Genomic DNA, 137,202 nt, shown 5'->3' with positions numbered 1-137,202 from the left:
CCCCCACCCCGCCCAGGTTCTCCATCTCTGAGGGGTCCTGTTGTTTCTCCAGGCACCAGAACAGGCCCTCAGGTGCCCCACAGCCCGTCAGCCCCCAGCACCATCCCACTTGCCCCTGGATCTCTCTCCAACCCTGAGGCTCTGGTTCAGGATACATTCTCCCCCCAGACCTTAATCCCAGCCTCCTGTCTGGCCTCCTGGGGGTGTGTCTTCCCCCCATTTGTCCCTCCGGTCAAGTTCCCACTCCCCTAGCCCGTTCCCCTACATGCCCCCTCAGGGTCTTTCCATGCCCAGAGTTGACCCTGTCCGACTCCTGCCTATGGCCCTCATAGATCCCCAGCACCCTCAGGATAAAGTCCTCGCTCCCCAGCCTCACTTTTGAGGATATGGGGGTTTCTCCCTTTCCAGCCCCTCTGATCAGGTGTCTCATGACCTTGCCTTTCTAGGCATAGCTCATTCTCCCATTTTCCTTTCTGCGATTTCATGCCTCCCTGCCTTTGCTCAGGCTGTTCCTCCTGGCAGGTATGCCATTCCCTTCAAGGTCCACTTCCTCCTTGAGGCCTTTTCTGACCTTCTCTGGTCCATGGTGTCTACCTTACCCACCAGACTGGGAACTTACTGAGGGCAGGCCTGGCCTGACTGGACTCTGGATCACCAGCACTGCCCAGTGAAGGGTCTAGTCCATGGGAGGCCCCAGCAAGCTTAGGGAGTGGAGGAAAGCCTTCCTCTCATCTTCTAAATTCATATTCCGCCCCCAAAGCTCAGCCCCCACCTCTTCTGGGAGGCCCTGGGACCTAACAGGTATCCTTTCTGGGCCGCTCAGCCCTGGTTCTGCCTCCATCACATCACAGATCCCCAGACATGCTCAGGCAAGGTCTTCTCTGTGTCCCCAGCACTGCCCAGCCTGGAGCCTGTCACACGGGACACCTTGGGGAGGTTGAGCTGAGTTGACCTGAACCCCTGATGACTCCTGACTTTGTTCTTGGCTCTGATACAAGTGTTTTTGGGGACGTCCTCCTGATTCACTCCACTCCCCCCTTCCCTGTCCCCCCCCCCCGGCAGCTCCTTCTTTCATCTCCGGGACATTTTCTTGGTTCAGGTTCAACTTGGAGCCTCAGTAAAGGACACATGAAATTACACAGGTGCCCTTGAAACTCAGCTCCCTCAGGGCAGTCCATGTCTGTTCCCGGGGATAGGGCACCCAGTGTCTCTTCTAGATCAGGGCAGACCTGTGTCTCCTCTAGTGTCTCTCACCTCCCCCCAACCTTGACTTTTGTCTCAAAAGATCTCACCCCCTCCAGATCCCCCAGCTTCATCTGGGGCAGCTTGGATGCCAGAAGAAGGGGAGCAGGTATCTGAATACTTGAATTTATAAGTTCCCAGCCCCACCCGGGTCTAGGGGGTAGGGTGGGGTGGGAGGTGGTTGAGATTCAGGTTTACCGGCGGGGATGCCTAGGTGGCTAGTGGGGTGGGGGACAAGGCCTAATGAGCATTTATTAGGTTGAAGTTTTTGTCTGAGTCTGTAAGGAAGAATTCCCTGCCAGGGACAGTTCCTCAAGGGAGAGGAAGTAGGAGGGCAAGAACCCCAAATCAGAGATCAACACATAGGACCAGGAGTCTGGAACCTGGAATTTGGGGTCTAGAGTGTGGAAACTGGATTCTAGAGTCATGCTTCTTGTGCCTGGAGTAGGGTTCTGGACCTTGGATTCTGGATGTTGATCTGGATCCCTGGTTTTGGATTCTGAACCTTGGATCTCTGATTCTGGACAGTGGATTCTGGATCTGGATCCCCACTTCCTGATCTTGATTTCTGGATTCAGATCTCTGATTCTGGATCTTGGTGCCTGGGCCTCCTAACTCTGGATTCTGGATATTAGATTCTGGATCTTGGGTTTTGCAGTTTTTGCTGTGGCTCTCCAACTCTCTGGACTGTGAGTTTGGAGGTCTAGAGTCAGGCATTTATGACTTGAAGTATAGAGTGTGGATTTTAGAGTCTGAATTCTGGAGTTTGGGTCTGGAATCTGGATCCTAGAGTCTGGTCTTTGAGTGACAGTTCTTAGTCTTGGATCCTAGAAGCCTTTGAATCTGGAGTCCAGACTAGGAATCTGGAATTTAGTGTTTGGAATCTAAGACTTGAGGTCTTGAGCCACCTTCCTTTGTGGGACCTGAGTGGGTGGTGGCGAGGGGAAGGAGGTGAACCCCTGGGTATTTAATCATCATGAGAACTTCCTGGTGCCAGGCTAAGCGCTTTCCATCGTGATCGCATGTGTTCCTCCCACTAAGTCACGCAGGCATGTGACACAGATGGGGACCCCGAGGGAACTGACACCTAGCTCAGCCCAAGCTCGCGGGCTCACTGGGAGGGCGCCTGGCTCCGCCTCCGACGCGGTGACGTCTGCGCCCCTCCTCCCGCCCACTCTGACCGCGGCAGACCTGGGCTATCGATCCTAGTCCTCCTGGGCATCTTTCCAGTTGTCCTTCACCTCCAAAGGCAGGCCGAGTCCCGCCCTCTGCCTTGCTCGTCCTCCTCCTCCTCCTCCCGCGAACACTCCCCGGAGCCTTTCTTTCCTCGACTCCTGTGGATCAACCGCCAACCACCCAGGTCTCTTTCATCTGACCCTGAACTCCAGCCTCTGGAGGCACTCGCTCTTTGACATCCTCCCGCCCCCCGTGTCCCCAGGCCCTTCTCACTCGCGTCCTAACTCCTTTGTCTCTCCCCAAACTCCTCCTCCCTTGTTTCTCATCTCAGGGACAGCTCCACCCACCACCCAGTTCCCCCAGGCACCGTCCCAGCCCCTCCCTTTCCCTTAGGCCCTGCAGCTCCGCGGTCCCCAGCCCCACCCCTTCTCTCTATTCCCTTGCCCTGGGTGCAGCTTCTAGATCCTTGCCTCCAGCCTCCCTCCCATCCATCACCAGGTGGCCTCAGAAGGTCTCACTACACTGAAGGTCTCTTTAACACTCAGAGTTGACCCCTTTCTCCTCCTGCTCACAAGCCCTTCTGTGGTGACTCCGCATCCCACTGGACAAGGTTCCTGCCCTCAGTGGGAGGTTCGAGGCTGGGACCCCCTTGTCTGAACAAGACTCACCTTGAATCCCTCCCCTAGGGAGACAGTCACTGTATGCTGACCACCCTGGAATAACCCTGGATTCCTGGTGCTGGAAGCTCCCCCTTCCCCTTCATTATGGGACCACTCGAAGGTGGTGTTTCAGGGTGCTGGCCCTAAAGTCAGACAGCCTGGGCTCAGGCCCCCGTTCCCCCATTTGCTAATTTGGGAGATCCTGTTATGTATTTTCGCTTCTTTGTGCTTCTGAGTCTCTTCCTTAAAATCAGGTCATCAGAGGACCCCATCATAGAGTTTTCCAAGGAGTATCTAAGAGCTAGTGCATGTCAGGAGCTGAGAGCCCATAGCAAACCATGCCTGTTAATTTCGCCCCATTTCACACAGGAACAGATAGGGGGAAGGGGAGGGCCCCACTGGTTCAAGATCACCCAGGCTGTAGAAGTTGGGAGGAGAGCAAGAGAATGGTCCAAGGGATCCTGTTACCTCTTGGGTGCAAAGCGTCACTTCTCTGGTTATCAGGGTCTTAGTGTGGGGTAGGAGTAGAAAAGGGATGGGGATGGTCCGTGGGTTGGATGAAGTAATACGCATGGAGCAGGTGTGTAAATCACAAAATTAGGTTGGCGTTTGAAAGACTGGTTAACACAGGGTGTGATTCAGATGTGGACTCCAGAACCAGGGGGCCTGGGTTGGAATCTTGCCTCGAACACATAACACAGCCTTGGGAAAGTCCTTGGCTTCTCTGTGCCTCCGTTTCCTAATCTGTAAGACGAGAATAATTGCTTCTGCCTCACAGGAGTGTTTTGAGGCATGAATGCCTGAAGCCCGTGCCTGGCGACTTTTGAAAACGTTGCCTCTTTTCTTCTTGTCCTGGGAGGCTCCCGCCGCTAGGTGGCGCCAATGTGCACTTGTCCACCGGAGGGTTTGCTCCTGGGTCTGAGGGAGGAGGGTTTGGGTGAAGGACCCAGAATCTTGGAACTCTGACTGAAGAACGAGGTGAATCTTGGCGGCTGCAGGGGCAGGTATGGAGGTGGGTGGGGGGTGGAGATCTGTCCCGGGATTTGTCCCTAATTGGTCTACAGGAGTTTTGGGATCCAATCAGTGATGGGACGGGTTTGTGTAGGCGTTTGGTTTCCCACAGGGGTGGACTGCCGTGGACGGTGGACGCAAGGCCGTGTCCCTCCACCCAGACCAGAGAGCTCCCACCGTCCTTCATGGACAGAGGGGGAGGGACCAACATCCAGTCCAGCCCTTCTGGGTGTCCCCCAGCCTGCCTCTCTCTCCATCTATCTCTCTTCCCCTCTAGTTCCCTCTATTTCTTTGCTTTCTTTACTCTTTTTCTTGCCTTTCTGAGTGCTTCCCTTCCTCCCCCGTCTTCATCTCAATTTGGGCATCTCCTTCTTCCTTTTCTGTAACCTTCCCTCCTCTCTGCATGGCCCGCTCTCTCCCATCTTGTTCTCTTTGCGCCTCGGGGCCCCACTGGAACAGAATGTGCGTGCGGGGAGGGTACTGCAACCAGCAGATGGCTTTGCTGACCTCAGTCACCTCCTGCACATTGCCACGCCACAGCACTGGAGGACTGGCTTGGGACACACGACGAGAGCAGAGACAGTCAAGGATGGAGACACAGTGACACTTAAAGATAGGGCTCATTTTCCCTCCTCCAGACCCAGCTGGAGATGAGGCAGGGTTACCTGGGCTGGCACACTTGGGGCGCTGCCGGTGGAGCTGGTGGCGTCGGAGTTGGTGGTTGGTGCTTTCAGCTTGAGTAGCGTGAGGCTGTCACTGCTGGAACGGCTTTCTCTGGTGTGGCACAAAGAAGGACCAGGGGGCAGGTCAGCTTCTGGGCAACTGCTTCATCACGTCCGTCCCCATTGCTAATCTGGCTCCGCCCTCAATCCCAGACTCATCTTCAATTGCCTCTCCATCCTGGACCCCCAGGATGAGGACCCGGGCTCAAAGACAACCTTCCTGATCTCACGCACTGCCTTGAGAGGCTGATTTGGGATTCGGATCCAGGGCTGAAGGAATCTCCCATCACAACAGACTCCACTCTCTGCCGTACCCTTTAGGTCCTCTTGTCCAGCTTTTAATCATCCTTCCATGCTAAGTCTCCATAGCCGGGCGACCAGCCCTCTCCCGAATAGAGATTTTAACTTAATTCCACGGCTCTCTCCTAGACCTGCCCAGATAACATCCGGCCTAGGCCCCGCCCCGCCCCCGGGAGGTAAGGCCACGCCCCCATCCAGTTCCCCCCCACCCCCCCCAAGCAGCAGAGAGACCACGCCCCAAATCCTGGCCGTGTCCAACTCTTGGAAGGCAGCTCCTAGAGTGAACTCAAGTTCCTTGAGCAAGGGGCTCACTGCTTGCAGCACTGCCCTGAAGTGAGTACGCAAGGGCAAGGTCAGTTCTGAGTTTAGATTGACCTACTGGGGCAGGACGGGGATGGGATAGAGGGGGAGAATGAGGGACAGAGGCGAGTGAAGAAGGCTGGAGGTGCTAACAGGCCTGATCTGGGCTGGGGCATAGGAACAGAGAAGGGGACAGTCAGTGAGAGCCGGGAGGCAGGAGGGGCCAGGCTTGGGGAGGGATGGGTTGGGGGAGGGGAAGTTAGGGGTGTGCCCCAGAGACTGGGGGACTCACAGACCCAGGGGGTGGAAGAGGAAGAGCAGGGCTCTTGGTGGAAAATGCTGGGCTCAAGTGGGGCTTGAGGAGGTGAGAGGCTGGGCTCCCACCTGCGTGTTGTGAGGGGGGGGGATGTCGTGAGTGTAGATGTCTCCTTGGATCTGCTCAGCTGAGAGACTGGGGCCAGAGCTCAGATCATCCTGAGTCCCGTCTGCCCCTCTCCTCACTCGCAATCGCTCAGCAAACCCTGAGGGCTCCCTTTAGAGGTATCAGGAGTGGACCCCTTCTCCCTCCCTGCCTGCACCCGGGCTAGCCCAGTCCTCACTCCGCCTCTCCTCAGCCCTGTGGTCTGACCCCCGCACAGATGCCTGAGGGACCCGTGAGGTGAGGCCCTGTCCTGCTTCTGCTCAACATCGCCCACGGCCCCTGGGTCCCTCAGAGGAACGGCCGCGTCCTCCCCGTGGTGCCAGGTGAGGCCCCTTTCTTCCCTCTGGCGTCACCTTCCCCCCTCCCCTTGCTCCCTGGGCTCCATCCACACTGGCCCCGCTGACACCCTCACACACACCAGGCCCGCCTCCCCGGCCTCCTCTTCCCCCACGTTCCGCACGGCTCACCCTCACCTGCTGCAGGTGTTTCCTCCCTGTCTCCCCTTCTGCACGCCTTCTCCTCCCCCGTCACACCTGCTGTCTCCCCCAGCTCCACTGGGTCGCCTCCTGACATGCACTATCCCTTCTGGGTCAGGTTCACTGTTTCTGCCTGTGCCCCCTGCCACAGTGGGGCTCCAGGAGGGGCGCTGTTCTCTGTCTGGTCACTGCGGGCTTCTCAGGGGCTAGGTTGGTGTTGGGCACGTGATGGATGCTGAGCTGATACGTGCTGCACGGAGAAGGGGGTGGACTGTGGTGGGGACGGAGGTGCGGGTAGTGCCGGATGGGGTATGGGATAGGGTAGGGCAGGCGCGGAGGCCTTGGGGGGCGGGACTACAGCTGGGCCTGGTGAACCCTCCACCCCAGCTCTGAATCTGGTCCCCTCCCCCAGCCCAGGTGGCCAGCAGGCAGGTGTCTTTGCAGTGTTGTGTGCTCTCTGTTGTTGTGTCTCTGGTTGCTTTATGTCACTACTCAGAGTGGTGGTTTGGACCTTCCACTAGGTGTGCTTTGATTTGTTCATTGAAGAAATCCTCTGTCCCGCCAAGCTGTCTCCGTGGACCCCTGGAGACGTTTCTGTCACTCTGTAGCCCGGATTCCTGGAATTCCAAGTGCTCTGACCTCAATACTGCCGAGTTTGAGGGAGGAGGGAAATTCGCGCCCCCCTACTTCTCCGCCATCTTGACTCCTTTTATTTTAACCATTTTTCCAGGCAGGTGTCCTTACTATCCTCTTACTCCCCGCCACACAGCATGAAGTCTGTCACCCTCTGGGCGAGGTATCTGGCACACAAGTCGTTAGACAGGTTTGAGGTCCACACAGTGGAGATCATTTGGCTTTCTGGCTACGGGCAATGGAGGGACAGGGGTGCGGGCGACATCATCTGGCTCCTCAGCCCCTCCTCCCGAGGACCCAGAGGTGTCAGTTTCCAGCCTCCTCCTCCTTCAGACCCAGGTGTCCTGGGTGCAGTCGGCGAGGTCGCCCTGGCATGTATTATTTGGGTCGATGATGCCCAGCCCGTGATACGGGTTGGCACAATGCACCATGGAGGAGAGTCGCTGGGGAGGCCGGTGGACTTGCAGTGGACCCATTAAGTTCGGGTCCCTCCGCCCAGAAGCCGAGGAGTCTAGGCTTCATAAACTGTGGGCATCTGGCTCTTCTCAACGTCTTCCAACTCAGGGTTCCCTGTGGCCCCGGGCTCTTCGTCAGACACCGGGGCTCAGCCAGCTGCCACGCGGAGGGCGTCCACAAGGGGGCAGGCGTGAGCAGCACGCCGGGAGGCACCGAAGAAGGAGCAGCGCGTTCAGGCTAGTGGCTGCGAGGGACGTCGTGCGCGCACCTCAGCGCGGTTGTGGCCGACGCCTGGAGCCCCCCACTGGTGCTTTCAGTCATTGCCTTTGCGCTGATGATGCTTGTCCAGGGGCACCGGCATGGAGGCGTGCGCCCGCGTGGTTACCCGCACACCGAGTGAGGAGAGGACAGAACGATCAACCAGTGGGCGACCTGGAGCCCTCTGACCCTTCGGGAATCTGGAGATCCCATTACCTCTCCCCAGACCCCGGGGCACCATCCCTGACTCTGCCTCTCAACTACCTAAAAGTCCCAAACCGCTCACGATGGCTCGAGCGGCAGTCAGACCCGCCGTTTTCTTCCCCTCTCCGACCAGGAATCCAGAACCCCGTCCGTCACGTCCCACGAGATCCAAGAGTGCAAACCCTCCAGCCCCCCATTCCCTCAGGTCCCCACTCCGAGCGTTTTGGCGTCCTAGCCCTACCGCCTTGGGACGCGGGAGCCTTTTATACCGTGACGGCAGTGGGCCGCAGGCAGCGCCCCTGTGGGGAAATGAGGGAAGCGCACAGTTAGTGCCTGGGTTCATAATACCTTCCTGATACACTATTTTCTTTTACTAGGAATAGTTTAAAATTTTTTAAATGATTTTTTAAAATTTATTATTTTATATTTTTTTAAATTTTTTTTAACGTTTTATTTATTATTTTTGGGACAAAGAGAGACAGAGCATGAACGGGGGAGGGGCAGAGAGAGAGGGAGACACAGAATCAGAAGCAGGCTCCAGGCTCTGAGCCATCAGCCCAGAGCCCGACGCGGGGCTCAAACTCACGGACCGCAAGATCGTGACCTGAGCTGAAGTCGGACGCTCAACCGACTGAGCCACCCAGGCGCCCCTATTATTTTGTATTTAAAAATTTTAACGTTTATTTATTTTTGAGAGCACGAGTGGGGGAGGGGCAGAGAGAGAGAGGGAGACACAGAATCCAGCTCTGAGCTGTCAGCACACATCCCGATGCGGGGCTCGAACCCATGAACCTTCAGATCATGACCTGAGCCGAAGTCGGACGTCTAACCGGCTGAGCCACTCAGGTGCCTCGAGATGATTTGAAACATGTCATTTGCTGTTACTCTTCTTATCCTGTAGATTTGCTATTTATATTTTTTATTTCTTTTCTCATTAGAATAATCAGGTTCATATATAAGTTTACACCGGTAATCTTGTATTTTTTATTAGTATTCTTTAGAAGCTGAAGACCTACAAAATCTTGTCCACCTGTCCCGCAGGGAGTCGGAGGGGGTGCTCTCTGGCCATTTCAGACTTTGTCCCTCCCTCCCTCCTCTCTGCCTCCATCCCTTCCTCCCCTCCCTCCTCCTCCCTCCTCCTTTCTCTGGGTTCCTCTCTGTCTCTTTTTTTTTCTTTTAATAACTTTATTTTATTTGTTTTTTGAGAGAGAGCACAAGTGAGCGAGGGGCAGAGAGAGAGAGAGAGAGAGAGAGAGAGAGAGAATCCCATGAGGTGCAGAGAGAGAGAGAGGGAGAAAGAGAGTTCGGAGCCTGGAGTGGGGCTTGAGCTCACCCAAAGCGGGGCTTGAACTCATGAGCAGTGAGATCATGCCCTTGGCCAAAGTCAGATGCTTAACTGGCTGAGCCACCCAGATGCCCCTCTGCCTTTCTATGTCTGTTCCTTTCTTTCCTCAGTCTTCCTCCCTCTGCCCAGCTCTGTTTCAGTTAGATCTCTCTCTCTGTCTTTCTGGTTCTGCCTCCTTTCTGACTCTTCCTTTGTCCATCTCTCTCTTTGATTTTCCACCCATGTCTCCACCCCTTTGCATATTAACAGACCTGCCTTACCCACCCCCTCCCTCGTGCCCTGGCACCAACAGGAGAGGCTGACAAAGAGCCCAAGGACTTGGTGGTGATGAGGAGCCAGGCCCCGAGATCCTGGAAGTCAAAAGGCAGTACTGAGAGAGGCAGAGTTCCGAAGGAAGAAGTTGGGAACCACGGTGGATGGGTCAGAGTGACCAACATCCAGAAATAGCAGCTGGGCGCTTGCCACTGAAGTCTGGAGCCAGAAACTTGGGACCAACAATCTCGGGTTTCTAACCTGGATTCTGGAGTTTGTAACATCAAGTCTGGAGTCCAGGGTCTGGGCCTGGGGTCTGAGTGTGGGAAGTGAATTCTGGAATTTGCTATTGGAATCTGAACTCAGAAAATAGGACAAAGGGGGAGCCTGGCTCTGGCTGGCTCGGTCAGAAGAGCATGCGACTCTTGATCTCGGGGTCCTGAGTTCGAGCCTCACAGTAGGCGTAGAGATTACTTAAATAGGTAAAAGTTTAAAAAAGAAAAGAAAATAGGGCTGTGGAAGTGGACTGTGTTCTCCAGAGGCTAAGGTCTGAGTCTTGGGTCTGAAATCTGTATTCCAGAGTAGTGGTTCTCAAAGTGTAGTTAGTGGAACCTTGAAGGGGTTCCTGAGACTGTTATAGGGGGTCTTGTGAGGTCAAAAACTAGTTTCCTGTTAATCCTAACGCACTATTTACCTTTCTCGCTCTGACTTTCATGAGTGCATAGTGAAATTTTCTGGAGCCTACATGACAAGTGATAGCACAGCAAATTAAATGCAGAAGCAGATAGGAGAATCAACCCAGCTGTCTTCTGTTGCCACATTTTAAAGAAACTTGCAAAAATGTAAAAACATTGTTATCTTCTCAATAGCTTTTTTGTCTCAGAAAATAGAGTTATTTTTCATTAAGATACATTATTTATATTCACATATATTTGTTATTGTTTTATTTTTTAATTTTTGTTAAAAAAATTTTTAATGTTTATTTATTTTTGAGACAGAGAGACAGAGCATGAATGCGGGGAGGGGCAGAGAGAGAGGGAGACACAGAATCCGAAGCAGGCTCCAGGCTCTGAGCTGTCAGCACAGAGCCCGATGCGGGGCTCGAACTCACAGACAGTGAGATCATGACCTGAGCGGAAGTCAGACGCTTAACCGACTGAGCCACCCAGGCGCCCCTGTAATTGTTTTAAAATGAATCAATGAAGGCCATTTGGGTGGCTCAGTCGGTTAAGCGTCTGACCTGGTTCGGCTCAGGTCATGATCTCACGGTCCGTGAGTTCAAGCCCCGCGTCGGGCTCTGTGCTGACAGCTCAGAGCCTGGAGCCCGCTTCGGATTCTGTGCCTCCCTCTCTCTCTGCCCCTCCCCCACTCATGCTCTGTCTCTCAAAAATAAATAAACATTGAAAAAATTTTCTATTAGTATTAGTATTAGAATATTAGTATTCTTTAGAAGCTGAAGACCTACAAAATCTTGTCCACCTGTCCCGCAGGGAGTCGGAGGGGGTGCTCTCTAAATATTCTAAATGAATAAATATTTTAAAGATGTCTCCATTTTAATTCCTAATATGATAAATATTGGTACATACAATCCACATAAACAAAAATTTCAAGTGTGTTAAGGTGTTCTAAGATGAACATGTTTGCAAACCTCACCTGAAGCCTAGAGTGTGAGAATTCTAGACCCAAAGCTTGGATTCCGGAGTCCGGAATCTGGGATTTGGAGTTAAGCTGTGAGGCTTGGCTTCAGTGCTGTGGGGCTGGATTCTGGAACACAGATCTGACATGCTGGGTCTGTGCTTTGAGGCTTGCTGTCTGCCTGGAGTTCTGGAATCTGGCCTCAAAGGGTCTGGAATCTGGAGTCTGTGGCCTGGTCTGAATTCTATTATCTCTAGCTGAGTGTATCTATTCTGGGTTCTGCTTTCTAGAGCCTGTGATCAGAAGCCTGGTGTCTGCAGTCCCAAGGCAGAATTGTGAGGCCTGGAGTCACAGATCTGAGTCTGTAATCATGGGGTCTGGAATCTAAAGTCTGGAATTCTGAGCTTGGGACGCGGAAGACTAAAAAGTCATGCTTGGATTCTTCTCTCTCTCTCCCTCTGCCCTTCCTTCTCATGTGCACATGCTCCCTCTCTCAAAATAAACATTAAAATAAAATTAAAAAAAAATACAGAAATAAAAGAGCAAACAACTATCATAGAATTCTTTTTAATAATAAAAATAGTAAAACAAATGTATCCGATAAATGGGAAAACATACATAAGGTCGCTACATGAAACACAAAATTTGAATGGATTACAATCATTAAAGACATTTAAATAACAGTCTGAAAAATGTTGTGACCAAACTCTCAAGCAACAGATAATTCTTGCTTATACAAGTTCTTCTAGAAAGAAGGAGAAAGGCAGGAAGCTGCAATTTATTTTTGAAGTTCGATTTATTTTTTGAAGTCTGGATAATGATAGAATATGACAACTATAGGCTGGTTTCAATTTGCATATAGATGAGAAAAAAAATTAAATATAAGCTAACCAAATCCAACTGTGTGTCTTAAAATGATACATCCTAGGGCGCGTGGGTGGCTCAGTTGGTTAAGTGCCCAACTTCTGCTCAGGTCATGATCTCGAGGTTTGTGGGTTCGAGCCCCACATTGAGCTCTCTGCTCCCAGCACAGAGCCTGCTTAGGATCTTCTGACCCCCTTCTCGCTGTCCCTCCCCTGCTAGTTCTGTCTCTCTCTCTCTCTCTCTCTCTCTCTCTCTCAAAATGAATGAATAAGCTTAAAAAAATAAATAAAAAACAAAATGATACATTCTGATCAAGTAGAGCTTGAACTTGCGAACCGTGAGATCATGACCTGAGCTGAAATCATGAGCTGAAATCAAGAGTCTGATGCTTAACCGACTAGCCACCCAGGCACCCTGTTTCTGCCTTTTAAAATTAATGTTCTTGTGTCTTTGTCTTTATTATTTGCCTCTCATTAATCTTTTTAAGAGAGCTAATATTTGGTTGAGAGAATTATCTCAACATTTTTGCTGTTGTTCTCCGTATCCTCCTTGATTTCCACCCCTCTTTCGATTATTTGCTAACCTATTGGTTCTTTGGGTTTTTTCTATTCTGTCTTATGAACACTCAGCTCATTTCTTTTAAGACTTCCTTCTAATTGTTACTTCCACTGTTTTCCACAAATTTTTACATATTTTATTGTCATTCGTTTCTAGGAATTTCAAAATTCCTTTTCTGATTTATGTTTAATTGAATAGTTAATAAATAATATGCTTACCCATTTCCAGAATGTGAGCTTTTTTTTTTTTTTTTCTAACATAATATATGGGATTGCTAGCAAACCTGCCTGACCTTTGCCCTGGAGAGAGATATTCTCTTTATCATCCTGGACCACAAACAGACTTGCTCTGGAGGGACATATTTGCTATTCTGACAGCAGACAAATCTGTTGTAAGGGAGACCTTATCTTCATTATCTAGGACAATAAGACAACCTGCTCTCAAGGAGATACTATCTCACAAGCCTGTCTCTATCCAAACATCCTTGAAAAGACAGTCCAGAAAAAAAAAAAGCGTGAATACCTTTGCCAAGAAGACGTGCAAACACCTGAAAGGCCCTGAAAGGCCCACGGAGAATTGTCTGTCAACACTGGTCAGCCTCAGGACAACCACATCATTCCATTGTTAAACACTATCTACCACTCGCTGGTTCCCCCTGCCTAACCTGGTTCTCCCACCTCCCATCTAGTTCCTGAACATGTCAGAAATTGGTCTGGCCATATGCAAACACAGACACTTGAACTGAGATGCTTTCCCCAACACTGTGCTTTTTGCAGCACACTGTCAAATTGGGGATGAGGGCAAGGCTCAGGATCCTGAGGTGGTGTGGTTGGAGATCAAAAATCTTGGGTTTGAGTGGGGAAGGAACCCAGACTCCTGGGTTCTTTTTTGTTTTGTTTTGTTTTAATGTGTGTGTGTGTGTTTTTTTGAGACAGAGAGAGACAGAGCATGAGCAGGGGAGGGGCAGAGAGAGAGGGAGACATAGAATCCGAAGCATCCAAGCTCCGAGCTGTCAGCACAGAGCCAGACGCGGGGCTCGAACTCACAGACTGAGATCATGACCTGAGCCAAAGTCGCACGCTCAACCGACTGAGCCACCCAGGCACCCCTCTTTTTTTTTATTTTTATATTTATTTATTTTTGAGAGAGCGATAGAGTGTGAGTGGGAAGAGCAGAGAGAGAGGGAGACACAGAATCGGAAGCAGGCTCCAGCCTCTGAGCTGTCAGCCCGACGCAGGGCTCAAACCCATGAACTGTGAGATCATTACCGCAGCCAAAGTCGGATGCTCAACCAACTGAGCTACCCAGGCACCCCCAGATTCCTGGGTTCTGATGGAGGATGAGGCTGGAGGTCAAGGTCCTGGGTGAAGAGGAGTGTGGGTTCCCTAATCTTAGGTCCCCGAGGGATGAGTGAGGAGACTGGGAAGGGCCCATCCCCTGAGGTTCTCATGTGGGAATGGCCTAGGGGGTCTAAGAATCCTGTATCCTGAGGAAGGAAAGGCTGGAACTTGGCAGTTGAGCTCCAGGTGTGTGTGGCTTAAGACTCGTTGGTCCCAGGAGGCTGGAACCATTGGCTCCAGGGTCAGGAGGAAAGGTAATGGGATATCCAGATTCCCAAAGGGTCAAGGGAATAAGAGTTGCCCATTCTTTGATCTTCCCATCTACTCCTCATTCCACTTGCAAACACTCACCCCCCTGCATGAGCAGACCCATGAGGGTCCACTTGGGTGAGTACAATCTGTGTGTGTGAGGTGTCCCAGCACAACTGTGGTCGGTATCCCACATCCTCCAGGAAATCCATTACAAGGGAGGGCGTAGCCACCGCCAAAATGTCATGCTGCTACCACCAGCCTGTGCACTTCTCCAGTCATGTGCCCACCACTGTGCACTACTCACATCTATCCCTTTGTGTGCACGGGACCTTAGGGGGCTGAGGGTGCTTTAGATTTGGGCCTTTCAGGGGACGCCTGGGTGGCGCAGTCGGTTGAGTGTCCGACTTCAGCTCAGGTCACGATCTCGCGGTCCGTGAGTTTGAGCCCCGCGTCAGGCTCTGGGCTGATGGCTCGGAGCCTGGAGCCTGTTTCCGATTCTGTGTCTCCCTCTCTCTCTGCCCCTCCCCCATTCATGCTCTGTCTCTCTCTGTCCCAAAAATAAAGACGTTGAAAAAAAAATTCTACTTTAGATTTGGGCCTTTCAGGATGTCTCAAGGACTTCTGGACAGAGTGAGCAAGGGCCTGATCTTATGAGTTTGCTCCAAGTCTATGTCCTCCCCGGTGAGTCTCCCAAATATGCTACATTGTGCCAACATCAGCATTATCTCAGCCACATCTTGTGCCTATCCAGGGCACCTGATGGACACCAGAGTGTGTGCATGTGTGGAAGGTGGAGGCACGGATTCTTGTGACGTCAGAGCAGAGTGGATCATGGTGGGGAGGGGAAGAGGAATATGGGAGGTTTTAAGAGTTGGAATGCAATTGGGTTTGCCTGCATTGGGCAGAGAAAATGCTAGGTGTAGATTTGGAGATAGAATATGACAATCACTTAGAACAGAGGGTGGGGCTGGAATTGAGTTAAACATGGGGATAAGATTGTGCTTGGGTTGGGTTTGGGATTGACGGAGTCGGGGTAGTTTAGGAATAGCATGAGTTGGACTGCGATCGGAAGTGGGTTTGGTTTGCGGATAGATGGAAAATACGTGCACACTGAATTGGGAATGTAGATCGGTTTGGTTTGGGATATGAAAAGCATGGAGCTAGGTATGGGGTTGTGTTGACTGTGACAATGGATAAGGGTTGGGCTTGGTTTTAAATGAGTGCAGATGTGGGGGTTGGCTTGGGTTAGGTTTAGTTGGGTTGGAGATGTCAGGTGCAGTTGGATTGGGTAGTGTTAGGTTTGGGTTGGGGTTGGGTAGGCTGTGACTGGATCAGATTGTGTTAAATTGGATTGGGCTGAGTTGGGTTAGCTTAAGTTCGGTTGAGTTGAGTTGAGTTGAGTTAGGCTGAGGGTTGTGTTGAGTTAGGTTGAACTGGGTTAGGCTAAGTTTGTTTGGGTTTTGGTTAGGTCAGGTTTTGATTGGGGTTGTGAACAGGGATTAGGATGGTTTGGAGGTCTTTGGACCCAGTGGGTTCTCATGCAAGCTGAGGCAAACTTCCCTTCACAGGAGAGTCTCAGGGAATCCTTGATCTCTGTGTGTGAGAGGTCAGTCCACTGGCTTAGTATATATCTTAACTTAGACCTCATGGTCTTAAATTGTGTTTGAGTTCAGTTATTTGAGCTCATTATACTGGAGTTTCTCTAGTTTCTCACCTGGGAAAGGGGGAAGATTTCATAAAATTCTATTTATTTATTTATTTATTTTTATTTAAAAATTTTTTAAATGTTTATTTATTTTTTTGAGAGAGAGATTGACAGAGTGTGAGCAGGGGAGGGGCAGAGAGAGAAAGGAAGACACAGAATCTGAAGCAGGCTCCAGGCTCCGAACTGTTAGCACAGAGCCTGATGCGGGGCTCGAACCCATGAACCGTGAGATCATGACCTGAGCTGAAGTTGGGTGCTCAACCAACTGAGCCACCCAGGCGCCCCATAAAATTCTTTTTTTTATGCTTATTTATTTGAGAGAGAGAGAGAGAGAGAGAGAGAGAGAGAGAGAGAGAGATTGAAAATCCCAAGCAGGCTTCATCTTATCAGAGGAGAGCCCAAAGGGGGCTTGATCTCATGAATCATGTGATCATGACCTGAGCTTAAATTAAGAGTCTGACACTTAACCAGCTGAGCCACCCAGGTGGCTCATTTTTATCAAATTCTTGAGACACAGTTAGAGGTGGACTTATGTTAACTGCTGTGGCTACTGAATATTTGAAATAACCTACTTCTTGGAAATAAATGGAATCTTATAGGGTTAATAGTGGATGCTGCAAGGGTCTCATTCCTGATTCATTTCTGAAACTCAAAAGATAATTTCCAATGCCACTTAATCTTGAATTGTCTGAGTCTGGTTCGTGAGATCTAAATAGCTTCATTAGGGAGGAGGAATTGGATTTTGTGTGAGGATGTTCTTGATTTGGAAAGGGCACATCAACAGGAATCATTCCTGGAGCGTTGAGTGCATACATCTGGAGAATGAGGACTGGGGGGTTACTGTAATCTCACATTATTTGAAGGACATTGGATTTTGAAATGCTAAAGAACTAAATGAAATAGTTTTGGGGGACTCCTGGACTGTCATGGGTTAGGAGGTGCTAGGCATGTGGATCTCTGGGACTACAACAGGATTTTATTATGGGAGGAACAAGAGATTTGGGGAACTAGATTCTGGGTGTAAGAGTTCTGAATGCCAGAGCTTTGGTATCAGGAACTTGAGAAGTTCCTTGTTTCCACTCATAGGGGGAAAGCATCTAGTCTCTCACTATTAACCAGTGTGATCCGTGAGATTTTTGTTCTTTATCGAGTTGAGGGAGTCAACTATCTCTAGGTTTATGCTGCAGACATAGTATTTTGTACCATAACTGAGGAAACTGAGCTTAGAAATCCACAATCTTACCAGCGGGCTGGAAGGAAATCTTCTCAATCTTTGATCAGGAGAGAGATATTATCTTTATTAATCTGGGCTATAAACAGATATGCCCTGGAGACATATTTATTGTTTGGACAGCAAATAAATCTTTGTGAGGGTGGGGCATTATATGTATTAGCTAGGACAATAAACAGATTTTTCTGGAGAGAAGTTTTTATTGTCCTGGACAGTAAACAAACTGCTCTGAGGGAAATAACCATTTAAGACTGCTTGCTAGACCCACATCCTATCCAAGCAAAATATGTTAATTCCATTGCTCACAAGACATGCAGAAGCATGAGGGTCCATGGAGAATTCTACCCCAGCACTGTTCACAGCACACCCTGCATCATTACTTCAGGACCACCTCGTCCATTCTTCCATATGTCTTACTTACCACATCCATGTTTCCCCAAGCTGCCCAGACAGAATGTGGTCATTTGACCTGTGTGTGCAAATCCTGCCTAATGTATATGTCTGTGTGTATGGCTGTGATCTTAGGAATATATCTGTGGACACTGAAGCCATGACACATATACATACACACACACACACACACACACACGCATGCACACACAAGTCTATAGCAAATGAGGTCAGAGGAGGTGGGGGTAAATTCTGGAAAAATAAGCAGCAGTTGTAAAACCTAAAGAAAGAATATTGCTTAAAAAAACCCAGGGGCTTCTGGAGAAGTTGCAGGAAAAGCATACGTGAATAATATGTAGGTAGAGCGGGGCACAGGGAAGTGGTAACAGTAGAGGGGAAGGTTCCTGTCCTCAGGGATTTTCCACTTACTTGCCCAGAAACCCAGTAAGGTGACAAGTTCCTGGAAGGTGAGGAGGGTGAGCTCCACTCCCAGCCCTGGCAAGTGACCCTCAGTGTGTGGACATTTAACTGGGTTGCTTCCCTCCTCTCCCCACACAATAGGCTACATGGGTCCCACTGACAAAGGCTGTGACAATGCAGGGCTTGTGGTTCTGATGAGGCATGACTGAATAACTCAGAACAACAAGATTCTGGGTCCGGGGATGGAGAGGTCTGGGGGTTGGCTCCTGGATGTTGTGGGAAGTAGTCTAGAGACCTGGACTCCAGGGTTGGGGAAAAGGATACAGGACATTTCCCAACTCCCATACTATGTGGAAGGATGTACTGGAGTTAGGAGGCTGGACCCCAGTGTGTGTGTGTGCCTTGGGACTCCAAGGAACCTGAGACACAGGGCTTGGACCCTGGCTCTAGGATGTTACCAGTGGATAACTGGAACTCTAGCACCCCACAGTGTTGAGAGAGCCCAGCTTGCTAGCACTCCAGTCTTTTTGTGTACCCTGCACTCTACTTGTGCATAGCCCCTGCCTACACAGCCCCACATGGGTGCTTGTGGTGAGCACAGTCTGTGTAAACACAATACCCAAGAGATACTGTGGGCTGTTTCATGCATCATCCAGCAAGAGTTGTGAGACACAAGGTTGCCGCCATGACACCATGTTGCTGCAACTGGCCCCACATGTGCCACCTCACCCACCACTTGCACTGCCCATGGTGCTGCCCATGGTTTCCCCCTTGTGGGTAGGGCCCACATGGCATCTGGCTGAATCCTGGTGTCTGACAAGGAGCCCAGGATCACAGGGAGCCATGGTGGAAAGGTGTATGAGAGAGGCTGGATGTCAGCTGTCCAAGAATCTTAGACTTCAAGGCTTCACTGTGGAAGAGCCATTGGCCAGAACTTGGATTGGGTTGAAATGAATTGAGTTGGAGTTGTATGGGGTTGGGCTGGATTGAGTTGCATTGGGTCAGGTGAGATTTTGGTTGGGGTTGTGGATGAGGGTTAGGATGGGGATGGGCTGCTGGATCCAGAAGGTCCTCTCTCCACAGGGTGACTTGGGAGAACCTCTGATCTACACGTGAGGGATCAGGCCTTTGGCTGGCTATCTTCGTCTTCTGTAGTCTTGATGGTCTTAAAATGGGTTTATCTCTGCCCACTTTTTTTGTTGCTGTTGATTCCAGTATTTTTTTTTATTTTTTTTTAACGTTTATTCATTTTTGAGACAGAGAGAGACAGAGCATGAATGGGGGAAGGTCAGAGAGAGAGGGAGGCACAGAATCTGAAACAGGCTCCAGGCTCTGAGCTGTCAGCACAGAGCTTGACACGGGGCTTGAACTCACAGACTGTGAGATCATGACCTGAGCCGAAGTCGGACGCCCAACTGCCTGAGCCACCCAGGCGCCCCTGATTCCAGTATATTTAACATACAGTGTTGTATTAGTTTCAGATGTTCAACGCACACTTTAAAAAAAAAAAGATTTTTAAAGTTCATTTATTTTGAGAGAGAGAGAGAGAAAGAGCACACAGGGGAGGGGCAGAGAGAGAGGGAGAGAGAGAATCCCTCTGTGCTTTCAGTGTGAAGCCAGATGTGGGGCTCGAACTTGTGAATCGTGAGATCATGACCTGAGCCAAAACCAAGAGTTCGACACTTAACTGACTGAGCCACCCACGTGCCCCTAATGTATTTTTTTAAGGAAGAGATTTTATTATATTTTTTAAAAAGTAACACTGCCCCAATGTGGCCTCAAAACTCACCTGCACCACTACTCTGAGATCAAGAATCTCATGCTCTACTGACTGATCCAGGAGGGCACCCCTCAGCGTCCACTTATTTTTTATTCATTATCTTGACAGTTTCTCTGGTTGCTTAACTAAGAAAGGAGGAAGATTTTCTATCAAGTTTTTAACACGTATCTTAGGTTGGACGTCATGAGTTGGTTTGGTTTTCCTGAACAGCCTTGGTCATCAAAATTTTGGACACCTAGAGAACCTTCCTATTTTACCTCTGAGACGCTCCAAAGACTAACCTTGAGGTGCATAAATCTAGCTCCTGAGACCTACATAGTTTGTTGCAGGGGGTGCTGGATTTTGCATGAGAATACTCTTGATTTGGGTAGCCAAGTGAACCAGGATCCCTAGGCCTTTAAGTGCTTTGCCGCCTTTTCCATACTTGCCCTGAGACCACCCTTAAGAGAATCCCAAGTGCCTCCATTACCTCAGTCCATGACTTCCATTGTCTTCAGAAACAAAAGGCCATCCTCACTCCATCCCAAGATGACTGTCGCTCACCTCTCTCCTCCTGAGTGCAGTCCACCTTGACCCCAGCCCTGTTCTTGGGACTCCAACTCCCTCTTAGAATACCAGCAGCTCATAGGAGACACTCCCAGCCTTGACCCTCACTCTCTCTATCATGCCATGATCTGGGAATACCCAATCCTCTCAGCCCTCAGCCAAGCTGACTGTTTCCAACCTCAGTCCTGGAACCCTGCTCCCAAACACCCTAAGCCCATCCAAGATGCTCTTCTCAGCCCACCAGAACTATCACCTAAGTCAGTGATCTTCTACAACCTCCAAAGCTCACTCCAGGCCTTATAAGTTTCTCCAGCATGGGACTCACTAAAACTTTCCTCTCTCAGCCTCTCACACTCTGGGCCCCTTATCCTGGGTTTCTGGAAACTCTTAATACTCCAGACCCCACAGCCTCCTATCCCCTAGTGTGAGACCTCAAATCACCCAACCCTTAGACCACTTGCTGTTCCAGATGCTGCCTTCTTGTCTACTGCCTGATCCTTGTGGTTGGCTCTGCTCTCAACATAGTCTTCCCACCCAGGACATGCCACTAACCCACAATACCAGGGATAGTTCTAGAATTCCAGACGCTTCCCAACAACCCTCACACATTTCCCCAGAACCCCCTCTGCTCCTCTGCCCCTATGACCTGAGCCAAAATCGAGTGAGATGCTCAACCAACTGAGCCACCCAGGGGCCCAAGAGATTCTTGATCAGAAGCAATGTTGTGTGGGATACCATGGCAGTAGGTAAGGCTTTCTGTAAGTTCATAGATGGCTCTTTTGGCAGAGTCATTGTATGTAGTGATGGGAACTCCATAAACAGAGTAAATGACTCTTCAAGTAAGAAGAAAACACTTGCCCTTTTATGATGAGAGTGGTCTAATGTCATCAACCTGCCAACAGGAAGCTGGGTAGTCACCCCTAAAATGGTGCCTTATGTGTTGGTTTTCGTTGCTGGCAGATTTAACCCTCAACAGTGACTGAGTGATGAAACCTTTGGATCTCTTGGTTCACACAGACTGAATGACAGTGCAGCTTGTATGGCTGACTGGACCTGTTGCTGAGCCTTCATTTGTTCTGAGGTCCACGGCCAGCTAATGGCTTTTCTGTTCACCCGTTAAATGGACCAGAGTAGCAATCCTAGATAAAGAATATGTTACCACGTGGGGGCACCTGGATGGCTTTGTCAGTTAAGCATCCAACTCTTGATTTTGGCTCAGGTCATGATCTCACGGTTCGTGGGTTGGAGCCCCTCATCAGGCTCTGCGGTGACAGTGTGGAACCTGCTTGAGATTCTCTCTCCCTCTCTCTCTGCCCATCCCCCCCTGAGCGGCCAAATTACAATGCCAAATGAAATCAGCCATCTCGGTGATTGTTGCTAAAAGGAAGGCATGATTGGGAAGGAAGAACATCCTGAAGTCAGAAAGGCTGCATATGGGGAAACCCTGACTAAAGGGAGGATAATGTGGAGAGGGTCCAAATAGAGATGTGGTCTGAGTTACAGCCTTGGGCATGGAGAAGATCCAGGGAGCAAGTGTGATATGGCCTGTGTTTTCAAGGCTGTGAAGCACCTGGGGTCTGTCCTCATGCCTCAGGGAACAGTGTACTCGCCCCAGATAGAGAACCTGGAAGGAAGAGCTCTTTGCAGGATGGGGAGGGACAGGAGATGTGAAAGGAATTTTCTCAAGCAGCAGGTGGAATGAATTTGTGTCTGGAGGGATCCATCTGGGAGAAGGGTCCAGCTTCTCCACCAGCTTACAACTCTCCCCCAGAATTCAGCTCAGTCCTGGTCTGTCCTCCACCATGTTGCTTCATGCAGCAGGTTCCCTATCCACCCCAGCTCCATCCGACCAGGTGGTGCCTCAGTGCCTAGCTGTTTGTCAAGAACTCTGAAGAGTGTACGATTTTATTGACTTGCAAACAAACATTAGCTGGCCAGTTTCATGAGTACTGGCAGAACACGCCAGATCCTGGGTCAGAGGCAGGATTTTACTCTTCATGGCGCAGCAGGTAGCATGAGTTTTACATTCGCTTCAGTTTGCCTTGCCCCCCAAGTCCCATGGGGGTGATCAGAGGAGCATAGGTGGATTCTGTGCACACAGTGGTTTGTGCCACAGCCAAGGAAGGACTGGAGCTTAGAAACTTTTTTTTTTAATTTTGAGATAGACCAGAGACAGCGGTAGTGGGAGAGGGGCAGAGAGAGAGGGAGACAGAGAATCCCAAGCAGGTTCTGCACTGTTAGTGCGGCCCGACGCAGGGCTCAAACTCATGAAACCATGAGATCATGATCTGAGCTGAAACCAAGAGTTGGAAGCTTAACTGACTGAGCCACCCAGATGCCTTTGGAGCTTAGGAATCCTTAATCTTAAGGATAAGGGGTCTGCAGGCAAACCTGCCCAAAATTTGTCCCTGATGGAGATATTATCTTTATAATTCTGGGCCATATGCAAACATGCTTGGACGGACATATTTTGTTTAATGTCCTTGGCCGTAAACAGATATTATCTTGGTTATCATGGACAGTAAACAAACCTTCTCTGAGGGAGATACTATCTTGAAAGGCTGCATGATGGACAAACAAACTTGATAGACAGTCTAGAGTATAAAATGTATTTATTCCTTTGCTCTGAAGACATGTGACATACCACTGGAGAATTTCTCCCAACATGAGCCAATTCTCACCCTGTACCTTTCCCTGTAAGACAACATCACTCTGTTTTCCTCAAGCACTTCATCCACTACATCTGCTGCCCTGTGGTCACCAGAGTTCCAGATCCAGATCCCAACAACAGGGGGATTAGCGTGGTCATTGGATCTGTAGGATCTATATCAAATCCTGCCCCAGTGTTGGCACCTGTGTGTGTGTGTGTGTGTGTGTGTGTATCTATATGTGGCAAGAGTGCAAGGCCCTACCTGTCTCCTACTTGCCTGCAATTGTGAACCTTGTCATCATATGTGAAACCCAATGAGAGACCTTGAATATCAAGCATCTGGCTTGGAGGCTGATGTAGATATGGGTAAATATGTCCAGTCCTGGCTGCCTGTATCTCCACCTATGTCTCTTACATCTTCAATGCCCAGCCCTGTGTCCAGGTGATGCCCTGGGGTCTGATTCACTAAGGCCACATCTGAATGCTTGGCCTCTGTGTTTGTGCCTGCAACTTTGAATCACCACTAAGTGGTTTGCAGATTCATCAAGTATTTGACCTTGGCTATCTTTTTGGGGTCTGCACATATGTTTGACTTTGACCATATTTGTGTCCACAATTTGAATATCTAAATATATGCCCCATATATATCATGTATCCTTGATTAAAGGAACTAATATTTATTAAGCAGTCGCTATGTTCTAAGCATTGTGAAACACACACACACACACACACACACACACACACACACACACACCTATTTAACCTTACAACAACCCTCATTTAACAGATGAGGAAATGGAAACACACCTAGGTAAAATTCTGGATATAATACCATTTTACAGATGCATGTTTGTAAACATGTCTTTAGGGGTCTGAGTGCATATGGATGCCTCTGCCCTGTGTATCCTTATCAGGACCCCAGCTTGTATGTCTAGACCCTGTGTACAAGTGTGTGCATGTCTGACACTGGATGTCCAGACCTCCATTGGAGACTGTGAAATTAGGTGTGATTTTGTACATCCAAAGCTTTGCGTGTGTGTGCATATGCACTTATGTCTTAACTACCTACATCCATATGCACATATGAACACCTGCTGTGATTCTGGCATCACATGTATATGTCATGTGAATTTCAGCTTCAAGTGCTGTCCATATCAGTACTTAAGTTTAAACGTCTGATTCTCATGTGTGCACATTCCTGAAATAGTATGACCACGTTCATAACCTTGTATGACATAGAGTTTGGCCAAGTCATGTGGCCCCATTAGTCACATGTACTGCATGGCACTGCCCATGACTGCCCCCTTGTAGATATGGCCTGCTTGGGTCTGACTTAGGCCTTTGTGGGATAAGGAGCTCAGAAACCCTGGAAGGCAGGGGGTAGCAAGGTGCTTGAGAAGGGTCACAAGGCTGCTATCCAAAAGCCAGGATTCGGGTTTGTTGGCAGAGGGATCAGAGGCCTGATCTTATGGGTCCACTCTAAACTCACTTACCTCCCCAGTGAGTCTCCCTGACACATTGCATTGTGCAAGGACAGTGCTATCTTGGCCACATCTTGTAACAAGGACTCCCCAGGCCCCCTGCTGGACACCATGTTGTGTGCAGGCAGGGAGAGTGGGACACAGACTCCTGTGAGGTCATAGCCTAGAAGGGATCATGGGTGGCGGAGGGATGTGGGCAGGCTTAGGAGTGGGATGGGGTTAGGTAGGGTTTCCCTTGCCCCAGAGAAAATGCTTTGGATAGGGTTGGGGATGGAGTAGGAAAAATTAGAATGGAGGTGCAGTTGTGGTTATGGTTTGTACTGGGAACAGGGTTGGATTGGGTTGGATAAGCTTTGGGCTGGATATTGTGAGGGTTGGTTTTATTTTTATTATTATTATTTTTTAATTTTTTTTAACATTTATTTATTTTTGAGACAGAGAGAGACAGAGCATGAATGGGGGAGGGGCAGAGAGAGAGGGAGACACAGAATCAGAAGCAGGCTCCAGGCTCTGAGCCATCAGCCCAGAGCCCGACGCGGGGCTCGAACTCACGGACCGCGAGATCGTGACCTGAGCTGAAGTTGGACACTCAACCAACCAAGCCACCCAAGCACCCCCCCCCCCAAATGTGATTTTCAGTGCCACTTAATCCTGAGGTTCACTAGCTTGGTGTCCCCCAAGATCTAAAAATTTACTGGAACGGGGCCCCTGGATTTCCTAGAGGATACTCTTGACCTGGAAGTTCAGGTAATCTGGGTGTCCTGGGTCATCAGATGCCCAGGGAGAGGTTTGGGGAGTTGAGACAGGTTGTGATGTTGGGACCCCAGCATTTGCAGAACGTTGGATTTTGAGATGCTAGGAAACTTGCCCCAGGAGACCTTTGGGATTTCATATCTCAGTCTGGTAAGCCCTGGGATTGTGGAGCTCTGAGATCCCAAGAATTGATTTTTAGGGGAACAATGTAATAGGGGAACTAGTTCCTGCATCTGGAAGTATAGGAATCAGGGAGTTCTGAAAGCCAAAGCTCATAGTTCAGGGATGTGGGAAGTTGGGGGAACAGGCATCTTGGCTCAGGGAGGTGCAGAGATCAGAGAGCTCCAGAGACATAGTGCAAGTATTTCAAGGTACAATGGGCTTTGGTGTGCAAAATCTCACTTGGGGTTTAGGCATCTGAGGCTTTGTAATGGGCATCAAGATTCTCCAAAGCTGTGGATTCTGTCTTTCTGGGCCTCCCCCTCACTGCGAGCAAGGCGACAGAGCCATAAGCCCTGGCCCCTTTGGTCTCAGACCCCGGAATACATCCAGCATGGTTAAGGATAAGCATGGTTAACCATAACCATGGATAACCATAAGCATGGTTGAGGACCTAAGAACAACAGGTGCTTACTGTCATCCCTTCCATAGGGCTGGGGGTGGGGGGCTGGGGCTGTCCACACCCAGAAGGAAGGGCATACCTTGGCCAGCTTCTGGGTGGCGGCAGAGTAGGGGCCTCCCTGAGGTTGCTCCCCAGCTACTAGCTCACTGTCTGCCACCTCTTGGACACCCCTGCCACCATGTGGTTCTTGGTCCTGTGCCTGACAGTGTCCCTGGGGCTGACCGGTGAGTATAGTGGATCTGGGAGAGGGAAAGGGGCCCTGACTCTCATGAAACCCTCACCCACCCCCTGCCCGCATAAGGCCTTCCCCTCTCACCAGGCAGTGCGGCCCATTTTTCCAGCCCTCAGTCCAGCCCTGACAGGGTACCAGGTGCCTCCTACCTCTCCCTTTCTCACCCCAAAACCCGCCTTAGCTCTCCACACTGCTCATTCCTCACAATCCTTACTGCCACACTGGCCTCCTGCTTCCTCAGACAGTTACCAGACAGGCACCGCCTGGGGCCATCTCTGTCTCTGTCTTTGGGGTTCCCCAATTCTTCCAAGGAGTGCCCCCTCCTCACCGGACCCTGGGATCCTAATCATCCCCTCCCCCCTCCTAGTTCTCTAGGGTTCAGTGCTGTGGCTCCTGACCCCCTGGGTGACCTTTGCCATCCAGCTGTTGGCTCTCTGCCCCATCCCTTAAATACTGAAACCTCAGAACCTGAAAGTCCCATCCTAGGCATAGAAGTATCTAAGCCTGAGGCACCTTAAGACCCCCCCAAATTCTTCCCTTCTAATCAGCGACCCTCTCTTTTGGGGTCCTTAACACTGGTTCCTAGAACCCTTTCCTCCTCTCTGAGCCAACACCTCCACCAAGGCCACCTGTCCCCCAGGCCAAGACCTCCAAATCATGCCCAAACACCTGGCCTCCACATCACAAGTTGCTCTAGATGCTGCCTTGTCTCCTACCTGATCCATGGGATGGGTCTATCTCAGAAGAAAGTCTCCCTACCTGGGACCGGCCACCAACACAATTAAGGGACTGATGGAGAATTCCAGACCCTTCCCACACCCCTTGCCATGTCCCCAGCCCCCCCAGTCTGCTCCTTTACGACCAAGGTCCCTTTGACCTCAGAGCACTGCTCTGTCTTTTAGTCCAGGACCTCCCAGCCCCCGTGTCCCCTCCCACCTGCCCTGACCTAGCACCCCTTCCACAGGTACTGTGCCCCAGATTCATCCCCAGGCCATGGGATACTGGGGCTGTGAGAAGAATTTCCAACCCTGGCAGACACTTGTGTACAATTTCACTGATAACAGGTGTGGGGGCGTCCTAGTGCACCCCCAGTGGGTGCTCACAGCTGCCCACTGCATAAATGAGTAAGTGGGGCAGAGGGTCTGGGGAGGGGGCAGGAATGAAAACCAAGCACTGTCCCAGGTTAACCTCAGGGGAGGCTGGGGGGCTCAGGGAAAGAAAGACATTAATGGTCTATGTCATGGAGAGTGGCAGGGACAACCGCAGGAAAGCCCTCCATTGGTACCTGTGTCTCTCTGTCTGTCCTTGTCACAGTGCTCCTATGTCTCCCCCTCCAGTCTCTCTGTGTCTCTCCGTAACTGGCTTTGTTGTGTATCTGTGTGACTAAGATTCTTCTCTGTCTCCCTGTCTTTGGTCTCTGGGCCACTGTGTCTCTCCCTGTCTCTGTCCATCTCTGGGTCCCTCTACTGCATCCCTGTCACTGTATGTCTCACCCTCCATCTCTGTGTCTCCTGGTCTCTGCCTCACTCCCTCTCCCCCTTCACTGCTGAGCACCCACCCAGGATGGGACTGAGGGGGACACCAGAGGAAAGGAAGGGATTGTCCTACCATGTCTCTGTGTGAGGGGGGGTCTTCTCACGTGCCCAGCCCCTCCTTCCAGGATAGTGATCCACTCCAGGGGGATACAGGGAAAGGCTGGTTTCAGCTGGAGCCTAATGGGAACCCTAGAGGAAGGATGGGGGGGGGGGGCGGAGAGGAAGGAAGCAGAGGAGGAAAACAAAGAGGAAAAGGAGGGGGAGATGTAGGAGGAGGGGGGAGGAGAAAGAGGAAGAAGAGGAAGGAGTGGGAGGAGGGGAGAGGGAGGGAGGGGAACTCCGCCGTCCTTGGGCTTGGGACCAGGTCACCCTCTGCTGGGGACCCCACCCCACAGCCCCAGCTACACCTGAGCAGGTCCCAGGCCCCTCCCCCGTCCCTCCCGTCCTCCCTCCCTGTTCTCTCTCTTGCTGCCTCTCCTCCCCAACCCCCCCCCCCCCACCTTTTCTCTTCCTCTCCTGTCTCCTTTGTGCTCCTTCTGGCTCACTGTTCTCCCCTCTGCCTCATTCCTGCTTCTGTTTCAAGCTCTCTCTTTTTCACTGCTTCTCTTTGTCTCTGGATCTGCCCTTCATGCTGTTACAATCGTCTGTTTTCTCAAGGTCTCTGTTTCTCCATGACTCTAAATCCTTCCTGCACGGCCTCTCTCCGTGTTTACTCCTCGCTTCTCTCTCTCCGGGACCCTCCCCCATGCTCCCTGGCCCCATCTCCTCCCCCTCCTCTCTCCTCATTCCCTGGGACCCTCTCTCTCTCCCCCAGCTATTACCAGCTCTGGGTGGGTCGCCGCAACCTGTTTGAGAAGGAAGGCACAGCCCAATTATTGGACGGAGTTACAAGCTTCCCCCACCTTGGATTCAACCTGAGTCTCCTGGAGAACCACACCCGCCTTCCGGGAGAGCACTACAGCCGTGACCTCATGCTGCTCCGCCTGGCAGAGCCCGTCCAGAAAAGAGAAACTGTGAGGATCCTGAACCTGCCCGTCCAGGAACCCAAACTGCAGAACATCTGCTATAGTTTTGGCTGGGGTGGCATCCAACCTGGTAAGCATACTCCAGGGCCAGACTGTGCAGCCTGGAGCCCAGACACTTGGGTGTAAGGAAGAGAGGGCTGGGGACCCGGACTCCACGGTCTGAGGTAGGAGGGGCTGAGGAGCCACCAGGAGTCTGGCCACAGCCCTTTTTCCCCTGGGTCCTGGTCACATACATAGGTGATGTCCAGTGTGTGGACCTCAGACTCCTGCCCAGTGATGAATGTGCCAAGGCCCACTCCCAGAAGGTGACAGATCACATGTTATGCACCAGACCCTGGGAGGGCAACAGCGACAATTGTCTGGTGAGCCAGCCTATACCCTTGGGGCCATGCATAGCTTGGCGGGGAGGTACCAGATTCAGAACTGGGGTGGGAGGGTTCACCTGGCATCTGTCCCACCGCGCGGTCCAGCTGTAGCCCCGCCCCCCAGGGCCTCTGCGCCTGCCCTACCCTATCCCACACCCCATCCGGCACTACCCGCACCTCCGTCCACACCACAGTCCACCCCCTTCTCCGTGCAGCACGTATCAGCTCAGCATCCATCACGTGCCCAACACCAACCTAGCCCCTGAGAAGCCCGCAGTGACCAGACAGAGAACAGCGCCCCTCCTGGAGCCCCACTGTGGCAGGGGGCACAGGCAGAAACAGTGAACCTGACCCAGAAGGGATAGTGCATGTCAGGAGGCGACCCAGTGGAGCTGGGGGAGACAGCAGGTGTGACGGGGGAGGAGAAGGCGTGCAGAAGGGGAGACAGGGAGGAAACACCTGCAGCAGGTGAGGGTGAGCCGTGCGGAACGTGGGGGAAGAGGAGGCCGGGGAGGCGGGCCTGGTGTGTGTGAGGGTGTCAGCGGGGCCAGTGTGGATGGAGCCCAGGGAGCAAGGGGAGGGGGGAAGGTGACGCCAGAGGGAAGAAAGGGGCCTCACCTGGCACCACGGGGAGGACGCGGCCGTTCCTCTGAGGGACCCAGGGGCCGTGGGCGATGTTGAGCAGAAGCAGGACAGGGCCTCACCTCACGGGTCCCTCAGGCATCTGTGCGGGGGTCAGACCACAGGGCTGAGGAGAGGCGGAGTGAGGACTGGGCTAGCCCGGGTGCAGGCAGGGAGGGAGAAGGGGTCCACTCCTGATACCTCTAAAGGGAGCCCTCAGGGTTTGCTGAGCGATTGCGAGTGAGGAGAGGGGCAGACGGGACTCAGGATGATCTGAGCTCTGGCCCCAGTCTCTCAGCTGAGCAGATCCAAGGAGACATCTACACTCACGACATCCCCCCCCTCACAACACGCAGGTGGGAGCCCAGCCTCCCACCTCCTCAAGCCCCACTTGAGCCCAGCATTTTCCACCAAGAGCCCTGCTCTTCCTCTTCCACCCCCTGGGTCTGTGAGTCCCCCAGTCTCTGGGGCACACCCCTAACTTCCCCTCCCCCAACCCATCCCTCCCCAAGCCTGGCCGCTTCTGCTACCTGTCTCACCCAGTGTCCCTCTGTGTCCATTACCGAGTTCAACCTATGTTTGCCCTTGTTCTGACTGGACCCTCACCCCAGCCTTCTTCACCCACCTCTGTCCCTCATTCTCCCCCTCTATTCCATCCCTGTACTGCCCCAGTGGGTCATTCTCATCTCAGAACTGACCATGCTCCTCCCATGGCTCCCCAGTGCCCTGTGGAGGGGTATCGTGTCAAAAAAAGCTGTTTCGGAGAAGTGACATCAGAGATGAGTCCTGAATGTAGAAGGTCCTATAGATGGATTCCGCTCCTCTTCCCCACTGACCTGTCAGCTGGGACTATTCTCCTGGACCCTGCCCCTTGCACAGAAATTGGACCCTGAAGTCCCATCCCCATTGACCAGGACTTGAGCCACTGTCACCTTTGTTGGAATCCCGCTGGCCCTCTGGCAATGGACTCTGGAGAGAACTGTGTCCTCTCCTGGGGCTGGGGAGTCGCTGTCTCGAGCTCTGTGAGCCCAAGTGTTAGAGCTGGGGCTCCACAGGCAGAACCCCGCCACCACCGCTGACCTTTGTCATTCTCTCCCCCTTGTGCTGCAGGGGACTCAGGGACCCCACTGATCTGTGACGGTATGCTTCAAGGAATCACGTCCTGGGACCACATCCCATGTCGCTGCCCCACTATGCCTGCTGTCTACACCAAAGTGATGCCCTACGTGCAGTGGATAAAGAGACCATATTGGCCAACAGTTGAATGCTCCTGCCCTCCCCCTCCCCTTACTCAAATCAAATACACATGAAATTCTGGCATCCTCTGGCTTTTCCAGATGTGGAGGACCCACCCAGCCTGTGTCCCGAAGTGGAAGGGTGTGGGAAACAGAACACCACAATGACCAGAGGCACATATTCATTCAGGCTCCAAGATCTGAGAAAACTCAAGATCGAGATTGTAAGGTTAAAAACGACCTGAGAGGACCTGAGTGAATTGCCCTTGGGAAATGTGGTCTGTTCTTTAGTACGCACATAAGGATGTTTTGCTCAAAGGAAGCCAGCTGTATATAGCACAGTGCGTTCACTCCCTTCTTTGTCTTTGCTTCTGTCGTAAAGATTCTTATCAGAACATATGTATCTGCTAGACTGCTCTCCTACGCAAGATATGTACGATAGCTGAATCAGATGTACATTGTGGACATGCTTTGCTAAGTTTCTGTTAATCACTGCTGATCTGTTTTTCCTGAAAATGTATATAAGAAGATGTACAATAAACCTTGGTGCCTCGGGCTGTTGGCTCGGGTCCCCTGTGCCTCGCTACACCGTCATCTCTTTTTCTCAGTTCCTTCGCCACCCCAGGTCCACGGCCCTTTGAGGTCGACAGAAGGGGAAGACCAGTGGTTTTCCAATGGGGGCAATTCCCACCCACTACCACCTCCAGGGGACATTAGGCAATGTCTGGAGACATCAGGTTCGGCAGAGACACCCTTAAGGCAGGGGTGGCCGTGTTCTTTGTGGGACATGTGCTAGACCATCCCCATGAGGCCCCGAGCAGAGTAGGAAGTACAAAGCAGACGCATGGACACCAAGGATGGAGTTTAAAAACACAGCCATGAGTGAAAATGCGTGAACACACCATGAGTTATGGAGCATAATAGCTTTACATGAATTACAACGTGTGCTCACAAATACTCATTCTGCAGAGCACAGTCAAGTCACGATGTCCAGTAAAAACACTAGCGGGGGTGCCTCTCAGGAGTGGGGAGTGGGAATGGATTATGGGGACAAGAGGGAATGGTCAGTGGAGGGTGTGAGTCGGTGAAACGAATATAAACACAGTGGAGGGGCCGGTCATGGATGCTGAGTCAAAGGTCCATGAACCAAGGAATACAGTTTCCTCAGCCCCCCTGCCCATGAGGCCCCAAAGAGAGGGGATCAAGAGGGAACTGAGGTAGAAGGAGTGCCAGTGCACAGCACTCGAGGCAGACCCCCTCAGACACCACTGGGGAGTTCACGTGCTGCAAGACGCTTGGGCTGTCACCTAGGGACAGGACCCAGGCTCAGAGACACGGACTGGGGACAGAGCTGTTAGGGAGAGACCCTCCCCCCCCCCCCCCCCACGGGCACATGGGCGGCCACAGTGACTGAAAAGCTCACTCTGGGACGTAAGTGCCAGCCAGACATCAGGTGGCTGGTGCTGACCGAATCCTGCTCTGTGGTTGCTGAGTTCCATCTGTGGTTGGTGAGCATGAGGTCTGGCTGGCGGGCTCTTGGTGCGCACCAAGGCCGTGAGGACCCAGCCTGATGCTGTAGGCTGCTGTGGATGGGCACACCCCTCCCCCACACCCCCACCCAGCTCGTCAGGGCCCTGGCAGCCTCCCCCTCATCTGCGCTCCCACCCGAGATGGCCCATCTCAATTCCATCCACAAGCAATTCCGCAGCAACCCATCCCCAGTCTCAACCCCTCTCCCCCTCTGACATCTCTCCCCAGCTGAGGAAAAGTGTTCCCTCTTCTTCTCAGGGCCCACCCCAGAGATGAAGCCCCGCCCCCAGCCCGACGCGCACAGCCAAGAGGACCCAACCCACTGCGGGATGCAGTGGAGTCCTTCTCCCTGCAAGATGGCTCCCTTCCAGGGTGGTCTGCATTGTGTGCCATTAGAGATGGGGCTTTGGCCACCGTTGGTCTGGACTCCTGGAGGTGGGGTCAGAGCACAGAGGAGAGGAGTCAGGGCTCAGGGTGGGGCCAGAGCTCAGGGGGCGGGGTCAAGACCAAGGAAGGTTCTGGAGGGTGAAGCCTGGACAAGGTCTCCCGTGAAGAACATTAGAGGTTGGCCTGAAATCATTATTACACTGTATGTTAACTAACCTGGATTTAAATAAATAAAAAAAAAAAAGCTAGAGATTGGAACCCCTCTTCTGGACCCTTCTGACTCCACACTTCACCTCTCCCTAAGATACAACAGGTGCAAACCTACCTGGGTGCACACATCATCTCACATTTGCAGTTTCCCCCTGGCCAAGACGGGTCCTCTCCTGCCCATGCAAGAGTTGTGGGAAGTCTCCGGGTCCGTCGAGTCCTCGGGTGGGTCTGAAGCCATTAGCTCGGGTCTGTCCACCCTCCCTCTCACTCCGTTCTTCCACTGTCTCCTAGGAGATGTCTGGGCAGGGAAGGGCGGCAGAAAGGGCATTTCCTCCTGACCCTCAGACTTCAGCCCTGAGACGCAGAGCCTAGAGACATTGAGACAGGAGTGGGAGACAGCAGGGAGACAGAAAGAAAGTGTCAGCGACAGTTCTGAACAGTGGCAGCAGAGGGAAGATGGCATGACAGTGACAAAAAAAATCAGAGAAAGAGAAACACAGCGTGAGATTCAGAAACATGGAGATGCGGGGGTGGGGGGCATAGAGAGAGAGAGAGAGAGAGAGAGAGAGAGAAGGCAAGAGTGTTAGAGCTGGACCGAATCAGGTGATGGAGATACAGAGCTGGACAGGAGAGCTGATGAATGCTGTATCTGGAGGATACAGAGATAGAGGGACAGAGGAAGAAAGAGGTTACTGAGCCAGAAATACAGACTCAGAGACTCACAGATGGAGAGACAGAGACATCAGAGACCCAAAAGTTGACATGGGGCCAGAGAGGCAGGATGCGGAAACCACCCATCACTCACTCACCTGGCTAATCTGGGCTGGACTGGCCGGCCTCGAGTCTGCCACTGCTTCCAGAAGCTACACTGAGGCTTACAAGCTCCCCTTTGCAGGGCTCTCCTACCCTTATGGCTGGGGGACACGTGCCTTGGGGTCAGATACTGCCATCTTACAGTCCACACCCTCCCAGCCCACCCACTTCCCAGACCCCAATCAGGGTGTTTGGAGCATGATCCAGGGATGATCACTTTGAGAGTGACTTCTGATCCAGAGCCCCAAGCTGCTTTCACCTCCAGCTAGCACCCCCTTCTTCATTTCTGCAGGTTTCCCTACCTCAGTTTCCTTCGAGTTAGGGTTATTCACTATTCTTTGTCAACACCTTGGGTCCTTTATATTCACCCATTCCTCTTTTTCTTTCCTTTTCCTTTCCCTTTTTCTTTTTCCTTTCCTTTCCTTTCCTTTCCTTTCCTTTCCTTTCCTTTCCTTTCCCTTCCCTTCCCTTCCCTTCCCTTCCCTTCCCTTCCCTTCCCTTCCCTTCCTTTCCTTTCCTTTCCTTTCCTTTCCTTTCCTTTCTGTTCCTTTCCTTTCCCTCTCTTCCTTCCTTTCTTTTTTCTTTATTTCTTATATTTTATTTTTAATTAAAAAATTTTATTTTAGAGATAGAGTTCAAATGGGAGAAAGGGCAGGAGAAGAGAGAGAGAGAGAAAGAGAGAGAGAGAATCTTAAGCAAGCTCCATACTCTGCACGGAGCTCTGAGGGCTCAGTCTCACCACCGGGAGCTCATGACCTGAGCCAAAATCAAGAATTGGAGGCTCAATTGACTGAGCCACCCAGGCACTTAAAAGATTTTATTTTTAAATAATCTACACACCCAACATGGGGCTCAAACTCACAACTCCAAGATCAAGACACATGCTCTACTGACTGAGCCAGCCAGGTGCCCTTAATCTAATTATTTAAAGCTATAAATCTTCTGCTCCGCACAAGTTTTCAGGTCATATTTTTTATTGTTTAAAGTTTGTTTATTTTGAGAGAGAGAGAGTGTGTGTATGTTTGCATGAGAGAGAGCTGGAGAGGGGCAGAGAGAGAGGGAACGAGAGAATCCCAAGCAGGTTCCTTGCTGTCAGTGCAGAGCCTGATGTGGGACTTGATCTCATGGAGAGATTATGACTTCCTGAGCTGAGATCAAGAGTTGGACTGAGACATCCAGATGCCCCTCATATGTCATATTTTATTTATCATCCAGTTTTAAGGTGTAAAAATTTTCCACTATGACTTTTTCATCCATTTTTGTCCACTATGATTTCATTTTTATCATGAATTACTCAGATGAGTGGTTGAGTTTTAACTTCTGTGTGTATTGGTATTATGTTGATGTGTATATTGAATTGAAATTCTCTTTCATCATGGTTGGAGAATGTGATCTGTGTGATACCAAATCCTTTGCATGATAGTGACGTTGAAATCTCACACATCCATTTCTCCCTAATTTCATCCATTTCTACTAATTTTTATAGTAAGTGTTATGAAGCTATTTTATTAGAAATATTCAAATTTTGAATTGTTGCATTTGTTATACAAATTTTTATGAAGAATTATTACTCTGTAGTGACCTGCTCTGTTTAGTGATGGTTTTAGTATTCATGCCTAATATGACTGATATCAGTAAAGCTATACTATCATTCTTAGGGGTAATATTTCTTGGAAAATCTTTCCTGATCTTTTGCTTTCAATTTTTCTATGAGCTTTTGGTGCGTCTCTAATAAACAGCACAGAAAAGCTTTTAAAATTTGTTTTTTTTTAAATTTTTATTTATTTTTGAGAGAGAGAGAGGGAGAGTGCAAGCAGGGGAGGAACAGAGAGAAAGGGAGACACAGAATCTGAAGCAGGCTCCAGGCTCCCAGCCATTGGCACGGAGCCTGATGCAGGGCTCAAGTCCACAGACCACGAGACCATGACCTGAGCTGAAGTCGGACACTCAACCGACTGGGCCCCCCAGGTGCCCCAAGCTGTGGGTTATTTAGAAGCGTATTTCGAGGATTTTCTGCATAATTATTTTGTCCCGATTTCTGCTGTAATTACCTTGCGGGGTCAGACAACATACTCTGTATATTATAACTTTGAAACTTGAGAGTTGAGACTTGCTTCATAGCTCAGTATCTGGTCACTTTTTGTAAATGCTGTGTCAAGTTTTTTATGAAGGTATAATTTTTTTATTGACGTATATAGAGTGTAATATCCAGGTTTCAAGTGTATACAGTTCAATGAGTTTTGACAAATGCATGAACCCTGTAGCCCTCACTCCTGTCAAGTTCTAGAAAATTTCCATCACCTCAGAAAGTTCTCTCACATCATTTCCCACTGTTTCCACATCTACCTCTCCTTCTCATACCATGGTTAGTTTCATCTGTGCGAGAATTTCATGTATAAAAGGAATCATACGTGTGTGGTATTTTGTATCTGGCTTCTTTCACTCAGCATAACGATTGTGACAGGCACCTACGTTGTTGGGTATATCAATGGTTAATTTCTCTTTTATTAGTGAGTAGCATTCTATTGAATGAAGATGTCATAGCTTGTCTATTCACTATTTCATGGACATTTGGGCTGTTTCCACTTTGGCTATTATGAGGAAAGCTTCTATGAGCATTCTTGGCAAGTCTTTTTTTTTTTTTTTTTTTTTTTTTTCATTGCTCTTACATAAATACCTAGGGGTGGACCTGCTGGTCATGAGGTGGACATAAGCTCATCTTTCTCAGAAATTGTCAAACTGTTTTCCAAAGCAGTTTACCATTTACACCCTGTCATCAACGTGTGAGAGTTACAGCCACTCTACACGTTAACCAACACTCGGTACTGCGATTCTTTTTAATTTTAGCCATTCTGGTAGATATGTGTGTTTTGGACGGATTGTGTATTCTTCACATACTGGGTGCAATGTTCTATATGTAACAATTAAATAAAGTTTTTTAAAAATGTTTATTTTTGAGAGGGGGGAGAGGGGCAGAGAGAAAGGGAGACACAGGATCCGAAGCAGGCTCCAGGCTCTGAGCTGTCAGCACAGAGCCCTAGTCAGGGCTTGAACTCACGAACCATGAGATCATGACTTGAGCCGAAGTCTGATGCTTAACTAACTGAGCCACTCAGGTGCCCCTAAATAAAGTTTGTTAATCCTATTGTTCAGATCACCTGTGTCCTTATTCATTTTTATCTTGTTTGTTGTATTTCCTTCCTTCCTTCCTTCCTTCCTTCCTTCCTTCCTTCCTTCCTTCCTTCTTCCCTCCCTCCCCCCCCTCTCTCTTTCTTTCTTTCCTTCTTTCTTTCTAAGGCTCCATGTCCAATGTAGGGCTTGAACTCACAACCCCGAGATCAAGAGTCACATCCTCTACCAACTGAGCCAGCCAGCCCCCATTCTATTATTTTCTAAGAGCCATCTTTATTTTTTTATTTTTACTTTTTTTAGAGAGAGAGCAAGAGAGAGAGCGAGCATATGAGCAGGGGAGAGGGGCAGAGGGGGAGGGAGGGAGGGAGAGAGAGAGAGAGAGAGAGAGAGAGAGAGAGAGAATCTTAAGCAGGCTTCACACTTAGTGTGGACCCCAGCATGGGGCTTGATGCAAGCCTTGGGATCCTGACCCAAGCTGCAACCAAGAGTCGGATGCTCAACTGATTGAGCCACTCAGGCACCCCTGAGAAACATCTTTAAGTCCTTTTTGATGAGTGGGGATGGTTTTTTTTTTTCACTTTTAGTTATTTTACTCCTTACTCTGTATATTTTGAGGAATATCTCCAGATGAATAGATTCCCAAATAATATGCTTATGAATATATTCTTGAATAGAAATTCTTGGTAGTATGTTCTTATTAATATAATTTATCAGGAAAGAGTATGATAACAATTCCTTGGGCCCTCAGTCTCCCCCCTCCCATCTCTGCCCTCAGTCTCCATATCTCTCCATGATTCTTCTCACCATCCCCTAGTTACAGCAGCAGGGTTCTGAGGCAGATACAAATGAAAACTTCTTAAAATGCACTTAGGAAGATAAAACCAAAATAAGTCAACCATAGGTAAATAAACCAAGCAAGGAAAAAACCTCATTAATTTGCCATTTGCTGACTTGACTTTTTTGAAATTGGGTAACATCCACAGAATCAGATTCTCTTAACCTCTCAAACATTATCTCCTTCTTTGGGAATCCAATGGCCCTCCTGGGGGAAACTGAGGCCCAAGGAGGAAAAGCTATTTGCTAGAATCCTTTGAATTGGAATGGAAGTGAGGAGGACAGTCCAAACAGAGCCTGTGTTTCTCTTAGACTTTATTTTTGGGCTTAAGAGAAGGGACAAAAGTGAAACAACAACTTTCTCTGCCGCTGGTAAGGCTGGGTCAACATTGTGCCACTAGGGGGCACTGAGTACAGGAAAAGATTCTTGGTGGGATTGGATTCCTGGGGCTAAGGGAGAAGGGGGTTGGGAACCTAGACTCCTGGGCCTGAGGCAGGAAGGTACTGGGAATCCAAATTCCTGAATCCCTTCTGCAGCCTATATTTAGGGGTTGAGTTTCTTGGGTCCAAGTTCTAGAAGTTAATTGTCCTGAATGGTTTTCTGTATCCAGTCAGTGAACTTGCAGAGGTTGGTGTAGACGCTTGGCACATAGGGTTGGCCACACTGGACTTGTCCAAAAGACACGAGGCCCTGAAGGGACCCGTTGCAGACCAGGGGGCCCCCAGAGTCACCCTGTTGTTGGAGAGAGAGGGAGAATCCAAAACACGGAGAGGTGGAGACAGATTGAAGTCAGAAGGGAACCAGTGACACCAAGAGACTAAGATAGGGAAATAAAAGATAACCGCACACACCTCAGAGGTCCCTTCCAGAGCCCTGACCGTAGGGAATTCTGCTCCCCTAGGTCCCAACAGCCGCTGGATTCTCCTGGGTTTGTTGTTATTCTGTGTTTTTTTTTTTTTTTTTTTTTTTTTTTTAAATCTTCCCCTATGGCTTGTTTTCCTGTCCCTGACTCCCAGAGTCTCTATGCCTCTCTGCATCTCTTTGCATATTCTGTTTTTTTTTTTTTAATCCCCTATTTCTCTTTGCATTTCATCTCTATGAGTCTATCTCTCTGTTTCTCTCTGAGGTACTTCTGTGTGTGTGTGTGTGTGTGTGTGTGTGTGTGTGTGTGTTTGCCTCCACTATCTCTGTCTCTATTTCTCATTCTCTCTTTGCTTCTCTTTACTCTCATGTTTATTTCTGTCTCTCCATTCATCTCCCCGTGTCTGTTTCTCCCCTGTACCCCTGTGTGTCTCTGCCTCCCTCCCTGCTCCATCCCCCCCACCTGTCCCCTCCCCTCCTTCCCCTGTCCCCCATCTCTCACCCTGCAGGAGTCCTTCCGGTCCTGTCCTCCCCCGGCACAGAACATGCTGGGGTGAAACACGGAGGCATAGAACGCGCTGCAGATCTCCTCGGGCACCACCGAGATGTTCACGCACTGGAGCACTTGGGGCTGCCTGCCTGCGACGAAGAGCCTGGGGTCAGCCCCTCTGGCCGGGAGGAGAACCCCTCAGAGAGGGCGGACACACGCACACTCGTGAGCTCACCATTCATCAGCTGACCCCAGCCAGAAACGAGGCAAGAATCCCCAGCGGTCGGGCACTGGGAGGCGATGCTGATGTTCTGGATGGCATCCGACCCGGGCACCGACTCTTTCAACTTGATGAGCATGAGGTCGTTGGCGATAAAAGGTTTGTTGTATTCTGGGTGCTGTATGGAGAAGGTGGCCTCCATCATCACGCTGCCTGGCTCTTGGCTGGCCTCAAGACTGTGCAGTCCCAGACCGATGGTGTAGGACCTGAGGGCCATGGCGGACGGATTAGTTTTGTGGCAACACCGTTATCTCCACAACCCCATCTCCCCGCCCCCCCCCCCCCATTATCCCAACCCCATCCTCCTCGCTAAGCGCGGCGCCTGGAGCTACCCATCTGTGATCTCAAATCCTCGCCCACACACCCAATTTATCCAGCGACGAGAATTTGTCTTAACTCACTAGTGACTCAGCATCTGAGCTGGGATTTCGCTCTTGGGCTGCCTGAGTCTTTCCAAAGCCAACAGCCCCCACTTCCCTTGCAGAGTCTTGCTTTACAGAGATTTCCGCTGTCGGCACCGAGGCTGAGCTAAAGTTACTTCCAAGGCACCCCTCCTCCCCACCCCCGCCACTCCATCCACCCTGCTCCGGGCCCTTGCCTCCGCCCCCACCCAGGCTGGCACTCACTTCTGGAAACAGTGTGCGGCTGACAGCACCCATTGCGGATGCACCAGGACGCCCCCGCAGAAAAATTCGTCTTCCGTGAACAGCGCCGCCTGCCAGGGCTGCGAGTGCGGGATGCAGTCCTCGCCGTTAATGATGTGGTTGCCGCCACCCGAGGCCTGGGATCCTGAGGGCGGATCAGGGATGGGGGCGGGCTCCGGGTGGAAACCGGGCTCCTGGGCACGTGGCCACGGGCTAGGGGCGTGGTCATGGCTTCAAGGGTCTCGTCAGGACCGGGGATGGTCTCAGGGTGGAAACAGGGCTCCTAAGCGCAGGGATCGATGCGGGGGCGTGGGCCCGGCTGGCGGGCAGGCTCAAAAGGCAGGACTAGAGCTCTTGGGGGCGGGGAATCACAGTGCAGGGGGCGGGGCCAGTGCCGCGGGGCGGGGATGAGGGGCGGGGCCAGGACTTCATGGGTGGAGTCAGGGATCCCAGGGGCGGTGTGAGGAGTGCGGAGGCCGGCTCAGGAGGTGGGACTAGACCTCCCGGGGGCGGGGTCCTGGTGCAGGGATTTTCTGGGCCAGATCAGGCTTCTTGGGGTCGGATACGACTCCGGAAGCGGAGATCAGAGTAAAGGAGAAGGGTCTGTCTTCCAGGGGAGTTTCAGCTTTGAGCCAGTCACACCCATCTCCAAGACCCACCTGCCATCCCCTCTGTCTCTCCCTCCCCCCGCCCCCGCTCCCCCACAAGTGCCACACCAGTCTCGTGCAGTACCCGGGGCCACAGTCCCCTAGCGTAAGCAGAACCCCTCATATAGGGTGCAGAGACGAGGATGACACAGTCAGACGCTCAAGGAAGCAGTGTCGCTCTTGGTGGCCCTCAGAGTCACTCCCTCCCCGGCTCAGCCTCCTCCACAGTCGCACCAGCGACAAGCCGGCTCACACAGAAACCCCGGGGCGACGTGGGCCCCTGGGAGTCCGTGGATCAGAGACCCGGGAAGTAGGCACAGGTTTCCGGCAATGGGCGACTCCCCCAGAAGCACGACCTCCCTGTCAGCGGCACCCTGGGCTTCCCGTGTCCTCACAGCGTCATCCACCGTTGTCACTCCGCAGCATATTCAGAGGCCCAGGCCGTCTGACCTTCACCCAGTAACACAGTGACTCTCACGGGTTTGACCACACAGCCCATCACACCGTGTCACACACAGAGGCGTGCAAACCACACACACACACACACACACACACACACACACAGTACACCAATGGCACACACAGAAACTCCCTATGATACAAGGAATCCCATGTGTGTAACCAGAGAGCAACGGTCCCGGTTCTGTCACACAGGCAGCTTTAGTCATACCCAGGAGGACACTGAGTCATGCCTGCACGGTGACAAACACTGTGCCCTCAGGCACAGACAGCCACACCCACAACACACACTCAGATACCTGTGACACCAAGGATGAGGTACCCCAGGAACCAGCCCCAGGGGTTTCCTGCTGTGGTCATCACGTCAGCACCTGGGCACGAGGGTCAGTCTCTGGTGAGTCTGGGGGACTCACAGCCCAAACCTCTCCATCTTTCTCTGTCTCCCTCTCTTACTGTCCCCTTAAGGATATTATTGGTCAGACAAGGACCTATGTATGCCACCCCTGCCCTCCAACACCCGCATCGTGGTTTGGAGATCCTAGCCTGGAGCCCCAGAACCTAGAGAGATTTACAGAGGGAGAGAGAAAGAGGGAAAGAAAGGTGGAAAGAGAGAGAATTAGGTGGAGAGGAAGCGACGGAGGAAGTGTCCCTTTGTCTCTAAACTGGAAGAGTAGGAGCATGGAGACGTGGCCCGCGGGTCGGACTTGGGACAGAGGCAGAGCACTTGGAGAGATAATCACAGACAGACTGAGAGCCAGAGTCACGGACAGAGATATTCAGAGAAACAGAGCAGAGCCAGAGAGAGTGATGAAGAGACATTCCTAACTAGAGAGAGCGAGAGACCTTTTTGGAGAGACCTAGAGACCCAGGGTCTGGGGGCTGAGGTTCACAGTGATGCCGAGCTGTAGGGAGCCTGCGCCCTTAGGGGCGGTGGGCGGGACGGGCAGCGCGGGGACGCTCACCTCGCTGCCTCTGGGCTCCGGGATCGTGCGCTGGGCTGTGCTCCCGCCTGCTGCCTCCTGAAGGGGCCCCCATGGTACTTATAAGCATCCCCGGCTGGGCTGGCCTGCCCCCTGGGGACACATTCCTGGGGTCAGGTGCTGCAAGTTTCCATCTCAGGGCTCTCGGGGCTGCCCTGGTGTCAGGCTAAGGTCAGGGGGCTCCAGGGGCTGGGAGCAGCGACCCAGAGGGGACTCAGAGCCTCACTTCTTTCTTGGTTCTGTGTCTCATTCCTTCGTATTCGTATTCTCTCCTGTTCTCTTTCATTTTCTCTGTCTCATGGTCTCTTATTTTCCTTCTTACTAAATCTCTCTCTCTCTCTCTCTCTCTCTCTCTCTCCCTGTCCCCTGCTGTGCTTCCCAGCAAACCTTTCTGGGTTCAAATCCAGACTGCATCATGGTTTACCTTTGAAACCCTGGGGTGACTGAATCCCTCTAAGCCTCCATTTTCCCATCTGTAAAACAGGGGCACTGTTATTCCTCGCTCCCCAGATACCTCCAAAGACATAGCGCAGGGAGAGTGCCTTGGCATCGTGTCAGGCATATCGTAGGTGCCCAGTAAGTGGGAGTAAGACGAAGCCCTCGCTCGGTAAAGAGCAATTGCACACCTGCCATGCTCTGAGCTCCTGCTGTCCCAACTTGAGACACAGGACGGAGCAAGCAAATTCTGGTGCTCACGGGGCTCACATCCTAGTGGGGGAGACAGACAAGCAGAAAAAGTACAAGGCAATATCTGGCAGTCGTGTGTGTGCAGAGAACACAGGTGACCGTAGAGTGACGGGGGCGGGGGAGGGGGACCTTCTGCGGACAAGATGATGGTTGGGGAGACAGAAGAAGGGACATTTAGGTGGACAGCCGCCATGCCGTGTGAGCCTTGCAGGAAAAAGAGAGAACTCGGGGTATGCGAGTCAGAGCAAGGAGAAGGAACGGGGCAGATGATGCAGGGGTGTAAATGCTGGGGAAGAAATTTGGGTTTATTTTCAGGGCAATGGGTTTTAAGCACAGGGGTAGAAGGGAGTGACACGATCTTATTTACTTTTAAGACACATCCTGCGTGGAGAAGAATGACCGTAGGGTGAGAAGGGAGCAGACACCGACACGAAGGCGGAAGGTGACAGCAGCCCAGGTGGGCGATGCTGTGGTCCAGGGAGAAGAAGAATGAATGGGCGCAGGGCTCATCGCGGGGAGGTAGAGTCAACATGCTCACCGACAGGTGGGAAATGGGGAGGGAGGGGAAAGGAGGCGCCAAGGGTGTCTCCGAGGCTTGGTCTGCCCACTTGTGGTGCCATTTGTGGAAGCGGGCAAAGAGGTGTGGGGGCAAGGGCTGAGCCGGGGGTGCCTGTCGGGAGCCAAGCGGTTGGATGCATGGGCAGGCAGAGGTCAGCGCTGGAGAGAAGCAGTGGGGAGTCATAGCGGAGAAGTGGTGTTTAGAGCCATGGGGTTGTGTGAGATCACCTAAGGAGCAGGTGTGGACAGCGCTGATGAGGGGTTGGGCGACAGATGACGGTGGTGATGAAGCATGAATGTCTGCGCTTCTCTGTCTCTCTGACCCTGTCTCTCTCTGTCGCTCGCTTTTTCTTGGTGCCTGTCTGGTTCTCTAGCTCTGTCTCCAGTTATCTGCTTGTGTTCAGTCTCCTGGTGGCACAGAGTCTTACTGGGCACAGAGAGAATTGTAGCCTGCTCCACCCCGGAGAGCCACAGGAAACGTATCCTGACCACATGCACAATGGCAGGATGGCTGTGGGTTGTAGGGACCACCACGGGGGGCATGTCCCAGCCCCTCTGCAGCAACAGGGTTTGAGAGGGACCTCAGCAAATACCAAAGGAGCAGAAGTTAAGATGGAACCCCACGTACCAAAGGCCTGGACACTCCCCCCCCCCCCATTTTTCTAGCACCAACCAAGTTGAGTTTTCTGTCGCTACCTTGCAGAGGAGGACAGGAGACCCCAGAAGTGACTGAGACATTTCCTGCCAGGTGGATTTAGATCTGCCTGGGTTTTAGATCGGCTTCACTCAACACAGCAGCCACCAGCCACAGGTGGCTACTGAGCACTTGAAACGTAGCAAGTGTGGTAGAACAACGAGCTTTGAACTTTTATTCAATTGTAACTAGTGTATTTATTTTTGTTAATGTTTATCTCTTTTTGAGAGAGAGACAGAGACGGAGTGTGAGTGGGGGAGGGGCAGAGTGAGAGGGAGACACAGAATCCGAAGCAGGCTCCAGGCTCTGAGCTGTCAGCACAGAGCCCGACGCGGGGCTCAGACCCACAAACGGTGAGATCGTGACCTGAGCCAAAGGCAGATGCTTAACCAACCGAGCCACCCAGACGCCCCCAAATTTTAACTAATTTAAGTGTAAGCATTGAATCCTGATTCAGTTTTTGAAAAGGTCTTAAGCACATCTGGAACCATCTGGCTACAAGAATCTACTGTTTCAAATCTAAGTTTTATAGGCTCTGCGTAGACATCAATTATTTCTAATTTTTTAAAAAATTTTTTTTAACGTTTATGTATTTTTGAGACAGCGAGAGACAAAGCATGAACGGGGGAGGGTCAGAGAGAGAGGGAGACACAGAATCTGAAACAGGTTCCAGGCTCTGAGCCATCAGCACAGAGCCCGATGCAGGGCTCGAACTCACGGACCGTGAGATCGTGACCTGAGCCGAAGTCGGCCGCTTAACCGACTGAGCCACCCAGGCGCCCCTCGAAATTTTTTTAAATTTATTTTTGAGACAGAGAGAGACAGAGCATGAGCGGGGAGGGGCAGAGAGAGAAGGAGACACAGAATCCGAAACAGGCTCCAGGCTCTGAGCTGTCAGCACAGAGCCCGACGCAGGGCTTGAACTTATAAACTGTGAGACCATGACCTGAGCTGAAGTCGGACGCTTAACCGACTGAGCCACCCAGGCGCCCCGACATCAATTATTTCTGATGAAAACTTAGTATTTGGATGGGGATGCTGTTGCAGGTGTAAAGTATTCAGTGGATTTTGAAGACTTGGTATAAAAGATTGTAAACTATTTTATTAATTTTGTATTGATTACATGTTGGAATGATCATAATTTGGATACATTGGGTTAAGATAAAAATATTACTGGGGCGCCTGAGTGGCTCATTCAGTTGAGCATCTGACTCTTGATTTCTGCTCAGGTCATGATCCCAGGGTCATGCAATCAAGCCTCGCATCAGGCTTTGCACTGAGCATAGAGTCTGCTTAAGATTCTCTCCGTTCCCCCCTCCACCCCCGCTCGCACTCTCTCTCTCTCTCTCTAAATTAAAAAAATATATATTACTAAAATTATACTTTTGCTTTCTTTTCCCCCCTTTTAGAATGTGACTACTAGAAAATTTTAAATTACATATTTGGTTCATGTTCTATTTTGATTGGACAGGGCTGATTTGGAGAACATAGGAACCAAATCGAATAGATCAAAGCTTAAGTGGTGGTAAGTGATCTTTTTTTATTTTTTATTATTTTTTAATGTTTTTTATATTTGAAAGAGAGAAAGGGAGAGAGGCAGAGAAAGGTGGAGACAGAATCCAAAGCAGGCTCCAGGCTCTGAGCTGTCAGTACAGAGCCCAATGTGGGGCTCGAACTCGTGAGTTGTGAGATCAGATCATGACCAGAGCTGAAATTGGATGCTCCACGGACTCAACCACCCAGGCACCCTGGTATTAAATGATCTTAAGTGGAAACTGCCAGAAGCACTTTTTAAACTGTTTGTGGAGGTAGGGGAGGGGACGCAGTGACATTCCCCCCCCCCCCTGTTTTTCTTGGTCCCCAGAAGAGTCACTGATCTCTAATAAAAAGTTCTAGAAACAGCAGATCCTTGGCTGGGCTGATCTACAATGGCCCTCGGCTGTAAAAGAAAACTAACGTGCAAACTTGGTCTAAAAGACTTGTGATCACACTCAGACTGGAAGCTAGACTTTTCACCATGACGCAAAGGCCCACACATGCTCTGTCCCCCTTTGTTGTTGCTTTGACTTCATCTTCCTCCCTCTCCCCCTTGGCCACTCCAGCCACACCTGCCTCCTTACTGCTTCTTAGATATGTAAGTCATGTCCCCACCTCAGGACCTTTGCACTCGCTGCTGGCTGCTGCTTCTACCCAGAATGCTCTTTGTCCACATATCTACCTGTCTCTGCCCTTATTCAAGTTTCTTCTTAAATATCCCCTCCCCAGAGGATCCTTCCCTGATGGCCCCGTGTCTAGAGTGGCTCCATTTCTTTTTCCTTATTAACAGTATATATGCCCTGATTATCAGTATAAAACTTATTATCTATATATAAATCTATATCAATTTCTTATTGCTGCTGTAAAAAAACATCCCAAATTTACTGGCTTAAAACAACACCGATTTATTCTCTTACAGTTCAGAAGGCCAGAAGTCCAAAAGCAGTCTCACTGGACTGGTTCCTTCTGGAGGCTCTAAGGGTGACTCCATTTCCTTGTCTTTTCAGCTTCTGGAAGCACCTGCATTCCTTAGCCCGTCTTGCCTCTTGCCCCTCTCTTGTAAGAACCTTTGTGGTTTCATTGTGCCCAGCAGCATAACCCGGGGTAACTGCCCCATCTCAAGATCTTTATTCAGACCTGCAAAGTCCCCAAGTAAGATCGCATATTCACAGGACACCCTTGTGATGGAGATTGTTTTATCTGCCACAAAATCACATGACGCGTTAATGTTTCACCTGTTCATGGTGTCTGTCTCCTCCACTGGAACACAAGCTCCTCCATGAGGATAAAACATCCCTGCCAAGGTCACCATTGTATCCTCAGGGCCAAGAACAATGCCTGGCACGTGGTAGGTTGTTAGTAAAGATTCGCTGAGTGAACAAATGCCCTCGAGGAGGGAAGAATTAATGCCCTTAGCAACAAATTGATTTACAGTCACAGAAACAATTTCCCAGCTGATTGCACACTGATGAAGAGACAGCCTCTCAAGGTTCAAATCTCAGGTCTGCCATTCACTAGGTCAGTGACCGTGGGCAAGTTACCAAGCCTCTCTGTGCCTCTGTTTCTCATCCGTGAAATGGGAATAAATATATTACCTGTCTCATGGAATATTGAGAATATTCACTTAGTTAATACCTGTAAAGCAGTTGGTGAGGAGTCTGGTGCACGTGGGAAATACTTCGTAAGAATTCACTTTTGTTATTAATATTAATATTACTTTGCAAACACCTGAAACAGTGTTTCACGAGATGTGACGCTAACCTAATGTGAGACTCAGATTTCAATTCTTTTGAATCAATAGCCAGAAGTGGGATTCCTGATCATAGAGTAATTCTACTTTTAATTTTTTGAGAAACCCCCACACTGTTTTCCACAGTGGTAGCACCATTTTGTATACCCGCCAACAGTGAACAAGGATTCCAATATCTCCATAGTCTCACCAATGCTCCTTACTTACCTTTGTTGTCGTTGTTGGGTTTTTTGCTGTTGTGGGTTTTAAATTTTTTTTTTAATTTTTATTAATTTTTTTTAACATTTATTTATTTTTTGAGAGACAGAGAGAGACAGAGCATGAACAGGGGAGGGGCAGAGAGAGAAGGAGACACAGAATCCAAAACAGGCTCCAGGCTCTGAGCTGTTGGCACAGAGCCCGACACGGGGCTCGAACTCACAAATCGGGAGATCGTGACCTGAGCCAAACTTGGACGCTTAACTGACTGAGCCATCCAGGCGCCCCTTGGATTTTTTTTTTTTTAATTGCCATCCTAACAGGTGCAAGGTGATACTTCCTTGTGGTTTCGATCTCCGTTTCCCTGGTGATGAGTGGCATCATTGTTTCATATGCCTGGTGGTCATTTCTGTGTCGTCTTTGGAGAAATGTCTGTTCGAGTCCTTCACTCATTTTTAAATCCAGTTATCTGGTTTTATAGGTTTTTTTGTTTGTTTTGCTATTGAATTGAAGGAGTTCCTTATATAGTTTGGATATTAACCCCTTCTTGGTTATATGGTCTGCAAGTATTTTCTCAAACTCCATAGGCCACCTGTCACTGATGATGGTTCCCTTTGCTGAACAGACACTTTTTAGTTGATGTGATTCCATTTGTCTATTTTTGGCTTGTGCTGCCTGTGATTTTGGTGTCGTATTCAAGAAATCATTGCCAAGACAACCCCCCTATTTTCTTCCAGGAGTTGGACAGTGTTGGGTCTTCTGTTTGTATCTCTAATCCATTTTCAAAAAATTAAAAAAAATGTTTATTTACTTTTGGGAGGTGGGGGAGAAGGACAGAGAGAGAGAGGGAGACACAGAAACCAAAGCAGGCTCCAGGCTCCGAGCACTAAGCACAGAGCCCAACGTGGGGCTCGAACTCACAAGCAGTGAGATCATGACCTGAGCCGAAGTTGGACACTTAAGTGACTGAGCCTCCCAGGCTCCCTCTTTTTTTTTTTTTTTAATTTTTTTTTTAACATTTATTTACTTTTGAGACAGAGACAGAGCTTGTAAAAGAGACACTGCTTGTAAAAAAAAATTTTTTTAACGTTTATTTATTTTTCAGACAGAGAGAGACAGAGCATGAACGGGGGAGGGTCAGAGAAAGAGGGAGACACAGAATCCGAAACAGGCTCCAGGCTCTGAGCTGTCAGCACAGAGCCCGACGCGGGGCCCGAACCCACGGACCGTGAGAACATGACCTGAGCCGAAGTCGGATGCTTAACCGACTGAGCCACCCAGGCGCCGCCCAGGCTCCCTCTTTAATCCATTTTGAGTTGATTTTTGTGTAGGGTGTAAGACAGGGATCCAGTTTCATTTTTTTGCATGTGGATATCCAGTTTTCCCCATGCCATTTGTTGGAGAGGCTGTCCTTTTCCCATTCTGTATTCTTGGCACCCTTGTCTAAGATCAGTTGACCACATATGTGTGGGTTTATTCCGGGCTCTCTATTCTGGGCATTTTTTTTTTTTTCAATTGGCCACCAACATTGACAGATCAGGAAATTTCAAGCTTCTCTTGAAAAGTCAAGATCGTGTCTGCATTCCCATGGTCATGATCCACCAGCAGCAGGTTCTGAGTGGCCACTGTCCTGGGAACAGCTTGCCCGTTTTCTGGCCCACACCCAGCGGTTTCCTTCATTTTCATTACCTGCCTGGCCCCAGGAAGCAGCAGAGTTTGTGACCCCAGTGGAGGAAGAAAGTGGACACAAATACAGAAAGACTCAGGCACAAAGAGACAAGAGATAAAGTAAACCAGAAAAAAAACAACAATAATCGTCATACACTGTCATAGAGCATCTACATATAAACTTATAGGCTATACAAACAGTACTTATTTTGTTCCAGGCACTGCTCCAGGTTCTTCATAAATGTTAACTGGCTCAGTCTCCTCAATATCCTATGAAATAGGATCTATTATCGCCCCCCCCCCCCACTGTACAGATGAAAAATGAGGCACGGAGAAGCTAATAGCTGTTCACCTGTCGACCAAGTTGATTAAGTGGTAGAACTGAGATCTGAACCCTCATCCCCACATCACCCGCCCCCTGTGTGAGCCTAACCACTAGGCAACACTGCCCCCTTGTGGATTTGGAGGCACACAGGGAAAGAATAAGAGGTTGAAGGGGTGAGGCACAAAGGAAGGATTCCCAAGTTCTCCTGGGTGGGTGACTGTGGGTCTCAGCACCCAGTTCTGGTGCTAGATGGGGACAGAGGTGCAAGCAAACTCCTTGCAGACAGGGGGAGGGAGCCACCTGAACCTTGCCCTTGGCGAGCTCAAGTCCTGATCTTGATCTTGGGTCTCTCAGGTTCCACAGGGAAAGGCAGGGAGTGTGGCCTGTGGGGTCAGACCCGCTCCGGTGAGACCCTGGGCAAGAGACTAAGTATTTCTACCTCAGAGCTCAGCCACTGCTATTTCCAAGCATTGCTACCAATGTAATGATTTAATAAGTTGGACAAATTACCATCATGTCTGTTTATTCGTGAGTCGTGGTGACCCTGGTTGTCTTCCAGAACTATCTCCTCTGTGCACCCAGATACCCACCTAAGATCATGATAATAATAACAATAATAATAATATAATAAATAACTCACATGCCTCGAGCAATTATAATCACTGTTTCACTTGTGTCGTTGTAATTAATCTAGTGGGATAAAATCACGAACCTGTCTTTTTAACAAAACTACAGGGACACCTGGGTGGCTCAGTCAGTTAAGTGTTCAACTCTTGATCTCGGTTTAGGTCATGATCTCATGGTTTCGTGGGTTCGATCCCCATGTCGGGCTGTGCCCTGACAGCACAGAGCCTGCTTGGGATTCTCTCTCCCCGTCTCTCTCTGCCCCTCCCACACTCTCACTATCTCTCTCTCTCTCTCTCTCTCTCTCTCAAAATAAGAAGTAAAACTTAAAAATTAAAAAAAGAAAACAACAAAGAAGTATGACTTTCCCATTACAAGAAGAAATAATTTTTTTTTCAGTAAAATCCTCTCTGACTAGGTTTGTTAGGATTGCAGCAGAGGTGAAAAGAAAGTAGCTTTTTGTTTTCACTTACTCAAAGGGGCAATGTTAAGATTATTGGCCAATGCATGCTAAATGCATCCTCTGTAGAACTGCTTAAAGGGCTCTACGTGGATTAACTTGTTTATCTTCCTGTAAACCTTGCTGCTGTTGCTGTCTTCACGATAAACAGGGGAAACTGAGGCCAGAGGACATTAAAATCATTTCCCAAGTCCACACAGTAAGAAATAGCTAGGTTTGAACTCAGAGAGACTTGCGTGAGAATGTGTGTGTGTGTGTGTGTGTGTGTGTGTGTGTGTGTTTGTGTGTAATATCATTTCTACCCAAGTATTTGAATAGTATTTGTACTATTCCACGTGGTAATTGTACTATTTCCACATGGTACAAAAATAAAGTATGTTTATAAAAAAAGGTACACAGTGACAAATCATGACCATATCCGCCTTCTATCCTGTCCTCACCTCTTATTCAAAACATAACAAGTAGAATATGTTACTTGGGTCATCTTCAAAGGTTTCGTTGCACATAAACAGGCAAATGCAAAGATGTGTTTTTATTTTTCTCTTGCCTTTCGCCACCGGGCTGGGCTCTTAACAAAGTAAGGCGTCTCCTGGTGTTCAGAACACTTGGTTAATTATTTTTTCCTGTTATAAGCATGGAAACTTTGCAATGCCTGGTGAGTTTCAAGGTTTGTGAAACACTGTTTAGATAATTACCTAAGTTGTAAAACAATGGCTGGTGTGAAAATTACAGATGAATCATAATTATATCTATGCTTATAAAGCCTTCTGCTGGGAAGACTTTCAGTCTGGGGGAATTTAGTGGGAGGCATTTTTTTTCCCTCCTGAAGGGATCTTGTTATTAATTTTGTGGGGCTTAGAGCTGGCCAGGAAAAAAAAAATTGAAAAGAAAACAAGACCAGATGAAAGATGCACATAGGGAGATCTATGGCCGCGATGATTAATGTTCGTTGAGCGCTTTCAATGTGCCAGAAACATTTTTTTGTTCTAATGTTTTATTTTGAAATAGTTCAAGACTCACAAAGAGTTGCCAAGTGGTACAGAGAATTCTCACCCAGTTTCCCTCAGTCACATCTTTCATAACCACAAAACTTTGCCAAAACCAGAAAACTGGGTTTGCTACAATAGTAGCCTGCTACAGATCTTAGTTGAATTTCATCATTTTTATATCTCTTTCTCTGTCTTTCCCATCACCACCATCAGGATTCACAACTGTTGCGTCATCAGGAAGAAAGTGTCTCGTGTTATCCCTTAAGAACCACACCCTCCCCTCACCCTCAAGCCCTGACAAACACTGGTCTGTTCTCTGTCACTCTAATTCTGTGACTTTGAGAATGTGATATAAATGGGATCATACAGTATGAAATGCTGTGAAGTTGGGTTTTCCCCACTCATCATAATGTCCTTGAGGATGTAGTCACTTACATGCACAAAAGCCTGAAGTTTGTAGGTTCTGTTAGTATTCCTATTTGCAGATGGGAAAACTGAGAGCAGAGAAGTGAAGTGAGCTGTCCCAGGACACACAGTAGGTAAGTGTTAAAGCTGAGATTTGAACCCAGGCAGCCTGACTCCAGGGACATTCATAGAAACAAAACAAAACAACTCACCCAACTTAATATTAATGAAGTTGATACCTTCTTTTCCTTTTTATATAATCAAAGACCCCCCCCATCCCACTTATAGATATGTAATCAAAATAATTGATGGCAGGGTCTAGAAGAGATATTTGCACACTCATGTTCATAGCAGCATTTATGGATAACAGACAGAATATGAAAATAACCCAGTGTCCACTGACAAATGAATTGGATAAACAAAATGTGATGTCTCCATAAAATGGATTATTATTCAGCCTTAAAAAGGAAGAATCTGCAGTCACATGCTACAACAGGGATGAATCTTGAGAACATTATGTGAAGGGAGAGAAGCCAGTCACGAAAATACAAGTACTTGTATGATACTTCTTATAGGAAGTATCTAAAATAGTCAAATTCAAACAGACAAAATAGAACGGTGGTTTCCTGGGGAAGGCGCCCGGGGAGGGGGAATGGGGAGTTAAATGTGTAATGGGTTACAGAGTTTCAGTTTTGCAAGATGAAAAGTTCTGGGGACCTGTTGTACAACAAGGTGAATATACTCAATACTACTGAGCTGTACATTTAAAAATGGATACAATGGTAAATTTCATGTTTTTTTTTTTTTTTTTTTTTACAATTAAAAGTAAAATGTTGAAAAAGACTCCCTTAGGGGTGCCTGGGTGGCTCAGCCAGTTGAGTATCTGACTTCGGCTCAGGTCATGATCTCCTGGTTCATGAGTTCGAGTCCCACGTCAGGCTCTGTGCTGACAGCTCAGAGCCTGGAACCTGCTTCAGATTCTGTGTATGTGTGTCTCTCTCTCTGAGCCTCCCCCGCTCATTCTGTCTCTCTGTTTCTCTCTCCAAAATAAATAAATGTTGAAAAAACTTAAAAGAAAAGACTCCCTTAATGCTGAGTTGCTTACAAAGTTATTGACAAACCATTCAGTCAGTTGCATAAGTTACAAAACAATGACTAAGTGTGAACATTACTAATGACTCTCTTAATTGTTATCACTGGAGGTAAATGATACAGTCCTGAAGCTCCGCTGGCTTATTTCTTAAGGTACATTGTTTTAAAAAGCTGTTAAAGCTCGCCACAGACTCCTAATTGTGGAGACGAACAGTTTCACTCATCTGTCTGCTGCGTCAGAGAAGTGTTTTGCCAGAGTGATTGCTCGACCATTTTTCTGGAAACCCAGGTCCAAACACAAAGCTTTGTTGGGTATTATGTTCCAATATCCTTGAAACAACCCCATGGGGTTGAAAAATGCACCATTTTTTCTTGCCATTTCACACACATCCAGTACATAGCAAGGCTAGGGTTAGGACTGGGCACTTTGGTTTTTGCAGGCTGTGTGTTTACTGTAGAGCTATCCTGTGTCCCTACAGCACATGCACAAAGATGGCAACATTGTTTGGTTTTCTCTGGCTGGTGAGATCACTGGGCGGTTTTATTTCCCTCCTTCATACACCCTAGTGTTCCTCAGAGCCACTGGTCAGTCTCTTGCACTCACATAACCCACGCACATGACGACACACAGCTTTCAGGACCAAGGTCAGCATGAACCCACCTCTTCCTTCTGTACCATTTCCAGAGGTCTCTGGGTTGACATCTGCACCACGTATTGTTTCCTTTTGCTCCCAAAGAAACAGAGCACCATAAGCTCCAAGCCTAAGCAACAAGGAAAGTAAAACCTAAATCCACATGCCTATGTGCATGGTAGCACATAATGAGAACACGTAGGAGGAAAAAAGGCGCAAAAGTGCTTTTGAGCACACAGACCACTAGTATGGGCTTCCTCGTTTGTCCCTCCTTTGTGGAAAAGATAAAGTAGACAGTTAAAAAATATATTCCAGGGGCGCCTGGGTGGCTCAGTCGGTTGGGCGTCCGACTTCGGCTCAGGTCACGATCTTGTGGTCCGTGAGTTCAAGCCCCACGTCGGGCTCTGGGCTGATGGCTCAGAGCCTGGAGCCTGCTTCCGATTCTGTGTCTCCCTCTCTCTCTGCCCCTCCCCTGTTCATGCTCTGTCTCTCTCTGTCTCAAAAATAAATAAAACGTTAAAAAAAATTAAAAAAAAATAATATATTCCAGGATGCCTGGCTAGCTCAGTCAGTGGAGCGTGAGACTCTTGATCTTGGGTTGTGAGTTCGAGTCCCGTGTTGGGGGCAAAGTTCACTTAATTAAAACATTTAAAATGTATATGTGTATTCCAATCAACTGTGAAGGTTTAGAGAAACAGCCTCAGTAACACAGCAACCCCAATTTTGCCAGGTGGGACACGTTCCTGGTTGAGCTGGATACATATACAATGTCCTCACAGAATTAACTCCTGGATGGCTCATTTGCCTGAACCTCCCTGGTGACCAGAGGTTTATTAAGATCATCTGTGAAATGTGAGCCATTAATATAGATGATGTGATGCAAACTTTGTTGACAGGCTTGTTCTAGACAAGCTACAGCTGTTAGAGTGACCGTTTTAGAATATTTCATGTTTTCTGAAAGTTAAGAGCTACGTTTTTAACTAGCAAGCAGGTGAAGAGAGGCTCAAAACCATCAACAATTTAAGAAATGCGAGTTTAATGTGGCAGGCTATCGTTTTATACCGATTAAATTGCGGTAGAAAGCTGAGTCATGTCAAGCAGCAGCAGGAACCTGAACTTTAGGGATCCTCAAATTGTGCCTTTGGAGTGTGGAGGACAAAGCCATGCACGAGAGTGACCTGGCTCTACTTGGTCAAATTAACCATATGCCCACACTATCACCCAGTGTGTGATAATTCTGTGTTAATTCTGTGAGGACATTGCATATGTATTCAGTTCAACCAGGAACTTGTCCCACTCCTAGGTTTAGATGCCATATTAGTTGCCTACTGCTAGGTGGCTATTCACCCCTAATTCATCATCTTAACACAACAAACTTGAAAAAAAAAACCTCACACAGTTTCTGAGGATCAGGAATCTAGGAGTGGCTACCTGGGTGGTTCTAGCTCAGGGTCTGTCACTAGATGATAGGCAAGATGTTAATCAGGGCTGCAGTCACCTGAAGGTTCCACTTATGCTGGACTATTTCCGGGCTGGGTGACTTCAGTGGCTGTTGACCGGAGACCTCAGTTCTTTACCATGTGAACTTCACCATGTGGGCTGTTGAGTGTCCTCACAACACAGCAGTGAGCTTCCCCCAGAGCCAGTGATCTGAGAGGGAGGGATAGAGGGAGGAAAGAGAGAGGGAGGCGATACTTTTTACAACCTAGTAACATACACTGTCACTTCTGCCACATTCTGTTCATGAGAAGTGAGTCAGTAAGTTCAACCCACGCTCAGAGAGAAGGAAATTCAACTCCAACTGTTGGAGAGAAGAGTGCAGAAAATTTGTGGCTGTAATTTGAACCTCCACGGGTTCCAAATAAATTGGATTCTGGATTCTAAGGAGACACATACAAAGCACTGTTGGTGGAAATGAGGAGCTGGAGGCAAGCTCTGTGTCCACCTCTGGGGTAGTGGATAGTAGGGTGTGGTGAGTGCCCAGTGGCACGGAGTTGTGTGTTGTTAAAAACAACAGATTAGGTGTATATATATCCACATGGATGGATCTTAGGATCATAGTTCTGAGTGACAAAAAAAAAAAATAAGGTAAAATTTGGGGCATATAACCAATATTATTTACATGCATTAAAAATATATGCACAGAACCAAAAATCCCTGCATATTTTATAAATATGTAATCAACAGAATTTGGCTGGTCTCTGTCCCCTGTTCTTGGGAAGTAAGCCCTAAACCTCTGGAGTGATAGAAATACCCTTGTTATATATGGTAGGCCCCTAGGGCCACACTCAAAATACTTGAAACACAAACCATGTGATTCAGAAGGTTGGAGCTTTGGGCCACTTGATATCAGCCTATGGAGGAAAGAAGGCTGGACTGAGTTCAATCATATGGCCAGTGATTTGATCAACCATGTGTCTATAATGGAACCCCAATAAAAAGTCTGGACTCTGGAGCTCTGATGAGCTTCCTGTTTGGCAACATACAGGGTGTGACAGCTCCTGAGGACAGAATGCACAGAATATGTTTGGGACCTTCCTGGACCTCGTTCTATTCATTTTTTCATCTGGCCTGATTTATACTCTTTATAATAAAACTGTAATCATAAGTATAGCATGTTCCTGAGTTCTGAGAGTTGGTCTAACAAAATATTGAATCTTAAGGGGTAGTGAGAACCCCCAAATCCGTAGCCAGCTGACCCATCAATCACACCTACGTAATGTAGCCCATTACTATGACACACAGCCCTCTGTGTGTCATAGTTTGAGTGAGCATCCCTGGTTGGCAATACTCTTTGGGAATTGTCACACTTTGATGTGTGACAAATAACACATCCCTGAGGATGATGAAAGCTTCACGTTTGGAACCACCTCCCACTTCACTCTATGCATATCTTTCAGTTTCTTTTTTCTTTTTTAATGTTTATGTATTTTTGAGGGAGAGAGAGACACAGTGTGAGTGGGGGAGAAGCAGAGAGAGAAGGAGACACAGAATCTGAAGCAGGCTGCAGGCTGAGCTGTCAGCACAGAGCCCAATGCAGAGCTTAGACCCACCAACCGTGAGATCATGACCTGAGCCGAAGTCGGATGCTTAACCAGCTGAGCCACCCAGGCGCCCCTATGCTTGTCTTCTAATTTCTGTCCTTTTGTTATAATAAAACTGCAGTTGTAAGTTTGGCATTTTCCTGAATCCCATGGTTGTGATTTATTAGGCCTGAGGGAGTCTATGGGGACTCCAGATTTGTAGCTAGCTGGTCTCAAGCGGGGGAGGCGACCCCGCGGATCCCCAAAATTGCAGCAGGTGTCTGAAACAAGGGCAATCTTGTGAAGAACCGTGTCCTCAGATTTTGTAGTTTGGCACACTTATGGCAATAAAAACACGCAAAAACACAAAGATGTGAATGAGACATGATAGGATGGTTACCTGAGGGCAAAGCTCAGAAGACCAGGAGGAGGGGGAAGAGGGTCTTGGGCACAAGCATAAGCATGACCAAAAACCTCAGTAATCAAGAATAAACACTTTAATGCGATGTTTTAAAAACTCCAAATTAATGCAACAATCTAGGATGAACAAGATACCAAGATTTAAAATAAAGACAGTATGCAGCAGGACTGGGATTAGGTTGAGGCATATGAATCATGCTGTGCAGAGTCAGATCCCTGTGTGGACTTGTCTGCATTCATTTTGACTTTTTAAAATATTGTTTGTCTTGATTTCTGAGGTTTTGCACTACTCCTTAAATTTTGTTCCTGAGGCAAAATACCTCATTTGTCTCTAGTTTTGGCCCAGAGGAGGAAGGGAATAGGAACAGACAATGGGGGAAAAATTGGTTGAATACAATTATATAAAAAAACAAGACAGAAGCCTTGATAATAATGTGCCAGCAAATATGCCATATGATGAACACAGCCTTTTCCACCCTTGGTCTAAATTAAAAGCAAAAAATAAATCATGCTTGATAGAGAATACTGAGTTTGCTCAACAGTCTAAGACAATTTGACCCACAGATTTGTGGACCCACTTGATTTACTCACCAATGTGTGTGGCTAGGAAACGTTATTAGGGTTTTTCATCTTGAGTCCCCTTGAGCATTTTGTTCCTTGTAATTGCTGAGGCATAGCCCATTGTTTGAATACGCCACAGTTCATTTATCCCTTCTTCTGTTGATGGACATCTGGGTTGCTTCCAGTTTGGGGCTATTACAAAGAAAGCTGCTGTGAACATTTGTGTAAAAGTCTTTGTGTGGATGTGTGTTTTCACTTCTCATGGAGAAATACCTACCAGTGGGACTGCTAGGCATAGAGTAGATCATGTTCAGTATTGCAAGAAACTGCCCAACCTTTCTCCAAAGTGGTTATGCCATTGTACATCCCCAGCAACAATGTGTGGGAGTTCTGGTCACTGTACATCTCTGCTACATTTATGAGTTTGGGGGATTTAAAAAATTGTTTTAGCCAACCTGATGGGCATGTAGTAGTGATTGATTGCAGTTTTGTATTTCTCTTGTGACTAAAGATGTTGAGCATCTTCTCATGTGCTTGTTGGCCATTCATACATCTTCTGTTGTAAAGTAGACCTGTGTTTGATTTCTTCCTCTCAAGGGAAGGATTCTGGAGATATTCTAATATCTCTATCTGACCTACAGAGACGATCAACCTTCCTATGTGTAGTGGTTCCCTAGGGTTGCTATAACAGTGTCCATAGCAGGAGGCCAGAACTCCTGGAGGCCAGAAGTTCAAGATCAAGCTATTGACAAGGCTGTGCTCTCTCTGGGACTCTGGGTAGAATCTTTCCTTGCCTCTTCTAGCTTCTGACAATGGCTGTCAATCCTTGGAGTTCCTTGGCTTATAGCTGCATCACCCCAATCCTGCCTCTGTCTTCACATGACCTTCTCCCCTGTGTGTATGTTTTCACGTTGTCTTCCCTCTTTATATAAAAGCACCAGTCATATGGGATTAAAGGTCCACCCTACTCCAGTATGACCTCATTTTAACTAACCTGCAATGACCCAATATCCAAATAAGATTGCACTCTGAGGTCTCCGGGATTAGGACCTTAAAACATATATTTTTGGAGGACACGGTGTAACACATAATACAGTGGATTGAGTAGTCTGCCCTCTAAGTTATATCCAGTCTCCATCTTCGAAATAGTGGCACATTCTGAAAACGGGATAACATTTTTTCAGCACCAACTCTGCAGCAGACATTGTGCATGAGATGCAGTTGTGAGCTTGGTGTTACAGGTAAGAAGTGTGACCTATCCATGGCTCAGAGAGATCAATTAACTTGCCCAAAATTCCAAAGTTAAGAACCCAGGGGAGCTGGGAAACCAGGACCCAGGGTTGTGGGACTTCACACCCATGGCTTTCCAGGGTCAGGTCTTCCACAGACCTCAAGGTGGCGCCCGGGAGCAAGTTGTGGCTTCTCATACCTCGCGTTTAAAATTCCTTCTTCCTGGGTGCTTAGGGGCGCATCTCAAACCCCAAAGTGCACACAAAGCACCAGCGGATCTCGTTAAGATGCAACTCCTGATTCAGTTGGTCTGAGGAAAGGCCAAGATTTTACACTTTCTAACAAGCTCCCTGGAGATGTTGATACAGCACAATGACTCTCTTGGCACCTGTGCTGGCTGGCCAAGGAACTCCAGGACAAGAGTAATAATGGTCATAATAATGGTCATAATAATCACAGAAGCAACTAGTTTCACATGCCTATTCTGCACCAAGCTCTGTACCCTTGCCTTGACGTGCATTCTCTCCCTTAATGCTCAGAATAGGAAATAGACACAGGTTTGAATCCAGCCTGTCCTTTATTTTTTTAAAAATTATTTTCATGTTTATTTACTTATTTTGAGAGAGACAGAGCACGAGTAAAGGAGAGGCAGAGAGAGGAGGAGAGAGAATCCCAAGCAGGTTCCACACTGTTAGCGCAGAGTCCGATGCAGGGCTGGATCCTATGAACCACGATGTCAGAACCTGAACCAAAATCAAGAGCCAGATGCTTACCGGACTGAGGCACCCAGGCATCCCCAGCCTGCCTGCTCTTTAGCGTAGAAGGGATATTTTCCATGGGCGACCCAGGCCAGGATCTGAGAGAACGGAGCCCTGGGTGCTAGGGGTCTAGCTGCAAAGCCAAGGGGTGGGGCGGGGCACTTAGGCATCTGGAAATTGAAGGAGAGTGAGGTTAAGGGTCAGCAAAGGGAATCTGGGATATCCGACTGCCTCTGTAAAACTCTCAAGGCAGGTATCCTTCCTTCCTTTCTCTCTGTCTGTCCCTATCTTCCTAACTATCTTACTGAGTCCCTCTCTCTATCTCCCTAGGTCCTTCTTCAGAACCTTTTTCTATGGTTCTATTTCACTTTCCCTCTTTCTAAATCTCCCCAAAACTCCCTCTCTTTTTGAATCTCTTTACATCTGAATTTGTCTTTAAATCTTCTTTGCTCTGTTTCTGTAAAGCTCAGTGTCTCCGCTTCCTCGCCCCCCTCACCCTTTTTCTTCCTTCTCTCACCCCCTCCCTCTCTCCCTACTGCCTTAGTCGAGACTCCCCAGCTTCGGCTTTGGCAGGGTGCCCCTGCATTTGCTTCTGTTGGCCGGAGCACGGTGTGGTTTTGGGCAAAGGCTCAGGCCTCCCACTCCCTTGATTCATATCCCGGCTCTGCCACGTACCAGCTGCAGAAATGGAGCCAAATTCTCCCAACCTGACTGCCCCTCACTGACTTTTTGAGGGCCTCCGTCCTGAGGCTGCTGTCATAACTGGGAGAGACGAGGCATGCAATGAATGCAGCGAGGTGTCAGGCACTCGATACATGGTTGCTGTTGTCATCATCATCATTATGATTTACTAATAAAAGGTAACCCACAGCCAGCCTCTCTGTAGCTAACAATTAGATGCTTATCTGGTGTGTGGAATGCATGGGGAAGATCCTCCCACCAACAAAATTGGGGCCACTCCCTGACCTCGGTTTTTAGCCAGGGTCAACCATCCCAAGAGCGAGGGCACCGGGTGGAGGACGCACCAACTTTCCAAGCCACACCCGATGACAGTTTGGGGCCTCAGTCACAGCCTCTCCGAGGAGGTCCTGAGCCAAGTCTGTGCATTTCGGGGGAGTGCAGAATCAAGCAAGAATCAGCCACAGTTGGGTTAGCGTCTGATTTAACAATTCAAGGATACCGAATACTATCAAAAGATGGCCACAGTGAATGGGGACACACAAAATGCACACAACTTTCCCAGCCCCACAGAGGGGCTCAGCCTCAGGACACTATCTATGCAAGATGTGGCTTGACAATTTAACAAGCTAATTTTTTACTCCCTTTAGACCTTAGGGGCAGAGGTTCAATGTCAAATGCATCATTATCATCACTGGTTTGTACAGAATCCTTCTCTTGCCCCCCCCCACCTCCCTCCCTCTCTCCTTCCATCCCTCCCTTCTCTTCTCTCTTCCCACCCTCCCTCGGTCTTACAAAATGTGTAGTGTGGTTCTTATGGGCCTGTAATTTTAACTTATGTTATTGGCATTAGATTATATATCTCATTCTATTCTAATTCACTTTTCAAATAGCATTTTTAAAAAATTTTTTAATGTTTATTTATTTTTGAGACAGAGAGAGACAGAGCATGAACAGGGGAGGGGCAGAGAGAGAGGGAGATACAGAATCTGAAGCAGGCTCCAGGCTCTGAGCTGTCAGCACAGAGCCCAACGCCGGGCTCGAATTCATGGACCATGAGATCATGACCTGAGCTGAAGTTGGACGCTTAACCAACTGAACCACCCAGATGCCCCTCAAACAGCATTTTGTTTTAAAGACCCAACCATGTTGCCGTGTTCACACATCTGCCCCATTGCATCGAACTCCATGATGGGCATCCACACATTTACTCAACAATCCCCCTAGGGATGGACACGCAGTGGCTGCCAACTCCCAGCCACCACAAAGAACACTGCAAGGCACATCCTTGTACGTGACCCCTTGTGGGTGTGGAAGAATTTCTTTGGGATGTATAGCCAGGAGAGAAATTGCTGAGTCATGGGGTATGTATATACTTAATTAAATGAAATAGTGTCGGATCCTTCCTCAGAGCTGAAGGCCCCACACTTACCCTGGTAGCACTTGAACATCCCAGGATGCCTGTACATCCCTGACAACACTGAACACTGCCCATCCTTCTAATTTTCTCTAGCCTAATTGGTGTAAAATTGTAGCTCACTGCTGTTGAAATTTACATTTCTCTGATAATAAATGAGTTTGAACATCTCTTATGCATGTCAGCTTTTAGATTCTGCTTCTGCAAATTGCCTGTTCATAAGTTTTACCCATTTTCCTGTAAGGGTGCCCATCTCTTTTCTTAATTCACAGGTGCTTCTTGCATATTATAGGTGTTAGTCCCTTGTACATTATGAATATTGCAAATGACCTCTCCCATTCTTTTATTTTTTAATTTTTAATTTTTTTAATATTTATTCATTTTTGAGAGACAGAGAAAGACAGAGTGTGAACAGGGGAGGGGCAGAGAGAGAGGGAGACACAGAATCTGAAGCAGGCTCCAGGCTCTGAGCCATCAGCACAGAGCCTGACATGGGGCTCGAACTCACGAACCACAAGATCATGATCTGAGCCGAAGTTGGATGCTTAACCGACTGAGCCACCCAGGCACCCCAACCTCTCCCATTCTGATAAATGTTTTAATGGCCCATTTTAGTCTACTTTTAATTTTGACATAATGAGACTAATCGATGTTCTGTTCTATGATCTGTACTTTCCAAGTCTTAAGAAGTTGTTCTTTGTCACAAAGATTTGAAGATAATCTCCTTAGTTTTCTTCTGTTTACTTTGTAAGTGTATCTTTCACATATTGGCCTTTAATACATCTTGAGTCTACCTTTGTGTGTGGTGTTAGATAGATATCTAAGTATATTTTTCTCCACACATTGAGCCAGTTTTCCTGACACTATTTACTATGCTTACCATCTTCCTCCCATTAATTTGGATTGCTATTTTACCATATTTTATAACTTCCCATATAGTATATAATATATTGAGTTCTGAACTCTCTCTTCTGTCTTACTGAGCCATTTGTCTACTCCTGCACTCACTAACACTACACTTTTTTTAATTTATTATTTTAAACACTACACTTGAAAAACTACATTATTTTATTTTTGCAGCCTGTCTTAATATCTGGTAAGGCAAGAAGCTTATTTCTTGCACCACCACAGCCCTATTCTCCTTACCACTTACATCACCATGCAGGAAATACACTGGTCCTCTCCACCCTTGACAGGAGCCACTTGCAGACATCTGTTCCCTCCTGATTCTGGAGCCAGGCTTCACACTGAAAAAGGCACATCCTCATTCAGGAAGAGAGAGTTGATCCTGCCCAGGAAAATCTGCACAATGTCTTAAGCTCAGGTTTTGTTCCTAGAAACTTCATTTCTCCCATCAACTCCTCTGTATCAGCATACCTAACACCAACTAGAGTAGCACAGCTGCTGGAGGTTCTGTCCTCTCTTGTTTCAAGTTCGGATGTTGGGAGTGTGTGCCTGGAGCAGGGGCTTACGCAAGTCACCAAGAGTGCAGGCTTCTTTTTGCTTCTTGCAGTCGTCTTTATCCCGTGGCTTTTATCCTTGTGGTGCCAAGTGGCTGATCCATCTCTGGGCATCCCCATTCTTGGTGGGAAGGGGATAGGTTCCAAACATAACACCCACCCTTTTATCAGCAAAACAAAAACTTCCCAGGGAAATCCACCCACTGGGTTTCAGCTTACATCTTGTGCTTAAAACTGGATCACCTGGCCACCCACATGCAGGGAGAACATCTTTATCCGGATTACGTGCCACCCTGAGTAATAGTTGGGTTTGTGTGGTAATCCAACAACTACATCTCAATTTTGCCCAGGCTGCCCTGTGCTGAGTCAGACAAGATCACAACACATCAGTCTCTGCCTCCGGGCCCACACACCTCCCTTCTGATCTCCTGCTCAACCTTGAGTCTAAACCTGACCCAGAATGATTCCAGGCTGTGCCATCAGGAGAAAGAAGCATGGGGACAGGGTAGGGGGCGGGGGAGTCAAGCACAGTGCTTCTCCTAAACTTTTCACCATAGCTTTGGCAGGTGTTAGATCAGCGTATTGCCTTTAAAACTGTTGAAGAGAGGTGCCTGGGTGGCTCAGTCGGTTGAGTGTGCGACTTTGGATCAGGTCATGATTTCACCGTTCATGAGTTCAAGCCCCGCATGGGGCTCTATGCTGACAGCTCGGAGCCTGGAGCCTGAAGCCTGCTTCAGATTCTGTGTCTCCCTCTCTCTCTCTGTCCCTCCCCCACTCACACCCTGTCTCTCTTTCTCTTAAAAAAATAAACATTAAAAATTCTGTTAAACCGTTGAAAAAACTAGAAACTACCCGATGTCCATTTATAGTAAAAAGGGGAAATAAATTGGAGTACATTTACACAAAAGTAAACAGTGCCATAATGAAGAGACATCCACAACTATAGACAAAAATCTGGGTGAACCACACACAAATATAAGACTGAGCAAAACAAGCCAAACACAAGATAATGCACTGTGTGATTTTATTTATATGCATTTATTATATTTCCATAAATCTATAAAAATACATTTATATTTATTCATACAAAGTTTATAAGTGGGCAAAACCAATGGATGGTGATAAAAGTCAGGAGGTCACTGCACTTGGCAAAGGGTAGTGACTGCAAGGGGGCCCCTAGATCTTCTGGGGGAGCTTGTCATATCCTGCTTCTCCATCTTGGTGCTGGTTACAAGGATGTCTTCTGTTTTGTGAAAATTCATCGAGTTTATAATACTCATGAAAAGGGCACATTTCTGTTTGTACATTATCCTTCAATGAAAAGTTAATTTTAAAATATTGCTAAAAGGACGCCTATAAGAGACACGCTTGGCTGTTTACCTACCATCCATGTTTCTCTTCTTCTTTGATAGGAGAATCTTCATTTTATTCAGGGAGCAGCTCCTTTCCTCAAGCCTCCACTACTCAGGGGACATTCTGGGCTCAGTCTCGGAAAATGAATCCTGATTGGTGCAAATCAACCATGTTAATCCATTTCCTCTAGCCTGCGATTGGTTTAGGAGAGGGCATGTGACCCAATTTTGACCAATAAGAATGAAGGGAATTCTGCTGGGGCAGTTTCTGGAGAAGTGTTACCCTTCTCTGAAAGATACTCTCTGGGGGCCCGTGGTGGCTCATTTGGTTAAGTGCTTGACTTCAGCTCAGGTCATGATCTCACACTCCGTGAGTTCAAGTCCCGTGTCGGGCTCTGTGTTGACAGCTCAGAGCCTGGAGCTTGCTTCAGATTCTGTGTCTCCCTTTCTCTCTCTGCCCCTCCCCTGCTCATGCTCTGTCTCTCTCTCAAAAATAATCATTAGAAATAAAAGACACTCGCTGCTGTCATTGATCTTGAGGAACCACACACCAAGGAGAACCAAGAGAAGCAGAGAGAAGTGGAACTGGAGCCCTCACAGCCCTTACTTGGATTTCTTGGTACGCAAGGTTAAAACCTAACTATTCAAGGCACTATGAATTTTTTCCTGTTGCCAAGAGCAGATCGACCAACAACATCATTTTGGAAAATATACTCAAGATTGCCCCTCAGCTAGCATTCTGCTCTGTTCTACGTTTTGCCCCCTAACATCCCAACTTTGAGTTATCTCTGTCATCTGCAATTATGTCAGTATTATTTGTCCGTATTTTGCACCATGGCACCCGTCTTGTGCTTGCTTACAGAGAGCGGTTGGACTGCCACCTACATTCTTAGGCTCCTCTCCCTTTCCCTCATCTTCAGAACCATCTTGTAGCATCTTCTAATCTCTCACTCTGACTGCCCCCCCCCCCCCGACAACTCCTTCTTATAAGGACCCTCCTAACACTCCTCTTTCCCTGTACTCTGTGCTCATTCTATTCATATCACTTACATGCTTATTATAGTACACAATTTATTTGTCTATCTCTTTACTGTCTGTCTTCCCCTGTGAAAATGGGAGCTCCGTGAGGCAGGAAGTTGCTCTCTGTTTTGCCTGTTATGGAATCTCAGCATCTGGAAGCTTCCTGGCACAAAATACCCACTCAAACAGCATTTGTGAAGAAAACGCAGAGCGGCTTGAGCAGATCTCTGCTTCTTGCAACTGAAATAACCCAATAGAGCAAACACAGCGGTGTGGACAGAAGTGACTTGTTTCTGGCTGCCCGGTCATTCAGTGAGTGCGGGACACCACACAAGAGTCCACTTCTCCTCAGATGCTTTATTTCTGGGACCAGATTTGGGTCACAGCTGCAGAGCAGGGACGGCCTCTGGGTCTGAGGAAGGAAGCACCGGGGAGACTGAGGTGCAGCCCTCACATTGGTCATTCTGGGAACTGTCTCTAGGACCTGAATGGAGAGACAGCATCAGCCCACTGTTGGGGAAGGGGGACCCTGATTCCAGGAGACTTGGAGGGGCTGGAGAGATTGAGATTGCTAATCCCTGTTAGGGAACAGGGGTCTGGAGGGAGTGTCATGGTCCCTGCAAGAGTGAGGACCGCAGAGGATGGGGCACACCAGAATGCCCAGTCCTGGGATGCCTCATGAGTTGGACTGGATGGTGTCCTGGATCCACTTGGTGAATTGGCAGAGGTTGGTGTAGACGCCGGGTCTGTTGGGCTGGGCACAGGGAAAGTCTCCCCAGGACACGAGGCCCTGTAGGGAGCCATTGCAAACCACAGGCCCCCCAGAATCACCCTGTGGAGGAGAAAGGTGCTCACAGAGAGGCAGAGATGTGGACAGGTGGAGACAGGGAGACACACAGGTGAAGAAAGGCCAGGGTGGCAAGAGATAGAGACACAGAGGCGGAAAAAGTAGAGAGGTGACGGAGACGTAGGTGAGAGAGAGGGAAGGAGAGAGGGGGAGAGAATGTTAACATATCACTGTAAATCCAAACCTTAGAAGTTCTGTTTGCCCCTCTCTACCCAACCCCCACCTGTGTCGCCCTCACTGGGTCTCCCTGTCCCTATTTCTGTTTCTCTTTTCCAGCTTTCGATCATTGTATTTCTCCTACTGGACATGCCTTCCTTTCCCTTCCTCACTCTTCGCCTGCCCTTGCAGCAATCCACCTTGTTCTTACACACCTCACCTTTGCAGAGAGGCAGTTCTCAGCCCTCGGATGAAGCTTTCTCATCCTGGGCACCACTGACGTCGGGGCCAGATTATTCTTTGCTGTGGTGACCGTCCTGGGCATTGTAAGGTGTTCAGCAGCATCCCTGACCTCTATGCACTAGATGCCAGTAACCCCCTTCCTCCCCAGGGGACAGCTGTGACAACCAAAAATATGAACAAGCTCTGCCATGTGTCCCCTGGGGTGGGTCTGGGGGTAGGTTGAGAACCACTTCCGTGGGTTGCCTGTGTTTAACTCCCCACAGCTCCAGCAATTCCTCTCCTATAATAATACCACTCTCTACTGCCATTTCTTATGAGTGCTTATGCAAGATACTGGTATCCAGTATAAAGAAATCCAGAGCCTGGCTTCTTTCTTTGTTAGCAGACACTGTTTCAAGGCAAAAGAGCCTGGCTGCCTGTGAACCTCTAACTTTCAACTTTCTTGCAGATTAATTGTTTTCATTATATGTTGCTTAACATCCCTGCAGAGTTTCCTTTGAGAGGCAGTTAGTTCACTGCTCTGAGCTTGCTTCCTCCTCTGTAAAACAGAGCTATCAATAATGGCTAAGTGAGTTAATGAGCTCATCGATGTACATAAACGACATAAAGCGGGGTCTGAGATTAGCTGCTATTATTATGATAGTATTAGTGTTGTTACTTTTTGCTCCCAGGGGCCACACCCTGACCACACGCTGGTATGAAAAGCTACTTGAGGTCTGCAGAATGAAAAACAAAGTGCTAAACGGGGCTCCAGAAAAGCTACAGTGATTTTAAATGCTGACCTGTGGATTAGATGTGTTTTCTTCTGATAAAAATCCCTCTCTCTCTCCAGATACGTGTTTCCATGTTATGTGGGGACAGAGATGATATTGGGAAGTTGCTGCAATTGTCAGGTTTGTAAAATTCTTTTTGTGAGGGGGGGGTGGGGGGCGGGGAGGGGGTTGCCCAGCCATCAGAATAGGACGATGTGCTTACTAATTGCCAGTGTTACTGAAGTGTACATCCTGCTGGCAGGGAACACCTGAATTTATATCCCTCTAGAACCGTTGAGGGCCTGAATACAGGGAAGGCTCCTGATCCCTGCAACAGTATAATTTTAATTTCTGTCATCCTCAAAGGATAGAGCTTCCATGAGGACATAAAGAAGTTCTGTATTGGAGATCAAGGAGTATTTGTTGAATATTTGCCCCCACCCATCTCTCCAGGCTCAACTCCTACTGCACCCTCCCTCAGTGTCCCAAACGTTCTGGCTTTTTCTGTCCTTTGAATCAGCCAGACTCTTCCCTGCTGCAGGACCTTTGCACATGCTTTTCTTACTCTTAGCCTTTGCAAGACTGAGTCCTTCGTGTCATTCAGCCTCTACCCAACTCTTCGAGGAGGCCCTCCTAACCATTCTTTTATAAGTAAATAAATATATATGTATATTGGGGCACCTGGGTGGCTCAGCCGGCTAAGTGTCCGACTCTTGATTTCTGTTCAGGTCATCATCTCACAGTGGTTTGTGAGATCGAGCCCCCGCACTGGGCTCGGTGCTGACAGTGCAGAGCCTGTTTGGATTCTCTCTCTGCCTCTCTCTCTCTCTCTCCCTCAAAATAAATAAATAATAAATAAACATTAAAAAATTTTTAAAGTATATTTATTTAAGTAATCTCTACACCCAGTGTGGGGCTTGAACTCACAACCCCCAGATCAAGAGTCGCTCTTCTGACTGAGACAGCCAGATGCTCCCCAAACACCCTTTTGAATATTGTCCCTCATCACTTGCTATCATAAAACTATGTTTTATTTCCTACCCAGTTCTTATAATTCTCTGAAATTACCCTAGTTATGCAGTTTCTTGACCGCTGGGGCTTAAAGATAATTTTATTTTTTTATTTTATTTTAAGCAATTTCTATGCCCAATGTGGGGCTTGAACTCACGACCCTGAGATCAAGAGTCATATGCTGTACCAGCTGAGCCAGCCAGGTGCCCAACCATTGGAGGTTTTTTTTTTTTTCCTTTTAACCTTTTCTGCCCTCCAACAAACTTCCAACAAGTTTGCAATCAAGCCTCTGTATTAAATATTCTCTTTTTTCAAATACCTAGCGAAAGTTTTTGTTTTCCTTCCTCAAGGCAGTTTACTAGCAATTGTCAGGAAACTTTCATACTACAGATTTTGTGGAGACAAGATATGTAACTGCCATCTGCCTGAAATTTGCCAAAACAAATAGACAAAACTGGTATCTATTACGTGAAGGGTGCCCCCTTAGATGTGATATCTGCAGTGCACAACCTGCCTAACCATACAAAGCAGACTTGATCTCTCCCTCTAGGCCAGTGAGTGCTGTCTAATACGGTAGCTCTTTCTGTCCCTCCCATGTGCTCTTTTTCTCTCTCTCTCAAAATAAAAATAAACTTTTTAAAAAAGAATGTAAAAAATCTCATTTATAAATGTTTTATATTTTCTACATTTTTAAATCATGGTGCTTGGGATACATGGGGTTAAACAGAATTTATTATTAAAATAGCTAAGTTTACCTGTTTCTTTTTAAAATGTAGCTACTATAGGGGCACCTGGGTGGCTCAGTGGGTTAAGCATCCGACTTCAGCTCAGGTCATGATCTCACGGTTCGTGGGTTCGAGCCCTGTGTCAGCCTCTGACAGCTCAGAGCCTGGAGCCTGCTCTGGATTCTGTGTCTCCCTTTCTCTCTCTCTGTCTCTCTGCCCCCTCCCCTGCTCATTCTCTGTCTCTGCCTCTCAAAAATAAATGTGAAAAAATAATAAATAAAATGCAGCTACTAGAAAATTTAAAGTTACATGTGTGACTCACATATTTCTACTGGACAGGGCTGGGTTCCCAGCACTTAGCAAGGTTTCAGGTTACAGAGTTGGCACTTGCTGTGTATTTGCTGAGCAAATGCAGAAATCTCAAGCCTTACCTGGCAGGAGTCTCTGCCAGCCTTGTCACCAGCACAGAACATTGTGGAATCTATCTGTCTTGGATAGGCCTCCTTGCACCTGTCGATACTTAGCACGGTGATGTTCAAGCACTGGAGAACCTTGGGGAATTTAACTGTCAGAGACACACAGAGTAGGGCCACAGTGAGCAGTGAGAAAGACGGGGAGGGGCAGTGCTCAGAGACAGAGAGGGGGAGAAGGCAGGCAGGGGTGGGGTCGAGAGGGGCCTGGACACTCACTGCTGGGGCTGCTGGTTGTTCCCCAGCCAGATACCAAGCATCTGGTTCCAGCAGACGGACACCGGGAGGAGATGTTGATGGGCTTAACATACTGAGTTTCACGGATTCTTCTGTTCAGTTTGATGAGCATGAGGTCATTGGAGTGGCTGGGATGGGAGTAGCCAGGATGGGGGATGGATTTGATCCCCTGGAACATCTGCTGCCCAGATTCATAAACGGGTGACAGGGAATGGTGGCCGAGACGGATTCTGAAAAATCTAAGGAAGACGGTGCAGATTACCAACAACCCCGAACCCTATGCTTTCATCCAGTTTCAAGCACATCCCAAATCTAGTCCCATCCCCGACTCCACCCATCCCATCCCCAACCGGAATCCTTCCTGTACACAGAAACCACCACATGTGCATCCCCAACACGATCTAACCACCCCAACCTCAAACCCAACCGCCTCCAAAACTCCCCATAACTCTAATCCCAACCCTACACTCAGCCCCATCCTAACCCCATGTATCTGCGCCCCACCTCCTCCCAAACTCTAAAGCCACTCTGAATCACATCTCCATTCCAAACCACTCAGCATATGCACCCACCCCAAACCCAACGGCGCGCCCAACTCCCACCCCCGCCACGATCCTTTCTCCAGCCTCAGCCCTCTGCCCCCCATCTCCATCCTTAGTCCCATCTCAACTGTACCCCTTCGTCATCCCCGCCGGACCCTCATCTCCATGCCCCCACCCCTGCCCCCTGCCCGGTCCAGTCCTGCTCTTAGAGCCCCACTCACTGCTTCCGGCAGTGGGCGGCTGTGAGCAGCCACTGCGGATGCACCAGCACGGCCCCACAGTACAGCTGGTTGGGATGCATCAACAGTGCACCCTGCCAAGGCTGGCCGAGCTTCTCGCAGTCGGTCCCGTTCACGATGCGGCTGCTGCTGCCTTCGTCTGCCCTGGTGTCCTCCTGGGCCCCAGCTCCAAGGTCCCGCGTGCTCCCAGAGGGCCGCGTGCCGGCGTCAGAGGGGTTGTCGCAAGAGGTAACATCGTTTGCAAGAACAGGCTCTAGGGGCAGAAAATGGGCGGGGTTTGGGGACGGGGCGGGGCTTGGGCGCAGAGGGTGGGCCTTTGAGCCAAGAGGCGGGGCCAGCCAGAGGTCGTCTGACTTCCGAAGGGCCCTTACACTGAGGGGCGGGCCCGGGGCTTTAGGGGCGAAGGCTGGAGTCTAAGGGTGAAATCTCTGATGAGGGGCAAGGTTTAGAACTCAAGGACGGAGTCCAGGATCAGGTGGTTTACTGGACTCTGACTGCACCTCAAGATTCCTGGGAGTGGCTAGAGCTTTGTGGGCGGGGCCAGGGAGGGTCAAGATGGACGATCCCAGAGGCCGAGCCAAGGCTCAGCGGGTGGAGCCTGGGGAATGGACCGGTGACCAGGGCTTTAAGGGTAAGACCTGGGCTCAGGAAGTGGGGTCAGGCTTGGAGGGGGCAGCTGGAGAGGCCAGGGTCTCTTAAAGAGCCCTGACCAGGGGCGCCTGGGTGGCGCAGTCGGTTAAGCGTCCGACTTCAGCCAGGTCACGATCTCGAGGTCCGTGAGTTCGAGCCCCGCGTCAGGCTCTGGGCTGATGGCTCGGAGCCTGGAGCCTGTTTCCGATTCTGTGTCTCCCTCTCTCTCTGCCCCTCCCCCGTTCATGCTCTGTCTCTCTCTGTCCCAAAAATAAATAAAAAACGTTGGGAAAAAAATTAAAAAAAAAAAAAAAAAAAAAAAAAAAAAGAGCCCTGACTTGGGCGAGGAGGTAGGGGCTGGGCTCTAAGGGCTGCAGACAGGACCGGAAGTGGAACCTGGCCAAAAGGAGGGAGAGCCATCCAGGTGGGGCCTGGCTTGCGCCGCCCAAGGGGACCCTGACTATGGATAAAGCCTGGACTAGCAGCGCGGTTGAGGAAAGGGGGCAGAGTCAGAGCCCCTGGGCGGAGCGAGAGTTGGGGGAGCAGAACCAGGAAAGTGCTCAGCTAGAGGCGCCGGGTGGTGGCAGAGAGTAGGCCAGATTTTTTGCCTTCTCAAACACGAACGTACCTCCTGAATCCTCCTGCCAATACCGTCCCCCCCCCCCCCCCCCCCACAGACAGACACGGATACCTCATTCCATCGCCAGTCCCCCATAGTCTGTTTAGTTGTTCACATTCTTGCCAATGACCCAGAGATGCCAGGCACTGGTGCCGCCTTCATTTATGCACACACTCCAAGAAACATGCGCACAACAGCTGTCACCAATAGGCGCGCGCACACACACACACACACACGCGCACGCGTGGTCTCCCCCGGGATGGCTACAGGCACAGCTCCGTCTCATGGTACACACACTTCCCAGGTACGCGCACTCGGTGAACGCCTCACGAGACCTCATGCACCCACCCAGTGTCTCAGTGATACGAATGCACGTATACATCTATGTAGAGACCACCACATGCACTTCTGCCCACAGGCACGTTGGCCTGGTGACAATATCACACTCAGTAAACCCAGCATGGGACAGTGCAAGTGACCTGGCATCAGCCACCCGCACACAGCCACTGCCTCCTAGTGACAGCCACTTCTATTAAGGCAGGAATGGAAACTCCACCCACACAGCTGTGCCGTCACACAGCCCCCTATAAACACACAGTCACAGACACGCACCCATAGAACCCCAGGCGGTCACACAACCCAAATATAGCCACCCGTATTCTTGCACTCAGCCACAATCACACGATCACAAACGGCTATCTGCAAGGACCTGGCCACACATTTCATGGTAACAAGCACGTTTGTTACCTGCAATCTGGTGACACAGGGACAAGAGCCCCAGATCCCTGCAGTCATACACAGTCACACACATAACGTGCATACAAGCACCCGCACAGACACTGAGCCACACGTGATCCTATATGCACACACACCCAGTCACACAGTCACACACACACACACACACACAGCCTCCAGGGTAATGCACCTGTCACAGGCAGTCACTTGATATGGGAAAAGGTCCCCTCCTCACCCCCCCACCCACCCATACACACGGTGACAGGCACACAGCCACACACAATCACTTGATCACAAATACGGACACCGACTCCTAGTCACCCAGTCCTGGAGCCATACCCACAGAGTCTCCCTGGGACAAACACTCCAATGTCACTCAGAGAGTCACCCACAGCCCCACCCACAGTTTGCCAACAGGCACACACAGGGTTCTGGTTACCTCTCACCCCCAGAATCAGAGCCGTGATCAGGGCACCGACCATCCACGTCCTACGGGGTCCTGCTGTAGCCATGGCCACTTGGACCTGGTGGGAAGGACAGAGGGCAGGGTGGCCCAGGTGATTCTGGGAGCCCTTACCTCACGTCCCTTTCTTCCCAGTCCCATTTCCCAGGGCAGAGAGGAACCACAAGGACATTGCCTTCCAATCCCCCAAGAGCTACAGACTTCAGAGGAGCAGACATCCAGCCCTCTCCAGTTGGGCAAGGAGGGAGGACAGAGAGAGTGGGGGTGCAGCCAAGCCCAGAGCCAGAGGCAGACACCTCTCCCTCCCAGTGGTCTTCCCCAGGCCTCACCTGCCAAGCGAGCGTCCCCCCTGGTAGGGGGTGGGGAACCGGCTCCCAGCTCAGCCACAGACTTCTCAGGCCTGCGCCGTCCTTCCGCGCCTCCTCTTGGGCTCCGGGCACCCGGCCTGGGTTATAACCACCCACTGATCCCCGGGGCGCATTCCCAGGTAGTGAGGCGCCCCGTCAGGCCTCAGCAATCACTCCTCCTGCCTGCCCCCCACCTCCACCTCCAGAGCACCCCCCCCCACCCAGTCCCAAAGGCCACTCCCTAATTCCCTGGCCCGGGGAATGGGGAGGGGTCTCCGCGGGGCTGGGCCACCTCGACCTGCAGCCCCTGCCCCCCAGCCTTGCATTCGTGCTTCTGACCTACTCTGGGCGCTCTTCTTGGCGCCAGGATTTTTCTTTATTTTCCATGCCTTATACTCCTTCCGCTTCTCTCTGTCCCCGCCTTATAGCTTTCCCACCCGTGTCTCTGTTTTTTTGTTTTTGTTTTTTTTCCAAACTCTTACAGCCTTCTTTCTCTGTTTTTGCGTCCCTCTAAATCTTTCTGAGAAATCTCTCAATATAAAGCGTCCACCAAGTATCTGTTTTTGGGTGTCTCCCCCCATCACACATCCCGCCCCCCGCGGCCACCTCACATCCTCCCCCACCTTAAGATTCCCGTCTCTCTGTGTGCCTCCGCGTCTGTCTCTCAGTACCCCCCGCCCCCCCGCCTTTTTCTGTGTCTCTAACCCTTGCACTTTATCTGCCTCTGAGGTTCTCTCTCTTTTTAATGCTTCTGATATTTATTTATTTTGAGGGGGGGGGGGCGGAGAGAGAGAGAGCAAGAGGGGGAGGGACAGAGAGAGAGAAAATCCCAAACAGGCTCCACACTCAGCTTGGAGCCAGACTCAGGGCTCAGTCTCAGGACTGTGAGATGGTGACCTGAGCCGAAATCAAGAGTCAGATGCTTCACGGACTGAGCCGTCTGGGCGCCCCTAGACTTCTCATCTTATTTTCCTTTACTTCTCTTTTTCTTTTTTCTTTTTCTTTTTTTACAGCTTTGAGGTATAATCGGAGTACAATAAACTGCGTATGTTTAATGTGTATGATTAGATGAGTTTTGACATACATAACACCCAACCATCACCCCAGACAGTGAGCAAATCCATCACCCCCCTAAGTTTCCTCCTATCCCTTTACATGCCTGTGATTCTCAGTCTCTGTCTCTCTATACCTCAGGGTCTCTCTTTGCATCCTTCCTTCTCTAATACCTCTCTTTCCTCTGTGATTCTATCCTTCTTGATCTCCCTGTTTCTGTCTCTGCGTCTACATCATTCTGTCCCTCTGTCTCTGTCTGTTTCTCACTGGCTCTGAGTATCTGTATCTCTGTGTCTTTCTGTCCCTCAGCCTCCCTCGCCTTGTATTTTGGAAGCCGCTTTGCTAAGGGATCCCTCACCCCTCCTCCTGTCCCTCACCCTGAGGCGGGAGCCACAGGGCAGAAAGGGGCAGAGATCCAGTCCGGTAGGGGGGGAGGGCGCCCCCCCCACCCCCAGCCCCTCACCCCCCGCCCCCCCGCAGAGGCTTTGACTGGGCTGGCACAGCCAGGCGTGGGTGAGAGGGTTGGGCAGGGCCACCTGTTGATGGGGAAAGAGGCCAGAATAAGGGGTGGGTGGCTCCTGGCCCTGTAGGAAATGGGGCACTGGGTGGGGAGCCCAAAAAGTGGCTTCTCTATCACCAGTCCTGGGTCATCTGGGCTTGCCTTTCCTGATCTTTTCTCCATTTGGTCTCTTCTTTCTGTCTGGCCCCAGCTCTCTGCATCTGTCTCTAACAGTGTCTCCAAGTCTGACGCACTGGGATGTAAGAGCCCCTTACTCACTCAACAGCTCCTTACGGGGTACCAGACTGAGGTGAAAAAAACCAGACAAGGACCCCTGGAGATGATCCCTTTGGAACTCAGATTCCTTGAGGGTAAAACTGAACTGCACTGCTCACGTCTGTAAGCCTGCACCTGTTGAACCAGAGGTTTTAGAGACCTTGAGGTTGCTTTCCGTGTGTAGGGGGAAAAGAAACTATTCTGAGGTTTATCTTGATTATAATTTATATTGCATATATTAAAGTGACAATTCCAGCGACCCAGTCACTTCTTTTCTTAATCTTTCAATGCTGGCTTACAGCCCTTTCAATTCTAGATCTGTCTTTTTTTTATTCTAGGTGGTTCTTTACAATAATGTTTGGTCTCATTTACAAACTAAGCCAATCAAGTCTCTTCAAACATTTTAAACCACATTTCTAAAACCAACACATTCAATCTCTTCCGGAAGCCCTTTAAATTTTAGACATGCATTTAAGTAAATTTACACACCTGTGTACATCACACTTGTGCATAGGATCAACGTTATAGTCTTTCCAGTCTCCCAACACTGGACGTAAATTTGGTATGACTCCAACTTAGCACACAGGCTTGCTGTGGAGATTAAGTGAGTTAATATATAAAGTCCATAGACCAGTGCCTGGCATGTGCTAAGTGTTTATTATTAGTCGTATCCATTAAAGAAGATAATTCTTGGGATGCCTGGGTGGCCAGTCAGTTAAGTGTCCAGCTCTTGATTTCAGCGGATTTCTCACGGTTTGCGAGATCGACCCCGCGTCAGGCTTTGCACTGAGTGTGGAGCCTGCTTGACATTGTCTTCCTCCCTCTCTGCCCCTCCCCTGCTTGCGCTCTCTGTCTCAAAATAAATAAATATCTTTGAAAAAGGAAGACAATTCTCTCTCAATTAACTGAAGTTGATTTGGTTCTTCTGGACATCCACTGACTGGCTCCTCCTGGTGACTCTGGCACATTTCATGGCCCTATTTGTCATTCATAACCTTCAGAAGGGATTGGTCAAGGCGGGCCCAGGCCATTCACATGACAATATTTCCGTGTACACATAAAAATCAGCCACTCCCTGCCATCATGTGGCTTGATCAACTTTCACCTTGCTTAGATTTTTAAGACATGCATGTATGCTTTTTCTCTAAATCTGAAGACCGTTGCAACTGAGGGTCTCTGTTCTTTTAAGACTTCCTCTGTCTTTGGACCACATAACTCTCCCATTGTAGAATAACACACGACTGACTTTGAACATTTCCTATGATGCGATTGCTCTGTTTAACAACTTCCAATTTTGTTCTATGCTGTGCTGGGTAAAAATAAAGTTGCAGTAAATATTGAAACAGATGAATTGCTGTCTCTGATTCTCCCTCTGTTCCTAAATATTTCTCTTCTCTTAAATCCAACCCCATGTAGAGCCCTCTTTTCCCTCTCTCTCTGGGAGCCCCTACCCATCCCACTCACCTCCCTGGAAGGACAACTGGCTTAAAGGCTGTTTTGCCTTCTTCAGAGATGATGCATAGGGGTTGTAAGAAAAGAAGGCTTCTCTGAGGACAGGGACAGGCCTGGGACTTGGGGGTAGAAGTGTTTACATTGGTTAGGGATCACGTATGGTGCATGTTGGTGGGAGAAGCCCAGAAAGCATGAAGAAGCCTGGTGTCTGCTCCCTTCATTTCTTAGGGGGACCTACAGTCTCTCCTCCCCTCTGCCCATTGCTGTCCCTTCAAATGGACCACAGCAAGATCTTTCTGGTGCACAGATCTGACCCTGTCCTTTTCTCAAGGCCCTCGGGATCAAGGCCAAGTGCTTCTTCCTGGCATTCAAGGCCAACACTGCCTTCTACTGACCCACACTTTCAGCCACACCACCCACTCCTCCTTCCTCAAACCCTGGCTCCCTCATCCTGAGTGATTTGCCATCACCTGAGTGTTGTGCCATCTGGGGCACACCTGATGTTCTCACACCCTCAGGACTTTCTACAGGTTCTCTCCTCTATGAGAATGTCATCCACCCAACCCTTTCCATACAGTGACCCCATATTCAGCCTCCTTCCCCAGACCACCCAGGCGCCACTCAGCCCTCCTCTCTCTCTGCACTGTCATTTCAATCTCCTCCCTGGCCTCCAGTCTCCCCTCTCTGGTCCATCCTGTACAAAGCCACAGTGCTGCTCCTGCTCACAAGCCTCCCATGGCTGCCCACTGCCCTCAGGAGAAAGTCCTATCCTCTCAACCTAGAGTCCGCGGTCTTTTGGGATCTGGCTCCTGCTCTGCTCTCCCATCTACACACAGTGACCTCCCAGCCTTCTCTCCTCCCTGCTTTCACTGCTACAAAAGAAGTGGAGGGGAGAGAGCCACCATGAAGGCTAGAACCAGGTGGAGTACTCACAGATGTCTTCTTAGAGGGGAGGAAAAACCAGACTGGGCTGTAAAAGGTAACTAAGAATATCCGGGTTTCAGAGAGGCAGACATGGAATAAAAGCAAAAAAAAAATCACAATAATAATAAAATCCACTCTTTATTGTTCAAGCAGGTGTGTTAGGGTGTCAGGCCCTCTTGTCTGTGTTCCACACGTTTGGAATCTTGAATCTTCCCAATGACAGCTGCCACCTAATAAGGAATGTCCTGTCATTATCTTTACGTTACAGATGAGAAAATCTACACAGTGAAGGAAGTCACTTCCTAAGGGCAGACGACTAGCAAGGAGCAGAAATTTGCCAGACTTGTGACCACCCTTCTGCAGGAAGGAGTAGAGCCCATGAGACAACCAGGAAAGAAGAGATGCTTGGAAGGAGTTTTCCTGTATTCTCTTAGTGGTGGGGGTAAGACCTTAGCTCATATCCCCACTTGCCCCCAGTGATGCGAGGATGGGGCTGGGGTAAAATCAGGGTGAATTTGTGCTGTCACGTCGCTGCTTTTATTAAGCATTAAGGGTTGGATCTAGGCAGGTGGGGGGAAGGTAAAGTCTTGGTCAGAGATATTCTGGAGCCAGCAGGTGGGGGTCACAGGTCAAGAGTTGGATGTCACATGTCAGGGTTAGTTGGCCTGAATGGTTTTTCGGATCCAGTGGCCATATCTGCAGACATCAGTGTAGACTCCTGGCTTCTCCTTGGATCCACAGGGGACATTTCCCCATGACACAAGACCTCGGAGACGGTCTCCACACACCAGCGGGCCCCCGGAATCGCCCTGTGGAAAAGAGGGAGAGAGTCAGATACAGAAACACACACAGAGAAAAGAAAAAGAGACACTGACTCATGGCTGGTTCAGTCAGGGGAGAATGCAACTCCTGATCTCGGGGTTGTGAGTTTGAGCCTCATGTTGGGTGTAGAGATTACTTAAAAATAAAATCTCTTGGTGGGGGGGTGGGGACGCCTAGGTGGCTCAGTTGGATAAGAGTCCGACTTTGGCTCAAGTCATTATCCCATAGTTTGTGAGTTTGAACCCCGTGTCAGGCTCTGTGGTGATGGCTCAGAGCCTGGAGCCCGCTTCAGATTCTGTGTCTCCTTCTCTCTCTGCTCCTCCCCACTCGTGCTCTGTCTCACTGTCTCTCTGTCTCAAAAATAAACAAAACATTAAAAAAAAGAGAAACTATTAGTTGTAATCAGAACCCTCTTTACAAAAGCCAGATCTGAACAAATTCACACTATTTCTAATCTGGGGAGTGGGGATTGGGTTCCCATCTTTTTTGCTTCTCTTTTTATTGAATCCACAGGGGATAATGGGTACTAAGTTAACTGACTGCAACAATCATTCCACAATATATGGAAGCCAAACACTATGCTATACACCTGAAACTTCTACCATGATGTATGCATGCATGTCAGCAAAACTGGAGCGAGAAAAGACAGTTTTGGAAATGAGGTCTGTCTGATTGCCCTTTCTTTGCGTCCAACTTGCTGTGTATCACTTTCTCTGTCTCTGTCTCTTTCTCCCTCTTGACTGGTCTCTTCACGTCCCTCAATGCACTGGGGTAAATTTTGCCATAAATAGGAGAGATCTGATGGATGATGGGGAAAACAAAACCCCCAAGTTAAAGGAGGTATTTGGGAGTGGGGATGAGCTCTGTCTCTCTGCAGCTGTGGTCTGCCCACCTCCAGAGCTCGGCCATGTCCAAACAGGACTTTCAGGGGTTCTGTCTGAGGAAGGATGGTCCCCTCACACCATCTGCCTCCTTATTGTGTCTCTCTGGTTCTTGACCTCTCCATCTCCATCCTTGTCTCTACTGGCTGTCTTTATATCTCTGCCTGTTCCTGGCTGTGTCTCTGAGTATCAAATTAAGACTCTCTCCCTGGGATTGTCCCCCAGCATGGAAAGCTCTATTTGGGTCTGTGTATCTCTCTCTTCCTGTCTCTGCTCTTGGCTATGTCACTGGCAGGTCCTGGTGGCCTCACCTGGCAGGAATCCTTCCCGTACTTTTCATCCCCAGCACACACCATGTTCCGGGTGATCTGGCTGGGGTAGGCACGCTCACACTCCTCATGGGACACCAGATGGATGTATGCACACTGGATGGTGTTAGGAAATCCACCTGCAGAGAAAGATGGGCCAGGCTCATCTCACAACCTGTCCTTCTCACGTCCTCACCAGCGATCTTCCAACCCCTACGAGTCACCTCTCCCCTATTGGTCCTTACTTCCCACTGGTTTCCTTCTTCCTATTTGTCTTTCTTTCATAAAAACCCATTGGCTCTGACTCTTGATTGGTCCCTCTTTACATCATTCTTTCCTCTCATTGGCCCTTCTTCCTTATTAATCACCTTTTCTCCGGGAATCCTCATTTCTTATTGGTTTTCCCTTTCTCTAAGGTTCTGCCTCTACTCTTCTCTTTCATTGATCCCACCTTCTTCAGTTGTTCCAGGGGACCTCTAGACTCTATTCTGTTAGTCCCTCCTCTACCCTTTCATCATTCACTGGACCCTTCTTTCCATTGGTTCATCTTGACTGGCCAACACTTGACCATTGGTGCTTTCCTAACTGGTTTCATTCCCTGCCCCTGCTCCCATTGGCTCTCCCTTCCTATTGGCCCTTCATCCAGTGGTCCACCTCCCTCATTGGCTCTTTCTAAATGAACCCACCTCCTTCATTGGCTCTCCCTTCCTATTGGTCCTTCACCCAATGGTCCACCTTCCCTTTTTGGCCCTTCACTTAACGGCCCACCCACCTTCAGTGGTTCCTGCTGACCCATTAGACTTGTTCCTCCCCCAGTCCTCCGTCTAGTGATTCCTCTTGACCATTGACTCTTCCTCATTGGTTCCTCTCTATTATCACTCTCTACCCCATTTGCACTCTCAATTAACATCTTTCAGCTGGCTGCCATGCTTTATTGATACCTCTTCTTCCATTAGTCCATCCTCCATTTATCTCTTCTTGATCATCTGTGCGTCCTGATTGGTTTCTTTTGATCATTGGCCTCCTTCTTGATTAGAATCTTCCCACTGACCCTCCTTTTTCATTGATCCTTCATCTTATGGCCCATCTCTCCATACCATTCACTCATGGGTCTACTTTCTCCACTGACTGTTCACTCATTCGCCCTACGCCCATATTTGCCTCCCCTCCACACTGACCTTTCACACATTGACACACTGCCCCATTGGTCTTCACTATGAGCCCACCTCCTCCATAGCTTGTCACCCATTGGCGCTTCCCCATCACCCTCCTCCTACTGACCATCGGCTGTCTTGCCCCAGCCTAGGATGTGGCAGCTGGTGTGGTTGGCCGAGCAGTCTTGCTCCAGGGGGAGTGGTTGAATGCGTTCAGAGAATTTGGCTGGGTGAGACAGGCGTAACAGCATGATGTCCTGGTCATGAGTGGCAGCATTATAGCCAGGGTGGGCCACAGCCCGGACAACAGAGCTCTGCTCCTGGAAACTCTCCCTTTGCTGAAGGTTGTGTTTCCCCAAGTAGACCTGAAGATTCCTGGGAAAGAGGAGGGCTGGGTCTTACCTGGAGCCCTTGGACTGCAGCTGAGACTTCAGAGAGGGCTGTGATGGCAAGAAAGGGTGGCCTGGTGCACCATGAACCATCTGCCCTGTTCTCCTCCCAGCTCAGAAAATGACAACTTCATCCTTCCAGAATAACCTTGGAGACTATTCTTGACTCTCTATTTCATGCCTCACATAAAAGCTGTTCAGAAATCCTTTTGGCTCTCCAAAGTATATCCAGGACGTGACCACATCTCGCCCCCACTGCTGCCATCTTGGTCTGGAGCCATCACCTCTTACTAGAATGTTGGCAGAAGCCACCTCACTGGACTCCTCGTTTCTGCCTTTGCCCTTCCACAGTCTATCTTCCACAAAACAACCGGAGAAATTTTAATGACATAAAATATCCTGCCTACTCCTGTCCCTCCTCTGCTCAGGCCCCTCCCGTGACTCCCATCTCACTCAGAGTAAAGGCTAAAGTTTTCACCCTAACCCACAAGGTTCTGCACATCCTATCTTCATCACCTCTCAGATATCACCTCAACCCACTCTCTCCCTCTCTCCTTCTGCTCTAGCCACACTTGCTTCCCTGACTTTCCTTGAACACAGCAGTCATCCTATCACCCCAGGGTCTTTGCACAGGCTGCTCCTTCTGCCAGCAACTCTTTTCCCCTCATAGCTGCATGGCTCCCTCCCACACTTCCTTCAAATGCCACCTTCTCAGTGAGGCTTTCCCTGATGACCCAATTTAAGTGCAAATATCCATCCTAGTATGCAAGTCCTATTTCCCCTTCCTGCTTTCTTTGTCACCAGAGAACCTACCATTACCATCTGATATACTATATCTTTATTGTTAAATGTTTACTTGTTTTATTTTCTTTCTTCCTACCATAGCAGCACTGTTCAATAGAACTTTCTCAGGCATGCAGCTGTTTGATATGGTGGCCACTAGACACAAGCGGCTACTGAGCACTTGACATGTGGCCCCTGGATTTGTCATCCCATTGCATTTTTCTTAATGTAAATTTAATTGGCCATTTGTGGCTACCACATTAGGTGGCACAGCTCTAGAATATCAAATGGGATTTTTGTTTTGTTCAGATATAGTGTCCTCAGTGCCTAGACCTGTGTCTGTCATATTTATGATAGATAACCAATGAACATTTGTGAAATGGATCAAAGAGTCACTCCTTTGCTCAAAGTTTTCTCATGGCTCCCATTGCCCTTGGAATAAAATTCCTTCCACCATCCTCTACCCTGCTGTGAACCAGTAAATTTCTTAGTGCACTCCAGACTGTTTCCACCTCAGGGCCTTTGTCTTTGCACTTCTGCTGCTCTAAATGCTCTTCCTCCCTCTTCATTTGTCTACCCTTGTTCATTTTCCATGCCTCAGCTTGAACTTCATCTCATTAGAAGGTCCTTCCTGACACCCTCCTCTATCTAAAGTGGGTACCTCTGTTTTTTTTTTTTTCTCTTAGGGAACATCCCTGTTCTTTTCCTCCACTAGACTTAGGGTAATTTGTAATTCTATGATTTTCCATGGGCTTGTTCGTTAAAAAACATTCTGTGCCTTTCTGCTCCTGTGTTCCCAAGAATAGAGGCTCTGTATTTCTCTCATCCACTGCTAAGTCCCCACTGCTCAGCTCAAATCTGGCTCTTAGCAGATGCTTTGATCAATGTGTACCAAATGGATGAACGAGAATGGTGAGCGCAACGCCTGAGCATGGGGGGGAGACCGTGCAGGGGACCCTTAAGTCCATAACCTTGCATGATTAAACCCCTCCCCCCACAGTGGGGAGTGGCACCTATAGGTTTACAAACACTTGAATTGCCACTTACTACATCTCTGAGTCTCAGTGCCCTCATCTGCAAAATGGGGCCAAGAGTCCCTTACTGTGGAGATTCCAGGAAATATATATATAAACCGCTTAACTCAGCACCCGGTCTGTAGTTAGCGTTGAACAAAATGGCAACTGTTAACCTAACTAGTGGTCATTAGTGCCCTGAGGATTAGTCCTGGGCCTTCTTTGCTTTTCTACCTATGTCCACTTTTTGGATGATCTCATCCCACCCTGTGTTTAAATACTACTTATCTGTGGTGACACCTTCATGTTTACTTCCAGCTCTGACCTCTCACCGGAGCACCAGTGGCTTACCTTCATGCTTCTTGGACATCTCCCTGGTATCCCAGAATCACCATGGCTAAAGCAAAATGTCTGACATTCCTCTGCCCATATCCAACCTGGCTCTCTTTCCCTCTCCCCTGACTCAGAGAGACACCACAAAACACCCACTTGTTTGAGTCAAATACCTGGAGGTCAGCCCTGCTTCTTCCATTCTACATCACCAAGTCCTGCTGGCTGAGTCTCAAAATACCTCCCAAACTTTCCACCTATCCTCCGTCCCCACTGCCACCACGCTGGTCCAAGCCATCATCCTTAGGTTAATCTACATGCATCCCTTCATTTCTCCTTGCCCAGCCCACTTTCAATATGGTAGCCAGGGTGCTCTAAAGAAATGTGAATCAGGGGCACCTGGATGGGTCAGTCGGTTGAACATCCGACTTCAGCTCAGGTCATGATCTCATGGCTCATGAGTTTGAGCCCCACATCGAGCTCACTGTGGTCAGCCTGTCAGCAGGGAGCCTGCTTTGGATCCTCTGCCCCCCTCTCTGCGCCTCCCTTGCTTGCACTCTCCCAAAAATAAATACATTTTTTTAAAAATGTGAATCAGATCGTGCTGCTTCCCTGAATGAAACTCTCCAGTGGCTTCTCACTGCACTAAGAATGAAATCCAATGAGCCATTGCTGCCTACAGGACCCCGCACGATCTGATTCCCCAATTAGAAAGTCTGTTGTTCATAAAGGCAGCAATTTTGCTTGTCTTTTTCACTGCTGTATCCCCAGGGCCCCAGACAGTGCCTGACAGATAGTTATTGCTCAGTTAAATACTGGCCAGATGAACCTGGTTACCTGGTGGTCTTGTGCTGGGACAGGGGGATGTGTGTGTTACTTTGTGCCTGAAATCTGCAAGACCCCTTCCCCCACACACACACCCATCCAGGCCTCACTGCAACTACTCCTCACTCCCAGTGGGGAGACTCACGGCTTTTTGCAGTGGGCAGCGGTGAGGACCCACAGCGGGTGAATGAGAACCCCTCCGCAGAGCAAGTGGTCTGATGTGTAGAGGGCAGCTTGGTAGGGGTGAGACGTCTGCTCACACGGTCCGCCATGCAGCACCTTATTCTGCTCCTCTGCCCAGGCTGAGAGAGGAAGGGTCTGAGTCAGGGAGGAGGCCTGGAGACACCGGGTGAATCCCCCAGGGTGAACCCCAGGTCATCTCCTTCCCACCCCCACCCTCAAACTCTTCCCCATCTTTCAGACCACCTCCCACTCCCCTTCCTGTCTGTGCCCCCCCAACCTTAACCTAGCTCCCGACTTCCTCCTCACTCCAAGCCCACCCCACCTCCATATCTGTGCGAAGCCCATCCCCATCCTCAAACTCCTTCCCATCAGCAGCCCCCACTGCTCCCCAAACTGCCCCATCCTGTCCCCTTTCTTCCCACCTGCGACCATCAGGATCAATACCACCAGCGTCTTCGTGCCCATTCCTGAGAAAGGAAGCCAAATGCTCCTCAGTCTCTGCCTCAGACCAACCCCCGCCCCAGGCCCTTCCTCCCATCCTCTGCCAGCCCCCCTCCACTCCAGCCTGCATGTTCTGACCCTTGACATCTGTCCTTCACCTAGCCTCCTGATTTCTTGTCACTCTAACCATGACTTCCATCCTGGGGTCCCACGAGGGCGGGCTGAGCGAGAAGCCGGAACCGCTGGGGTGGTCAGCGGCTCACAGTGTGATTCTCGTTTAGTCTCTTACTCCTCTGGGCTCCAGTGTGGCTGCCTGCCCACAGAAGGGCATGGCCCAGGAGGGGCTCTGAACTTCTTCCCTCCCCATGGGGTTTTTCTTCTGCACCTTGGCTCTGTGCTTACCCTGTCACTCACCCCACACCTGGAGGTTCTGGGGTGCAGTGTGATCTTACCTGCTGGGGGCCGGCTACCTGGGGGTCCAGAGGACTCCTGGCCGAGGGGTTCTTGGGTTGGGGCAAGGACAGCACGTGCGCAGGCAGATAGACAAAGAGGCAGAGAGAGTCAGAAATGCAGGGTGTTATGGGGAGAGATGGGACACTGAAAGCAGAGAGGGTGCCTAGGAGCCAGAGCCAGTGAGACAGACAGCAGAGGATGCATGGGCTGTGGGGCCCAGGCCAGACAGACACCCGGGCTTCCTGGCCTCCCTGGAAGAGGCTGTTCCTGTCCCCAGACACTCCTGGTGCTTCCTTTTAACCCCTGTCTCCCCAGGTCCCTGAGGCAGGAGGCCGCCCCACCCTTTCCTCCTCACCCAGACCTCCCACACACATTCCTTCCATCCCCACAGCCCCATGGCTCTGCTCCTGATGACCCCTGACTGGGCTTCCATGGAAGGGAACACCAGCCCCTGAGTGCACTGGTGGCCTGGACTTCTGGGTCTGAGGGAGGAGGGGCTGGGGGTCTGGACTCCTGGGTCTGAAGGAGGAGAGGCTGGGGGTCAGACTCTAGGTTCTGAGGGAGGAGGGGAGGGGGCCCTAGAATTCTAGACCTTCAGGAGAAGGGCCTAGGCATGCACACTCTTGAGCCTAAAGGAGAAAAGATGGAAACTTGTCCTCCTCAGTCCCTAGACTTCTAGGTCCTTAAGCAAGAAGATGTCTGAGGACCCAAATACCAATGCCCAGGGGAGCAAACAGTGCCCCCCAGCCTGCAGGGATCCCACCACCTCTGGGCCTGCTGCCCTCAGGTGCTGAAAACCAGGCCGTGTGGGTCAGTGGGGTTGGGGTGATTCACGCACCTGCCCGTAAGTCCCTCTGTGGGTGCTGACGACCTCCGTGTCCCCACCGTAATCAGCAAGCCAGTGAGAAAGCATGTGTCACCAAGCTGGCATCCGCCTCTGCCCTGGGCTGGGGCGCAGGCCCTGGCGCTGTGGGGAAAGGGGCCTCGAACAATCGGGCTTTGTCCGCCCCCAACACCCAGTGCCATGCTCCCAGAAGCTCCGTTTCTCAACCTCTCTTCCGGGCAGGCGGGCGGCTGTGTCAATAGCTTCCCTTTGTCCCTGTCTGACAGTCCTGTTGCTGTCCTTTGATTGTCCACCCACCTCTGCCTGGATATGAGGACCTCTGACCCTCCTGGTCCCCCTGCTTTAAGTCTGCCCACCTCTGAGGTCTCACTGTCCACCTCTGTCCCCTCTGGCCACGGTGAGGGTGTCTCCACATCCGTCTCTCTCTTTCTCTTTCTGTTTCTCTCTTTCTGTTTTCCTGTGTTTCTTCCGCCTCTTTCCCCATCTTTTTCTCTGGATCTCTGTCTGTCTCTCTCCCTGTTCTCTGAGTCTCTGTTGACACTCTCCACATCTCTGTCTGCTTATCCTCCCCTGGCTTCCCCTGCATTTCCATGAGAAGCCTGTGCCCTTGCCCAGATGTGGGTTAGTTTAGGGAGACGGGAGGGTTTATGATGAGATTCAACATGTAGGGAGAGGCTGGGAAATAAGCAGGGATGCAAGAAAATGCGAGAGGGATGTGGGAGTGCAAAATGGGGGCTTTGGGTGTTATGGAGGGATCCAGGGGGATTTGAGGAGGTGCCTTTGAAGCTGGACCTTGAAAGTCGGGCCTGGGGTCAGGAGAAGCAGGGCATAGAGGCCTGGCTTGTGGAGGATGTGGGCTGACGAGCAGGAGTGTGGCTTCGGGGAGGGAAATAAAAATGGATGTGATGAGCACAGAGCATGAGAAGGAAAATAGGGACTTGTGGGCCGATCACTGGACATGAGGACAACTGGTATCAGTAATGTCCACCTCGGCACCAGCTTGGGCCTGGCACTGGGGGATGAAAGTCAACATTTGGCATTCAAAGTGCTCTCAGACTGCTCCCATGCTCCCAACCTCCTCCAGGCCCCTCACACCCACGTTCCCACTGAACTCAGCATCTTCTCAGAACCCACCATCCTCCCTGACAACCGGCTGGATCTCTCACAGCCCGACCCAGCACCTTCTCTCTCTGTTGGCCCCCTCCTCTCTATCCCCATGTCCCTGATCCCAGCTCAGACCTGCTTCTCGCCCACCTTGAGCACCACCCTGGGCTCTTCCCCCTTCTCTGTATCCTTCCCTTGACCCCAGAGGGGTCTTCCTGCGCCCAGAGCTGACCCTGCCCCTCTCCTGCTCATAGCCCTACTCTGGCTACCCCATCATCCCTGGGACAAAGTCCCAGCCCCTCAGCCAGGTGTTGGGAGACCCTTCAGCATCCAGGGCAGCACTGGTCAATAGAAATATAATGCCAAGTATACGTGCACTTTTAAATTTTCTAATAACACACTTCTTTTTTTTTAAATAGTAAAAAGAGGGACATCTAGGTGTGGCTCAGCCGGTTGAGCATCCAACTCTTGATTTTGGCTCAGGTCATGATCCCAGAGTCGTGGGATCGAGCCCTGCATGGGGTTCCGTGATGAACATAGAGTCTGCCTAAGGTTCTCTCTCTCTCTCTTTCCCTCTCCTTCTGTCCCTCTCTCCTGCTTGCTTTCTCTCTCTAAAATAAAAAAAAATTAATTACGGGCACCTGGGTGGCTCAATGAAGCGTCCGGCTTCGGCTCAGGTCATGATCATGTGGTTCGTAATTTCAAGCCCCACGTCAAGCTCTGTGCTGACAGCTTGGAGCCTGGAGCCTGCTTCAGATTCTGTGTCTCCTTTCACTCCGCTCCTCTCCTGTTTGGGCTCTGTCTCTCTCTCTCTCTCTCTCAAAAATAAATAAATATTTAAAATTTTTAGAAAATTAAAAATTAAAAAAATTTTAAAATAAATAGTAAAAAGAAACAAGTTCATTTTAATATTTCATTTAACCCAATACATCCAATATTGCCATGTGAAATCAAAATAAGAACATGTTTAAAGATAGTTTGCCTTCTTATTTTTTGCGCGGTGTTTGGAATCTGATGTGTTTTTGCACGGTGTTTGGAATCTGATGTGTCTTTCCCTTACAGCACATCTCATTTAGAACTTGCCACATTTCACAAGTCAGGAGCCACCGTGGTGAGAAACCACCACATTACACAGCCCAGCTCTGCCCATGGGTCTCGTGCTCCAGCCATGAAGATTGCTCTCTCACCTCTGGGCCCTCACCCATGCTATTCTCCCTCTCCAAATGCTCTTCTCACCTTCCCCTGGCCACAACTTGTCTTTCAAGTCTTTGCTTAGATATCACCTCCTTCAGGAAGCCTTCCCTGAACACCTTCCAACTTCCACTCCCTGCACTTGGGTTAGTCACTCTCTCACCTAGGTTCCCACAGCAGGTGCCTCCCCCAGGTCACCTTGGACCGTAAGCATCTGGATCCACATCACCCCCCTCCCCCACTGGATCATGAGCTCCTTGAGGGCAGGCACTGAGGCTAAGTCACCCCTGTGACTTCAAGTCAACAAGTGCCCTCACAGGACCTGGCCCAGAGGAAGCCTTAGAAAATGTTGATCAAATGATTAAATAACTTCATTACACCCACTCCCATTTTACAAAGAAGAAACTGAGGCTCAGAGAAGGAAGTTAATTACTCAACATCCAACACCCAGGAAATGGTGGGGCCTTTTGGATTGGAACTCAATTTCCAACATGGCGGTAGACATGATCCACCTTTTGGCGCTCCCACTGGGTGTACCTTACCGGAATAAGGGATGGGAAGGCTAGGGGGAGTTGTTGAGAGAGCCTCGTGGGAAAGGAGGGAGGTGATAGGCGGTGTGGAGCTCCACCTCTAAGAGCCTCTAGAAGAGAGATAATGAAGTCCCCAACTGCAGGCATCTGCCAGTGACCTTTAGGATTCTGCCCTCTCTGTGTGCCACGCATGCTTATGTACAGGATGTTTTTCTCCAAATTGACGTGCTCTGCAAAAGTCTTCAATAAAGAAAACGTGTTACAAGAAAACTTTGAGAATGTAAGCAAGGAAAAAAGTGCCAGAAATTACAGACAATAAGACCCAATGAGGCTTCAACTGATGGCTTATTCCGTGTTAGACACTGTTCTAGCACTTTCTGAATATTAAGTTTATTTAATCTTCACAACAGACCTGGGAAATAGGTGTTATTTCTCTCACTTCAAGGATGAAGGAAGAGGAATGGGGAAGTCATGTGCAAATAGCTTGTAGGGGCTGGAATCCAAGAAGCCTGGTTCTGGAGTCAGTGCCTTTGTCTACTATGCTGAGCTGTCTGTCCAAAAAGAAAGGAAGTAATTTTTTAAACAATCCAACAAGAGCACTATCTCAAGTCATTGCAAACGAACCCACCCCCACACTTGTATATGGGAGCTGCCAAAAGGGAGGGCCAGGTGTCTCCAGGCTGATTTAGTGCAACTTCGAGGTTTCATTACTTTTTAAACTTTAGATCGAATATTGATTTGGGGCAACTTGCCTGGGAGAGGAGAAGTTGATGGATCTTCATGGAGGATGGTGGCTGGAAACCCTTGACATTCCTTACTTAAACTTGACACTGATACAGAGGCAGGAGGGGCCAGGGGACACCTGGGTCTGAGGGGAGAGGTGCTGGAGGCAGGGATGCTTAGGTCTGAGGAGGGGTCTGGACTCCTGTGATTTCTGCAATATGGGGAGGAGTAGAGGAGTTGGAGGCTAGGAGAGACTTGCCAAGGAGATGAGATGGGGAGAGGAAGGATCTGGAGGACAGTGGCTCAGAATTCTGGGGGAGAAACTGGCAAGGAGGCAGGAGGGTGAGCCTTGGGCTGGAGAGGATCCCTCTGTCAGCAGCGTCTGAGGTGTGATTGCCCAGAGAGCCTTGGATGGCATGAAGCCAGGGGCATGGCCAGTCTCTGAGTCACAGGGGACTCCTCCCTCCTCTATTCCAGAGGTCCCTCCCCTGCCTTCTTTGAGAATAGGACCTTACCAACCCAAATTCCCTCCCCCATCTTCCTCTGGCACCTGGGATGCTGGCTGCTCACTTTGGGTGGGCTCTTGGGGGACTCAGGTGTCCCATCCCCCCGCCAGCCCTATCCTTCCCGAAAACTTCCTTCTTTCCTGGTTTGCCACCTGTGACATACTCAGGAACACTTTCACGTCCTTTCCACCCCAATGAGGTAGGCTTATTCTCTTTTTCCTCTGTCCTTCCTTCTTCCCTCTTGACCTTTTCTTGCTCTCTATCTCTCTGTCTCCCCCATTTTACAGATGAGGAAAACTAAAATCTGGGAAATGGACAGAAACAGGTCACTAGGCAGGGAGCAGGGCGAAGGCTCAAAATCAGATGTGTCTCCCTCTCTTAAGGGTCCCTCTTCCCCAGCCTTAGATCTTCAGAGCTTTTCCACCTTTGTTTGCATGTTGCAAAAGTGCACACCCACAGAAAATAAATGGAAGGAAGGAGGCACCCTGTAACTACCACTGAATGCAGGTTAGTACATGTCTTTTCAGATCTTATTCTGTGACTATTTCATTTCACATGGCTAGAGTCACATACACATATTTGTATCTCTTTTTTCATGTTCCATCATACAACACAAACATTCTTGAATAACACTAGCAATGCTGCAAAGTTATTATCCTTAACAGCTTCCTAACATCCTTGTCCCAAACGGGCCTATTATTGATCTAAACAATCCACTGATTTGGGACATGTTCAGTGTTTCCACTGTTTTGCCAGGATACTGTTGTGATGAATTCAAACCTTGCTCCGCAGTTGGATTTTTCGTTTATTTTTTCAGTAATATCTTTCTAAACCAGAATCACAGGGTCAACGGTGGTAACTAAGGGTCTCAATTCACCTTGCCAAACTGCCTTCCATAAAAATTGCATGATTTACAGTTCCGCTGGTTAAGAGTGCTGGTCTTTACCAATACTGAGGTTTTTGTGTGTTAGGCCTTTGTTAATTTGATTGGTTTACAGACATGGCATATTGTTGAGGTTGTAATATGTCTTTGAGGAAAGGTAAGGTCAAATAATGACCACAGTTCATCACGTCCTTATTTCTGTAAATTTCTTGTTCCAGGAGTATAGATGAAGAGATGGGAGGTATGCAGAGATTAGCCATGCCTTCTCATGGTCTCATTTATCCACTTGAAGTACTTGCAGACTTGGGTATAGACACCTGGGTCATTGGGTTGGCCACAAGGGAAAGTTCCCCAGGACACCAGGCCTTGCAGGGTACCTTTGCACATCAGTGGTCCCCCTGAGTCACCCTGGAGAAGAAAGAGCAGATTAGCTTTGGTTTCAGAGCAACCACCACAGACATGTCCACAGTGTGTAGTTATCACGTCTCTGTCCTGCCAGACCATGAACTTCCACTCTGGCCAATGGGAAAAGACTCATGGTCTCCGGGGACCAGTGGGAGAGCACAAATTAGTGCTGTCCTGGAGAGAACCAAACGGCTATCTGAAGACATCGACTTGTGCCCCAGCCAAAGGGACCAACCCCTGGGAGGTGAGGGAGCTTCCAGAGGTTAGAGTCCCACTTACTTTCCCCTCGTTAAGGACTCTTCGCCAAGCCAGAGGGAGAAGGAGCATCGTCTCCAGAGAATGGATACATGCCCCTTGAGCATGAAAGGGGAACAGGGGCAGGGCCAATGACATAATTCACAGACCGCAGTGCAATATGAATATGCAGCCCCCTTGTTCAAAAATTATTAAGAGATTCAAGACAACAACAGAAGTGCGTTAAACCATGTGCGGGACTCTCCCGAGTGTGGAGTGAAGCCCTGTGCCACTGCACAACTTGCATATTCATGAAGCCGGCCCTCACTAGGGAAAAAGCCCCACCCCCTGCCACTCTCTAGGACATACATCCTTTTCTCATCACCGCCCCATCTCTAACACTCACCACCCCACTTCCCCTGAAAACTGACTGTACCGACGTGGGCAAAGAGAGTGGGGGTACAGAAAGAAGGGTGGAAAGAAGGCAGAAGGAAGAGGGGGACAGAGAGGAAGAAACATAGGGGGTGGAGCAGAGATGAACACAGGTAAAGACAGGTAAATAAAAAGAGTGACAGCGGCAGACAAAAGAGAGAGAGAGAGAGAGAGAGAAGCAGAGAGAGAGAGAGAGGAAGATGGAAGGCGATGACATTTAGAGACAGAGAGGAGGTTATAAAGATGATGAACAGGGTTCCTGGGTGGCTCAGTCAGTTAAGCATCCAACTCTTGATTTCGACGCAGGTTATGATCTCATGGTTCCTGAGATCAGGCCCCATGTCCTGTGCCTGTCGGCACAGGCTCAAAGCCTGCTTGGGATTCTCTCCCTCTCTCTCTCCCCCTTCCCTGCTTTCTCTCTCTCTCTCCCTCAAAATAAATAAAATAAATATTAAAAATAAAAAGATGAAGAAGGGGGAACAAAGAGGAAGGGGAGATAGTTCCTTTCCTAAAAAGTAGGACCGGGATAAGGTGGACAAGACATTAGCACTGGGCACAAAATCTCAATAATTGCACTAAATAGTATTGTAATGCAATACTTAAAAAAAAATCAAATTTGGTATGAAAAAGTCCATGCTGAGCACAGTATCCCAACTTTAGATAAAGACAAGGTCAGTACAGTGCTATGCTGCATCATTACTGGAGACCGAGGCAAATGAATGATTCAGTAAGACTGATTGCTCTTTACTGAAAATTCTGATATTTTGCTCATCATGGACTTTTTGTATGGATTTAATTTATTTTTTAATTTTTTTAATGTTTATTTATTTTTGAGACAGAGAGAGAGAGAGAGAGAGAGAGAGAGCATGAGTGGAGGAGGGGCAGAGAGAGGGAGACACAGAATCCGAAGCAGACTCCAGGCTCTGAGCTGTCAGCACAGAGCCTGACGTGGGGCTCGAACTCACGAACTGCAAGATCATGACTTGAGCCGAAGTTGGACGCTCAATCGACTGAGCCACCCAGGTGCCCCTGCATGGATTCTCATTTTGTAGAATATTGCATTAGTAGAATATGATTTCTTTTGGCATCCACTTGAAGTTTGGGCTTGAAGCCAGTGCCTCACTTGCCTGTCTCAACATCATCTTTCCCACTGCCATTCTGCCCCATCCCCAGGGTCATGCCAGCCTCCTGGGCTCCCACTACTGCCCCAGCAGAGAACAGGATAGAGAGAGCTAGGAAAACTGGCCCTCAGGTGGGATGGGGTACAAGGGAAGGTTCGGCACTAGGGTCAGGTGCACAGATTCTGTATTGTGGGGACGACAGGGGAGTCTCACATTGCAGGCATTGGTCTTGGAGTTGGGGATGCCAGCACACAGCATGGACTTTCCCAGCAGGTCCTTGTAAACCTTCTTGCAGTCCTGGGAGGAGATGAGTCTGACATCTGTGCACATTAGCGTCGATGGAAAGGTCACTGTTGGAGAGAGGGGGTGGTCAGTCAGAGGCCTGGACCTGGGGCCCCCAGAGTGCTTGGACCCTGAAGGAAGATGGGGCTAGAGGCTCAACCCTCAAGTCATGAAATGGGCCTGACTCCTTGTCTCTGGGGTCCGAGTGAGGAGGAGTCAGGAGCCAGGGCTCTTGGGTCCCTGAGACAGCCTTACCATCCGGGCTGGTGGTGGTGCCCCAGCCAGAAACGGTGCATGTGGTCCCAGGGGGTTCACAGTGGGAGGACAGCTTGACTTTCCTCACACTCGACGACAGCCTGGCTTGGTGATCCAGCTTCACAAGCATGAGGTCATTAACATGGGTCTGAGTGGAGTAGCCAGGGTGGCGGAATGACTGTGTGGCCCGGATCTTCTGGGCTCTCTTATCACCCAGCTGATCACTGCCCATGTGCACCTGGTACTCACTGGGACGAGACAGTGGCATTCAGAGAGAAACTCTGTCATTGGGAGAAGGGACAGGGACCTTAAGGGAAGCAGACAGAGACCCCAAGAGAGGAGGAGAGAGACCCAGAAGGAGGGGGACCGAGACCCTGAGAAAGGGGGACCGAGACCCAGAGAGTGGGTTCCACAGTCCTTGCCACATACCTCATCTTGCAGTGGGCAGCGGTGAGCACCCACTGCTCATTGAGCAACACACCTCCACAGTGAAGCTGATTGCCCCGGAGCAGGGCCACCTGCCAGGGTTGGGAGCCTCTTGTACATGGGACTCCATCAATAATCTTCTCCCCACTCTTGTCACCCTGGGCTGGATAGAGACATGGAGGGAAATGTGGGTAGCGAGCATCAAGGGGGCTGAAGAGGCAGCTGATGGTTTTGGAGAGAAAGATGGAAAGAGACAGAGAGACAGGAGAATGCAGAGGTGGAAATGGAGAACAGTGCAGAGAACACAGGACATGGCAGTGGAGAGAGACAGAGGGAGTCTGCTCAGAAACCCAGGAGAAGCATCTTGTCTGGAGGCAACCACTGAAGCTTATGGGAGCAACACTGAGTGCAGGAGATGGCCTGGAGGGCACAGAGACCCCAGGAGTCAGAAGGAAGCAGGAAAAAAGAGGGCAGGAGGCAGAAGAGTCTTGTTTTCCTTGGGCAGAAGCCGCTGCAGGGAGAGGGTCCTGACTCAAGGAGTCCTTGGAGAGAGAGGGCCCTGGGAAGGGTCAGTGGGCATGGAGGGAGACTCCAGGGGTGAAGCCAGGCCTCCCAGTTCAGCACTCACCTTCTTGTGCAGCAGATCTCAGGGCTAGAGACCACAGTAGGATCTGCAGGGGCAAGAGAAGGGATCCTGCCATGGTGGCCTCTCTGAGCCTCACCAGGGGCTGCCAGGCAGAGGAAGGGCCTCTTCTGCTGGGACTGGGGAGGACAAAGAGTTCAAGAAGCAGTAGTCCAAGCCCCCAACTCTCCCCCAGCAGACCCAGGGGTCTCGGCCCCAGCCCTTCCTCCCTCAGACCCAGGAGGCCAGGCCTCCAGACCTCCCTTCTCCTTGGGACCCAGGAATCTGGGTTCCCATCCCTCCCCATCTACAAGTCTAGGTCCTCAGTTCCTTTTTCCCTGACAGACGCCAAATGGCAGACTTCCAGCCCGTCATCCCTCAGAACCGGGACTCCAGGCTCCTCCTCCCCTTAGGAGCAGGAGCCAGCTGTCCAGCCAGCCTCATCCCGCACCCCAAACGAGGCCCCTTCTCACCTCTGGAGGGTCTGATGTGATCTCGGCTCCAGACTCAGTCGGGAGCCAAGCGTGTCCAGCCCTGTGCAGGGCGGCCCTCTTATACCACCTCCACCCCCACGCCCGCCCCCAGCGCCCTGGGGTGCAGGTGGAGCCGGCTCTGAGACACCCCCCTTCCTGTGTTCGCAGTTATCTCGAAGCCCTGAGGCGGCTAAAGCAATTGGCCGCACTCAATTCTTTCTCCACCCTCCCTCTGGAGGCCTGGGTCGGGCGGTACCCAGCCAGTTCGCCCCCGCCCCTTCTGGTCCGACGTCTCTCGTGGCCTGGCCTGCCGCTGGAGAGACCAGGTGCTAGCTCTGAGGGGGGCCACGGGAGCTGGAGTCAAAGGAGGGCTGAGCTCTGGGATTGGCCTCCTCTGGGGCCATTTTCTTGTCCTTGTTCCCCCTCAGGGGCGACCTACCCCCAGTGCCCTAATTCTGACCAGCTTGTGGGAACCTGTCCAGTCTGGATCCTAGTGGTGCCTTTGAGCCTGAACCCACTCCCAGCCCTGATATAGGGATATGAATTAAAAAGAGAGTGTTTTCCCTAATCCCACCCTACTAAATGCTCACTGTTATCATCGTATACATAGATTTCTATCATACTATGTATTTATAACAAAAAAAAAACAACAACCCTGTACTAGGCATTCCATAATATAACTTTTTTTTCCTCTGTAAAATGCCTTGAACAATTTTTCCTGGTAGTTTATTTAGATAATTTCCTCTTCCTTCCTTCCACAGATAGTATTCCATTCTATGATTGTACCATGATTTATGTAATGTGTTTCAAACTGGAGTATATTTGGATAGTTTTAGTTATAATAATGCTGGGATGAACTAACTTCTTTGTACATTCATCTTTGTTCCTTGTGTTTATTCAAGTATCCTTTGGACATCTACTCTGCCAGACACTGTTTTGCTCCTGGGGACACAGCAGTCAACAACGCAGACAAAAATTCCTTCACAGAGGCTCTCCTAGCAGGTGGAGACCATGAATACAAAAATAAGTAAATAAAATATATTGTTTGTTAGGTGGTGGTAAGTGCTACGGAGAAAAATAAAAACAGGAAGAGGGATAGGGAGTTCTTGGTTCTCTCCACTCTCGAAATCCCTAAGGTTATATAGTTGGGAACAATGATTAGAAAGACTCCCATGTGAAGGTGACATCTTAGCAAAATCCTGAAGGAGATGGTGAATGGATCCACGTAGCGACTTCTGGGTAGTGAGTTCCAGGCAGAGCAAACATGCAGGTGTGAGACTAGAATATTCTAACGGGGAAGACATTTTGACTGGAGCTGAATGACCAAGGGAGACAAGGTCAGACCATGAGATCAGAGACATAACAGGACTCAAAGGACATAGAGTCTTGAAGACCAGTGTAGAACTTAGGCTTTTACTTTAAATGAAATGGAAACCATTATTTGATTATTACTTGAAGGCAAATTCCTAAAAGTGGAATTGCCCCAACTTCCAAAGCAGACCTCCAAAATGTAACTGGTTCCTCAGCTATCAGCCCAAATCTTATCTGAATGCCAACCCCAACTCTATTCTACCTTTGTCCCATAATAGGCATTATTGTTGCCTACTCAACATTCACTCCTTCTGCCTTTCTTTTTTTTTTTTTTTTAATTTTTTTTTCAACGTTTTTAATTTATTTTTGGGACAGAGAGAGACAGAGCATGAACGGGGGAGGGGCAGAGAGAGAGGGAGACACAGAATCGGAAACAGGCTCCAGGCTCCGAGCCATCAGCCCAGAGCCCGACGCGGGGCTCGAACTCACGGACCGCGAGATCGTGACCTGGCTGAAGTCGGACGCTTAACCGACTGCGCCACCCAGGCGCCCCTCCTTCTGCCTTTCTATGAGCACCCCAATTTTGATTGGATAATCTTTCATCCTTACACTTTAGTGCAGTAAAGCACCAAACATGAAACCCATACTCTGCTTGCCAGTGACTGATTTAGACACGAACATGAAAGGCCGTCCTGGCCAATAATGAGAGGAAGATCATTGGGGCACTTCTAGGAAAGACTGTCTTATTTTCAAAAGTGACACCTGAAGAGTTCTCTTTTCTTCTGTCAGATGATGTCCCTTTTGGATGTAAGTTATGGAACTGTGGCAGTTCTGCTGGAACCACGGAGAGAAACATCTGGCAGACCAAGCCAAAACAGTGAAGATGGCCAAAGAGAGAGATGGGGATAAATGGGGTCTTTAATGAGGTCTCTAAGCTAGTGAATTAACCAACTATGGTGCTTCTTCATCTTGTGACTTCTTCAGGTTTCCTATCTGATTTGGAGTTTTTGGTTCCTACAGCCAAAATCTTCCTTAATAAAACCTCAATGTTAAATTCAAATCTGATCCCAAACCATGAATCCAAACCCAATTGTAACTTGAATCTGTATCTTGAAGCCACAGTAATCAACAAACCCAGTCCTGCCTCCAATCCTAGTTCTCTTTCCAGCCCTCCTCCCACATTGCCTTTCAGATCCAATCCTTCATACGTATTGAGCACCATCTATATACACAGGCTGGGCTAGATGCTGAGGATACTATGGTGCACAAACCTGGACAGAGTTCCTTCTCTCAAGGAGCTAGAAGTCTAGTGTAAAATAAAGATGCATAATTCATAAACAAATGTAAAATTACAAGTCCAATGTGTGCTCTGAAGGAAAAGCACTTCCTGGAGACCTTGACCCAGGAAGTGGCAATGAGCTAAGAGTTGAAAGAATAGTAAATTTTAACTAGAATAAAATGGGAAGGGATTGGAGAGTATATCATTTAGATGAAACTGTATGTGCAAAGGCTCTGAGATGGAAAGGAGTCATGGATGGAACTCAGAGACAGGGAGTTGGCTGGAACCAGATGGTAAAGAACATTTTATGTCATGGCGAGTTTGACTTTATTCTGTAGACAATGGTGAACCACTTGGACTTCAGTCACAGAGTGACATAACAAGATTTGTGTTTGCAAAATGTCACTCTACCTGCTATATGGAGGATGGATTTTAAGGGGATGTAGACACATAAGGAGACTATTGCTATAATCCAGATGAGAGATGATGGTGACTTGGATAAGGCCATTTAGGAGGTGAAGACGGAAATAAGAGAATAGATTCAATATGTGCTCAGAGAAGAAAATCAATAGGCGTTAGGCATGGATTAAATGGATGTTGTGGTGTGAGAGACAGTTGTTAAGACTTCAAGTCTCCTGCTCGATGGATGATGGTGCCATTGAGAAGGCCTGATCAGATATGATCAAGTGCTCATGAGAAGGTGAGAAAGACCTCAGTCACTGGCTTCAAGCACAATTCTTACTGACACAGTTCACAACACCAATTTTTTTTAATGTTTATTTATTTTTGAGAGAGACAGAGACAGAATGTGAGTGGGTTAGGGGCAGAGAGAGAAGGAGACACAGAATTCAAAGCAGGCTCCAGGCTCTGAGCTGCCAGCACAGGCCTGATGCGGGGCTTGAACCCACGAACCGAGATCATGACCTGAGCCGAAGTCAGACACTCAACCGACTGAGCCACCCAGGCACCCCTTGCAACACCAATCTTGACACAAACCCGAGTCTTAACCTGAAACCTCAGTTCACACCCAAACCTAACCCTCAATTCTGCTTTATCCTTGTCCAATTCTAACTTACTTGACCAAGTCCCTGACTCCAAATGTTAGCTTGAGCTATGGCTTACACCTCAATCAACCATAAACCTTGACCCAAACCCTGAATCCCTAACCATAAACCAAACTCAACCTTGACCAAAACTGAATGTCACCATAGCCTCAGTCCCAAGCCTGACCCTCACACTAATCTTAACACTCTGGCTCCACTTCCAGCCCTATTCTCCTCTTCAACCCAATTTCTATCTGAAATTCCATATTAATTTCCATGCCCAACTCCTTTCCCCACCCCCGCCTTCATTTTCCCAATCCCACACACCACCTTGACTCTTTGTTTCATACAAGTTCTAAAATAAGGTCTACCAACTAACACCATACTAATATTGATCCTATACTGACTAAATTCAAGCTAAGTCCCCAAACTTTCTACGACACTTACTCTCATCAAATCCAAAATGAGACCCCAGAACCCAGACTCCTGATGTCACCAATTCCACAGGAGGACCCTGGCCTTGAGGGATGTCAGCCTTCCTGACTTGGGCTCCCAAATCAAGAAGGAGTAGACCCCAGGCCACTTAACCTCATAGCCCTGTGAGTCAGTAATCTATCTTTCTCTCTGGCTTCTTAAGAAGGGAAATTTTAGTAAGACTTCCAATTTGTCATCTAGTGCCTAAATATTTATCCCTGGATTCTCTCTTCGGCTCCCTGCCTCATCAGCATTCTGTCAGAAAGAAGAAAGCAGCCCCATTCCTCTGGAGCCCTGTTATTCATTCATACATCCCCTGAACTTCTCCTCTGTTGTGCTCTGAATGTCTGTCTTTCTGTGTTTATTTAATCTGATGTTGTTGCTAAACACCTAAACATGAGCAGAAGGAACAAACCTGATGTTCATACCCAGCCCACACCAGGGAACATAGGAGGTACTTAAATAAATACTAGTATACTAGTTTGCAAACCACTGTCATCCACAGATTTGCCAACTGTAGACTGTCTTTCCTTAACCCCTGAGCCATTCAGCCATGTGGTGTGAGAGAAAGAACTTGGCCTCACAAGTCAGACCAACCCAGGTGTGAATCCTAATTGCCAGTCCTGTGATTTCAGGTAAGTGACTTCATTTTTTCTGAGCCTCACTTTGCCTTTCTTTAAAGCGGGGAAGAGGGCGCCTGGGTGGCTCAGTCGGTTAAGCGTCCGACTTCGGCTCAGGTCATGATCTCGAGCCCCGCGTTGGGCTCTGTGCTGACAGCTCAGAGCCTGGAGCCTGCTTCGGATTCTGTGTCTTCCTCTCTCTCTGACCCTCCCCCGTTCATGCTCTATCTCTCTCTGTCTCAAAAATAAATAAACGTTTAAAAAAATAAAATAAATAAAGTGGGGGAGAGAAAAATTTACTTCTCAAGGCAAACGGGAGGATTAAGTGAAATTATTAAAAGAAAATGGACATACACACAGCATATGCTGAGTTAATATTAGCTTCCTTACCCCATCAATCCAGAATGAAGCAGCTTTCATTTCTTGTGTACCTGCAGTGTGACGTGCCTGGCACTTCTCAGAACTCATTTTTATTTCTCACATGGGTCCAAGTTAGGACTGTCTTCCCCATATTATAGATGATAAAATGGAGGTTTAAAAGAGGTTCGACCACTTGAGCAAAGTCATATAGCTAAGGAGTCAGAAGAAGCAGAATTCAAATGCTGAGGATTGCCCATAGCATTATGATTGTACAAACCCACACTCTGAGAAGAAAATTTTCCTGGGATACTGTCACACACCCTGGAAGTTTTATTTGGCTCCAAATGGACTCAGGACCCGATGAGCCTATTAAGGATGCATAACCCCACGCTGGTGAGACCTCCAAGTCCCAGCCCTCCTGTGCCCTGTGGGTTTAGCACCAACACCTGCTCTCAAGTCCCACAAAGATACCCAGCCTCATATCTCCCTTGCCCTCAAACCTGTGTCCTGAACCTTTGCCTGATGACTCATCCTCCAGCTCATGATCCTGCCTGAGAACAGGCATCTGGTTATCCTGCCAGCTGTGCCTTGCCCTGAGGGATCCTGGACACTGTGACCCTGGAACCTCCTGACTCAGCCTCTTGGGTTCCGAAGGCCTATTGTTTCTAACTTCCTGGATTCTCTTCCCTCTTCTTTCAAGAACAGCTCCCCACTTCTTTTGGGAAGCTGCTCTTTTATTTCAGATAGTTCTGGTGAAAGTTTCAATCATAGTTCTCCAAACCTTACCATCTGCCCACCCAACCACTGTGATTGATACATGACCCAGGCCAAGCCAAGAAAAGCATTGTTTCCTCCCTGGCAACAATGATTGATCCAAAGGGGTGGGCTCAGTTCAAGCTGAGTTCTTCAGTCAATCAGAGTTCTTCCCTGGGAGTAATATCAAGATGCCAGGAGAATGGAGATCTTTGTTTCTACTGTGTTTGCTTAATTGGGTGTGTCAGTAGCTGCTAGGTTCCCTTCCTCTGAAAAAGTCTGTCTACAGGGGCTAGAATGAGACCCAAAGGAGAAGGAAAGAGACAAGCAGAGTTGAAAAACAGCTTACACATTAAAAAAAACCAAACCAAAACAAAACAAAACAAAAACAGAAGCAGAGAGAAGTAGGCAGAGTGTCAGAGAGAAAGTGTCAAAGAGAGAGAGTGTGTGAGTGTGTGAGAGAGAGCTAATTGGCTTAAGTCACTATTTCAAGTACTTGAGACTCTGGTACCCATGTCACATCCTCTGACATCATGAAACATCCGCACAGCCTTCTTAGCCACCTAAATCAATCAATCTCTTCTTGTACATAAGCCATTTTGAACTCATTTTGGACTCTGACGTTGCTATCCAAAAGCTCCCAGACTAAGTGGCTCCTTCCAGCTTTTGTCCATGCCTAGTGCTCTGATTTCCTCCCAGACCCCTGAATTTTGGTTGACCCCTCCCAGATTCCTGAATTTTGGTTGACCTTGGACAAGTCTCTTCCCCTCACTGACCTCAGTCATGCCCCTACTTAATACTATAAATCAATCTTCAAGTATTCTCTGGTTTATATTCCATTGGGGACATTTAAGTATCACCTGGGTATTGGATGATATTAAGGAATTATTACTAACTCTGTAAGTGGTGATAACATAAGGTTTTTATGTTTTAAAAGAGTCTATATTTTAGAGCTGGAGTTGGCAAACTTTTCCAATAAAGGACCAAATAGTGTATATTTTAGGCTTTCTAGACCATGAGGCAAAATTGAGGATATTATGTAGGTATCCACATAACAAGAAAGAAAATAAATTTCCATGCATTTTTAAATTTTTAACTAGGCTGCACGGTGGAACCCAATGAGGGACTTGAACTCATGACCCTGAGATTAAGACCTGAGCTGAGATTAAGAGTCAGACGCTTAACCAACTGAGCCACCCAGGCCCCCCTGCCAACATTTTTAACTGATGAAATTAAAAATAATCATTTGTTACCAATTTTTGTCATACAGGTCTATTAATCAGCAAAATGGCATTCTTTTGGAGGGATAACATCTTGCCTAATTAGGGTTCAAAATTAATGCTCCCTGGCATCAAATCAAGTAGTAAAAGCTATTTATACCTCTTGAGATTCGGCCCATGAACTGTAGCTTGCCATACTGTTTTAAAAATACAAATGAACATATTTGAGAACAAAATGATAGCCAATGTTTGTTTCAAAATATTCCCACATTAGAGAAGTGTGTAGTAGAGGTGAAAGAACTGGTTTTGATTCAGTTGGTGTACAAGGATTTCTACACCATTTTATATATGCTTGAAATTATTCATAATAAAAATTCTAAAACAATTCTTTAGGCCGAGATGACCCTTGAGTCTCACCTCCAGAAATGCATCCCCAGCTCCAGGAGTTTACTATCAGGCATGAAAGACTTCCTCAGGATTTCTGGTATTCGGGGACTTTCACGGAGGACAGGGGTTGATGTGTGTCATGCAAGACATCCAGCACATCCACACCCCTTGCGATAATTGCTCCACCCACAGCCCACGTCCCAGACTACTAGTAGCCCCTGATTCCACATAGCCACTGATTGGATGGGACTGGTCACCTGACCAGAATGCAGTCAAACCATTGGCCATTCAATAACCTATCATGTGGCTGAAGGAGAAAAATTGACCTGGACCAATGGGATTCTCTCGTATTGGTATACAATGTGGGAAATCCCCGGGAAGCAAAGCAGTTGGTGGCAGGTATAGGTGAAGTTCGGCGGTTATGAAGTAAGGAGAGAGACTGGATAAGCGCACCAGGGAGCCAGCACCATGAAAATGCAGAAGCATGTAGAGAAAGGCGTCAGAGAGTCAAATAAATGAGTTAGAGGTTGGTAGCAAGAAAGGAATGAAACATACATGGAGATGAGATAGAGTGGAGCTAGTCCCCCCCCCCCCCCCGCTCCCCCCGTTGCAATTTATTTATATCCTTACAATAACTACCCACTCCACACACATCTTTCTCAAGACGACTTACATTTAGCCTCTGCTTTAATGAAAACTCCCTCCAAATCTCTTTTCCTCCATACTTCAGTTTGGGCACCTTCAATGAAGTGACTCGTTTCCTCATACCACAGCAGAAAAGCTCTAAGCTGTGAGAAAGATTTCTGTTTCTCCTAAGGGGGAAAAATAATCTGTCTCCCAGACTTCTGGGGGCTGTCCGTGTTCTATTTCTTCACCTGGGTGGTAGTTCCATAGGTGCATATTCGTGTATTTCCTGCACTTTACATATCTTATAATTTTTTTTTAATTTTTTAAATGTTTGTTTTTGAGAGAGGGAGAAAGTGCGAGCAGGGGACCGGCAGAGAGAGAGACACACACAGAATCTCAAGCAGGCTCCAGGCTTGAGCTGTCAGCACAGAGCCCGCCGTGGACCTTGAATTCAACAAACCGTGAGATCATGACCTGAGTGAAAGCTGGAAACTTAACTGACTGAGCCACCCAGGCACCCCTCTTATAATTTTTAAAATGGGGAAGGGGAACTCTCCCTGCAAAACTTAGAAACACTTTAGCTGCTTGCAACAACTAAACAGAAATTCTTCTAGGGATGCTCAGTCAGTTAAGCATCCAATTCTTGATTTCGGTTCATGCCACGATCTCATGGTTTGTGAGTTCGAGCCCCACGTCACTGACAAGGTGGAGCCTGCTTGGGATTCTGTCTCTCTCTCTGCCCCTCCTCCACTTTTACAAGCTCCCTCTCTCAAAATAAATTAATTAATTTAAAAAAAGAAATTCTTTCAAATCTGTCTTTTGCAGGCCAACCCATCGGATATTTGGAAATCCTTGTGTGTCATCTCCCCTGAATTTAACCTCCCATTCCTCCAAGCCCTTCCAGAAATAAAGGGGGTCACTCCAGGCAATGGTGGTAGCCAGAGTGGCCATGGGGTGGGGGTGGTCCTGATCTCTGTAGACCACCCATCAAGTGTCCCAGCAAGGCGCAGACCCCCGTCTTTCCATCCCTCCCAGCAAGGAGGAAGCACAGACAGGCAAGGAGCAAGGCTGAGTTGTGAGTTTATTGAAGTGGGTCCAGAGCTTGTCCTAGCATCAACCCCTGCTGCCTATGGTCTTCTTGATCCAGTCCAAGTAGCGGCAAATGTTGGTGTAGATACCAGGTCTCTCGGGCCGCCCACAGGGGTCTGATCCCCAGGATGTGATGCCTTGGAGAACACCATCACACACCAGCGGGCCCCCGGAATCTCCCTGGAAGGGGAGAGTAAGAGAATACTTTCACCTAAGATCCCCTGCTGCATCCCACATTTAGTACTAGTTCTGTAGCTGATTGGTTCCTCTAACCAATAGGGATAAGAGCATTGTATCCTGGGACCAATGGTGACAGAGAAAGGTGGGGCTTCATGTACTGGGACACACACTGGGTGTGCAAGGGCAACGGGGGACATCCTGACCAAGGAGGGAAGAGAATGATGTCTCAAACGTCCAAGTCAGAAAGAAAACAGTGAGGATTACATGGAGGGGACTGAGCTGATGTCTTGGTTCCTGCCAGTGGCGAACAGATCTTTGAATCCGGTTACCAAAGAGAGGGAAGGAGCAGAGTTCTTGTGGTCACACACACACACACACACACACACACACGCACACGTGCAAGGGGCAACGGTGGGGTCTTTTGGGAAGAGATCTTTGTCTCTATGGAACTGGAACCATCCTGAGAGATTAAATTTCCTGGGAGGACACTGATGGAAATGATTTCATTCCTGGCCAATGGGAAAGAAAGCATGGAAGCATTGTCTTCAGGGACCAATCATTAGCAAAGGGGGTGGGACTTCCATGAGGGAGACAAAGCTGGGGGAGCCCTGAAGACTGAAACTGCAGCCAAATAAGAACGACTGTTACATCTATGGCAAATCCCAAGATTTGTTATCTTGGGGATGGGGAGCTCATTGAGGGAGGATTAAAGTCAGTGGCACCATTCTCTGGCCAGTTGGCAAGAGAGTATTGCTTCCCAAGGAACAAATCATAGGAGAAGGCCACCGTGCTAGGAAACCCAATCAGGTCCCAAAGAAAGGTGGCTAGCTAGCTGGTCAGTGATAGAGTCCTCACAAATTCCTGCGGAAGGGAGCAGGGAGCTTGCTCACCCTCTAGCTTCAGACTCTTTCCCTCATGGACATCTCCTCTTGCTCCCTTTATCCCTTCCTCTGTCTGCACCCTATCCTGAAGACAAGAGTTCCCAAGAAAATGATAGCAACAATTTAGCGTTCCTGATCCCTGTGCAGTGTGACCTGCAGGGAGAGTGTGGCCTTCTCTGAACCTGCTTCCCACTCTAGAGATGGAGTATAACCTCTCTGGGTGCTAACTCTTTGAGTTTCCCCTGATGCCAAGCCCCAAGCCTCCATGGGCATTGAAGGCCAAGGGAAGAAGGGGGTTTCAGAAGTCACTCACCTGGCATGAGTCGGCCCCATTGCTGTCTCCTGCACAAATCATACCATCTGTGACTTCCCCAGGGTAGACATCTTTACACTTCTTCAGGGGAAAGATTTCTACTTCTGCGCAGTTGAGGGTGTCAGGAAAATTCTCTGAGGGGGCAGAGGTTGTAAGTTCCCAGAGAGAGTAACCATTTCCCTCAGTCCCTAGGTGAATCTAACCTCCCTTCTGTACATGCATGGCTGCACAGGAGGGTTTTCTGACACCTTTTGCAGGGCACATCACGTCTCGCCACATTAAACAAAGCTATGGCCCCTGCAGTTTCCTTTCCAACATCTAGAGAAAGGCTGTTGGACCTTACCTTCTGTTTCTTGCCCAGAGTCCTGTCATTTTCTTTCTTCCTTCCCTCCCTCCCTTTCTTCCTTCTTCCTTCCCTCCCTCCCTCTCTCCCTCCCTCCCTTCCTCCCTCCCTCCTTCCTCCCTCCCTCCCTTCTTCCTTCCTTCCTTCCTTCCTTCCTTCCTTCCTTCCTTCCTTCCCTCTTGCTTTTTTGCTTTCTTTCGTACTTTCTAGGCTTCACCACCCAGTGAGGAGCCCAATGTGGGGCTTGAACTCACAACCCTGAGATCAAGACCTGAGCTGAGACTCAGACTTGGATGCTTATAACCAACTGAGTCACCCAGGTGCCCCATTCCAAAGTCATTCGCAAATTAAGGATCAGGTGACTGAAAGGCATGGAGGTGCCCCCTTGTGACACCTATGACCCTGTCTCTCCAATCTTCCCATCCCCAGACCACCCCAATTCAGCTAAATCCTACTTCTCCCAAAAGTCACTTCATTTTAGAAGGCTTCCCTGACCATTCTAATGAAGACACCCCCCTCTATCTCTCCCTATCCTCTTAACTCTCCATGATACTTCATTATATCACTTAACTCTACCTAATAATTCATTTTATATGTATTTTTGTTTATTGTCTATTTCCCCCACCTAGCATGCAAATCCATAGGATAGGGACTTCACACAATACAGCAGCTGGGACTACCAGATGCTTACAAACAAATTGAATTAATGACTAAAAGTGGAATTAACCATGTAATGTACACCACGGGGAATATGGTCAATAATATTGTTACAACTTTGTATGGTGACAGACGGTACCTAGACTTATTATGGTGATCGGTTTTCAGTGTATACAAATGTCCAGTCATTATATTTACACACAAAACTAATAGAATATTGCAGGGCACCTGGGTGGCTCAGTCAGTTGAGTGTCCAACTCTTGATTTCAGCTCAGGTCATGATCCCAGGGTCGTGGGATTGAGCCTTGAACGAGGCTCCTCACTGAGCATGGAGCCTGCTTGAGACTCTCTCTCTCTCTCTCTCCCCACCCCCACCCCTCTTCCTAGCTTGCACTCTCTCTTTCTAAAATAAAATTTAAAAAAATTAAAAATAAATAATAGAATATTGTGTGCCAATTATACTTCAATTTAAAAAAGAAAGAAAATGGAATTAATCTTTCTTATTAACCTTTGAGCAATAGACTTGAAGGGAAAAAACTTCTATCTGGCACCTCCATTCTCCAGAAGCTGTATACTCACAATCTCATTGATTGTAAGACATCTGAACTCACAATCGCTTTTTAAAAGAGGGATACATTCATGCATCCATAATTGAGTCATCCATGCATTCATTCAACAAATATTTATTGAGTACCTACTGTATACCAAGAACCATCCTGAGCACTAGGAATGCACCATGAAGAAAGGAGCTTTAACCTGAACCCTTATGGAGCTTAAAAATCTATTGGTCAGGGGCACGTGGGTGCATCAGTCAGTTAAGTGTCCAACTCCTGGTTTCTGCTCAGGTTATGATCTAATGTTTCATGGGTTTGAGCCCCGCATCAGGCTCTGCTGACAGTGCTGAGTGTGCTTGGGATATTTTCTCTGTCTGCCCCTCCTCTACTCATTCTCTCTCCCTCTCCCTCCCTCTCTCTCTCTCTCTCTCTCTCTCAAAAATAAAATAAACTTCAAAAAAATCTACTGGTCAATTATCCCTATTTTGCAGATGAGGAAAGTGAGGCCGAGAGATGGAAAGGGACTTGCCCAGAAAAAAGGGCAGAGCATGGTGTGAACTGACCTGACTGATTCATGAGCCAGTGGGTTTCCAGTGTCCCTTGTCTCCTTAGAAGTAAGAGCCAGACAGGTAGGGACCTGAGTCCTGGCTTTGCTGCTTCTTGGTGAATCACACGCCTCTCTGAGCTGAGCCTCAATTCTTTCACTGTGACGTAGGGTGAGGAGCTGTCTGGACTCTGAAGTCCCAAAGGGAGGGCTTCAATGGAGGTCCAGACTTTTTGGGTCCAGAGTGAGGAATGAGCTGGAAACTAGACTATGCGTCTTGGGGGAGGAAGGGCCTGGACTCCTGGGTGTAAAGAAAAAGAGTTGCTGGTGCCAGGAGTCGTGGGTTCAGGAGGGAGAAGATCGTAGGAGCCTGTTTTCTTGGGCCACTGAGGAGCCCATCTACCCCAAGCCTGTTAAGAAGATTATATAAGACGCTGTGCTATGAAAGTTCTCATAACATGGCACTCTCTACCATAAAAGAGGCATACATTCTTTCATCCACTCATGCATCCATTCATTTTTTGGGAACCTGCTCTAACAGTCTGCTATTTTGCTTTCTTTCTCCCACCACTCCTGTTAATATTCTGATCTTTGGGGTTTCCAACATGGGCCACCTGTGAGTCTCAAACTCACAATCACTGTCCCTTCTCTATCTCCTTCTGAAGCCAGAGCTTTGCCAATGGCTTGGGGTCCAGTGGGCCAGCCAGCTTCTCCTCTGCCTCCTACTACCTCGGGGGCTGGTGACGGTGCCCCAGCCCGAGATGGTGCACTTCTGGCCAACTTGAGGGCAGTGATCCGCCAGGTTGATGGGCTTCACTTGGGGCCCCAGGGATGCCTGACCACGTAGTCGGATGAGCATGAGATCATGGCTGTGGTCCTCGCTGCTGCTGTTGTAGCAGGGGTGTGGGATGGACTGAGCCACAGCCATTTCTTGCTCTGAACTGTCCTTTTTCTTCAGGCTGTGTTCCCCCAGGCGTACCGTGTACTTCCTGTAATGGTGGAGAGTAGTTTGGGACCCAGGCAGGAGTATGAACCCCTGACCCCCTGCTCCCTCAACCCTCCTCTTTCAGAAGCTCAATCTCCAGCTCTCTTCTTTGCCCCTCCCCTCAGGCCCCAGCCCACCTCTGCCCCAGGCAAAAACTCACTGTTTTTTACAGTGGGCTGCTGTGAGGACCCAGTTGTCATCGATGAGGACGCCCCCGCATAGCAGCCGGACACCCTGGAACAAGGCTGTCTGCCAAGGCTGTGAATGGGCCTCACACTCCTGGCCACCCAGCACCTTGGGCTCCTGTGCCCTCAAGTGTCCTGCAGCAGGAGGGAGAAGGTTGGATCACCACCCCCTGCGGCAGTGGAGGGGCCAGGAAAGCCACTATGGGTTCAAACAGACACACAGCAAGTCTTCTGCCTGCCACCTCACATGTCCACACACCCTCACACGCGAGGTCCCTGGCTTGCCACACAGATGCACCCGTACACTCATTGAAGCCCATGAGTCACACGAAGTCACACACCCAAGCATGCTTCCACATGCATTCACACGCCCGTATACTCCCGTGCGTATCTGCGCCCCTCAGCAGGCAGCCCTGCAGGCTTGGTGTGCTCATGCAATAGGCAGCAAGACCTGACGCACTCCTGCCTGCTGCCATGTGTGTGTGCCCCCATCTGCCCTCGGGAAAGCCTGAAGAAGCTCCCACACGTGATCGTGTGTTTTACACCCCCCACCCCCATGCCATCACAAGCACCCACCGTGGCATTCCCGAGGTTCCCGCCAGGCCCCCCTCACCTGTCCAGGCTTCCAACACCAATAGCAAAAACGTCCAGATCCAGACTGCAGCGGCTGGGGGATGTCCCATGGTGGGGTCTGGGAGAGCGAGAAGGCAGGGCTGAGACCTGAGGAGGGGGGAGAGCTAAATCCTAGGAGGATCTTGAAATAAGGGAGCAGCGCATCCGAAGCCATTTTTGTGGGTCCTGCAGGAGGAAAGGGCTGGGGATCCAGATTTCTTAGGTTGAGGAAGAAGGGGGCAGACCCCAGATTTCTGAATCTGAGGAGGGGAGGTGGGGGCTGGATTCCTACATTCCAAGGAATGGAAGAATTAGGGTCCTGGACTCCAGGATCTGAAGGAAGAGGAAACTGGGAGTTGAGATTCCTAAGTCTTGGGGGGGGGGGGGGTGGAGAAGGGGGCCAGGGGCCAGATTCCTAACTCTTGAAGGAGGAAGGGGTAGTCCTGGGGGAGGAGGGGCTCCGGCCTGATGCCTGTGTCTGAGTACTTTGGCCTCTCACCTTACAGAATCCAAGGGGCGGGGTCACCGACTGATTCAGACCCAGAGGAAGAGGCCCTGGTACTTCAGCTCCGTCTGCCTGGTACTAGATTCTGGAGGCTTTTAACTGGGAATCCCCGCCTCCTGCTCCGCCTCCTCCCCCTCTGGAGCCTGCAGAGCGCCAGGGAACTGGAACTCTGTGTTTGAGTGAGAAGGAACTGAGGGGCTGAAAGAGAAATCTTGAAGGAGGAGGAGCTGGGATCTGGAACTCCTCGGGCTTGGGAAAGAAGGACCTCAGTGCTGTGACTCCTGGGTCTGAATCAGAAAGGGCTGGGGACGCGGACTACTGGCTCCGAGGGGGGGGGGGGGCGGGGGACCTGGACTCTGGGTTCAGGGGAGGTAGGGGCTGGGCGTCTGAACTCCTGGGTCTGAGGAAGGAGGGGTCTTGAGGCCCGGACTCTGGGTCTGGAAGTGGGGGCTGGGATTCTGGACTCTGGGTCTGAGGGAGGAGGGACTGGCGTTCTGGACTCCTGGGTCTGACGGTTGGGGGGAGCTGGGGACCCAAACTTTTGGGTCTGAGAGGGGAGGGGGAATAATATAGGCGTGAATTTTTGGTCTGAGGGAGCAGGGGGTTGGGGGCTGAATTCTTCAGTCTTTTTAGAAGGAGGAGCCTGGGTTCTTGTGGAAGCAGGGGGCTGCTGTCACTACCTCGGAATGGAAGGAAGGTGAGTCCTCTTGGTCTCGACTTCTGAGGGCGGATCGGGCCCCGCCCCCTGCCCCCTGAGAGATCCGGGATGTGGGAAGGCAGGTTTGGGAGGCACCGTGACCTGGTTTCCCCTTCCCCTGGGGGAGACGGGACCAGCCCAAGCAGAACCCAGCGGCCTTGCTGCAATAGGGCTGATGGAGACAGACTTTAGGCAGGACCTGCTAGGGGCTTAGGGGGAATTGCTGTACGGTGGCCGTTCCCTGTCTGCCCACCGCCGCCCACCCGTTGCCCTTCTTTCATCCCACGGAGCAGGCAGACGGAAGGCGCGGCTACGCGCGTTTATTGTAAAATCTTCCACTGGTTCTCAGGCTGGGACCCCGCCAGGATTCAAACGCCCAGGGGCGGGGCCATGAGGGGCGGAGCCCGACAGCGCCTCAGTCTCTAGTGGGGGAAGCTGCCGCGCCCCTGACGTCACGGGGGTGGAATCTCTCACGGAGGAGGCGGGGTTACAAGGGGTGGGGTCCAGAGGGGGAAGTCTCATTGGGCAAAGCTCCGAGGGGAGGAGCTATCTGGTGGAGGAGCTCCCCGAGCGGAGCCCTAGGCGAAGCTGTTCCATGGGGGCGGTGCCAGCTCTCGGTGACATCATAGAAGGCGGGGCTACAGGGCGGAGGTGTCTCCCTGTCCTTTTCGACGCTGTCGGCCAACAGGGGGCGGAGCCTGAATATGCAAAGTGCGTCTCCGCGCTGCCGAGGCCAGAGTCCGGCAATTCCCGGCTCCCCTGCGCCCACCCTTCTCTCTTGGTCCTGAGGCGCGAGAGCTCAGTTGTCCTCCATGGTCTTTCGGATCCAGTCCACGTAGTGGCATACGCTGGTGTACACGGCGGGGCGACGGGGTCTGGAGCAGGGCTCGGCACCCCCAGACACCACACCTGCCAGGGTCCCTTCGCAAACCAAAGGGCCTCCAGAGTCACCCTGTGCGCGGCAGAAGAGCAATGAAACTGTTAAGCGGGTGTATTCATGATATTACCTTTCTCCCAGGAAGCCCTCCTCTCCTGACACCTTGGCGTCCAGGCGGCCAGTCCCTCCTCCCTCAGACCCAGGAGTAAAAGCTCATACCCCTCACCTCAACCCTGCACCCAGCCTTCTGGGATCCTAGTCCCCTCTTCCCTCAGGACTTAAAGTCTGTTCTTTAAGACTAGTCTCCTCTTTCTTTAGATCCTGGAGTCTGGGCCCACAGTCCCCTTTAAATCCAGGAATCTTGGTCTTGGCCCCATCTTCTCTCAAGACCCAAGTGTCCCAGATCCCCACTTGCTTTCACCCAGGAAGTCTGGGGCCCAACTGCCTAATTCCCTAGGGCCCAGGAATCTGGCAAGATACCCATTCCCCGCCTCCCCAGAGTGGGACTCACCTGGCAGGAACCCCGGCCCCCTTCCCAAAGGCCAGCACAGAGCATACTGTCAGAGATGTGGCCCGGATATGCCCGATGGCAGAGTTTGTGCTCCAGGATGCTGATGTTAGCACACTGTAGCGTGAGTGGGTACTGCACTGTTGGCAAAAGAGGTCAACCCATAGAGGATCAGCAGTTGTGCCCATCACACTCAGAAGCCCCTCCATCCAGACCCTTCCCTAAGGAAGACCCATAGAACCACAGCATAAGACTCTCAAAGATAGAAACAAGACACAGTGACAAAAAGAAATCATAGCGTGAAAGAGAAACAGATATTTGAGGAGAGGGAGAGAGCCAGAGAAACAGAGTCAGAGAGTCAAGAACCAAGAAGAGATACATGATACACAGAGAAAAACAGAGACCATACCAGGAGATAGACCTCTTAAGGGGAAAGAGATTCTCAGGAAGCAATGAAGAAAGAGAGGGAAAGAGGCCCAGAAATGCCAAGGACAGTGAGATAAAGGGAGGAGATATTTATGGTCATTGGCAGAGACAGAGATAAAGACTTAAAAGATATTAGATACAGACAGGGAGACACAGCATGTATAATATAAATACACATATAGATACACATATACCCATGTATATGGATATTGACAGGCAAATAGAAGTGGGTGGAGGGGTATTGATGGCATTGTTGGGCTTGACAAGCAAATAGAAGTAGGTGGAGGGGACTGTGCAGCCACAGCAGCCACTGGGGGGCACTATAGTGAACCAGAGAACCCAAAGCGGGCAGCCTCCACTGATTCTGCCCAATGGCCGCTATTTGGGGAATGTGGCTCCAACGTTGCCAGTTCTTTGAATTTTTCCAGCAAACGCAGAAATTTGGCTTTTGTGTAAAATCTCCCAGGCTTTAGTTGTTGGCAGTAACAAATTCAGACTGTTTTTTCAAGGCAATCTGAAAACTGATGTGAGGAAGCTAAATATGGCTAATGGGTTGTTGATCGGTGACTCTGAGAGAGTCACTCTGTACACCTCATTTCCATTCCAAGATGCATGTATTTTCACATTTAAACATCTCCAACATCCAGGAAGGGTCTTCCAGCAAATGGTGTCATACAAGGATTAATGGGACCTTTTTTCCCCCCTGTTCTTAGTGGTTGTAAAGTAATGATGCACCTTCAATTTATAGCGTCTTAAAATTTTTCCCTATCTATCAGATGAAAAGGCAGAGACAGAGAAACAGAGGGGATTCAGACCGTCAGCATGAGACACAAGGGATTGAGTTGTGAGCAACACTGTACCCTTAGGACTGGACACGGCTCCCCAGCCTGAGATGAGGCATTGGGTGCCTGGGGAGACGCAGGTCTGGCTGAGGTTGAGGGGCTGCACAGCAGGGCCCAGATGTGCCTTCCTGGGCAGACGGATCAGCATGATGTCATCATTATGGTCATGGGCTCTGAGGTCCTTGTTGAACCCAGGGTGGGGGAAGAAGTCCGTGACCCGGAACAGTTGCTCTGGACCCTCCCATCTCCAGAGGTGGTGCTCCCCAAGGCGGACCCACAGATACCTGTTGGGACAGGCCTCAGAGGTCAAGCTGGGTGTCCAGCAAGCTTGGATGCTCCACAAGCCACACACTGTCCCTGGGCCCCCATCATCTCTGTACGACCCAGAGTGCTGTGTGATTTTAAGCAAGGTATACACCCTCTCTGGGCCCCAGCTCCTCACTCCATCCTTTCATCTGCCTCTACCTTTGTAGCTCTCCCCCCAAAACTCACACCCCTCCCAAGTCCCGTACCAAGTGAGTCGCCTTCCTTCCTGCCCCACCTGGAGCCTTAAAGGTGACCTGGGCCCCCTGGAAGTGTGTAGGCACATGGAGGCTCCACCTACCATACAACAACAGCCCCACCTCCTGCCCCCACAGGTCTGGTGGCTTTTGCGGGGAGTGGCTCTGTGTGTGTGTTGGTGTGTGTGTGTGTGTACTCATGGAGGGGGATGGGAAATGGAAAATCCCCAAGTTAGGGGTCATCTGTGAACTCAGGGTTTTCCTGTAGCCGTATCCCTTACCCTCAATGTGTGTCTTCTTGAGGCCTACCTTCAAGCTCTCTCACAGCAAGCCCAGTCCACGTCCCAGGACAGCTGGGGACTATCTGGGAGTATATGTGTCCATTCCTCAGCCTCTGACCTCTGACCTTAGGGACCAGGCTTCTGATTGAGAATTCAGGATTTAAGGAGTATGAGGTGTTATTTCTATCTTTGACTCTCTGTCACCTCGTTGCCTTGGTTCCATATCTGGGAAATCAATCCCCCCCAACTCGTCCCGATGCCTAAATCTTTTCTACCTCCATATCTCTGCTTCTCTCCTTGGTCTTTGGGGCTGAAATCTGAGCATTGTTCTCCTAGCCTGAAGCACAGACCTGAGCTGAAAGAGACCCTATCGTGGAGCAATGAGTGATGGGAAATTCCCACACAACATTCTATACCAACCCCATGTGCTTCATTCCTGGAGGGAAGAATATTGGAACAAGGTGAATGACTCCTTTCCAGAGATAATATAGAAAAGATTACTGCATCATTTAGATTCTCATACTCTGGGCATTAGAATGCCCAGAATCTAAATTCTAGAATTCTAAGATTCTAACATGTTAGGAATTCACAATTCTAGAATTCTATGTTCTAGAATGTTATGAATTCAATGTTCTAACATTCTAGATTTCTCTGGATCAAAAAGTCTGGGGGGGGTGTTAAATTACCTGAGTGAAATCAGGAACTGAAAGAGCCTAGAATTCTAGTATTCTGGGACTATAAGATGAATTTCATTGCTCTAGAATTCTATAAATCAATGGTTTTCGAAATTCGGGAAGCTAGGGTTCAAATAGTTTGAGACTCTAGAATTCTCTTAATTAAAACCTGGGGGATTTTAAGAATCTGGAATGATAGCATTCTGGGATGTTTAATTCACCAGATTCTAGACATTCATGAATAGAAGCTTCTAGAATTCTATTGATGCAAGATTCTAGGATTCTGCAAGTCTTAGTATTCTAGTATACTCTGAATACAATATTCTAGGACCATGAGCTTCTATATTCAATGAACCTACCTAGAAACTGAATCTAAGGTTCTAGAGTTGTGCTATCCTATACAACTATTGAGCACTTGAAATGTGGCTCATTTGAACTGAGAGGTGCTGTATGTGTAAAACGTACATCTGACTTCAAAGGTGTAGTATTAAAAAAAAAAGACTAAACAGTCATTCATAAACATTTAAAAGTGGATTGCAAATTGAAATAATATTTTGAGTGTGTCAAAGCAAATCTATTATTAACATTAATGTTAATCATTTCTTTTTCACTCTTGTAATACATGTACTAGAAAATGTAAACTTACCAGTGTGGCTGGAGTGATTATATCCTCTGGGGGTAGAGCCGGACTCCTAAGTTTCTACCACTCTCTGAATCTCTGATTCTACAATTCACTGAATTTCATGGATCTGAGATTTCAGGAGCTCAAGACTCTGGATTTTTCTGGGTCAGAGTCTAGGCTTCTAAGAGTTTCAAATTTTAGACTCCAATAATTAGATTACTTGGGACTCTAGAATTTGGAGAGTCAATTCTAACAGTTGAGCTTTTGGGAAAAGAAATGAAGGCGAAATCCTTCCTGCCCACAGCTCCCTCCCTCCCTCCGAAGGCCCCTTGACCCCACCCCCACCCTCTCCTTATCCCCTCCCCCCTTCCCCCCCCCCCCCCCCCCCCCCCCGTCGACACATAGTGGTGCCCTGGTCACTCACCGCTTGCGGCAGTGGGCAGCTGTGAGCAGCCAGCGGTCACTGATGAGGGAAGCCCCACAGAAGAGGCGGGTGAGGAAGAAGAGCCCGGCCTGCCAGGGCTGCGAGTTGGGGCGGCATTCCTCAGCCCCGATTGCTCGGGTATCTGCCCCGCCGTGCCCTGGGGTGGGGTGGAGGCAGAGGGGTAAATGACAATCACGGTGGGAGGGCTGGGGGAGACCTGGGAGATACCTAGCAGGAAGGGGAAGAGCAAGCGTGGGGGGGGGGGTGTGGAGAGCAGGGGAGGGGTTGAGGGGTCTCTCAGGGGGCTGTGGGCACAGGCAGCAGGATGGACAGCAGGAGCCTCACCTGTCAGGAGAGAAAGCAGAGCACAGACGAGTCCCAGCCTCATGACCTCGGGGTGCCTGGGTCTTGAGCATGCGTTGGGGCGCTGGGTGCTTCTTTAAGGTAAGCCATGCCATCTCCTTCCTCCTCTCTGGGGCCGCCCCTGTGATTAATCTGGGTTGAGAAATGTCCCAGGAGGAGGGGGAAGCCCTGGAGCCTTGACTGGGGGCCTTGGGAATGGAGGTGATGCGGGAGACCCCCCTCCCCCCCGCAGGGCTTGGTGGAATGAGGGAGGGGCCCTGGGATCTCCAGAGAGGGGAGCCCTCATTCCCATGATCTGGGGATGTGGGACCTGGATACAGGATATCCTGTGATCTGGAGGAGGAAGAGGGATAGGAAGATGATTCCTAAGGCTGGGTCCTGAGGTGGAAGCAAATTTATCTTGAATGAAGCTTGTGGTGAGCTGTGACCAGTGTCCTGGGCAGGAGGACGCCCTTCCGGAAAGCAGGCTGAGGCTGGGAGAAAGAACAGAGACTTGGTAGGAAGGAGGCAGGCAGGATGGGGCAAGGCAGGGAAAGGGAGAGAAAGAATTAGAGAGAAGGACAGAGATAGAAGGATCAGGGGTGAGAAAAGGAGAGAAAGGAAGATACACACAGACTGAGCAAAGCAGAGACCACAAGGAGCCACGCACATGTGCATGCCCTACCCTGAGCATCCAGGCCCCTTCCCGCAAGAACAAAGCTCTCTCCTAGAAGGTTGAGGAAATATGGTCCCAACTGGATTCACCCACTCTTGTCATAAACTACCCCATCCCCTTCATATCGCTACCCACCCAAGGACCCACATGCCCAACATACCTGGAACTTAAGTGCTTTCCTTTTCTCTTAATACCACCAGATCTTGGCCAAGTCCTGAGAACATTGCCCGTTTTTTTTGTTTTTGTTTTTTTTTTTTGTTTTTTTTTTTATCTCTTCTCCTCCATTGCCCTTCCCATCTGCCCATCCTACCTGCCTCGATCCCCATCCCTCCTCCTCATCAGGTGGACAGCCCCTGCAGGGCCAAGGCCAGATGTGACTCATCTGTGTGTCCCCAGCATCACCCTTCCAGGGCTGCGCTCTTCTTGGGAGGCCTCAGGAGATGTTAATTAAATGAGTGAATGTCTTTCTCTATATTCTTTTCCTGGTAAACTCCTACTCATCCTTCAAGACTCAGCCTAAATGCCCCCTCCTCCAGGAAGTCTTCTGTGATTTCTCAAGGAAGAGTACATCTTTTCCTCCCCTGGGCACTCACAGACTCCTCCACTTCTGTTGCTGTAAGCCTGATTATCACTCTGGGGCTGGGCTCCTCTTGAATGTGTACTTGATACAATGCTTTAGAGCATGGACTCAGGGGTGCCTGGGTGGCTCAGTTGGTTAAACATCCGACTTGAGCTCAGGTCATGATCTCATGGTTCAAGGGTTCGAGCCCCACATCGGGCTTTGTGCTGACAGCTCAGAGCCTGGAGCCTGCTTCGGATTCTGTCTCCCTCTCTCTGCCCCTCCCCCACTCACACTATATATGTCTCTCTCTCTCTCTCTCTCAAAAATAAGTAAACATTAAAAAAAATTTTTTTTAGAGCATGGACTCTGGAAGTGGACCACCAGGGTCCAAATCTCAATGCTGGCCATTATTAGGTATGTGACCTTGGGCAAGTCACTGGACCTCTTTCAGTTGGCCCATCTATTAAGAAGTAATAACAATTCAGGTGGCGGGGTGACTGAGCAAATTAACCCGTCTGAAGTCTTACAACAGTGCTGGGCACACGGTAAGCATTCAACAAATATAACATGTTTATCCATCTCCTGCCATGCATGCTGCCCCCATTACAATACATGTCACTCGTGGTTGTTGGGTGTCTTACTCTGTCTCCAGAAAGGGAGGTCCATCTTTGAGACCAGAGACTGAATAGCCACTCTGTGCTAGGTGACATTCTAACTGCTATTGATAACATCTTGACAGCTCCCTTCATTGACTGTCCTGGCAGATAAGCATTTCATGTATATTATCTCATTTAACTCTCATAGGAGTCTATCCTATCTCTATTCCACAGAGGGGAAAATTGAAGTAGAGAGAGCATTCAAGCAATTTTCTCAAGGTCACAAAGTGACAGAAATGCATTTCCTTCTCTACCTGGTACATTCCTACTTATCCTTTTAAACCCCATGCAAATGTCCCCTGATCTGAGAAGACCTCCCTGTCTCCTTGGAAAGAGTCCTTGGCCCCTCCTTAGGGCACCCTGTGCCTCCTTCTGTTGCAGCGCTGGTCAGTTTTTGTCATTCATTCAACAATGTATGGAGTGGTTTTTGTGTGCCAGGCACTGTGCTGGGTGCTTAAGAAAATCACAGCGAATAAATCCGAGTCCCTGCTTTCAAGGACTGAGTTGAGGGAGACAGGGGACAGACAGATCATTAAGCAATAAACAAATAAATGAGGTCGTTTCAGCTCTAACAAGTGTTGCAAAAATAAATAAATAAATAAATAAATAAACCGAGCAATGGATTGTTGTCCCGGTAAAGGCAAGAGACCCCTACAGCCAGGGCAATCCTGGAAGTCTTCTTTGAAGAGGTGACCTTTGAGTAGAAACCTGAGTAAGCAGAAACCTGAATGACAAGAATGGAAGTCTTGCCTGTCTCCCTGACCTGACTAGCAGCTCCTTGAGAGAGAGCTCAGGCTGATTCATCTCCAGGACCTGGAGTAGGACACAGCTCAATAAACACTTGTACTGTGATGATTACAGGAATGGGTGATTTGCCTTTAAAAATGAATCGAGGAGCCCCTGGGAGGCTCAGTCGGTTGGGTGTCCGACTTCAGCTCAGGTCATGATCTCATAGATCTTGAGTTCAGGCCCCGCGTCGGGCTCTGTGCTGACAGCTCGGAGCCCAGAGCCTGCTTCGGCTTCTGTGTCTCTGCCCCTCCCCCGCTCACACTCTGTCTCTCCGTCTCTCAAAAATAAATAGACATTAAGAAAATTTTTTTCAGTGAATCAAGTTTTCAAGTTCCCACCTACTTTGCTTCTGATTCCTGCATGACAAACTCCGCTGATATGCCTGATTGGCGTTTCCTGGGTGTGCTAATGGGGGTGGAGGAAGGAAGCTGGAGAGACTCAGGGCTGGAAACTGTGGGCCAGGCTTCTGTGGGCTCTGTGAGCGCAAGGACTGTGTGGTTGGCGCCGCCACTATGTTCCCAGTGCCCAGCATCAGGCCTGCCATATAATAGGTGCTCAATAAATTGGTGTTTGAAAGGGCAAACAAGAACAACCTGGCTGGGAAAGTTCTGCTGTGCAGATGTTCAGCTGATGTAATTAATATCTCCAGAGTCCAGGCTAAGTGGAGACACCTCTGCCTGGATTCTGTGTGTAATACCCTCCAGCAGAGAAATATTTACATGGAGATACTTTCAGGGAGAGGAAAAGAACTCTTCTCCTTCCAAAGTTTCAGGGTGAAATTTCAAAGCCCATTTGGAGTGGGTTGGGCATGGAGGCAGACTGGGGGCTGTGGGTGTTGGATCGGAGGGTGAGAACGGAGATACAGAGTGGAGCTGGGACTGGAGCTTGTGGTTGGTGAGGGAATGGAGACGGATCTAACCAAGAACTTTCCCCTAAATCTCAGAGGGCTTCTTTATGTCAACTTAGCAACTGAGGTGGGGAGAGTTCCTCTGGTCTTAGAGGCTGAGATGGGTCCAGGGTAAGGTCCCTTGGGTTCCCGTGGCCCCAGGAAGGCAGAGAAGGTACCAGATGACTCAGAGGTGGCCCAGCTCCTGCTGGCACAGGAGGGACTGGTGTCAGGCAGACCCAGATGTGGCAAACAGTGGGAGGGAGGGAGGAAGTGGTTAAGGGGTGCTTCGTGGAACTTGAGAGGAGGGTGGGGAATGTGATTCTCACATCAACCCTGAGGGCTGGGGATGGTGAGGGGGAGCCTTTGGATTGGGGGGCTACTCTTGTGCTCTTCTCCCCAGGACACAGACCGACATATGTTCTCACCAGGACCTGTTGGCAGGTCATGACAACAGGTAACATTTAGTCAGGGCTCACCACCCACTGTGTTAATGCTTTACTGATAATTACCATAGCAACCTACACACTCATGTTATATCATAGTCTCCTCACAGTGGGAATATGAGGTAGGCACTTCATTGTCCTCATTTTCCAGGTGAGGAAATAGAGGCCCAGAGAGGGTGCTTAGCTTGCCTGAGGTCACACAGCAGGGAGTGGTAGAGGAAGCCTGGTTTGGTGAGTGACAACCCCTCTCAGAGATGGGGTGACCACCAGCTTCCTTGTTTCTCTTAAATTAAAAAAAAAAAAAAAAAAAAACTTTGCCATCGCTTTTGGCAGTTTGGCTCCAAAGCGGGCAGAGAGCAGCAGTGGGCGGGGGGTGGGGTGGGGTGGTTAAGGGAGGAGGAGAGACATCAGCAGGTGTGGATGGGCAGCGGAGGTTCGAGTGGAGCAGGGGAGGAGCCCAGCCCCCGCAACTGCCCAGGAAGGGAGAAGAGGCAGCTGGTAGAGGCTCCCGGCCTGGGGGTCAGTTGGAGCGTAGGGTTTTCTCTATCCAGGAGGTGTACTTGCAGATTTGAGTGTAGACAGCTGGATGCTGAGCAGAGCCGCAGGGGTAAATGCCCCATGAAAGGATGCCCTGCAGGGTCTCGTCACAGACCAGAGGGCCACCAGAGTCACTCTGGGGGTGGGGGAAGGAGAGATCAAATAAATGCACCAATTCAAAGGCTGCCACTTGGGGATCTGGGGGTTGGGTAGGGTCGGAGTTGTGTTTGGATAAAGACAGGTTGGTGGGGCGCCTGGGTGGCTCAGGTGGTTGACTGCCTGACTTTGGCTCAGGTCGCGATCTCACGGTTCATGAGTTCGAGCCCTGCATCGGGGTCCGCACTGTCAGTGCAGAGCCCACTTTGGAACCTCTGTCCCGCCCCCCCCACCCCTCCCCCATGCTCTCTCTCAAAAATAAATAAAACATTTTTAAAAAAAAGATGAGGTGGGTTAAGTATGAGCTGGGGTTGGGATGGGGCCAGACTACGGGTTGTGGACATTGGATGGGGGGGCGGGGTTGGGGAACGAGAGTGGAGATGGGGTAGAGCTGGGGCTGTAGCTTGTGATGAGGTGGGGGGAGGTAGACATGGGCCGACAGAGAGGGATGGGGTGGGGGTCTAGGCTTGTGGATGGCAATGCTGTTGAGGACGGGGTCAGAAGTCAGTAGGGCTGGGCGCCAGCAGATGGACCCAAGGAGGTAGAGTCCAACGTGGGGTGGGGATGGAGGCTGGGGTAGGGATGGGCTCATGCTGGACACGGGGTATAGGGCTGGGGACAAGGATGGGGAGTTCCAAATTCCCTTAACCCTATCCTAGCTCCCATGAGTGAGACCCTCCCTGGCCAGTTCCTACCTGGCAGGGGTCCTGACCCTGGTCCAGTCCTGCACACATCATGTTGTTGGTGACCACACCAGGATAGAAGACCTCGCATTCTTTAGCGCTCAGGACAATGACCCTGGAGCAACTCAGGCCCTTGTTGTACTTCACTGACAGGAGAAAATAGGAGGTGATACTGTGGCCAGACGTCCAGTCCTCCAGGACTCAGGAGTCCAGATACCCACACGGTTCCCATCCCAGACCCCAGGCCTCCAGCCCCTCCTTCCCCAGACCCAGGGTCCCACCCCTCCCCACCCTCTCCCCCCTCAGACCCAGGAGTCCTGGCCCTCAGTTCCTCTTCCCCAAGATACAGGCTTCAGGGTGCCCAGCTCTTGCCTCTTCGGGTGGCCGTCGTGCCCCAGCCAGCCACCTGGCACTGGTCTCCCGGCTGGGCACAGCGGTAGGGCAGGCGCAGGGTCTGGACGCGAGGCCCCAGCACAGCCGGCCTGACCAGCTTCAGCAGCATGAGGTCATGTTCGTCTGTCCGCCGCGGCAGAATGGGGCCCAAGCCATGCTGGTACTTGGGGTGGACGATGGGGCGGGTGGTCCTGCGGAGCTGCTCGCCCTGGATAAGCAGCAGGTGGTCGTCCCCCACGCGAGCCCACAGAGGCCTGGGGAGGGAAAAGCCATGTGAAGCTAAAGCCTTTGTAGGGACAGGGACAAGACTCTGAGTCGGTGGGAAGGAGGGGACTGGCCCCATGGTGGGAGCCCAGACTCCTGGGTCTGAGGGAGAGAAACTGGGGGCTGGGACTCCTGGGTCTGAGGGAGGAGGAGGTGGGGGAGAAGGGAGCTGGGGATCTGAGTTCTGCAGGAATTGAGGACTGGGGGTCTACCTGGGTAAGCCTACCACTCCTGTCCTTCCTCAATGGGGACTCGTGAGGTGAACAATGTCTTTAGTTCTAAAGTCCTAACCACACCGGACCCTGACTTGGGTCTGTTGCATGCAACTATCCACCCTTCAGGGGAGCCCAAGGAGTATCTACTAGACAAAGGGCAGCGGACGAGCCCGAAAGCCCTGAGAAGGATCTACAGCGCCCCCTAGAGGCCACAGCCCAACCCTGCCTCACCTCCTGCAGGAAGCCCTCCAGAACTGACTCCCGCAAGGAGCTGGGAGAGGTCCATACCCTCAAGTGCCCCAGCTCTTCCCGCCGCCTCCCCGGGGCCTGCCTCCACCGCCCCTCCGTGGCTGCCCTGAGGAGCTCCCCCTACTTGTTCCCGCAGTGCGCGGCTGTGAGCACCCAACTCTTGTCCACCAGGACGCCCGCGCAGTGGAACTTGAGGCCATCGAAGAGGGAGACCTGCCAGGGCTGCGAACCGCGTGCGCACGGGGCGCCGGAGGCCACAAGGTCTAAGTCGGTGTCGTTTCTGGGGAGCAGCACCGCCTCCGCGGCTGGAGAAAGAAAAGGGGTGGAGACAGGGCAGGAGCTGGGCTTGGGGCCACAGCTGGGCCTGTGGGGCCCGCAGCCAGAACCAGGGAAGCTGGGGGAGAGGATTGGAAATTGGGGGTCTTGCAGGAACCGAATGGAAGTGGCGGAGAAGGACCGCAGGAAAGGAGAAGGAGGCGGAGACAGAGCGGAGCGGAGTTGGGGAGAGCGAACAGGGAGGGTCTGGAGGGACGGGGACAGAATGCAGCGCTCGAAGCAGAGGAGGAACAGAACCCGACCCGGCCACCAGGGGGCGGGGATAGAGGAGGGCGGGCCGGAATAGCGCCGCAGAACGGTGAGAGGGCCGAGGGCCAAAAGCTGTGAGGCAAGACTTGGGAGATAATTGGGCGGAGTTAGAAGGAGCGGGGACCAAGAGGGACTGAGCGAGGGCACGGGGTTAGTCAGGGTCCGGGAAGGAAGCCGAGAGGAGAAGGGAGGAGTAGGGATCCAGGCTCAGTGCAGGGGGCGCAATCCCCCAGAGCGGAGCTCGGAGGGGGACCGTGCTGACTTAGGGGGGGCCAGCACTGGATCAGCAGGTGGGGCCTGGGGTCCCCGGAGGAGCAGAGTTGCGCGGGGGTTGGTGATGAGAGCACACTCTGCCATCTCCCCTGGTCCCTGGCACCTCCCGCCAAGCCCTGTCCCCCGCCTCACCCCAGAGTTGCGTCACGAGCAGCGGCAGCAGCAGCATTGCCCGAGCCCGGGGGCCAGAGGCGGTGGAGGGGTGGAGGTGCGGAGATCTCATGGCCGGGACCGAGGCTAGGGGGCGAGGGCGGATTAAAACGGATGCCCCGTCAGAGACTTGCACCCCACGGCGCCCGTCCGCCCGTCCTGGACCAACCCAGCCCGCGAAGTCCCGCTTAACCTGCGGTCGACGACTTCAGGGACAGGGGGACGGGCGACTCGGGCCAGAATACCACGGATGGGCACCATTACCCTAATGACGCCCCCCGTGGCGTCCTCCAGACCTCCCTGTGCCCGAAGGGGGAGCCATCTCAGGACCCCGGCTTCCCCAGACTGCCGGCCAAACAGCATTTGGGTTTCGCCCTCCTTCACAGGTGGCGCGGGGATCCGAGGCTCAGAGGCGCGCCCGATTGATAGGGAAACTGAGGCTCAAACAGGGCTCGTGCCCGCGACCCGAAGGTCCCCACCCATGCTCTCACAACCCGCCCCTACCAGGGTAGGGCATCCCACCTCACCTGGGAGTCGCTGGTAGGGAGGAGGGCTGGTGAGGAGGAGGGAGGAGACTCAGAAGTGCCTCTGCCCTGCCGCCGAGTGGGCCGCCGAATCCTCTGCCCAGGGACCCCTGGCCTGGCCTTCCCTTTTAACCCCGAAGAGCCCGGAAATTTCCCCACCCTCCCCCCAGGGGTTCACTCCCTCCCTTTCCCTCTCCCTAATTATACCGTGGGTGGGGCTGGCACCCAACCTGGGCCCCAGATTCCTGCTCTGGGAGGGGCCCAGGGAATACAGGCTCTTTCCAGGGCCCCAAACACCCTTTTTGGAGCTGGATTCCATGGGGATTCCCCAGGTCTCCTGTTCCAAGAAGTCTTCTCAGCTGGGGAGAGAGGATCCCAGGGAGCTTAAGGGTCTTGGGGAGAGCGTTGGAGAGAGGTGATCGTGAGGGAGAGGAAAATAAACAGGGAAATGCATACCTAGCATAACAGAGAGAAGCCAGAATGCTGGCCAGGAGAGAGGGAGGCAGAGAGATAAGATAGATGGAAGGAAAGGGTGGGAGCCACACAGACTGAGACACAAAGAGACAGAAAGGGGGCAGAGGGGGAATGAGCCAGAGCTCAGAGCCTGAGCGATGGTGCTCCGGGCTGAGTTCATCCTCACAGCCAGAACAGGGGGCTCAGCAGGTGGCCCAGTGAGTAGCGTCCCTTCCTCATGTTGGGGGGGGGGGGTACACTGCACATCACAGCCAGGTGTGGTCACGTCACATCCTGCCACCTGCGTGTCTTCAGGTGACACATAGGCGCATGAATCACAGGAGGCCAAGGCCACAGAAGAATGTCAGTATCACCTGGGCCAGCTGCTCCATCCTTTCCTTTCAGATGAGAAATGGGAGGCCCAGAGAAGGCAGTGATTCACAGGAGGTCACACAGCAAATCCACCTAACAACCAGGAGGCCCCCGTTCCAGCCCTAGGCTCTTATATCTCATGCCCACGACCTCTCCTGCAAGGTGAGCAAGACGTCAAAAAAGATTCTGAGTTCTGGACCATTTATGTGGCATCTTCTCCAGTAGGAAGTGAGTTAACTCTAGAGGTTGTCCAGCTCCAGGCTGTCCAATGGAACTTCCTACGACGGTGGAAATGCCCTATGTGCGATATTCAGTACAACAGCCAGATGTGGCTACAAAGCACTTGATATGTGGTGAGTGTCGGTTAAGCATCTGACTCGATTTCAGCTCAGGTCATGATCAGCATGGAGCCTGTTTGGAATTCTCTCTCCCTCTCTTTCTCTCTGTCCCTCCCCAGCTTATGCACGTGCTCCGTCTCTCAAAATAAATAAATACACTTAAGTAAATAAATAAATAGCCCCATATGGTTAGTGGCTATCGTATTGGCCAGCACAGGTCTGGTGGAACTACCTAGCATGGAGGTTGGGAAAAAAAAAAACAATGATAGCTCTTTTTCTTAGGTCCTAATTATGTGCAGGCTGACTTAGCCTCATGTGTTGTTATACTTTTACGTTCATGGTTTTACAGATAAGAAAATTGAGCCTTAATCGAGTTTCACTCTGTAGTTAAGAAATCAGTTTGCTTTAAAAAAGAAAAGGAAAAAGAAAAGAGAAAAGAAAAGAAAAAAGAAGAGAAGGAAAAGAAAAAAGGAAAGGAAAGAAAGTAAAGGAAAGAAAGGAAAGGGAAGGAAAGGAAAGGAAAGGAAAAGGAAAGAAAGGAAAGGAAAGGAAAGGAAAGGAAAGGAAAGGAAAGGAAAGGAAAGGAGAAAGAAACCACCTTGCTTTAGATTCCTTGCTCTTCCCCTTACTGGCTGTGTGACTATATGAGCAAGCGACTTGTTTCTCTGTTCCCCCAGTTTCCGCATCTGCAAAATGGGTTCAATAATAGCACTTAATCTTTGTGAAGATTAAGTTAGTTGATATGTTGAAAAGCCCTTGGACCAGGTGTGGCATATAGTAAGCACTCCAAAGATTCATTCACTCAGTAAGTATTTATTGAAACCTTGGTGAGTGCCTTTGGGGCTAGGGATACAACAGTGAACCAAACAACACTTCTCTCTCCCAGAATCACAAGTTAGTACAAGGCAGGATCGGAACCCAGGCCTCACTAATTCCAAACCCCAAGTTGATTATTAAACCACAGCATGTCTCATAGTTAAGGTGGCTGAAAAGAAAATATATAAAGATGTCTTCTCTTGGGCTTGACTATTAACAGAATGAGCCACATCACCAAATAGGGATCAGGAATGTTGGGCTGTGATAAGTTGGTCCTGGCTAATTATCCTCCATAGTCTTCTGGATCCAGTCTACATATTTGCAGACCTTGGTATAGACACCAGGCTTTCTGGTGACAGCACATGGATCCTGGCCCCAGGAGATAATGCCTTGAAGAGACCCGTCACAGACCAGAGGGCCCCCAGAGTCACCCTGGGTATGGAGAGAGAGAAACCAGTCACAAAGAGGGGGAGGGTGGCCATAGGGGAGGGACAGGATTGGGCATGATGTTAGGGATGGTGTTGGGATTGGGGTGGAGGTTTAGGATGGGGTTGGCAAGAGAATTGGGGATGCGGTTGGAGATATGGATAGCAATAAAAATGGGTGAGGGTTGGAAATGGGTTGGGGAGTGGTTGGGGCTGGAGTTGGGGGTGGGAATGGGGACAGAGCTGGGGATCCACACAGAGGTTAGAAATAGGAACTAGGGGTGGAGAGAGATTGAGGGTTGCAGGGAGGGGAGACTGGGTTAGGGTTGGGGATGAGATTGGGATGTAGTTGAAGAGGCAGATGAGGTGGGAGATGGACACGGGGATGTGGCTGGAGACCCAGGCCCTGCCCCCTGACCTGGCAGGAGTCTTTGCCCTCTTCCCGAACACTGGCACACACCATGGTGTCTGTGATATTGCCGGGATAGGCGTTCTCACACTCTTCGTGCTTAATGATGGTGATGTTGGCACATCGCAAGGTATGGGGCAGGTGCACTGTGGAAACGGCATGAAGGGGTGTGGACAATGAGAGCTCCCAGTCCCCTTCCCCATGCTACAGAGCCTGCTCTGGACCCAAGGACCTTGCTCTGCCCCCACCCCACACCCAGGTCCTGTTCTTGCTGGCAGCCAGCTCATCTCTCTGCGCTGGTAACACTACTGAGTAAATTTATGATGCCAGTTGTTCCAAATACACGATCTCTGATCCAGCCCTGGTAGGTGGGTGTAATTATCCACATTGTATAGAGAAGAAAACCAAGGTTCAGCGAGGTGAAGCCACTTGCCTGAGGCCCCACAACTAGCAGGTTGTGGATCTGGCAATGTGCACCATCATGTCTGTCTGACTCCAAGGCCCCGACTTTTGTCTCCCTCCTCCCCAACCCTTCCTTATCCCACCACTGACACCCCCAGGAACGCCCCTCTTGCACTCTCGTACTCTATGACTCTCCCCTCTGCAGGTTCCTCTGGTTCCCCCTGTCCCTCTGTCCTCCCACACGCCCCCTTCTGTGTCGCCCTCTGGAGCCCCTACACTGGGGGCTGGACGTCGTGCCCCAGCCAGAAATGAGGCAGCGGGTGCCAGCAGTGACACAGCGTGACGACAGCGTGAGTGGTCGCACGGCCCGGGTGATGAAGGCCGCTGTCGTCATCTTCACCAGCATGATGTCATTGCGGTGGTCTTTGTTGGGGAGGCTGTTGTTGAAGTCTGGGTGGGGGAAGGACTCGGTGGCCGTTCGGGTCTGCTCACAGCCATCCCGCCGCTGGAGGTTGTGCTCCCCCAGGTGAACTAAGTATCGGCTGAGGTGGGAGAGATGGTGTCAGAGGTGGAAGGTCAGGAAGAGAGGCAGGAGACAGGAGGTGAGGGGACACAGAGGGGAAGGGGAAGGGTTGAGTGCAACTGAGAGAAGAAAGCAACAAAGCTCCACTCGCAACTTCATCCCCATTTCCCACCGAAGCCTCCTTCGAAACCATAACCCCACTCGGCCCCCACCCCCTTCCCAACACCTCCCATCCTTCCGTCCTGTCTCAGCTCTGTGTCCATCTTCAATGCTCATGCCACCCCACCCGTGCCCGTCTCCGACCCCATGCCCATTCTCCCCATCCCCAAGCCCCTCTCCAACCATCTCTCCATCTCCAGCCCCCTGCCGGCCCGCCCCAGCCCCCGCACCCACGGCTTGCGGCAGTGAGCTGCTGTCAGGAGCCATTTGGGAGCGATGAGCGTTGCCCCACAGAGCAGCCGTGTCTTCTGGAACAGAGCCACCTGCCAGGGCTGGGAATGAGGAGAGCACTCATACCCCTTGATGATCCTGGTCTCTCCCCCTACATGCCCTGGAGGGGAGTGAGGGCAAAAGAGGGGCTCAGGCAGAAGTGGGGGTGGAGAGAACAAAGAGGGGGTGGGCGGTGTGGGCCCCAGCCCTGTGTCCTGCTGAGAGGCACTGTCTGGATGGGCCAGATATTAAATGATTGAACTGCTTCCATACTGATTGGTCAGTAGCTACTGTTCTGGGCTCTTTGAGTATCTCCCCAGCTACCCTGGCCCTTCCCCTGGGACCCTCCTTGACCTCTCCCCATTTTGGCATCTAAAGGGATTATGTCTGGCCTGGCAAGGGGCATTTGGGACCTCATTATGGCTCATATACCCATTTAGATCTTCTACGGATTGTTCTGTATTTTGAGTATCAGCCCTGTCAATATCCAGACATAGAGGGCTGAGAGATCTTAAAGATTTGAGAAGGAGGCCCCTGCCCTCCCCCATTTCCCACATACCTGTTACCAGAGCAAGAATGATTAATCGCAGAATCATCATGGCCTGGAGAGGGGAAGGGCAGGCCCCAGGTTCTTCTGGGAACAAGAAGGGACAAGGGGCCAAATCACTTTATGGGGAGACTACGGCGGGATTGGTTCATGTTGTCTCCTCCTCCCCTTCCCTGCTCTGGCTCCCCCCAGGGAGAAGCAACGGGGTTTGAGGAACCCCCAAGTTCTCACAGCATCCCAGCCTCCAAACCTTTAAAATAAATCTTTGAGGGGTGCATGGGTGGCTCAGTGGGTTAAGTCTCTGACTTTGGCTCAGGTCATGATCTCATGGTTCATGAGTTTGAGTCCCACTGACAGGCTCTGTCAGTGCAGAGCCTGCTTGGGATACTCTCTCTCTCTCTCTGCCCCTTCTCCCTCCCCCCCGCCCCGCTCTCTCAAAATAAATAATAAATAAACTTAAAAAAAATAAATCTTTGGTATCAAAGGTGGCCTTAGAGGGGACTGATATCAGCTTAAAGCTTCTGGCAGCCAAAGAGAATATGGCAATTGCTGGGAGGGGCTTTGACTTCGGGGCAAGCGATTGGCCGGCTCCGTTTTAAGTCAGCCATGGTACCTGTGAGATGCTTTGGGGTGAATGTTTTCCTTCTTGCACACCTGAGACCTGGCCAGGTCCCAGCAGCTTGGGACAGGTGAATAAAAGGAACCAGCGTCATTTAGCATCCACCGCAGGGGGATATGGGCCCGTATAGCAGGGAGCTCAGCCTGGGACCGTGTTTTAGCCTTGTCTTTCTGAATGCCTGCCCCTTTGAAGGACAGGCAGATAGAGCTGGGCTGGGCTGGTCAGGGGAGAGGCCAGTGCCCTCAGCTGCCCTGGCCAGCAGGGGGAGGGGTGGAGGCTGGACTCAGCTATCAAAGTAGGGATCAGAGACACAGAGAGAGGCAGAGAGCACCCACCCAAGCCTAGAAGGGCAGAGCAGAGGGAGAAAGGGTGCGGAGGTAGAGGAGGCCAGGCACGCTGCATGGGGGGGCGGTTGTGCCCTTCCCTCCCCGACTCACAGGCTCTGGGGCTGGGGCTCTGGGTGGCCGGTGGTGGTAGTGGTGGTGTAGGCAGCTGTGGCGGTTTGGATCAGAGGCAGGTTGGGTCAGAGCATCAGGCACCAGGCAGGTGGCAGACGCGGGGTGGCCGGGATGACTAGGCCTCCTAAGCCCTGCCTTGTTGCCCTGGGGGTGGTGTGTGTGTGTGTGTGTGTGTGTGCGTGCGTGCCTGCCTCTGTCACCTCTCCAAGCCCCTCTTCTCTCTGCTTTTCTCTGTTTCTCCGACTTGTCTGCATCCTTCTTCGTCAGGGTGAATCTGTCCCTCTTTGTCTCTGCCGTTTCCTGCCTCTCTGTAATTCTCTGTCATTTTTCTCTTTGCCTCTCTGGGCTTGTGCCTTTCTGTCTCTTTGTCTTTCTGTCTCTGTCTCTCTCTCAGTCTCTCCCTGCATGACTCTTTTAACTCTTTATCGTTCTTTGTGTCTCTCCGTCTCTGCCTCCCTATACCTCCTTCTCTCTCTCCCCCCTCCACCTCGGTTTCCCAGTCCCTCTCTCTCTCCTGTGCCTTCTCCTCCCTCCCCACAGCCCAAGCCCAGATGGGCCTCTGGCCTCCTCAGGGCCCTCCTTTCTCCATTCCAAGGAGAGGGGAAACTGGGGTGTCACAGAGGTGGGGCCACTGCCAGCCGAAGGGGCAGGCCGGGAGGGTGGGGGAGGCAGGTTGGGGCCTGTGGGAGTCGAGGCCCAGGAAAGGGAGTCAGCCCTCTGCAAGGCCTCAGCCCCTAGCATTCCTCTGGGGCTTTGTTTCTGCCACCCACCCTCCCCTCCGCTCCCCTCTCCTGCCTCCGCCCCTACCCCCCCCAGCACCCTGTTCCCCGCCCCCCCCCCCCCAAATCCAGCTGTGACACTTACTCGCTCTGTGACTTAGGTCCAATGACTTCCAACTCGGAGCCACCTCAATATCCTGTCTGCCGATCCCTCTATCTCCCGGCTGGCTCCTTATCAGTTAGATCTCCTGCTTCCGTCCTGCCTCCTCTCTCCTCTCTCCCCTAACCAGAAGTGGGGCAAGACGACCGGGTATGGGTTCTGAAGGCAGCCAGGCCTGGCCTCAAACCCCGGCTCTGCCTCTTCCTACCACAGTGACGTGAGCCAAGGGACTCCACCCCGGTGAGGCTCAGTTTCTTCATCTAGGAGATGGGGGGACAGCCCTGCCTTGGGGTGATTGGGATGAGGACTCCGGGACAGCCGAGCACAGCAGGCACTCAGCAAGTATTCCTATGCTGTCACCATCACCCCGCACTCTCCTACCCCCAAATTCCCTTTCCATTCACTGGGCAGAAGCTCTCTTTTTACCTCCTGGACGGTGGTGAAGACAGAACCCACGGGGTGGGCAGGACTATTTTAAGACCTAGTCTGGGTCCTCTTGCTTTCCAAGGCCACACCCCACCTTCCATCATCACAGACATAGTAAAACGAACCCACATCCCACATTAAATGTAACGTGTGCTTGGGGCGCCTGGGTGGCTCAGTCGGTTAAGTGTCCGACTTCGGTTCAGGTCCTGATCTCGCGGTTCGTGAGTTCGAGCCCCACGTTGAGCTCTGTGCTGACAGCTCAGGGCCTGGAGCCTGCTTCTGATTCTGTGTCTCGCTCCCCTCAGCTCCTCCCCTGCTCACACTCTCATCTCAAAAATAAAGATTAAAAAAATTTTTTTTAATTAAATATAACATGTGCTCAACAGCTCCAGCAAAGCCAACTTGGAATCCGCTACATAGAAGAATGTTAAGTTTTATAGACATTTAATTAAATGGTCATGAATTTTGATTTTGTGATTTTCATTTGGCATTCTTGGGCCAATAATTTTCCCCCCTTCAGGTCCTTCATGGGCACTGTTCCTAAAGTGCTGGGTGGAGGAAAAAAAAAAAAAGGCCCTTATTTTTATTGTTATAAGTAAACTTTGCTACTCCATTCCTGTGTGGCTCCTAAGGGAAAACCCTCACCCTCTGTGGTCTCTATTCCTACAGTTGTGGGTAGAGGACTTGATGAACCTCCTTCCTGTGTCAACCAGCATGGGGGCATCAAACAGACAGACACATCTCTTCCTCCAGTTATATTTATTCCAGGTAGTCACTCATTCCTTTCTCCCCCAACCATGGGTCTTAAAAGGGCTGGCTGGAGTTGGAGTTCTGGGAAGAAAATCCCCAGAGCAAGAAGGATGGGAGCCAGAGTGATAACGGGGGGCGGTGTTGGTGCTCTGAGGCTCACTCAGTGTACCACCCAACCTGAGGGGTGGAGGTGGAGGGAGCAGGCTAGTTGTTCCTCATGACCATCCGGATCCAGTCCACATACTTGCAAATGTTGGTGTAGACTCCTGGGATGCCTTTTTGCCCACAAGGCTCCACAGTTCCCCAGGACACCAGACCTTGAAGGACTCCTCCACACACCAGGGGTCCTCCAGAGTCACCCTGGAATACAGAAGGAGAAGGAGCACTGAATAAATAAGGAAGAAATCCTGTTCCCATTTTCTTTTTCCCGACTCCCAAGTCCATTCCCAGGCCTTGAAGACAGTGGGTCCGCGCTTGGTTATCAGAGAGAAGAGCATTACTCCTTTCCTGAGATCAAGAGCAATGACTGACCAGTAGGGAAGAGTACCCTGTTCCTAAGGGGCCAATCCCAGGGAAGGCAGGACTCCATAACAGGTGGTGGTGATGGGGGGGGGGGGTATCTCTCAAGGGGAATGGTTAGAGCTCTGGCCAATGAGTGAAGAGAGTATATTCAGTGACCAATCCCAGCGAAGGAGGTGGAAACCATAAGCGTTCTATAGAGGACAACTGGCACGGGCCCTGACCAATGAGGGAAAGAGCTCAACCACCAGTGACCAATCCCAGCAAAGGAAGGCGGGAGCTATAAAAGTTCTCTCAGGGACAAAGGCTAGGAAGCCCTAGCCAGCAGAGGGTGGCATCCTCCAACCTGAAGGACCCAAGAGGGCAAGGTAGTGGAATTGGAGGGCAGGAGAGTCCACCAGGCTCCTTTCCCACCTCCATCCTAGATTCTCTCACTCTCTGACCTGGGCCAGCACCAACTGGAGGATGGTATGGGGAGAGACAACCAGTTACACTCCTGAGTTCTAAATCCCTGCCAGCTCTTGGCCTTCCCCACCTTTCTTTGTCTCTTCCTGTCCCTCTCCTTATGCTCTTCCCACGTCTCCTTCTCTGTTCCCTGCTTTCCTCTATCCTCCATCACCTAGCTCTTGCTGCTGTATCCTGCGCCTCCCCTTCTTTCTGACCACGCCTCTCTCCCCCATCTCCTTGCTCTGTCTCCTACTTCCTGTCCCGGGGTGACCGTGCATAGCCTGCATTCACTCACCTGGCAGGCATCCGCCCCATCAGCGCCGCTGGCACACACCATGTTGTCCGTGATTTTCCCGGGGAACAGAGCCTGGCAGGCAGCACTGGAAACGATGGAGACATTGAGGCATTGGAGCAGGTCCGGGAATGGTTCTGGGGGTGGAAGATAGAAGCTGCATTGTTCCCCAAAGCTTCCCATTTGGGGGCCACATCCTTCCACCAAAGGAAGCCAAATATAAGTCTATACTCTGCCCTCTTCCTGCGACTCTCCACAACAATCCTCAAACTTCTAGATTTCAGATTTATGACTTCATTTCATAGTGACCCTTGCCCCAGTTCATTGACACAAGTCCCTCTCTCCTTTAACCTATGACTCTGAGTGCCATAACTCAAGACACCTTTTGTCCCTCCAACCCCAGAAACAGTGAATCCGGACTTTTCTCCTTAAATTCCCCATGCAGTGCCCTTTGACCTTCAATCTTATTATACTTAGATCCCAACTTGACCTCATGTTCCCTTTCTGTCTCCAGACCCCACATTTCTTGTCTTCTCTTAAACGTCCAAACTCAGCTCTAAACCACTGTTCCAAACTCCAAAGTGACTTCTGATCCTAGTTTATTTGACCCCAGACTCCATGACCCCTAACCTCTAGGGCTTTCAATCCCAGACCAGCAATCCCTGATTGAATCTCAGTTTCTAGCCTCAGATTGTGGCCAGCTTGTGCAACATCTGGATCCCATGTCCTCAACTCTACAATGACTTCTAACACCAGAGTCTCGGACCCATGACCCAAGGTCCTATTTACCCGTGCCTTTTGCTCCAGTCTGATGATCGCTGCCATCACTCTGGCCTCTAATCACATCCCTGACCTATGGCTTCTGACTCCATACCCAACTCGTTAACCACTTTGACTCCCAAGACCCCTGGTCCACCATGATCTCTGACCCCAAACCACAATCCCCATGTTTGACCCTTGATCCATCCTTCTGTTGGGATGACTCCTGATCTCTCGTCCTCCACCCCAGACTTTGCCCGTTCTGAGCCCTGACCCTGAGGCTCCCTTACTCCCTGGCTGATTGGTGATGCCCCAGCCTGAGATGTGGCACTTGGTGCCAGCTGCTGCACAGGTGGTGGGCAGGGGCAGGAGCTGGACGCTGCGGGTCAAGCGGACGGGTGTGCCCAGTCGCAGGAGCCGGAGGTCATTGTCATGGCTGTGCCTGGCTCTCTGGTAGCCGGGGTGGGTCACGGAGAAGCCACTGCGTCGGATCTGCTCCGTCCAGTCCAGACGGCTAAGACTGTGCTCCCCCAGGCGCACCCAGTATCTGCTGGGGAGGGGGGGTCAAGGTGGCTCAGCGGGGGGCAGTGGACCCCCTGGCTCCCAGACCCTCCAGCCTTTCTCTGCTGCTTTGCACCTCAGTGTCAGTCCTCCCTCCCTCACACGCTTGTTCTGTCTCTCTGTCTCTCGTCTCTATCACTATCTTTCCATTGCCTGCATTTGCCTACTTCTCCTCCCCGAGTCCCTGCATCTCTGTCCCTTTCTGAGTCTCTTAGCCAGGGCAAGCACATCCATCCTTCATGCTTGCTGCTCTGTTCCCACCACCTAGAGGCTGCCTGGGCTGTTAGCACTGTCAGCTGAAGGAACGCATGAGTAATGAGTGGACTCTCTCTGTTCTGTCCCTAATCAATCTGCCTCTTCGTCTTTGAAAGTTCCCTTTTGAAAAAACCTCAGAGCTTCAGACCTAGAAAGTGCAATCTCCTCATTTCACAGATGGGACTGCTGAGACCCAGAGAAGATGCCCAGACTGGGTCAGGGAATAGCTGGGGTGGTGACAGATGTCATGTGGGAAAGAAGGGGAACACGAGGAAATGGGAGCGGGTAGATGAGCAGGTTCCAGGACCCCTCATGCCACCCACCTACCTGCCCCACCCAGCCCCACCCCAGACCCATTGTTGCAGAAGTCCTACTCTTTGTCTAACCTCAGAACCTTTTGTTGCAAGACCATTTCCTTACTCCTTGGCACCCCCATCTCCTACCCTGAGGGTTCTCCTCCCCATCACCTTTCCTCTGCCCACCCCTGGAAGAGACCACACCCAGATAGGGGCTTACCTGCCACTGCAGTGAGCAGCTGTGAGGACCCATCTGCGGCCAGTGAGGACCCCCCCACAACGCAGACTGGTACCCTCAAACAGCCCTACTTGCCAAGGCTGTGAGTGACGGGCACACTCCTTGCCTTTAATAATCTTCTCCGTGGCCGGTTGGCTGAGCCCTGAGGACAGGGGTGTGGGCCAGAGAGATGGGGTCAGAGATCTAGAGATTGGGGCTCAGAGACAGGAAGAGACATGCAGAGATGAAGACACAGACACGTAAGAGAGAGAGAGAGACCCTGAGAGAGAGTCAGAGACAGGGAGACACAGACCCAGGGACAAATACAAAAAGACCCAGCGATGCCCAGAGACACAGAGAGGAAGAGAAAGAGAAAAAGACAGAGAGATGCCTAAAGATAGGAGGGAGACAGGGGCGCCTGGGTGGCTCAGTCGCTGAAGCATCCGACTCTTGGTTTTCAGAATCTCAGGTCATGATCTCACAGTTTTGTGAGCTGGAGCCCTGCATCAGGCTCTGTGCACAGAGCCAGCTTGGGATTCTCTGTCCCCCTCTCTCTCTGCCCCTCTCCCACTTGTACTGTCTCTGTCTCTAAATCAATCAATCAATCAATCAATCAATCTTAAAAAAAAATAGGAGTGAGACAGAGACAGACAAGCACAGAGATAGAAAAGACAGGCATAGTGACAGGAAGACACAGAGAAGGTATAGATCAAAAGACAGAGGTGGCAGGGCCCCCAAGAGCTGGAGGTGAGTGGAGACATAGAGGCAGTCCCCTCCCCTCCTCAGTGCCAGACTGGGGATCAGACCTGGAGGGGGAGATCGGAGGGCCCCTTGTCAGGGAGGAAGGGCTTCCCGCCCCGCTGGGGAACTCACCAGAAACACACAGGAGCCACAGGATGCTGGAGCCCAGGGTGAGCCACCTCCAGGTCCTGGGAAACGTTGGGGAATCTCAGAGATGGCCCTTTCCCTGTCAACCTGCCCCTCTCTTTGCCCACCCTGCCTGCCTGCCAGCAGCTCCAGGAGGACAGGATGCCTGCCCATCCCCCACTCTGCCCATCTCGGGTGGGGAGGGGAGGTCACCTCATTGGTGACCACCTGCCCCCTCCTCACCTTGTCCCGCTGCTTGCTGGGGCCTCCATGTAGCTGTCACAGTTCCAGCCTGTCTGCCTCTGCTATCCGTCTGTCCACCACCTGCCTGTCCTGTCATCCACTGGCCACCCCGCCAGTCAACTCTCCCACTGTCCACCTGGCTTCTCAGCCACCTGTCATGCTGCCCCACCTGTCCCCCTCCTTCTGTCTGTCTGCCCCAGACAGGCAGCTGACACAGCTTTTAACTCTCTTTGTTCCAGCCCATGCAATTTCCGGGTTGAGGGAAGGGGACCAGGAAGACTTGGGGTGGGGCGCCCTCTCTAATCCCGCAGAAAATCTTCTCAGCTAATGGCACCTAATTGAGCTTTACAACTAAATGGGGAAAGGGGGGCTGGGCCCAGAATGGCTCTAGGGGGAAAGACCCGGCCC

General features: G+C 50.1%; 10 protein-coding genes across 15 annotated transcripts; 1 reads left to right on the top strand and 9 right to left on the bottom strand.

The window, feature by feature from the left end:
* Nucleotides 1-25,007: 25,007 nt before the first annotated feature.
* On the top strand, nt 25,008-28,628 carry LOC122208661 (kallikrein-1-like). Of its 2 annotated transcripts, none has more exons than XM_042919936.1 (3): nt 25,008-25,054; nt 26,879-27,038; nt 28,264-28,628. In XM_042919936.1, exons 2-3 carry the CDS (start codon nt 26,908-26,910, stop codon nt 28,598-28,600), a joined length of 468 nt encoding a protein of 155 aa, XP_042775870.1. In that variant the 5' UTR covers nt 25,008-25,054; nt 26,879-26,907; the 3' UTR covers nt 28,601-28,628. The 2 variants fall into 2 exon arrangements, with proteins under 2 accessions (XP_042775870.1, XP_042775869.1); XM_042919935.1 differs by lacking the exon at nt 25,008-25,054 and adding an exon at nt 25,742-25,906.
* Nucleotides 28,629-37,932: 9,304 nt separating this feature from the next.
* KLK4 (kallikrein related peptidase 4) lies at nt 37,933-41,983 on the bottom strand. The gene is made up of 6 exons (XM_042919937.1): nt 41,946-41,983; nt 41,283-41,354; nt 39,860-40,022; nt 39,189-39,439; nt 38,966-39,102; nt 37,933-38,334 (listed from the first exon to the last, which is right to left on the bottom strand). The coding sequence occupies exons 2-6, from the start codon at nt 41,341-41,343 to the stop codon at nt 38,182-38,184; spliced, it is 765 nt and encodes a 254-aa protein (XP_042775871.1). The 5' UTR covers nt 41,344-41,354; nt 41,946-41,983; the 3' UTR covers nt 37,933-38,181.
* Nucleotides 41,984-65,936: 23,953 nt separating this feature from the next.
* Nucleotides 65,937-73,218, bottom strand: KLK5 (kallikrein related peptidase 5). The gene is made up of 5 exons (XM_042919683.1): nt 73,146-73,218; nt 70,705-70,975; nt 69,924-70,180; nt 69,666-69,799; nt 65,937-66,332 (listed from the first exon to the last, which is right to left on the bottom strand). The coding sequence occupies exons 1-5, from the start codon at nt 73,216-73,218 to the stop codon at nt 66,177-66,179; spliced, it is 891 nt and encodes a 296-aa protein (XP_042775617.1). The 3' UTR covers nt 65,937-66,176.
* A 5,012-nt stretch (nt 73,219-78,230) lies between these two features.
* Nucleotides 78,231-84,924, bottom strand: KLK6 (kallikrein related peptidase 6). Its single transcript, XM_042920291.1, has 5 exons — nt 84,831-84,924; nt 84,371-84,527; nt 81,013-81,260; nt 79,735-79,871; nt 78,231-78,529 (listed from the first exon to the last, which is right to left on the bottom strand). Exons 1-5 carry the CDS (start codon nt 84,871-84,873, stop codon nt 78,377-78,379), a joined length of 738 nt encoding a protein of 245 aa, XP_042776225.1. The 5' UTR covers nt 84,874-84,924; the 3' UTR covers nt 78,231-78,376.
* A 5,778-nt stretch (nt 84,925-90,702) lies between these two features.
* On the bottom strand, nt 90,703-102,850 carry KLK7 (kallikrein related peptidase 7). 5 transcript variants are annotated; one of them, XM_042920290.1, is made up of 7 exons: nt 100,921-101,083; nt 100,451-100,631; nt 94,867-94,909; nt 94,242-94,401; nt 93,813-94,060; nt 93,489-93,625; nt 90,703-91,491 (listed from the first exon to the last, which is right to left on the bottom strand). In XM_042920290.1, the coding sequence occupies exons 2-7, from the start codon at nt 100,526-100,528 to the stop codon at nt 91,336-91,338; spliced, it is 822 nt and encodes a 273-aa protein (XP_042776224.1). In that variant the 5' UTR covers nt 100,529-100,631; nt 100,921-101,083; the 3' UTR covers nt 90,703-91,335. The 5 variants fall into 5 exon arrangements, with proteins under 5 accessions (XP_042776224.1, XP_042776222.1, XP_042776223.1 ...); XM_042920288.1 differs by having other exon boundaries at nt 94,867-95,000; nt 100,921-101,082; XM_042920289.1 differs by having other exon boundaries at nt 94,867-95,000; nt 100,934-101,082.
* Nucleotides 102,851-104,479: 1,629 nt separating this feature from the next.
* Nucleotides 104,480-110,376, bottom strand: KLK8 (kallikrein related peptidase 8). The gene is made up of 6 exons (XM_042920292.1): nt 110,250-110,376; nt 109,752-109,829; nt 109,114-109,273; nt 108,698-108,957; nt 105,871-106,004; nt 104,480-104,676 (listed from the first exon to the last, which is right to left on the bottom strand). The coding sequence occupies exons 2-6, from the start codon at nt 109,819-109,821 to the stop codon at nt 104,521-104,523; spliced, it is 780 nt and encodes a 259-aa protein (XP_042776226.1). The 5' UTR covers nt 109,822-109,829; nt 110,250-110,376; the 3' UTR covers nt 104,480-104,520.
* A 1,373-nt stretch (nt 110,377-111,749) lies between these two features.
* Nucleotides 111,750-116,635, bottom strand: KLK9 (kallikrein related peptidase 9). The gene is made up of 5 exons (XM_042919594.1): nt 116,452-116,635; nt 116,107-116,263; nt 113,619-113,889; nt 112,341-112,472; nt 111,750-111,904 (listed from the first exon to the last, which is right to left on the bottom strand). Exons 1-5 carry the CDS (start codon nt 116,492-116,494, stop codon nt 111,752-111,754), a joined length of 756 nt encoding a protein of 251 aa, XP_042775528.1. The 5' UTR covers nt 116,495-116,635; the 3' UTR covers nt 111,750-111,751.
* Nucleotides 116,636-120,921: 4,286 nt separating this feature from the next.
* On the bottom strand, nt 120,922-124,604 carry KLK10 (kallikrein related peptidase 10). The gene is made up of 6 exons (XM_042920170.1): nt 124,496-124,604; nt 123,951-124,055; nt 123,085-123,265; nt 122,212-122,486; nt 121,852-121,985; nt 120,922-121,136 (listed from the first exon to the last, which is right to left on the bottom strand). Exons 2-6 carry the CDS (start codon nt 124,039-124,041, stop codon nt 120,984-120,986), a joined length of 834 nt encoding a protein of 277 aa, XP_042776104.1. The 5' UTR covers nt 124,042-124,055; nt 124,496-124,604; the 3' UTR covers nt 120,922-120,983.
* Nucleotides 124,605-126,732: 2,128 nt separating this feature from the next.
* KLK11 (kallikrein related peptidase 11) lies at nt 126,733-129,285 on the bottom strand. Its single transcript, XM_042918585.1, has 5 exons — nt 129,219-129,285; nt 128,624-128,780; nt 127,984-128,249; nt 127,315-127,451; nt 126,733-126,903 (listed from the first exon to the last, which is right to left on the bottom strand). Exons 1-5 carry the CDS (start codon nt 129,256-129,258, stop codon nt 126,751-126,753), a joined length of 753 nt encoding a protein of 250 aa, XP_042774519.1. The 5' UTR covers nt 129,259-129,285; the 3' UTR covers nt 126,733-126,750.
* Nucleotides 129,286-132,340: 3,055 nt separating this feature from the next.
* On the bottom strand, nt 132,341-136,823 carry KLK12 (kallikrein related peptidase 12). Its single transcript, XM_042920326.1, has 6 exons — nt 136,795-136,823; nt 136,558-136,613; nt 135,688-135,847; nt 134,646-134,905; nt 133,600-133,733; nt 132,341-132,698 (listed from the first exon to the last, which is right to left on the bottom strand). Exons 1-6 carry the CDS (start codon nt 136,821-136,823, stop codon nt 132,543-132,545), a joined length of 795 nt encoding a protein of 264 aa, XP_042776260.1. The 3' UTR covers nt 132,341-132,542.
* Between the last annotated feature and the right edge of the window lie 379 nt (nt 136,824-137,202).

Source organism: Panthera leo, chromosome E2 (genome assembly GCF_018350215.1).
Source record: "Panthera leo isolate Ple1 chromosome E2, P.leo_Ple1_pat1.1, whole genome shotgun sequence".
In the NCBI taxonomy this organism is placed as follows: Eukaryota; Metazoa; Chordata; class Mammalia; order Carnivora; family Felidae; genus Panthera; species Panthera leo.
The sequence above is the reverse complement of the archived record's forward strand: the minus strand, read 5'-3'. Positions and strand labels throughout refer to the sequence as shown.

What these genes read in the sequence shown, in the direction of transcription:
- KLK12 (XM_042920326.1), bottom strand. Translation starts at nt 136,823, where the DNA reads ATGGAGGCCCCAGCAAGCAGCGGGACAAG. An exon ending in CCAGCAAGCAGCGGGACAAG is followed by an intron (nt 136,614 to 136,794) that starts GTGAGGAGGGGG and finishes AACGTTTCCCAG; the next exon opens with GACCTGGAGGTGGCTCACCC. An exon ending in CATCACCAATCAGCCAGGGA is followed by an intron (nt 133,734 to 134,645) that starts GTAAGGGAGCCT and finishes TTCCACCCCCAG; the next exon opens with AACCATTCCCGGACCTGCTC.
- KLK11 (XM_042918585.1), bottom strand. Translation starts at nt 129,258, where the DNA reads ATGATGATTCTGCGATTAATCATTCTTGCTCTGGTAACAG. An exon ending in CATTCTTGCTCTGGTAACAG is followed by an intron (nt 128,781 to 129,218) that starts GTATGTGGGAAA and finishes ACTCCCCTCCAG; the next exon opens with GGCATGTAGGGGGAGAGACC. An exon ending in AGGGCAAAGACTCCTGCCAG is followed by an intron (nt 126,904 to 127,314) that starts GTCAGGGGGCAG and finishes CTCCATACCCAG; the next exon opens with GGTGACTCTGGGGGCCCTCT.
- KLK9 (XM_042919594.1), bottom strand. Translation starts at nt 116,494, where the DNA reads ATGAGGCTGGGACTCGTCTGTGCTCTGCTTTCTCTCCTGACAG. An exon ending in GCTGCCCACTGCCGCAAGCG is followed by an intron (nt 113,890 to 116,106) that starts GTGAGTGACCAG and finishes CTGTCCCAACAG; the next exon opens with GTATCTGTGGGTCCGCCTTG. An exon ending in TGTCCAGTCCTAAGGGTACA is followed by an intron (nt 112,473 to 113,618) that starts GTGTTGCTCACA and finishes CCAACAGTGCAG; the next exon opens with TACCCACTCACGCTACAGTG.
- KLK7 (XM_042920286.1), bottom strand. Translation starts at nt 100,985, where the DNA reads ATGCCTGTTCTCAGGCAGGATCATGAGCTGGAGGATGAGTCATCAGGC. An exon ending in GAGATCTGCTGCACAAGAAG is followed by an intron (nt 94,402 to 94,866) that starts GTGAGTGCTGAA and finishes GTCTCTATCCAG; the next exon opens with CCCAGGGTGACAAGAGTGGG. An exon ending in CACCACCACCAGCCCGGATG is followed by an intron (nt 93,626 to 93,812) that starts GTAAGGCTGTCT and finishes TCTCTCCAACAG; the next exon opens with TGACCTTTCCATCGACGCTA.
- LOC122208661 (XM_042919935.1), top strand. Translation starts at nt 25,861, where the DNA reads ATGTGGTTCTTGGTCCTGTGCCTGACAGTGTCCCTGGGGCTGACCG. An exon ending in AGTGTCCCTGGGGCTGACCG is followed by an intron (nt 25,907 to 26,878) that starts GTGAGTATAGTG and finishes CCCCTTCCACAG; the next exon opens with GTACTGTGCCCCAGATTCAT. An exon ending in GCTGCCCACTGCATAAATGA is followed by an intron (nt 27,039 to 28,263) that starts GTAAGTGGGGCA and finishes TCTCTCCCCCAG; the next exon opens with CTATTACCAGCTCTGGGTGG.
- KLK8 (XM_042920292.1), bottom strand. Translation starts at nt 109,821, where the DNA reads ATGGGACATCCCCCAGCCGCTGCAGTCTGGATCTGGACGTTTTTGCTA. An exon ending in GGTGTTGGAAGCCTGGACAG is followed by an intron (nt 109,274 to 109,751) that starts GTGAGGGGGGCC and finishes CTCCTGCTGCAG; the next exon opens with GACACTTGAGGGCACAGGAG. An exon ending in GCAGCCCACTGTAAAAAACA is followed by an intron (nt 108,958 to 109,113) that starts GTGAGTTTTTGC and finishes CCACCATTACAG; the next exon opens with GAAGTACACGGTACGCCTGG.
- KLK10 (XM_042920170.1), bottom strand. Translation starts at nt 124,041, where the DNA reads ATGAGATCTCCGCACCTCCACCCCTCCACCGCCTCTGGCCCCCGGGCT. An exon ending in CACGACGGCCACCCGAAGAG is followed by an intron (nt 121,986 to 122,211) that starts GCAAGAGCTGGG and finishes TTCTCCTGTCAG; the next exon opens with TGAAGTACAACAAGGGCCTG. An exon ending in AGGGTCAGGACCCCTGCCAG is followed by an intron (nt 121,137 to 121,851) that starts GTAGGAACTGGC and finishes CCCCACCCCCAG; the next exon opens with AGTGACTCTGGTGGCCCTCT.
- KLK6 (XM_042920291.1), bottom strand. Translation starts at nt 84,873, where the DNA reads ATGGGCACGAAGACGCTGGTGGTATTGATCCTGATGGTCGCAG. An exon ending in ATTGATCCTGATGGTCGCAG is followed by an intron (nt 84,528 to 84,830) that starts GTGGGAAGAAAG and finishes TTCCTCTCTCAG; the next exon opens with CCTGGGCAGAGGAGCAGAAT. An exon ending in ACGGGAAGGATTCCTGCCAG is followed by an intron (nt 78,530 to 79,734) that starts GTGAGGCCACCA and finishes TCTTTTCCACAG; the next exon opens with GGCGATTCCGGGGGCCCGCT.
- KLK5 (XM_042919683.1), bottom strand. Translation starts at nt 73,218, where the DNA reads ATGGCTACAGCAGGACCCCGTAGGACGTGGATGGTCGGTGCCCTGATC. An exon ending in TCTGATTCTGGGGGTGAGAG is followed by an intron (nt 70,976 to 73,145) that starts GTAACCAGAACC and finishes TTCTGCCCCTAG; the next exon opens with AGCCTGTTCTTGCAAACGAT. An exon ending in GCCGCCCACTGCCGGAAGCA is followed by an intron (nt 70,181 to 70,704) that starts GTGAGTGGGGCT and finishes CGTCTTCCTTAG; the next exon opens with ATTTTTCAGAATCCGTCTCG.
- KLK4 (XM_042919937.1), bottom strand. Translation starts at nt 41,343, where the DNA reads ATGACCACAGCAGGAAACCCCTGGGGCTGGTTCCTGGGGTACCTCATC. An exon ending in CCTCATCCTTGGTGTCACAG is followed by an intron (nt 40,023 to 41,282) that starts GTATCTGAGTGT and finishes ATCCGCCCTCAG; the next exon opens with GATCCCAGGCCTCGGGTGGC. An exon ending in GCCGCACACTGTTTCCAGAA is followed by an intron (nt 39,440 to 39,859) that starts GTGAGTGCCAGC and finishes CATGGCCCTCAG; the next exon opens with GTCCTACACCATCGGTCTGG.